Here is a 144179-nt window from a genome sequence, read left to right as displayed (position 1 = left end):
TCTGGTCACCTTGTTACAAAAAGGATATTGCTTCTCTAGAAAGAGTGCAAAGAAGAGCAACCAGAATTATCCCGGGTTTAAAAGGCATGTTGTATGCAGACAGGCTAAGAGAATTGAATCTATTCAGTCTTGAACAAAGAAGACTACGCAGTGATCTGATTCAAGCATTCAAAATTCTAAAAGGTATTGACAATGTCGACCCAGGGGACTTTTTCGACCTGAAAAAAGAAACAAGGACCAGGGGTCACAAATGGAGATTAGATAAAGGGGCATTCAGAACAGAAAATAGGAGGCACTTTTTTACACAGAGAATTGTGAGGGTCTGGAACCAACTCCTCAGTAATTTTGTTGAAGCTGACACCCTGGGATCCTTCAAGAAGCTGCTTGATGAGAGATTCTGGAATCAATAAGCTACTAACAACCAAACGAGCAAGATGGGCCAAATGGCCTCCTCTCGTTTGTAAACTTTCTTATGTTCATATGTTCTTAAGAGAGTGTCAGCCGGTTTCCCCTTGTCAAGAAGGAGGAACTAGAACGAGTAGAAAGGAAATATTTGGACCAAGCAACCGAAAAGGCACTGGTATGTGACAGCATTGATTAATAGTCATTTTATTTCAGATTACAGTTTTCGAAAAATGCAATTGAGATGCTGAAGTATCTGCCTTTATTGAATTATATCTTCATGTATGTAACAGGGGGAGACCTGGACTGGCCGTCTGACGTATGCACGATGCTGCAGGAAGAGGGTGGCAGTCCCATGGGATCTGCCTGCCAGTCATGGCAGTGACACAGAGAGGTGGGAGAGAGGGTGTGTGGGCTTTCCCCTTTCTGAGTGGCTGGGAGGCGGGTCTTGGGGGCATTGCTGGTCCTATAAATTAATACTTTGTTGTTTCCTCAGATCTGCCCCTTTAGACCTGAACAACAAGCTAGCGGTCACGCTGCTTGGCAAGACCGCGGACGGACAGGAGAAAACTTCCAAAAAGAAAAAGAATCTAAAGAAATAGAGAGAAAGTGGGGAATCCTTGGGCAGACCCTGATATTGTTTTTAAGTAAGCTGAGAAACAGTATAGTGTAGGACGGAGACCCGGGTCGCAAGGGTAGCGGCAACTGGGGAAAATCAGGCTGCCAAGTGCAGGACATTTATTTTGTAGTTCTGATTACTGTGTTTTATTTTCCCTTTTTGTTTTTGCCTTTTCGTTTTCATTATTTTTGAGCACCTGCGAGTGCACCTGAACTGTACTGAGTACCCTGACGTGGTATTCCCGTAGGCTCTGGATACCATAGTTGGTAGCCAGACCATGGACAACAGCGCCCTCTGCGGGTTAGAATAAATCAGTACAAATCATACGATTAAACAAAATAAAACTGAGCACCTGTGCGGTGTTTCGACTACACCTTCTGTCTCCTGTGTCAGTCAATACCCCCACCCTTCCACAATGTATTTAAAAGATTTGTACATTATTAAACAATATTATTGCTGTGCATTATGCTGCTTTCTATAATGTTTATTTATTTTTTTATACATTAATTAATATTGTGTTTTTAAAGGAGTAATTGCCCCCCCCCCCAAAAAAAAAAAATTATAAAGTTTTTTTTTTACTTTCAGATATAGTCTTTTCAAATGCAGAGATTTCTTGTTTGTAATTCATGTTTTAGAGTTAAATGTTTATTTTACTGTAATTACCCTGAAAATCGCTGTACAGTGCCTTGCATAAGTATTCACCCCCCTTGGACTTTTCCACATTTTGTAGTGTTACAACCTGGAATTAAAATGGATTTAATTAGGATTTTTTGTCACTGATCTACACAAAATAGTCCATAATGTCGAAGTGGGGAAAAAATCTACATATTTTTCAAAATTATTTACAAATAAAAAACTGAAAAGTCTTGATTGCATAAGTATTCACCCCCCTTTGCTGTGACACCCCTAAATAAACTCTGGTGCAACCAATTGCCTTCAGAAGTCACATAATTAGTTGAATGGAGTCCACCTGCGTGCAAGTGTCACATGATCTCAGATTTAATAAACCTGTTTCTGGAAGGCCCCAGAGTTTGTTAGAGAGCATATCTAAACAAACAGCATCATGAAGACCAAGGAGCTATCAAAACAAGTCTGGGATAAAGTTCTGGAGAAGCACCAATCAGGGTTGGGTTATAAAAAAATATCCCAAACCCCCGGAGCACCGTTAAATCCATTATTAAAAAATGGAAAGAATATGGCACAACCGCGACTCTGCCTAGAGAAGGCCGTCCACCAAAACTCAGTGACCAGGTAAGGAGGGCATTAGTCAGAGAAGCAACCAAGAGGCCAATGGTAACTCTGAAGAAGCTCGAGAGATCCACAGCTGAGATGGGAGAAACCGTCCATGGGACAACTATAACCCGGACGGCTCCCCAAAGCTGGGCTTTATGGAAGAGTGGCGAGAAGAAAGCCATTGCTGAAAAAAACCCATATCAAATCCCGTTTGGATTTTGCCAAAAGGCATGTGGGAGACACAGCAAACATGTGGAAAAAGGTTCTCTGGTCTGATGAGACCAAAATTGAACTTTTTGGCCTTAGCGCAAAAAGCTATGTGTAGCGCAAAGCCAACACTGCTCATTACTCTGAGAACACCATCTCCACTGTGAAGCATGGTGGTGGCAGCATCATGTTATGGGGATGCTTTTCATTGGCAGGGACTGGGAAACTGGTCAGGATTGAGAGCAAGATGGATGGAGCCAAATACAGGGATATTCTAGAGGAAAACCTGTTTCAGTCTGCAAGAGACCTGGGACTGGGGCGGAGGTTCACCTTCCAGCAGGACAATTGCTGCCAAAGGTGCTTCTACCAAGTATTGACTCAGGGGGGGCGAATACTTATGCAACCAACAAATGTCTTTTTTTTTTGTTTAATTAACTTTTGTGTCACAATAAAAAATATTTTGCACCTTCAAAGTGTTAAGTATGTTGTGTAAATCAAATGGTAAAAATCCCAATTAAATTCATTTTAATTCCAGGTTGTAACACTACAAAATGTGGCAAAGTCCAAGGGGGGTGAATACTTATGCAAGGCACTGTAAAACTCGCACCGGTGTATTAGTCACCACCCCCCCCCCCCCCCACCCCCCTTTTGAGACAATTTTAGAAAAACACCTAATTTGGTGTTTAAAATACTTATAAAAGATTTTCCCCTACATGCTTAACATCAATGAAAAATGTACCAGTCAAGTTTTGAAGTAACCAGATTTTGCAATGTTGTACTACATTATTAATTTACATTTATGTTTTTACAAATTTAGTTTTTCATGTAATTTAAAAGATTGTTGAAATGTTGCGACATACATGAATTTGCGTTAATTTACTCTTAATCTCTTTCCAGGTTACACATCTTATTAGTCTTGGTGGCACCACAGCTGATGAAATTGTGAAGTGCATGATGGGGCATATGCTGACCAACAATCTGGCCAGGGGCTACAATTGGCTGGGCGTGTTAACAAGACCCCATTTTCGGTCCTTGTGTGAACAGGATGGCTTTGCAGGGGTGACGTCAGACCAGAAACACAGATTCAATACAAGGACTGGCGGGGCAAAACTGAAGCGCAACCGCGCTTAGCTCGTTTATTAAATAACAATACAAACAAAAGATTTAAGCAAACACAAAACAAAAGGGCACGTTGGCCAAACAAACAGAACCAAACAAGTATCGTGCTGGTTTTCAGCCAGCACGTATAGCAATTGTTTACTTTAGTTTTTACCTCCTAACTCCTTACTCATTGTCCACTCTCGAACACTCTCCACCCTGAACAAAGACAGCTGCAGGCTTTTATATTCTGGCCGAGGGGTTAACTAGTTATTAATGATCTTATTACTCCTCGGCCACAGTCTGCACGAGTTTAGTAAGGATGCGTGACTGTCAGCTAGTTAAACAATCAGTAGCTGATCAGTCACGCATCCTCACAAGGTTTTGTGTTTTTGATTATAAAACAATAACAAATAATGGCGGCGGATTTCGTCAATAATAATACAAATAATAATAATACAGTGCATATATATATAGGGGCGGGACACTCGAGAGTATCAAAGATAATTGGTGCTGCTATCATTTTAAATGTTGTACATAAGCCAAATCCAATGAAATTAATACAAAATAAATTTGATGTAATTCAACAATCTTGTTAGCCATCCATAATAACATTTTAGGTGGCATTTATTGTCTTTTTAAAAGTCACAATAATGACGCTTGCATGTCCTCTATTCCTTAAATAGAAGTAAAAGAAAAATGTCAAAGTTTAAATTATTAGTGGGGCTTGCGAAGCAAGAGTCCCCACTTTAAATCTTCAACATACTTCTTCATCTTCTTCTTTGGCACGCTACTCCTCTTACACCGTTTAAGCTAGAAACGCCGTTCAAACTTTAAAATGTGTAGACCAAATAGTGTGCTTGTATACAACATTTTGATATCTTTTATACTTTTTAAACTATTAAGCTTTTTGTCCTTTTTTGGTCCATCTTCATTCACTTTAATGGGACTTTTTTCAACATTCTAAAGCTCCCCATTGTTTAAAAACTCCCAGACTTCCAAACATTCTATTTACTGTAAACTTTTGACACAAATCAGCTACTTTGACCACTTTCCACTTAAATCTGAAATCAAAACAGAAATAACTTTTACCAATCAAGAGGTACAGCTGTTTTAGTAACCTCATCAACTACATTTTCTCTAACTTTTCATAAACAACTGAAATTTTGACCACTTTCCCAACAAGCTAGACAAAAAGTTAGAGGGTATGACATCTTCCTCTACTTCTCTGCTATTCAAATATGAAATCAAAACAGGAATGGCGTCTACCAATCAAGAGGTACAGCTGTTTTAGTAACCACATCAACTTTTTTCAGTAGGCTACTTCCCACTGTTGAATTAACTGTCATAGAACTTTGAGAAATTTCAAATTATAGCACATTCTTAAGCATGAGGCAATTAGTAAACAATGTGACTTTTGACACAAATCAGCTACTTTGACCACTTTTCAAAGTATAACAAAAAGTAATCACATACACTTTGACTGTATGTAAATGCTTTGCTTTAAAAAATAAAACTTTTTAAACTTCTTCCACTACCACAAAAATACTTTTAAAGAGCTAAAGCAAGCCCCACAACTTTACTTGTAAAGTTACCATCTAGTTACATTTCTAATTTGTATTATAATTATTACTCTTATTGGGTTTCTAAAAGCTGCAGTCCAGTATTATTTGCTCACAGAGGCAGAGTCTGAGGCCAGGATGAGGAACTGGCTGAAATACAGTGGAGACAGGGATGGGGGGCGAATAAGGAGAGCAGAAAAGAAAAAGTATAAATATAGATATGCTTCCATTTTAATCATTAATACATTGTAATCTATACATGAAAAAGTGATACCTCTTTTTTATACCACACACTGTTCAAATAGTTAATTTTCTTAAATGCTCTTCATTGTAATTCTCTAGTAATTCAGATCATTTTAAAAGAGAGTGAAAGTCATACCAGGTATGGGCTGCAAATATAGTTCTATTTTTGTAAAGTTGATACGGTTCTGCAGCCTGAAGTGGGTGTGTATGTGTTGAAGTGTACATGTATATCCATTGCTACAGCAGCAGTGGACCATGATGACGGATGTCTCTTGTGTCATCTGGAAAGAGTTGCATGTTCTATGTCTTACCTGATGACAGCAGTCTGCGGTTGCTTGTGTTGTCTGGTTCCTTTGGCTGCTTGTGTCGGGGTTGGAATGGTGAGTTAGGGTTAAAATCCTAACGCCACACTTCCCTGCTTTTGTGGCGATGAGTTCAACCCTAACTGCTGCACTTTTTGCAATGATATATCACAGTTAAGGTTTGAACGAAAGTACTGTTAATGTTGATTTTACAACCAGCTCAAAAGGGGGGTAAAACCCCACCAATATGCATGAACATTTTTATGTATGTTTGGATTGGCAACAAACCCTGTGAATGGGGTAGCATTTGGTTGAATACTTTTTAAGATACAGAGTGGCGTTTTTCTTTCTTTTTTTTTTTTTTAGAAATGATTAAGACACTTTTTTATACACCTGTATCTCAAAACGTATATCAAATTAAGGAACCACGCTCATCTTACACATAGTCCCGGGGATGTAGATGTGCAACAGGGTATTAATATTTTTTGGGGGGTCCTAGTTTTACAGAAATTGAACCCCAAAGATAACGGTCTGATGTCACTGCAGCCTCAGGGGCAGGAATTAACATTTTCACATTTGATTTGGCTTCAATAAATCTGGCTTTTTTAAAATACACTATAAATGTCAACATTTTAGATATATTAATACATACCTTCATTAAGTCATTTCTTCGTCGGTGAGAAACAAGGTGTATTTTTCAAGTCCCTCAGGCAGCTCCACTTGTTTCCTGCAGTTGGCCATCTTTGTCCGCTCACTCTGATCACCGATACAATGCTCAGCAATGCTCTGAGTGGCTCGGTTACAGCGGAACTGAGCAAGCCGTTAAATCCATTCTTTTACTGAGCCGCTCTGAGCCGCTCAGTTACTTAACATGCCCAATTATTACTGCACGGTCATGTGGTCTTGTTCAGCCAATCACAGCACTTAATTTATCCAAGCCATTTTATAACAAGGGGCGCGTTAAGTAAGTGAGCCGCTCAGAGTGAGAACGCTCAGAAAACACACTGAGCAGATTTAAATGACAACGCCCTGCTCCACGAGAGCGCTGAACGACTTTTAAAAATGGCGAATAATAATTATTTGCTTGTTTGTGTTTCTTAGGTGATGGTAGATAAAATGGCCCAGTGTGAAGTTACTGTCCTCTGCTGTATCTCGCTGAGTTCGGCGCTCTGTTTGGACTGAACCTCATATCTGGCTGTGTTTAATACCGGCAATACCGACGTTAATAATGAGAATTATGAATAATATTAATACTACACGCCTAATAATAATACATTAATAACTATAAAACAGATCTGCAGAAAATGCAGTGACTTCTTTTGTCACGTGAAACAGTGCAGTTAATACAAGGAAACTGATGTTGCAGATTCCGGATACTGAAAATATTGTTTGGATGAATACTGCTGATAGCGTTTGGAGAAATATGACTTGTTTAACATTAGTTCCAGTAATACATGGAAGGTCCCTAATTAATTTTATAGCACTGCTGTATTCTGAGTGTATTGGTATTACTTAGAACACTGGTGAAATAATTAGCTCGACAGCAAACAGTGTGGGAATGCTTTTGCCTCTTCAGCGAGTTACAGGAAAATAATTACGAGGCAGAAGGTCGAGCAATTTATAAACTGTTACAGAAACCCGAGATGGAATTGTTTCCCGTAACTCACTGAAGAGTTACAGTGATGGTCTCGAGGAGTTGAATGGGTCAAAGTTCAAGTATATTTTCCTCTGGAGGAATTATCACTTTTTTTTTTTCAAATGGCTCAGGATGCAAATATAGCCTTCATCCATGTATTTTATATATATATATATATATATATATATATATATATATATATATATATATATATATATACACACACACACATACAGTCTATAATACATTTAATAAACATCCTTTATGGTTATTTAGTTAAACTTTTAATATTTTATCAACTAATTTTTGTTCTATTACTTTACCCACAGTTTTTTTTTCTACTCAATTTCAATTGCCTAATTGAGATGTTACCTCACCACTGCAACCCACTTACCAGTCAGGAGGACTGAAGATCAATGGGTGACCCTCACAAAGCCATTGCCTCTTTTTCTCCCATCAGACCTAAGCAAAGGATGTTGACAAGATACTAAAGCACCCTATAACTGAGATTTGAACCAACAAGCCACAGACTTCATGACTCACCCAAACATGTGCTTTTAACAGCTGGGGGCCTAAACCTTTAATTGGGATCTACTAACTTTGAAACAGATAAAACACTATTAAGCAAAGGTGCACTCTATCAAACACAGAGGTCACTAAGATAGCTGTCAGTGATCTCTTTTCAGGAAAGCCAAACTTGTGTACCGGATGTATTCATTCTTGTATATATTGTATGGCCTACAGCAGTCAGCCGAGTTAGTTAGCAATGAAAGAGGCTGAAGGAAAGACATACCTGACATTTGAATTGAATTTATTCCATATTTTCCTTTTTATCACGTTTGCCATCATTCTGGAAGTTTATGAGATCTGTTTCCCCAATACTAAAGACTTTTATCACTGAACTTTCAACTCTGTTGGCTCTGCATGCTTTGTGATCTAGTGATCACAGTGTCATATGAATTTTCAGGAATCAGTGACACATGGCAAAACAACATATGCTTGTACGTAAGACAAATATAAAAAATATTAATATTTGAGTGTTAAAACAACTGCAATTTAAGTTGAGAAGAGTAAAAAAATATTATATGGCCTTTAAACTAGCTGCCTATAATAAACGCATTTAAAAAAAAGAACACAAAAAACCAACACATATTGCTGCATGAAACAGCAGCATTTATGACAGACTATGCATAATAACACAGAATAACTCTACAATGTTAAATACATATTATTGACATGGCTGCTGCAAACTTACGGTCTCCTAAATACTGAAGGACTAGTATATTTCAGGGCACTTTTTAAATGCTTGATTAATGTTTTACCTTTCTCTTACCTTTATGGATGCAATCATTCTGAATGGGTTATGTTTCTTTTATTATCTAGCTTTATTAAGAGCATAAACCAGGCCATTTCTCAACACAATCAATCTGTTTTTGCCACAAGAGGGCAGTATCTTCATATAAACCAGAAACTAAGATTCAAAATTAGCTGCCTTTTCTTTTTCTTTGGGTAACTAGCAGGGAGATAACTGAAGTATAAGAATACACCATACATATTTTTATTTGATCTCTTTAGTTGCTTTATATTACAATCATAATAATAAAATGAAAAATTTCTTTATTTTATTAGTAAATACATAAATAAATACACACATACATTATAACAGGGCAGCAGTGTGGAGTAGTGGTTAGGGCTCTGGACTCTTGACCGGAGGGTTGTGGGTTCAATCCCCAGTGGAGGACACTGCTGTTGTACCCTTGAGCAAGGTACTTTACCTAAATTGCTCCAGTAAAAACCGAACTGTATAAATGGGTAATTGTATGTAAAAATAATGTGATATGTGAAATAATGTATAATGTGATATCTTGTAACAATTGTAAGTCGCCCTGGATAAGGGCGTCTGCTAAGAAATAAATAATAATAATAACTTATTAAAATAGAAATAAAATGCACTATACTGGCTTTGTGTTTTCAAAAATACAAACCCTGCCGATATGGTGTCCTTAACCTATGTACCCCCTGGAAGTCCCTCCAGGTGCAGCAAATTATGTTCCCAGAATAATGCTAAGAACAAAACCACTGGACTCAGTACACATTTATTTAACTCATAGTGTGCCATTAATATTGTCCCACCCCATAGTACCAGGCGATGTCCTAAGTGTAAAATTATTACTGCAAACTGGGATGGCAGAGTTGTGATATTTGTGACACTCACATTCTTGTCATGTTAGGGAGAGCACAGAATGGGCAAAAAGTTGGTCCAATCCGAGCTAAGCCTGGGTTCTATTGTAGGGCTTGTGCTGGCTGAGTGAGAGGCAGGATGAAAGAGAGATATCTGTGTGTGCAATAAAAGTGCAGTTTCCCAGCACTTACTTAAAATTGTCTTCAATGCGTCATAAGCCCAATATATACTGATGCACAATGAAAATGCAACAGTCTAAGTTTTACATCAATAGCTCATTAGGCACATACATAATGATATTTACATTTTAAATAGTGAGCAGATAGGTTTGTTGATTGTTTGAGCAGTATTGTTCCTTGGGATAACAAAACACTGAGCTCAAGTTATGTGATTTCATAAAAACGCCAGGTGCTCAGTGTTTGGTATCTGAGTTGAGTTAAAATTGCCAAAATTAGTTGATAAAGAATCTGTATAAATAGCCATTTGAAAAGAACATGATTTGAATTAATGCAAGAACAGCGAAAGATACAACCATGCCCTGCTTGAATAATGAAGATCGCCTGGTTGCTATCGGCATGATTGAAGGAGGTCTGTCTGTGAGAGAAGTTGCCCGGAGAATGAGACGTTCTGCTTCAACAATCAGCAGACTAGTCCAGAGAAACAAAGGAAACCGGCTCTGTGAGTGACAGGCCACATCCTAGAAGGCAGAGGGTCACCACACTGGCCCACCACATCGTAGTGAGTGTTATGCTGACTGTTGCATTGTTCAAGTCAACCGGTTGGGTGGTGGAAGTGTGATGATGTGGGGAGGAATCTCACTTCAAACACAAGAACACCTTTGTTGCAAATTGAGGGCAACCTTACTGCTCAGCGATACATTGATGAAGTCCTTGAGGCAACAGTTTTTCCGTTCCTGCAAGCCAATCCATAAGTGTCTATTTTCCAGCAGGACAATGCAAGACCACACAGTGCTAGGATTACAATTGCACAACTTCAAGAAAACAATGACGAGGTCTTGCCATGGCCAGCTTTTTCTTCTGACCTGAGTCCAATCGAACATCTGTCGGACCAAATCGCCAGTGCCATCCACAGGAGACAACTGCGACAGAAGCCAACCTTCGCCAGCTACACAGGAAGAGCGGCAGAACATCCCACAGCAGTCTATCCAGAGGCTGATCAGGTCTATGCGTCAACGCTGCCAGGATTGTGTTAATGCTCAGGGAGGTCATACCTGATACTAACTTTGTAAAGTTTTCATTTTGACATTGTGTCACATTTTATACTGAAATCATATCATGATTCTTTGATCTGTATTTTTGTTTGCATTTTCTGTGATTTTGTTTGATATCTATGTTTAAAATATTTGATTAAATCCATTAGAACTGAGTGTTGTGTTTCTTTTGTGCATCAATATATATTGTATATTAGAACTATTAACTCACTTTTCTGGACATTATGTTGTATGTTCTTGGGTATTATGTTGTATGTTCTTGGGCATTATGTTGTATGTTCTTGGGCATTATGTTGTATGTTCTTGGGCATTTATATTTAAACATATATTTAACTTTTCTTTTGCAAAATGGTAGACTATCCATAACTTCAAACACTCACAACTAGCAATGCATTGCTGAATTACTGAACATATTTAGATGTAGCACCTCTGTTATAAGAAAGCAAAATAGCTGAATATTATTGCAGTCTGACAGAATCTAAAGCATGCAAGGCAATATCAGAAGTCTGTGAAGGACATTACTCGACCCAATTTGAATAGCACCCTAAGGAGCGTTTTGATTAATAGTGAGTACATTCTAAGATTATATTCATCTGAAAAAACTGATTTTATCCCAAAGGCTATTTTAAATACTCTATTCTGCCCCCGTGTTTTCTTAGAATAAATGTGGAGCTTTGGAGGTTTAATGGCATTTCTTACTAATAGTTCCCCATTTGCTATAGGTTGAACTTGACTTATTTCAGAGTGTTAAGAGCAGACACTTATTCTGCTTTTTAACACATTTGTATTATGTTCCACTTTAAGTCCTGGGGTAGTTAGCCACACACACTGGTGTTAAATGCTGAGGTTACTCAGTGTAACTTTGCAGCATATACACTGCATTGTGGAATATATTCCATGGATCCTCTTCAGTCCTCAGAATGCTAAAGGCAGTTTATCTTCCTTTTTAGCACATCTGCCGGTGATGGAAGTCCTTCACTTCTGACAGCTTAAGTATTCTATCCCATTCGGTAATGGTTACATTTCGTACTTGAAAGGGAACATTCCTGAAATAGAAATGTAACCATTACCTGTCAAGGTCGCTGCGTTCACTCCAATGCAGCAGGCCTGAAGAGAAAATGGTGCTGAGCCTTATGCGTCATTCGTATTTATCACCTGGGTGTGGAGACGATGTCTGACACATACAGGGCTCTTAAAGAAGCAGCTTTGATATAAGTTCTCAGGTAATTCGGGCTATAAGAGATATATCCCATTCAGTAATGGTTACATTTCTATTTCAGGGAACCAGGGTTATGATAATAACCTAAAGTTTTCTATGTTTTCCTCGTTTCTGATACAGCATCACAAGTCTGAACAGGTTCAAAATCATTCCTTGTGTTTGGACTAATTGAAGATTCCTGAACAGCAGCTTTTGATTAATCAATTAACTATTATTGACAATCTAGTTTAAATAAAAATAAATAGAATTCAAGCAATGAACAAACAGACTTGAAATGAGTGTCATTCAATGCACCTGAATATTGTATTTGGTTGGCAGAGTAAGCTATTTCCATGTTTTTTGTTACATCCTTGGCTTACTTACCTTACATATTTGGGTGACACTCCAGATCCATTTATATAAAAAAAAAACCCCACACACTCACTTTCAATATATTGTTTAAAAATATATATTTTCAGGTTAACGTATATGCTAATATGCTTCATGTTTAAAATATAGGTTTATCGTAAGTATTGTAAATCTGTATATTTTAAATGTATGCGCCATATACACCAAATGGAAAAATTGAATTTAATAATATTGTATTGTACAAGCCCCCGATTTACACAGTGATGGTTGAGACCACATGTTTGCAGGTAAGAATACTTTAAACTTAATGTATAACAGCCCAAGTCACAACACTGGCTGACCACGCTAGAGCTGTTTGCAGCAATAACCCTAACTAAGGCCCTGTCCGCATTCGTGTTTCAAACGGTGTTAAGGGTTCAAAAAAGGTTTTAAAGTCCTTAACACTGTATGCATCAACATTAAACACAATTTGTTACAGTGCTCAAAAATATAATTTGAGACTTGGGGTATATTCAGTTTTAGCAAAATCTGGTTATTTAATCTGGTTTACCTGTAATATGGTTGTGAAGCGTGTTTGGTTGCAATATACTTTGAAATGCTTTGTTGATAGGATATCGTCCTCCACTATCCCACAATGCAGTATGTTTCAACAACAGGCTAAACTCACCCAGTTTCATCACTCCAATCTGGATGCTTTATGCCATTCCCTACAGTTCCCCAAAAGCATGCCTCAAGCCTGCCCTGGATGGACCCTAAAGTAGAACATATGTACTTTCACACATGTAATTTAAAAACAGATTGGTATTATACCTAATATACAATAAAATATCCATAGCTCTGCAGCTAACAAATCACACATTAAATGGCCAGTTGACCAATCAGATCCGGACTAGGATTCTGTTGCTGGCAGGTTAGAGGTCAGAGAAGGGTGGGTAAAACAGATATGGTAAAATAATTTTAGTGAAGTACTCAACGACTGTTTTTAACTAATTTGTTTTATTGTTCTCATGAAAGGGTGACAACATGGTGACTAGAGGCATCTCTAGGAAGGGTTTTTTGACCTAAGCCAAATTTAAACCCATGGTCTCTAGATGTTAACTGAACTCACTGTAAAACCAGCATTGTCCCTGTTAAAGTTATATTATAATTTGCACTACTGCATATATAGGTTAGAACAGGGGCAGATTAATGAATAATATTAATACTTTTAAAAAGCTGTAATTTACTTAATGTAAACATTTGGACCTTTGAGCAGTGCTGTATGTTTAGAATGCAACTCCCCTCCCGTTGAGGATTATACAATTTACTTTTGTTTTTAATCTAGGCAAATCACTTCCATGTTTTTGAATTAAGACCAAATTGTGCAATTTAAAAAATGCCTTACTGTAAAATTTGTGAGTAATTAATTTAGATCAAACTGTTTCTACTTTCTTGTAAAGCTAAAGGGTTTTGACAGTTGAGGCAGTAATATTTTTTTTTTTTTAATCGAGCCCGTCACATTTTCATTTACAGCCAAGAATTTGCATTCAGTAACATTCCTGTGCTTTGACTCTGTGATCGTCATTCATCTTTTCTGCAGTTAACCTGGATTTGTTTTGTAAATTGCTACTGCTTTTTATTCTCTTTTATTTGTCTGTGTTTATTATTTCCCTTTTCAATTTTTATTTTGCACCACGAGCACCCTCCTTAGCTCACTGTAGTATTATATAAAGGGACAGGACTTTATGTAAACAATACATGTCCTCTTAATAGGCATATCCTGAAGCATATTGTCAAATAAAAACACTACATTTCATCATCGCTGCAAGCCCAGAAAATATACAGAATTAAAGTTCTGTAGTGGGTTTACTCAAATCATTCCTACCAGAGACTAGACACACCACAGTATCTATGCCTCAGAGTGAAAAGATTTTAAAAGCCGAAGGTAGAGCCATAGACTATTAATTCATTTACAGTGTTAATTACTATTAATAAAAGGTTTCTGTCATTTTATAACAAACTTTCTTTTTAGTACTATTTAATTATGATTGCATGTTGGATGAATTACAGAGCTGCAACCCTGATTTATATACATTTACAAATACAGTCAGAGCAAAAGTCTTCTCAGTTTTTTTTTGTTTTGAAAGGCTGCATAATTTAGGCTGAATGTTTTCATCCAGTGTTTAACAATGTCGAGGTGTCACATGCATAATTGCCCCAGTCTGAGGATTGAAAGGGCCTCCTCTGCAGGATGTTTCTGTTTCCAGTTAGTGAAGATTTAGAACCATAGACATGTAAAAAATGTAATGTGGCAGGCATACAGACATTGTAGTAGACCTGGATAACCTTTGTTATATAGGTCTAGAAACCCTGTCATATCTAGTTTAGGTATGAAATATCTTATAAAAAACCAAAGGTCTATAATGTAATCAGGCTATAAGACATGACAGGGTGTGCATTGCTGTGAATAATTGTATTTTGTACATCATGAGGCACAAGGTGAAGCCTCAAGTTTTATACACCATGGTATAAAATGACTATTCTTTATCATTTTACCTTACCTTACAACTTTTGCAAATGCTTGCATGGTTATGATGTTACATCTCCCATTGAATTTTAATAGAAAAACAATCATTTTATATTACTTTGATTTTATAATACAAGTTGTTTTAATAAAACAAAGCACTGACTTCAGCTTTTCATGAGCTGCAATAAATGTACACAGTGGAATTTGTGAATTTGCTTTTAGATGTTTCACTGTTTTCTGCAAGTTTCAAAAATGGCATATTTGCAACATATTTAATCCAGCTTTGTGCAGCAATAAAGATGATATATGTTCACTTGTAGGCGAAACATTTGTAAGATAGGTAGCAATCATGCCTGACCGGAGATAACAGATGTCCTTTTCTTCAATCTGTCTTGTTGTATTCCTACTCCCAGCTGTCATAATGACTAATACAGGAGGTAGGACAGTAATATCGAATAACCTATTTCTCACACATGCCCAGAAATGGCAGATTTCCATGGAACTTTTATGTGTGATTATATTGTTGCTCCAGTTAGCTGCATTTGATGAAATATCATAGATAGGTATTGTAATTGCACTTTCATTAATACCTCACCCCCATTTACTTGTATTTTGCAGTAGATGCGATTCAGTACGGCTAATTTATTTAACAATACATTTAAGTTTCTGGTATTGTGGTCCACCAATTTCGATCTTTGTCCCAGGCTCCTTAATTAAATATGCTAGGTCACAGTGGTACCTCATCTCATCTCATCTCTGTCTCTTTTTGTTCTAGTCAGACCTTTAAAATCCACCTGCATAGCTTACACACACTTACTTCGGGTGATCAGATGGATAATTAGCCCAAAAAGGGATGAGAATTAGCCCAAAAAGGGATGGTTAATAGCTATATCTTAAAAAGTTGTAACAAAAAACAAGTCCTGGGAATTTACATCACATTAAAAAAGGCTTTTGGTTACAAAACAGTGTTCCATATTTGATGCAGCAGTGACAGACAATGCATCTGATGATGGATAAAATTATGATTATAGGGACAGGCCCAATTTATTATACCAAACAGGTAGAAATATAGAAGTCTGAACTCCAAAATAAATAACTTTTTCTTAACACTAGTGTTTTCTTTGATTTTTGCTGCATCAAATATGCCCTCAAAGATATTTGTGGAAAAAAAATATGAGCGCAAAAAGGAAAATACTCCATCTGATCCTCAGGGGAGACAATGGAAGAAATGCTTCAGCAACTGATATTACATCTGAAAGGGGGTACAATCAAAACACAGCTTACAGTCCAAGTCATGGTAAGGGGGCTCAGCAAGGCTACTTGGTTTGATACAATACAGTACTGCTCATCGGGGACATTCTCCTTTAGGGAAACCATCAAACCATGCATTCCTCTCTACTCTCTGTGGTGCTCTGTTCATTCTTTTCTTTTGATTCTTTTGATTTTAATCAAGTACAGCCTGCCTCCAGACAGGCAGCCAGCTTGTTTCAGACTTCAGAATTACATCTAGACTGTTAACGCCATGTGGGGCCTGAACCCTTGACCTTCCATTCCTAAGACACTTTTTGTAACCTCCAGGTTTGTGTCTTTTTTGAAGCCTCTTACTCAGAAGCTGTGCAATTTGTAATAGTTCACCCCTAGAGAGGAGTTTGTTAAGCTGAGAAGTAATGCTGAAATTTGACAAGTGTCAGGTTAGCCAGACTTTCCCTACCACTTGTGTTTGTGTGTAAAAGCTAAGAACACCCTGCACAGACAATATGTGTACAACACAGTTATAATCAGTTATTGTAACTGATGGCCATGTCAAGCGAGCCCCTCTACCCAAACTCTCACAAGAATACATAATGTGTGCTTTGTTTACTCATGGAATATGCAAAGTGTCAAAAAGTTAACTCCCCAACGGTGTATTAGGAAGTAGTATTGTGCACTCATGTTGTTGATATGAAGGGTTTAATTAACTAACTATTGAAAGCCATATTCCTTACTTTTGTATGCCAGCACCAGCCTTCTGACCAGTCACACCGCACATGCTCTTCAAGGTGCATGAAGGAAACCTCTTTAATATAATTTATTATTTTTATTCTTTGTGTCTGACCCACCAAACAACATTGAATTTACAGTGGATGTAACCACCCCCCCAGGAAAAACAAAACAAACATTAGAGAATCTTCTAAGTTAAATAGCGCTAACAAAACAATTCCAGTAAATCTTACCTATAATAAGTACTGCCATCATTTTGTAGGTTTCACATCTTCTAATCGGAAATGTAATGGTATTTTATTTCAATCTCTAAGTGAATAAAATGTATCGATCCCTCCTTGCAGAGCTGACATTACAACAGGTCGGTTATAGAAAAAAACAGCAATTGACTACTGCAACTCCCTCCTGGCTGGCCTCCCTGCGTCCGCCACCCGTCCGCTCCAGCTCATCCAGAACTCTGCTGCCCGCCTGGTGTTCTCTCTGCCTCGCTTCGCCCACGCTACTCCACTACTCCGCTCGCTCCACTGGCTCCCGATCACCGCTCGCATCCAGTTCAAGACTCTTGTACTAGCCTACAGATGCCTTGACCAGTCTGCACCCAGCTACCTCCAGACCCTCATCTCTCCCTACACCCCCACTCGACCTCTCCGCTCCGCCTGCACTAGAATACTAGCTCTACCACCGCTACGCTCCCCTGCCTCCAAAGCCCGCTCCTTCTCCACCCTTGCTCCGCAGTGGTGGAATGACCTTCCTACAGATGTCAGGACTGCCCAGTCCCTGACCACATTCCGGCGCCTCCTTCAGACTCACCTCTTCAAAGAGCACCTGTAGAACTCCTCTGTTTGTATCCTGGGACACTATCACCCTTCATGTAAATGTGCTTTATTTTGCTCTTATCAGCCCCTATTTTACTGCATTTAATCCTGTACTTCAGAATACTGTAATCTGCCAAGTTTTTAACCTGTAGTACTTTGTATTTAATCACATCCTGATGTAACTATCACTATTTAATCATATCCTGATGTAACTATCACTATTACCTGCTGTATTATTGAATTGTGGTTTGTCACTTGTACTTTACTTGAACAAAAGTTATTGTATTTCTTGCTCTTATTGTATTACTTGTATTGTAACGCTTGAAATGTTTTTGCTTACGATTGTAAGTCGCCCTGGATAAGGACGTCTGCTAAGAAATAAATAATAATAATAATAATTGGTACTGGGAAGACGAGTCAAAGCATCAAGACGTCTAAAAAAAAAATATTCTGAATTGTCTTTCTGTTTAAAAGAACACCCAGAAGTAAGTCACATATTTTAAAATGTCAGCTAAGTTCCTTCATGTTGGGAAGTGCAGCATTGAAAACAGTGCTAGCGTTCACCAATTTCAGTGCACATCATTCATATAGAAAATGTGAGATCTACAAAGGATATCAAGGTTTTACAGAAAACAATAACAGCGGCAAGTATACCTCAATAATAACAACTGAGGAACTAAATCGGAAAGAAAACAACATAACAACATCCTGTTGGGTTTATCAGTGGCTTCAATACCAAGCCCGCAGTCAGATATGAGGCACCCGAGACACAGGCCTCGGATAAAATCATACTAATAATTATTTATTTAGGCTCTTTTACACGTTGTTTAGTTGTTTTACCGCAAAATAAAATGCATTTCATCGCTTGTGTGCACATTCATTCCCATGTCCTGCTGATATCTAGCCACTGCTGTGCTCTTCAAAAGTGTTTACTGACATTGCAGACTACAGCGACACTGTACTCATACCACCAGCTAGTTAAACGTGTTTGAATGGCTTTGAAACAACCAAGGATTATTGACTTTTTTACAAGGTGAGGCAAAGCACTGTAATAATGTTGATTAAAGAAGTAGATATCAGTCTAATAATAAGGAATAATACATTCCGGTAGCCTGCAGTTTAGCGAACCCAGCTTATTATTATTCCAATGCTAAATCGCTAGTGGAAGTTGCTTGTAAACTGCAGTTTAGCGGACCCAGTTTATGCAAATTCTAACAATTCTAACAATAGTTTAATTGTGAACATTATTACGTCATTTTAGGTAGGGGTTTGGGGTAGGGTTGCCACCTGGCCCCATAATTCCAGAACACTGTGAGATGGAACAGGATTTTGAAGTTGCCTTTAAACTGAAGGAAATCAACACATGAATTGAGCGCTAAACCTTTGCTAAATTGATTCTGTTGATTATCTCGAGGCAGCATGACTATACAATAATAGCTTTTAACAAATGAAATAAATAAATAAGTACCATCATCAATATGTATTTATTTATTTTATTAATATTTTTAAATATATATATTTTAAAGTTTTTTTTATAGTTTCTAATAGTATATCGCCTTCTCAATCATTAATACTGACCAGCTGTTCACTATTCCTGACACCAGACAGTGAACACCTAATCAGTGTTATTATTTAAGTGGGAGAGTCAGTGTAAATTAGGGCTATACATTACTAATTAAGAGAACAGAAATAACAACTTTTAAATATTGATAACTGAAGTGTTTAGTGCTCAATTTGCGTGTTTATTTCTTTCAGTTTAAGGGCAACTTAAAAACCCTGTTCTGTCCCAAAATGTTCCAGAATTATGGGGCCCAGTGGCAACCCTAGTTTGGGGGCTTGCCCCCATAGACACTGTAACTTACTATACATGAGTGCCTCTGATTTTTCATGGCTGGCTACAGCCCTGGAATGCTTTATCTACAGTGATTGCGCAGATATAGTTTCTTCCCAAAACGATCAAATAAGTAGCCTTTATTTAAAAATAAATAAACAAATAAATACAGTATTGTGAGCTGTGTTAATGAAGTAGATTAACAAAGAAAAAGCATGCACTCCAAAATGCATAGGTACAAAATAAAATCAGTATGAGAAAAACATTATTCGCACACTTACAAAACGTTACCTATTTTGTTTGGGGTTAAATAAAAAATATTTGTGCTTCCTCCTTTGAATGAAATGTGTCCTTGGCAAAATCAGTTTTTCTCCTGCTTTGGCAAAGAAATTTCACACACAAGGCTCCTTTGCTGGATGCCATGTTTTAAAACAACTGCTGTGGATTATGGTAATACATGTCGCAAAGAATCCCACAGCATGCAGTTCATTTAACGTTAATAACTGTATTCAAACTGAGATGTTATTATATTATTATTATTATTATTTCGATGTTTCCAGTACTTTTTTTTTTTAATCATTACCCAAAAAATAACTGGGTACCCAGGTATTTTCCATGGCGGTTACCCGGTTCCAGATTTTCTACCCGTGCCGACGGGTATATATTAATAAATATATATATATATATATATATATATATATTAATAAACATGACTAACCACATTTAATATATCATTTTGAAAAAATGTTAGCCATATTTAAATTTGCAATAAAGATGACTGAGTGTATATCAATTTTTATCTTTTGGGAAACCAAACTCTAGGTGAGATTTTCAAGTGGTGAAAAAAAAGCAATACTGCTAGGCATTGAACTTACCGAAGCACAGCTTTTGGACATAGAAAAATAAAAGGATAAAAAAAAAAAATACACAGAAGTCCACTGCCTGGGCACCAGGCGTGGTATATATCATGGGAACCGCACGACCCGTCGTGGTTTATACCTTACTTATAAAATGGGTATTTTAAATACTCTATCCTAATTGGTCAAAACAGGTCACATGAGGGTGTTGATATTACAGCATATCACCATGGGTCGGCACTTTTTTTCAAAAACGGGCAAATCACTGGCAGATATCCATAAGCCACTAGAATTTAAAAACAAAAACAGCAGACATATTGGAATTTATCGCAATAAACACGACTGACGAGATTTATGTAAATGTTGAACTTTTGGGAAACCGAAGTGTACGTGAGATATTGAATGAATCTGAATTGGACACCAATGATTAATTAAAGTAGTGAAAAAAGCAAAAGTAAGTATTCAAAGAAATTAAAAACTCGCCATTCTGATCGCTCTGTACCTTCTCCTTGAACTACGGCGTTTCCCTATCCCATTTTTAAAATAAATAGTTTAAAAAATATCTCTTAAACGTTCAGCTTTTCACAAAAGACGTGGGTCCCTCTTAAAAGAGACTTTGGGGTTAAAAGATGTTTTGTTGCCGTTGCTCCTGCTGTCTGTTCTTCAGTCTGCCTGCCTGCTGCCACTGGACCCACCCCCTGCGCAGCTGTGTGATCTGATGCTGAACATTTATAAATTCATCTCGACAATTCCTGCCATACCTTTTAAATGTGTCCAGGTACGATGGTATCATGTCTTCTGCTGTGCCCTGCATTGTTTTAAATTGTTTCTTAACACTGGCCCAGTAGTTTCCATGTTGCCAAGCTGTAAATTGCAAAGTCAGTTTAAGTAACCGGGTATTCCATGCAAATAATGTCTTTCTCGCCACTGTGAATCTGGTATGGATGCCTCCTGTTACTACCCCAGATAACAAAGGATGATTAAAAAAAAAAACCTGATACAATTGTAGGTCTTGTGAGGAAGGGTCTGTGTGATTTAAAGTAAGACTCATTTGTGCTGTGCCATGATAAAAATGGACCATATCGCACCCGGGGCGTGTGGATATTAGAGTATATCCCATACCCTGTCGTGCCTTATTGCTTACATATTTAACCACATTGTACTGGCGAGAGCCTTGCACTGGCCCTGCTGAATTTGGTATTTATTATTATTATTATTATTATTATTATTATTATTATTATTATTATAAGACTGTTATGTCGTGAGAAATGTGGGCGAATAGGGTAGCCTGCTGTATAATTGTATATTTACTATCACTATTTAAAACTGTACTGTACTAAACATTTTGACTGGATCATGTTAATTTCATTAACCTAAAGTGTTTATATTTTAGCTCCTTTTGTAGACTACCACGAGGATGTAACTTGCTTTCCTGTAGAAAACGTGTATATATATTATATATGTATGTAACAGGTTTATAATAAATATATACAATCAACATTGTTTAGAAGATAATACAAGGATAGTACACAGCACTTTCTTATGCAATGTTTTGTGTGTGTGGTGTGTGTGTGTGTGTGTGTGTGTGTGTGTGTAATGCTATGTCTGTGTTTTTTTTCTTGCTTTTTTTTATTACATTTTATTAGTGGCCAAATAAGACAGGCTGCACTTGTGATGCTTCAACACAACCTAAAAACGATGACGCAGTCTCTCGTCCGGAGTGTTTCACGACAATAATAAGCCGTGGGGCAATCAAAGTTTCTGAGCCTTGTCATTGAATAAGGCTAGGGCAATAGGAACAAAATATGTGTATCCCTACATCCCAATTTTGATGAAAAAAACGTATAATAACTGTGATTATATTTATGGCTTCTGTGTTTTGGGTTTTATTAATTGTATTTTTCGGTGCTTATTTTTAGCTATTTTCGAATTTTATGTAAATAGTTTTTTTCGGGGCTTTCATTTTTGAGATACTGTATGAAATTAGTGTTTTCGGTTACTTTCCAAAATGCTTGAGCTTACAAATAAGGACCATTTGTCTTAAACCATTTTTGTATCAAATAAACTAAGAGGCCAGTGTATACTGGAGTCATTATAAGTTTTCTTTACCAGTCTGTTATGTTCTATATATGACATGTTGTATTTTAATGGAGATGTCACATCTCATCCTGGATCTTATGAAAGCTAGAAATTAAAGCCACTGTCACCAGGTCTGTATAACCACCTGAATTGTAATTTTGAGATTTTTCCAATTAAAATCCATGACAGCTGTAATTAAGGATGTCCACATTAATTTAAGACTATCAAGATGTCTTAACCTTTCAAGAACCATCACAATCTATTATTTTAAGAGGACATTGACAGAATTAGAAATACAAGCAGAGTATTTCAGGAAAGAAAACATATCTCAATTCTCTGCATATTCCAAGGAAAATATGTGGATAGAAATTTTTAACAGTTCTTCACAGAATCCTCTAGCTTTCTTTCCTCTTTATAATAAACTTTTACATGTAGAACCCAAGATCCATGACATCCCTTTTGTGTCAGAAATATTATTTATACAAAATGTATGTGTTTGGTAAAGAAATGAGAGTTTATTTATAGCTAATCTGTACAGCATGATTCAGCCTCCATCAGCTCAAAGATGGATGGGTAGACTGCCAAGAATAGTTTAATATTTGTAGGGTTTAGGGTTAGCTAAACATTTATCTTGTTCTTGTTTTAGCCAAACCAATATTGTTCTTTGTACTTTTTATGTGTTTTACTATGCACTCATGGTGGTGAAATATTGTAGAACTATTAGGTATGGGTTAACACAGACTTAACTTCAGTTGATCACTGCATATCTAGCACTGTCTGCAGAAAGTTCTGGAGCGATTGTGGATATGGCTGTAACTAGCATAACTAGCTTGTGTCCTCTGTGTTTTTTTTACATCATCAATGCTGATGCTCATGTAAAAATTCTGTTGAAGTACAAAAAACTCAATTTTCTCAATTTTTTTGCACTGTAACATAGATTTGGAGGTTGAATAGTAAATACCAAGCAATCATATAAATACTGGCAGCTATAGCTTGAAACCTAAGTTTGACCTCGGTAGGATGTCAGCTCTGGTTACGATGCTGATTGTGAACTGCATTATTTGGAAGACAGTGTTTATGCCAGAGGGGTTTGGTTTTGGTGCCAGCATGGTGAAGCATATCCTCCTATTGTGGAACCTCTAATTCAAAGACTAAAGACACTGTTAACATACTGTGTAAGAAAAAAGTGCAAGTCGCAGTGGGCACTGGAAATGTTTTGACTGTGTCTTAAAAGTCTGAGTGTTGTTTACAGATGACGTAGCAGCACTTATATGACCAAGAAGGGAGAACCACTGATTAGCTTAACAGCCTATTCAAACATAGAATGGATAATCTTTGTTACCTGTAGTTGGAGAGTAGGTGAACCATAGGTTAGGCATATAGTATCTGAAACAAAAAACAAATTGGAAATATGATAAAACGCCAAGTTATTAAAAGTGCCCAGCCATTTAAAGTAGAGATATCAAAAACACAAGCCAAGTTTCAAGAAACCATTGGGGCAAGCTTGGCCAGCACCAAGCAAATAGGCACAATTGTCAAAGCGGTGGGGGCCAAGGTTGCCCCAATTGTTTCTACTAACTTGGCTTGCGTTTTTCATGCGTTTGAGCCACATTTATTTACTTTATAATATATACTTATATTGAGGCAATGTATTGCCATTTGGATAGGATAAATGTAAATAGTAGCCTAGTCTGTTGAAAGAGTTAAGATGTGAATCTGTGTAGCGTAGCGGTTATGTAGTTGGAGTGAAAGTATGACTAGTTAGGGTTCAAATCCTGCCATATATACATCTGGTGCGGGGCTCTCTGATTCGGCGGGTGGTAGGAAGACAAATAGGAAAGAAAGAGCCGCTGAAGTTAAAGGCGTATCTCTCTGCCTGCGCTTTTGGTCTCTATTTTATCATGTATGTGTTTTTAAACTAGTATTTTAAAAGGCATTGGGGTTTTAGAGGAGTGTTGGAGACAGGCTGTGTTGGTTTTATTGCTGTTTTTTTGTGAGCTCCATCTCCGTGTAGGTATTGAGCCGCACTGCCCTTTAGTTTTAAATTGTAATTCTGTGTTTAGTTGTTGTTTTAATTAAAGGGCAGTGCAAATCGCTTGCCGTAACTGTGTATTCTAAATCTGCCCTGTTTGTTAAGTATAGTTTACCACCTGTATTTAATAAAACAATGTTTATTGCCTGACGTAGTGTTGTCTAGTTTATATTTTCCTTCTGGTATTCTGCCTGGCTGATCCCACCCTGATCAGAAAGAACGAATGCTCCCGGGTGCTACATATGTTCAGCAGCAATCTGCCACATAAATTAAAGTGATTTTTAAAAAAAAAAATATATAATAATTGATGCAGCATAATGGAATTGACATATCCAAATTCAATCAACAGTATACCACAAATACATACAACAGAAATGATCAACAATATATACGCATGTTAAGGTTATGTGTGCAAAAATATGTATGCTCAATTAAAGTGTCATTCATATCAACTACATTTTTTTCACATAAAAAAATGTGTCAGTTACACATAAATAAAATACATTGAATTTTTTTGCAATATAAACCGTGTGTGGGAATCGAACCCAAGACATGCTTCCAATGCAGCTTGCAATGCTTTCACACCTCAGTTTGTACTTCCATTTCACAACATTTGCAAGTGGTACAGCAGTACAGTTAGAGTTTTTAACAAGTAACGAGATGAACAAGATTTTGTAAATGATTATGTATTATCCCGATTGTATTGAAAGTTTTCATCTAATTTTGAAAACTATCATAATAAGCTTGATCTGTTCATTTAGTATATTGTTTAGGAAGTAGTACTCAGACCAAACCCCGACATATTTCTCAGTCAGCCTTGGTCTATCAAAACTGCAGATAATGTAATACAGTTTAACACAATTAAGCAAGTCGGTGATTCCCAGTCTTTACATAAAATATGCCTTTACCGTTAACAGAATGCATTATGCTACATTTATTATTTTACTGAACTAATATGAAATCACGGAAACATCACAATTTATAACATATTTAAAATCACAATCATTGCAAATAGCATCCATCTACCTGTAATTTTAGGCAACTTGAAAACTGAACAGAAATCGTTATGCACGTACCTTACATATTGTTCACGCTGTGCTCCTTTTTGCACAGCGTAGTCCTTTTAGTACAGGCTCCTTATCTTAACCGTTTAGCTGTCACTCGCTGAAGCTGATTTTACAGGAAATATACAGATTCTAGTTACTGACGCTTCGTAGAACACATTTACAAAGTTATATCTTATACCAAATATGTCATATACAGTGCCGTGAAAAAGTATTTGCCCCCTGTCTGATTTTCTGCATTTTTGCATATTTTTGACACTGAATGTTATCAGATCTTCAACCAAAACCTAATATTAGATAAAAGGGACCCTGAGTGAATAATTAACACACAAATTTGATACATATTTCATTTATTTATTAAAGAAAGTTATGCAACACCCAATGCCCCCGTGTGAAAAAGTAATCGCCCCCTTAGACTCAATAACTGGTTACAACTGGTTCCATGCAGAACAGCTTCAACTCAGTGACATTTGTGGGTTTTCGAGCATGAACTGCTCATTTTCAGGTCCTGCCACAACATCTCAATGGGGTTTAGGTCTGTACTTTGACTAGGCCATTCCAAAACTTTAAATTTCTTGTTCTTCAACCATTCTGATGTAGACTTGCTTGTGTGTTTCGGATCATTGTCTTGCTGCATGACCCAGCTGCGCTTCAGCTTCAGCTCACGGACGGATGGCCTGACATTCTCCTGTAGAATTCTTTGATACAGAACAGAATTCATGGTTCCTTCAATGATGGCAAGGCGTCCAGGTCCTGATGCAGCAAAGCATCCCCAAACCATGACACTACCACCACCATGCTTGACCGTTGGTATGAGGTTCTTACTGTGGAATGCAGTGTTTGGTTTTCGCCAGCCATAACGGGGCCCATGTCGGCCAAAAAGTTCCACTTTTGAATCTGTCCATAGAACATTGTTCCATAACTCTTGAGGATCATCCAGGTGCTTTTTGGCAAACTTGAGGCGAGCATTCATGTTCTTCTTAGTGAGCAATGGTTTCCGCCTTGCTACTCTGCCACAAATCCCATTTTTGCCCAGTGTCTTTCTGATGGTGGAGTCTGATGGTGACCTTAGCCGAGGCGAGAGAGGCCTGCAGATCCCTGGATGTTGTTCTAGGGTTCTTTGTGACTTCCTGGACGATTTTACGCCTTGCTCTTGGGGAGATTTTGGCAGGACGGCCACTCCTGGGAAGATTCACTACTGTCCCAAACTTCTCCATTTGGACAATATGGCTCTGACTGTGGTTCAGTGGAGCCCCAGAGCCTTAGAAATGGCTTTCCAGACTGATAGGCATCAACAACTTTTTTTCCAGAGGTCTTTAGGAATTTCTTTTGTTCGTGGCATGATGTGTCCCTAAAGTTAGTCATATTTATATTGGGCTTAAGTGTGCTCGCTCACCGGTGGTGCAAAGTAGGGGTCACAAATTCCAAGTACCTGGCACATCATAAATTATATCTTTCTAATTCCTGTGACTGAAGGTATAAGAAGAATACTCTGTGGTTGCAAAATGCAGACAGTTTGTAGCCTGCTGACCTCTCACTTGGATTGTTTACATCACGTGGTTATGTTCATTGTCTTCAGCATTATTGAAATGCTGGGGACAAAGTAGAATGTACAGATCAGTACTAAACAGTACATTTTTCTAAATAAGATAGTGGAAATCGTTTAAGCAACTAATATATGTCAAAAAAAATATTAAAGGAAAGCTGGTGTTTCTTATGCGTTTCACTTAAAAAAAAACGGACATCAGGGTGTCCGGGTTTGTTAATTCCTGCCACCTGGACAAAGATGCCAATTCCCGGACTGTCCAGTCAAACCCGGACAGATGGCAACCCTAACTCAGGGAGACGGTGTTGAATTCGCAAATGCTCTGTAACCCCCGTAAACAACGACACACATTCTCCCCATTCACTAACGACATGACCCTATTCTATCACTATTCAATAGAATATATGTTTATAATTTCTATATAACTAAATATTGATAGATTCAACAAATGAATATATTTCTGTTTTCTATAAATTATTAAAAATACATGTAGGTTTCTACTGAATTAATTTTTCATGCAGGATAGTAGTAATAGTAGTAAGGTGGTGAAAATAGGAAATAGATAATATATTGTATAGGGTTAAGAAGAGGGGGAAGTGGGGGTGGGTCAGTGGAGGCAAAAAAGGCAGAGGGCTAAGCCCCCAGCAGCAGGAGAATCATATTGTGGTATTCTGAGTGACAACATTTTTCATATCGTCTGAACATTTTACCCCAATTCGGCTGTTTTTCTCCACTAGCCAGCAGAGAAAAGAAAATAGCTTATTTTAATAAATGTAACTGTTATACACTGCCAGCGTATGTTTAAAAATTCACTGTATACAATATTTATATAGCATTTAGATTTCAAGACCACGTCACTTTAACAAATTTTGCATGAAACATTTTCTAAACAAAGTTGTTAAGGCAGGGGGAAGGGGGGTAACCATTTGCTAAGAAACAGAGTAATCTTACACATTCTGGAACTCATGTTAGCAAAAACAGGTATGTGTCAGAGCAGCCTACCTTTGTATGAAGGTGTTACAGTGCAGCCCAGAAGTAATGTTAGTTTTTCATTAATCTGCCATGCAAAAAAAGGAGCTTCATGCATTTCTTTCTTGATCTCTTCTAGCACAGTAAAGGACACATTATGTATGTTTTTGACATCCCAGTAAATATAGTTGCTTGTTCAAGTAACTAGTCATAATGAGCAATTATTTCTGGATGTTTCCTGTAGTTTCCCCAGAGTGAATCTGGTGTTTCATCATGACCATGGAATGCTAGTTCCTGCCAAGCTAGATATGCTGTGCCGTTTATAGCCCTGTGACAGGGAGCGTGAGGATCTGAGCTGCAAATCTCCCTCCCGACCCAAGAGGGCGCTAAGCAGAGGTACTTGCACGCCTGTTCAGAGACGGGCCGGCTTGGAGAGAGGGGCGGAAAAGGAAGTCGGCCATCTTGGTGCAGGGTGGAATGACCATATTAGGGGACAAGATTATTGTGATCAGCTGTGCTGGATTAGACAACTGGCAGGTGTGCTGAGTCGCGCTGATCATGGGGTGGAGTCTCCTAGTATATTAGGGCTGTCATTCTGTAAGTGTGGGGCCTTTGAGGTAATACTAAACCTGGGTTGCTGAGCTGTGTGTTTGTTTTGTTTGTTTGTTTGTGTTCTACATGTTTTTGATTTGTTTATCGTCAGGACCGGGCTCAGAGTAATCCCTGACACCAAGGAGCTGCCGCACTACTGCTAGCACTTTTCACCTTGGACATCACACGCCCCGCACAACTGAACTGGACACTTCAGCACCTGAGCACCTGCACTTTTCACCACCCCAAAAGTGCACCCAAAAAGCTGAGGGGACTTGCTCTATTGGGACTTATGATTTGTATTTTTGTTGCTTTGGACTGTGTTTCTCTTTTAATAAAGTTCACCCTCTACCACTGTGGTAGAGTTTTTGCACCTCTATAAGTGACTCTGTGACATCTGTTCCACATCCACACCCACTGCACCGTCACAAGCCCAATCCAGATTTTTAAAATCAATAAAGCTGGTCTGTGTGAGCAAACTACTGCAGTTACTGAAAAGTAAACAAGGCCAGCAAAAAAAAAAGGTTATTAGCTGCACCCCTGGTCAGCCAATCCATACTGAAATTGTCAGATGAAGATAAGTATCAAATCTTCAAACCTTTTAGTTTGCACAATAATGACAATCCATGAAGTGGATATCTGGGAAAATGTAAAACCTTAAATAGTATCCTCAGTATGGCCTACTGGCCTGGTGTTTGGAAAGGTGTGTGTGTATGTTCGCCAGTGTAAGATCTGTCAGGCCTATAAACCAGAAAATACACATCTTGCATGTAAACTTTAGTTTATTGACACTAGGGGCACTTCGGTAAAAAAAAACTCCACTACGACGGACAATGTTGTGGGTTAAAACAAAAACAGAAGGCAAACAATGACGTTAAAAAATATCAAAACAAAAATCAATACGCTCGTGCTCTTCTATTCCAAGCAAACCTGTGTGCTGCAGGACGCTAGGCACCATGGGAGAATTTGCATAATGCTCAGTACAGGCAAAAGAGGTCGCCCTACAGGTCGGGAAAGAAGTAGCTCTTTGGGGTGAGAGAAGTAGCTCGACTAACAGCCTTGCACCCCATATTCATATCCGTTAAAATTTTCAATTTTTGGTAGTAGTCTCCCAGATTTTATACAAAGTTTTTCTGTGTATTCTAGCATGGCAAACAGAGTCTTCATCAGCCATTCAACCTCAATTCTACCTTTAAAAATGCCTCCAAAAGACAAGCAGCAAAGGATAATAAGATGATAAAACAGCTGTGTTTAAATATATTGTGTGTTTTACATTTTTCCAACCATTATGATGGATTGTTTTTCTGGTCATTTTTTAAAATCTTCAGAAAACTGGATGTGAAACTGAATGATGCAATTTCCATTATTCAACACTTCACTCAGTACAGCAGTACTTCAGCAGGGGGCGGGAGGGTGTGAGTGGCTCCTCCAATTAAAACTTGTGCTCAGAACAAGCCTTCTGCCACTGATGATACTGTAGTTAAGAATGCCATCTCAGCAGCCAGAATTGCTGTTAATATAGGAATGTTTACTCTAGGTTTTAGGTTCAAATGCTATTTTTAGACAGAAATTTTATTTTATGTTGTTGAACATTATTATATTGTAATATATGTTTTCACTTTTAAAATTTGAGGAGCCACTGCCTCCAGTGCCTCCTCTAAAGAGCCTCTACTGGGGTGGGTGTAACAGTGGAGAAAAGGTTAAGCCACCTGCCATGAATCAAAGTGTGAGAGACCTTTGAATCCATATAGTCAGCATGCAAGAGGGATACCTCAGAAAGAGCCTTCTAAAAACCGCAGAAACAGGCAAACGTAAGCTCGTGTAGGGTTTTAAAAGCTTCATTTTGGCTTAGCAGGGGAAAAAGTCTTTGCTGAGGTAAGCTGAGGGATCTTTATCGAGACTGAGATGGTGTTGGATGACGCTTAAAAGGGAAGGATCTAAAAGCCATCTGGAGACATGGATATATGACCCAGTGTCTAAGTAATGGACTGCCGTGCGAACACTCCCTGCTGCCCTCCTAATGCCTTGTTAAGAAAGTGTTGATTCTATTTTGTGCTACTTTATTGCCACTAACGCAAAGCTATTATATTACAAAGGGCTCAGAAGAGGACAAACAACTGTAAAGCTGTGGAAGATCTCTTCAGGGACGCTTAATATCTTCAGGACAGCTTATAGTTGTCATGAGCGGTAATAATGACTGGTTCCTTTTATATCAGCAAAAAAAAAATATTGATTCTAGATTGGCATGAAATAGAATGGCTGTTTTTCAGATCAAATGACACCCTTTCATGTTTAATATTCTACTTCTTTCTATTCTTATAGGGGCAGTGCTTATGCCTTTGAGAAGAACATATTAACTCTTAACATGTCCCACTCCTTCTTATATTTTGAGGTGATGTGTGATAGTTCAGCAACAATCATCAGATAAGGCAATTACAGATTTAAATAGCATGATAGTTGGATGCACCTGAAGCAAATCAAAAGTTTAGGAGAGTGTGTTTTCTCCTCTTGTAGGAAATCGCACTCGATAAAAATCACTTTTAGTATTTCTCCCTAATTTACTGCATCCAAAGTTTCACAATTCCCTTACCACAAGCCCCATATGTTTTCAGTAATGTATCTGATACTTTATGGTAAACCAGACAATACACACAAGGTTATGAGTAGCCTATCTGTCGTGTTCAGTCCTAAATCAGCAGCTGTGTTTGTTTGTGTTCCACATGCAACATTTTATATTCCCTTATGTTCACATTTTACAACAGGAAGGATTGCGTTCAAACCTATTATTACTATTTTTTTTATTGAAAATATCTTGTCAACAAGAATTTGGCCCTGCTGTGCGGTATACCTGGTCAGTGGAGCCAGCAGACATTTATTTGGATAAGAAAAAGTACACTAGTAGCTGGAGTACTATATATGTGGTGTATTGGGAGATACTGGACAAATCTTCTGATGAAAATCGGGGGTGCATGCTGTTTTGAAGGCTACAATCTGAAAGTTTATTTTGAGTCATTTTAAAAGGACTTGTCACGACAAGTTATTCAAAACACTAGTAGTGCACAGTAATATATACACCTATAATCATAGGTGTCAGGTTATATGGGCCCGTGGAGCCCGTGCTTCACCAATATTCTGGAAAGCGCTCCCAGCACTACCAATGTTTGAGCTTATATATACTAATTGTATGTACCTTTTGATGTGAACAATATCTCTATACATGATTTGTTTTTAAAATCCCACCTCATAATGGTAGAATACACGAGAAACAGCATACCTCTTGAATAACATTTCACATAAGATTTGTTATTTCTCCTTCGTTCAAAGTGGAAGTCCTGAGCCCTAGTCATTCACACAAGCCTTTCATGTCTCACAGACCACCGGCTCTCGCACAAAGTGACGAAACCAGAAAGGGTCACATTGTGTCAGTGTCCACTTTCTTTTATTATTTACATATTCAATATTATCTGTGTATTTTATTTCTGTATTCAATATTATGTTTGTGTATTTTATTTTTGTAATCAATATTATGCTAGTGTGTAAGTCTGCCGACAAATACTACAAAAATCACTTGCGAACCACTATGTATGAGCCAAGATGACTGAACCACTTGGCAGTTATGTATATTTAAAATAACCTTACCGATGAAATAGACAAAATCTCTTGCAAACTGAACAGCGCAGAAATGTATTTCCTCTTTACTAAGTGGTAAGTCATCTATGCTGTGAAGTAAAAAAGGTATACAATGTATAAATATTTAACTATATTGTATAGATTATATAAACCAAATTTAACTGGGTTCTTTCTACAATATCGCTGATGAAAGGGAAAGTGTGAATAAACAGCTTGCAAGCTAGACTGTCTGTCTTGGGAAAATCTCCATTGTAAACAAAAGAACAACTTGTTCAAAAAGACCCCCAGTGATGTTTCATTATGATGTAATTTATGCATATTTTTGTTATTTATTGATTTTATTCTTATGTTTTATTTACGGTAATTGAGATTAATTACTGTGTACCTTATTATTGTAATTTAAGTTATTCTGTCTATGCTGCTACTTCAGAAATGACTCTGTCTGAGTTATTGTTTATACTCGGATCAAACTGTGAGTGACTTGAATCTGCCTGCTCTTTCAGATATTGAAGCTGGTTTAATTTAAGTGCACCATGTTTGTGTCTTCACAGCCAACGGCCACAGCAGCAACATGGAGAACATTCACAGTTTACCAGGAAACTGTTCGGGGGTCTCGCATAAAAGCTGTTTTTGTTTTAATATTCTAAATTGTATGAAAGTAAAATACAATTAAATCTAGTTTTTGTTATTATTATTAAATGTTAGTCTTATGGTATAAGTAGAATAAACCATGAATCCCCATTGAATACGGAAAATACACAAAAGAATCCAATAACCCACTCAAGGTTTGCTTTCGTGGGTTATGGATCCATCCACACTTTGTTGTATATTTTCCATTTATCCTCTATATATATATATATATATATATATATATATATATATATATATATATATATATATACCATTTTATAGTACAAACAATGTGTCATACTAGACAAGCAATATATACTGTAGACACAAAAATCGCATATTGAAGTCCACAGCAACGATAATTTTACATAAGGTAGGTGTGTTATCCAATAAAAATTAGGTTTACTGAAAATGTTCCATTTTGATGTTTAAAAGCAAGGCTTTTAAAGAGATTATTTTCAAATGTTTTTCCTAACTGGGGGCGTTAAGCCCCAAAGTATAGGGGAATCTGATCCCTGGGCACCACAAAAAATCTTACAAACCCGCAGCCTATGTCTATAATACAGTACCTTTTGTTTTTGCAAATCTTCTGAAACTGAGGGTTGTTGGTAGTGACAAGAACATACATTGAGCTAATTGTCCACTTTCTCTGTTTTGAATGAGGTAATTTCAGAGTTTCAGTTAACCAGAGACCGTTTCAAAAGCTTGTTGACTGGCAGAGATGGAAGCCTCAAGTCAGTTTGACTCTCAGCAAAACGTGGCAGCTAAAAAATTCTCGCTCTGAGTGGCTCACTTACTTAACGCGCCCATAGACAGCCCGCTTTTTTTGTAAACATAAACATTACGGTTGTAAGCATAAACATATGTCTATGGTTGTGAGCCGATAGGTCTCATCCGACATTAATAGGGACATTTAAAAAAAATGCTGCTTCAAATACAGCTGCAAGTGAAAAAGAAAGGTCACTGTGACAGGATGCGTTTTTTCCTAGTGGAAACACTGAATTTGTGACAAGGGATTAGAAGTGTTCACTTCTCACCAGCCTTTTATTTAACCCTGGCTACATGACACATTTTTTTTGCTGGTCTGTTTTAGAAAGTGACTGGTACTGGTGGTACGTGAACTGAGTTAGGAGAGGGATGATTGACAGTGACAAGGACCTGCCGCGATGGTTTGTCCTACAGAGAACAATACAGTGACACCTATCAATCAGAATGGACGACAACAGCCATGGGAGAAATAATTGGAGCGTCAATGAAGCCTAATGATGTGACAGAAAGCAACAGGAAGACACAGAAAGTCATAGGGTATCAGGATTCTGGGTTTTCTTGGTGTGTGACAAATTTGAGAAGGAGCAGGATGCTACAATCATAATGGGCTGTCACTTTTGTTCAATAATATCTGCTTTGCTTTCTATGTTGCCTCAAATTGACTTTTTGAGACCAAAGGGTCTATTTTAATGATGTAACAGTGGCAAACCTTAATACCACTGCCCTAAAATTAAAAAAAAAAAAAAATAAATAAAAAATAGCAAATTAGTGCAGATGTGCTCACAAATCCCTTTCTTTGGCTTCTTTCTTTCTGACAATTGTTTTTAGAAGCATATACAAATCTTACTTGACAGGCAATGAGGGCGATAAACCTATAAAACTCCTGGGCAAGTTCTCCTTGTTTTGAGGTGATTGCAGAGCTCTGGGGAGTAACTATCATGGTGTCTGCCAACTGTAACCAGTGCCATTGTCTTTGCCTTTCCCTTACCATGGTAAATTTGCATAGTAATTTTGCAGTTTTCCTATGGTTATACTATGCCATAGTTTACCATGGCTTGCCATGTTTTTAATAGGCTTTACAATACCTCTCATGCTTTACCGTGCTTACCTACTGTATGCCATACTATCACTTTGCGTTATTACACTCTGCTATGCTTTTACTATGGAAATCGTTTATAAGGTTCATAAGCACCAATTTCACAAACACAAACATTAAAATAATGTATATGGACAAGCCCTTTATACCTCTTGAATTTTCTCAACTCCTGTGAAAACTGCTACGACTACAAGAACGATACACACATCTTACTCACACATGCTGTGTAGATAGCTGCATATCCTTGCAAATTAAAATCACAGAAACCGACCTTAATACAGGTCTTGCTCTCCTCCGCTTCTTGTTGGAGTTGTTGCTTTTTTTCTATTCTGTCTATTTTCTCAATCTGTGTTGTAAAAACAGCAAACAATGTGCAAGATCAAACTGGTAGACAGCAGTAAGATATAAAGAGTAACCTTCCAGTAAGCCTTCCAGTACCAGCGTTGCTTCCTGCATATAAAAACGTAGATTAACAGATCATTATTCCAAGTGAGTCGCTTCTTAAAGAGGGTGATTGGGATAAGAGGAGTGTTTTGTTGTGTTCATATTTAAAGGGCTCAACTCTACAATACAGTATTAGTTGTTGCTCCTTTTCGTGATATTGTTTATTTGCCTGGAACTGTGGTCAAACTGACTAAAATGTAACAAGACTGGTGTTGGTCTGAAAGCGAATTTATCACAATCATATTTGCTACAAATTGATTTTCATATTCCTCCTGTTGCACCTTCACCCTACACGTTTAACAAACCCTTCGTACTTGGTTGTACTAAAATTAAAGTAGTGCTGTATAAACATAGCCTCATTAAGGAACCATCTGTATTGAGTTAAAGGGGTACTGGTGGTTTTTCTTCAATTGCTGCTTTACAGTGATGTATTGTGTCCCTGGTGTTTAGCTTGGAAGCTGAGTCGATACACAATAGGGATCGCTTGACAACTGATTCTGATTTATAATAGCATAACATTTTAAACAAGGACATAAAATTCATGGAGCAGGACTGGATTCTTTGGTACCGTCTCAGTCCCCCTAAACCTAACATATCAATTTACCTGTCAACTGCATTTTTGGAAGGTAAATCTATATAATAAATGCTTTGTTATAGCAAAGTGATCAATAAGGAATACAATATTATTGTTTCTTTATTTGCATTAGTGCTGTATCTGTAGGTTTTTACTGATTTATACCCAATTTTTAGTCTACTATTCAGTATTTTCACAGTACTGTTTTCCAGGAAATACACAATATTTTGATTAAAATGCTGTTTTATTTTGACTCCGACATTGTACTTAGCAGCCCTACAATGACCTATACAAGAGGTACGTTTAGACGTCAGAGGATCAAATAACGTTCAAACATTGCACGTGATTGGTTCTCTCTTGTTTCACAAACACATTATCACCTGATTCTGTTGGCCAATGGTCAATCAAAGTCCGATTATTGTGGCAACTGCTGGGCGTAGTAACTAGCTTGATCAGAAACTAAATTGAAATACATGAAAATATTATATTTTGAGTGGATGAGGAATGGGGAGAAAACATAAATCATTTTATTGTAAATAGTGCTGCATTGAGGTACATGCTCGAGCTGACAGAATAAAAGAACATACTGAAAGTATGCCACACATTAAACTAAAACAAAAAAGTGAACTGAGAGACGAGCTATTCATTTCTGCGGCTTTTACACATGCTTTAATAAAAGAGAGTGTAGAATGACTGTTAATGAGTTTGTCAGAGCGCTGTGCTTTGCAGGACAGCCATTGTTTATTGCAGAGGTATGTATCGGTGACTGTGCGACAGTACTGTCCATCACATCAGCTAAAACACTGCCTAACACTGACAATCTTACTATTTGACAGAAAATGATGATGCTTTAATTGATGAACTTATGGAACTCATTGATGGTAATGTCCAGTGTGATTTTTGATGTGTCTCCCGATGCCTTGGACCATCCAGTTCTGTCAATTTTCTTTTCTTTTTATGATTTGAAGGCAAATAAACCTGGCTTGTTCTGTGCTGATGTCATCTTCATACCTTCTGCAGATACTATTTCCGTCAGCACAGCGATTGCCCAAACATTGACAAAGTACCAGCTAACTTTGACTTGCACAGATTCTGCTTCATCATACTTGGCACAATTTGCCAGGGACATTAACTTAATCAGAAATGAGAACTGTTATGCATCATATTCCACGTGTAAAGTGTGTATACTGAGTATTTTATTTCCTGATTTTTACTGATGTTTCAATTAAAAATACATTTGATCCCTATTTTAATATTTGTAAAATAAACTCCTGGGAAAAATGTGTTAAGATAAAAACCCAGAATACATTTTACTCACATAGTGTCTAACCCAGAAGCAGTGTGTGATTTGATTAGCTCTGATTATCAAAGTTACCAGGGAAAATACCAGTAGCTGGTATTGTGGACCAAATTTATTCGTATTATTTTGGAAGGCACAGAAGTCACTTATAGATACAGGTTCTGGGATTTCCCTCATTTGTAAGCCGGTTTGACAATCAATACCGTCATTAAAAGCACAGCCTATACATAAATCTTTTGTTCCTGCCTCATCTATAACAGAGTATTTATTTGATACTTTGGCTCCCTCTAAGTGCAGATACACTTTGGAAATCAGATTTTACATTATGACTTTCAAGTGTTGCGCAGTGCCAACCACCCAGTTATCCTAGGCTGGGACTTTCTTTCACAGCATCACATGACTATGGACGTGTAACTTTCTACCAGGACACCATTCCACTTCTGGATTCACAGTGCATCCCCCCTTTTCAGTGCAACACCCTGGACAGGTTATTGTATCGAACTCATGGTATAGTAACGCGACCTTTAGTAGCAAGTGATTAAATGTGTTAATTAAATCAGACCGTTAATGCTTTGAAATTGAGTTGATCTGGTCGTTAATGAACGCATTTCTCGTTAAAAACCTGAATTGTTGCAGGTCACGTACATCACTTCTTGTCTCAACAACTAAATAATGGGAACTTGTTAATCAAAATGCATGTTAACGAGATCAAGAAAAATGAATGGAAGCATAATTCGCTGTTATGGAAACTACTAGCGTACAGGGAGACGACTCACACCTGCGAGCAGCAGCCAAATGGAAATAAAAAATAATGGGAATATCTACTGTGTGTATAATTTGTAAACTTAATTTAAAATTGTGCATTTTGTCATGCAGAACATACATTTATTTAGATAACGTCATGAAATGCAGATTTACGATTATCTGGCGTGTGGGTGAAAATTGGACGGCACAGATAAATAAATAAATCAAAATTAAACCCCACTAGTCATTTACCCTCTTTTGGGGGGATATTTTGCCACAGCTTACTATATACAACTCTTTTAATGTGCATTTTTGGTTAAAAAGAAAAAAAAATACTATAAGCCATCTATCTATATTGGTTGGAATTTATTTGACTTTTTTTGTGTTTGTAGTTTGTTAGTCATATTATGTATACCATGTATGTAACACTTCATTATATATATATATATATATATATATATATATATATATATATATATATATATATATATATATATATATATATATAAAACTTTTAAAATTACGATAGAACTCCCCAACTCAATACACAATTTGTTTATAATTAATTGTTTGGTGAATTCCTCTAATCATGCATTTTCTCTGGTACTCCTTGCTCGCCTCCAAGATTAAATAAACTCAACATGATTAGCCACCAAACACTTATACTATTATAAGAATATTGTATATCAATAAACGTGTGAAGGTGAAAGTGTACATTGTACATAAAGTGTGGGGGGAGTCTGACAACATACATTTATAAAAAATCCATGTCAATGATCTCGATCACACTCCTAGTGGATCTGTGTGTCCTATGCCTGTTCTTGGTTCTTGTGTGGATTAGACAAAGGTGTTAAAAGCCAAGGACGCATTGCAAATCCGCAATCACCTAAGGAAACTTTATTGTAATATCTAATATGCTGTTTTCTATACCAAGGTTTCAGTTGTATAGTTCAAATAAAATCTACAGTAGAGGTCTGCAGTCATGTAATGTATGAAGGCAGATTTCAAATAGGCTACAGTTGCATTGATAATTTCTTCATAGTAACATTACAACAATCAACATAATTTCGGAAATCACATTAGGACGATTAAAAATGCCAAAATCAAAATCACCGCTTGAAAATGCCAAAATCAATGCTACACACTGATTTCCTGATTAACACTGGAATTATCATTTGCGACCTTTTGAAAATCCTGCCCTTTCTCTCCTGTCACAGCACCATTAACAGAGATGATGTGGCAAAGTGGTTTGTAGTGCACAGGTGCAGTGGTGATGCGGTGCTCAGGAATGATAGACAAACCATGGGGTTCAGTCCCGAAACAATAATACACTAAACAAGACACACACAAACACAACACAGTCACAAGTCCAGAGTGAGTGCTCTTAGTGAAAGTGGTGATTTACAGGTTTATTCGTGTACAATGGTGAAGTGGAGTCCGGGTTTAATTGCTGGCGGTTTTGCTACAGCTCCCGGAGGTTAGCTTTCTATAATGACAAGCACAGACAGTTAGCAACAAACAAAACACTTAACACTCACAGTAATTTAATTACTTCAGTAACCATAAAGAAGAAACAGATTACATTGTCACATCCCTGTTATACCCTTAGTCACGCCCCCTGCGATAGCAAGTTCAATCACATCTCCTCCAATCCGTGACTGATACATTGCGTACCGCATTAGGGTGATGACTTCGGTCATTATGACTCCGCCCCCTTCCTGGATGGCTGGCTTCTGACTGACCCTGTAATGAACTGCCAGACCATCCAGTACGAGGCACTCTGTTCCTGTTATACAGCGCCCTCACAGGTCGGTCAGGAGATTGTTGACTAGGATACATTCGTTCTTTGTCATATATCCCACCGCTCAGAGTGGACCCCAAGGAACACTTGGCTAAATCTTCTTTCCCCATTTCACCCCCCTCTTGGGAAAAGTAATCCGCATTTTGATGATCTCTCCCTGCATGATGTGTCATAAAATACATGAAGGTTTGCAGCGCCAGATACCACCGAGTTATCCGGGCGTTGCTATCCTTCATCGTGCTTAACCATCTGAGTGGGGGCGTGGTCAGTGACGAGATTGAATGAATGTCCCAATAGGTAGTAGCATAAGGTCTGAACGACCCATTTAATGGCCAGACATTCCTTCTCTATGATGGAGTAGTTACGCTCCCGAGGGAGCATTCTTTTTACTTATGTAGAGGATGTGGTGTTCCAATCCGTCGACCTTCTGGGACAAGACTGCCCCCAGACTAACATCCGAAGCGTCGGTGGGAACGATGAATTCCTTATCAAAATCTGGTGTGATAAGGGTAGGGGCTTGGCAAATTTTTTGCTTAATGGTATCAAACATCCCGATATTCTCCTGTCCATTTAATTGAATTTGGTGCGCTCCTTTTAGTGAGGTTCACTAGAGGGTTGACCACTGTGGCATACTTGGGGATAAATCATCTGTAATAACATGCCAACCCCAAGAGAGACCTCACCTGGGACTTGGTTTTCTGGATTGCCGTGTCCATCAGAGCCTGGACTTCTGGAACTGAAATCATTGTGCAGAACAGCGTAAACCCCCCCCCCCCCCCCCCCCCCCGTCCCCCATTTTCTTTTTTCCGGCCATTGTCCAGGCTCACAATAAATCCCAAATATTGCGTTTCTACTCTGGTAAATGCACATTAACCTAAGATGGCTGTCAGCCAGGCTACCCTCAGAGACTGCAGGATGGCTGTGAGCCTATGCAACAGTCTATATTGATGATGTGGTTATCTATAGCTCCACCTGGCGAGAGCATTCCCAGTCATCCTTTTTGGCGACTATCACAATCGAACTGCACCACTTGCTCCTGGAAGGTTAAATCACCCTAAGTTCGAGCATCGCCCACACCTCTTTGCTAACGCCACTTCATCGACTTTCCAGGAACCGGTAGGGTCTCTCTCGAACCGTGGTACCTGGGGGAGCGATAATTTCATATTCAACAAGGTTAGTCCAACCGGGCAAGTCAGAAAAAACATCCTTGAACTCCTCAAGTAACTTACGGAGATCACTCTGCTGAACTGTTCCCTAATTGGAATGCTCTGTGTGCTAGGGGCTTCTATACAGGGTCCAAAAGCATCCTCTACATTGCCTGGGGCTATACATAAATAAGGTTTCCCTTGCCTGCCACGGATTCTGAAGTGGGAAGAAGCAGCAGTACCTTGTCTCCTGGTCGAATACGTTCATTGTTGTTGTAATGCTGCTGTTGCTGATGCTAAGCCGATTTTAGCTTGTCCTGGGCCAAACGACCGACCACATCCAGGCGATCACGGAGTAGTAGCACATGCTGCACTACATTTTTGGACAAGCCTTTGTGCTCTTCCCACCCCTGTCTCAACAGATCGAGGACGCCGCGAGGCTGTCGGCTGTACAAGAGCTTGAATAGGGAGAACCCTGTTGAACTCTGTGGCACCTCTCTCACTGCATAAAGGAGGTAGGGAAGGAGCGTTGCCCAATGTTTCTGCTCTTGGTTCACAAATCGTCTCAGCATCTGCTTCAATGTCTGATTAAAATGTTCCACCAAACCGTCCATCTGTGGATGATAAGCACATGTCCGGATGGGACGTATTTTTAATATTTTATTCACCTGCAGTAATGTTTGAGACAAAAAATCAGTTCCATGATCAGTCAGTATCTCTTTGACATAATCTGCACTGGTTCTTTGGCTGTTGCAGCTGCACTAGTGGACCTCAATGGAACCTCCGGGTATCATAATCTGCATAATCTGCCACTACTAATATATGCATATACCTGGAATCAGAAGGTAGCAAAGGGTCCACTATGTCCATTACAATGCGCTCAAAAGGAGTGGAAATTATTGTCAGTAAGACCAAAGGGGCAGGGTGCACTCGACTGGGCGCTACTCGCTGGCAGCCTGGGCATGTGGCTACATATTTCGACACTTCATTATGAAGCCTTACCCAATAAAATTGAGCCAATATTCGTTCCATTGTTTTATCAGCTCCGAGGTGCCCCGCAAAAAGGATATTATGCGCCAGCCTCATGAACTCGGGCCAACAAGACGGGGGAACCATCAATTGTGTCACAGGCTGTCCTGTGCCCGGAGCAGGGTTTACCCTATCCAGTAATTGCCCCTTGATAATGAAGTGTGGCTATACTAGTGCCCCAGTGCCTTCAACATCCTTACCTTCAATAAACCAGACCTATCCCCAAGCGTGCACCAGTGCGGGGTCGTTGCTCTGGCCCCACGCGTCATTCCCACATGTTCGGTATATGGAGAGGGGCCAGAGTAACATCTGCCCTGGATGGCCCAGTAACCTCGCCCTCTTGGTCACACTGTGTACGGATTCCCATTGAGTGGTGTTTGATACCATTGGAAGTCTCTCCCACCAAGCCCCAGCCTCGCCTCATTGATGCACCTTTCCATTTTTTGATCCGTCTCTCTTTCTTTGTTTTTCTAGGACGAAAAAGGAAGAAAACAAGTCAGCTTGTAAGGGAAAAATCTCACCAAGAACCAGAGATCCTGAATTTAAATAAAATACATGTTTATTATAACAGAAGTGCACATCTGAGACACACAGAATGAATGGAAGTGCACAACTGGAAGGGTTATTATGTTGTTATATTTCTTGGATACAATCAGTGCCCTGGGGTTTATTCCCAGGTGACCACAAGACCAAATGTTCAGATATTATTGCATAATAACATGGATTATTTATTTGAAGTAACAGCACTGGCTTTGAAATGTTTTACACAAAAAATACAAAAAAATGCAATTTTTTAATGTATTTTTATTGCCACTGTAGTTCATTTTTCAAGAATATATTTTTCATTAATTTTTTTCTGCTGCAGCTGACGAAGAAATAAAAACCTCATCCAATTTCTAAATGTCTTAAAAAATGTTTTTAAGTCATAATTGTTCTATGCATTAAAGAAAATCAATGCAATATGAAATGAGGCATGCAACATTCAGCACCTATCGATCTGTCTGTCTTCATGATACAGTGCTTTCACTGAAACACCACTTTGCTGCATCTGATCCTATTATGCTTACCTTAAATCCCCAAAAGAAACAACAACACTGGCTTATAGACAACTTCACATCAAGGGTTTTCTTCTAAATTGGTTTACCAGACAGTAACTTTATTATACACAAGAGTGTTGCAGGTTGGATCAAACTAAATTAAATAACTCAACGTATTAAGTAAAAGAACCCTGTGGTGTCAAGTAATATAACAGGTGTTCTTGACTATGACACAGTTAAAGTTGCAGTGTAATGTTATGCCTTTTAACTGAGAAACTCTTAAAGATGTGAGTTCCAGTGCACCACATTCACCTGCACGTCTATTTATCTTTAGGTTAGGTTACAATCTATATAGGCTGCATCGTCCTGCAAAACGTTTTGGATCACCTTAGCGTGGATGACACTGGAAAGCTGTAGTCTCTCTACAAAATTTGTGGAATACCTTGAGATGAATTTGTCTTAATTATTCAAAGAGCACCGGTTTGGTGTGACAATTCAGTTTAGTACACATCTCTCTCTGGTAGAAATTCTTAGGACGTCCTCTTCTGACAGCCAAAAAAAAAAATGGAACCACCAGCTGCAGCAGCAGCAGCCCCAGTGTATGTTTCCTTTGAATGTTAAAGTTTAATGGAGAAAAATCAGGGGTAAAATTGACAGAATGGATGTCTAATTTGAGTGCTATGTTTCGAGTTTATGCCCTGCCAGAAGCGCACCAAGTAGAGCTGGTTTTAAATAGTTTAGAGGGAGAAGCTAAAAGGGAGATTTTGATTTTGTCAGAAGAGGAGCGGAATACTAGTAGTAACATTTTCAAAAATTAAGTATATGAGTATATGAGTGCTTGCCTCGGTTATTCGCTCCCTGTACTTCAATTGAAGACAAGAAGCTGGTGAGTCTGTGAGCACCTTCGCCTTTGCGCCTACAGGAGCTTTTCTGGACTACAAAAGAGGGATCTCTTGGGAATAAACAAGAATAATTCTCCAGACGCTGGTATTCCTAGTTGCGAGGCCTGGAACCAAGCTGTGACCCTCTGTGAACGAGAAGCTTGTTTTGCTAATTCTGAAGGCCGTGTGGGGTATGTCCGTACCTCAAATAAATATTCTTTTAAAATACCAAGCAGAAGTGAGGTAGTAGTGTACGGCAGGGCTAGAACCGGTCTGAGTGGTCAGAATTATGACTGTATCATAGAGCCTCTCCAGGAACAAAAGACCGTTTGTGTAGCCCAAACTGTAGCCATTGTAAAACTCGGTAAAGTACCTGTGCGTATATGTAATCCTGGAAATCCGCCAGTATACCTGAGGAAATATCAAAAGCTGGGAGAAGTATTTGTTGTATAGCCTGGAAGTGTTTTTGCAGAGAATGAAGTGAGGGTGGTTTCTACTGGGGAGAGGGTGGTCAAAGTGTCTTTACAACAGGTCTCACTGGAATGCAATGAGGGCCCGGCCATGCCAGTGCAGGTGAAGCTGGTGGGAGTAGACCTGACATCTGACCAGCCTACCCAACAAGAAGAGCTGCTGGAACGCCATCAGGTAGTCTTCTCCAGATATGAGGGGGACTATGGGCGTACAGGAGCTGTCAGACACCAGATTGACACCAACAATGTGGCACCTGTTCAGGAGCGATACAGGCAAGTACCACCGAACATGTATTTAAAAGTACAAGCATTGTTACAGGGGATGTTGGACAATGGAGTCGTTCGAAAAAGTCATAGTCCATGGGCAGCACCTGTTGTCCTTGTTAGAAAAAAAAGATGGGTTGTTATGCTTTTGTGTCGATTACAGAAAACTCAATGCAATAACTTGTAAAGATCTGCTTCAGCCTATCCGCTTTCCAGAATAGAGGAGTTCTTAACCATTCTGAAGCAAGTCAGGTGGTTCTCTACTTTAGACCTTGCCAGTCGAGGTGGACCCTGAAGACTGGGAGAAAACGGCTTTTACTACACCGATGGGGCTATATAAATCTGATGCCATTCGGATTATGCAACGCCCCTGCAACATTTCAACGCCTAATGGAATGTTGTTTGGGTGATCGGCATACAGATTGCTTGTTAATTTATTTGGATGATGTCATTGTTTATTCAGCAGATTTCATAACACATTGTCCCGCCCCTATATATATGTGCACTGTTTTATTATTATTTGTATTATTGTTTGCGGCGTGGATAAAAGCTACCGCCATTATCTGTTATTGTTTTGTCTTTTTAAAACCTCGTGAGGAAGCGTGACTGATCAGCTATTGATTTTTTTTTTATATATAAATTTAGTCGTTGCCAATTATTTTTTTTATTATTTTCTCCCAATTTAGAATGGCCAATTATTTTTTAAGCTCAGCTCACCGCTACCACCCCTGCGCTGACTCGGGAGGGCGAAGACGAACACACAGTGTCCTCCGAAGCGTGTGCCGTCAGCTGACCGCTTTTTTTCACACTGCGGACTCACCATGCAGCCACCCAAGAGCTACAGCGTCGGAGGACAACGCAGCTCTCGGGCTGCTTATAGGCAAGCCCGCAGGCACCCGGCCAGACTACAGGGGTCGCTGGTGCGCGATGAGCCGAGGACACCCTGGTTGACCTAACCCTCCCTCCCCCCGGGCGACACTCGGCCAATTGTGCGCCGCCCCCTGGGAGCTCCCGTCCACGGTCGGCTGTGGAATAGCCTGGACTTGAACTCGCAACGTCCAGACTATAGAGCACATCCTGCACTCCACGTGGAGCGCCTTTATTGGATGCGCCGCTCGGGAGCCCCCAGCTACTGATTATTTAACTAGCTGACAGTCACGCATCCTTATTAAACTCGTGCAGACTATGGCCGAGGGGTAATAGGATAATTAATTAACAGCTAGTTAATCCCTTGGCCAGAATATAAAAACCTGCAGCTCTCTGCCCTCGAGTGTACAGAGGAGAGTACTGGAGAGCGAGCAAGGAGAGCGAAAGTAAAACATAAACAACTGCTAAGCGTGCTGGTTTTTACACCAGCACAATACTTATTTGTTTATTTCTGTTTGTTTGGCCAATGCGCCTTTTTGTTTAGTGTGTTTGTGTTTGTTTAAATCTTTTGTTTTGTTATAATTTAATAAAATAGCTGAGCGCCGTTGTGCTTCAGCTTTGCCCCGCTACTTCCTGAGTCTGTGTTTCTGTTCTTATGTCACCACTGCAAGTCACCTGATCACAGCTGGAAAAAGGCGCGTTGGCTAAACAAACAGAAATAAACAAATATATATAAGCAGTTGTTTATGTTTTACTTTCTCCGCCACCGGCCGGCTGAGAGTGAAGGAGTACTTTGGAGAGAGGTGAGGGAATCATGTGACCAAGAGGTGAGGAACCAATTGCATCCCGTCAAAAGGTTGTCTGGGAATGGTACCACAAGCGAGTGGGACATTTTGGTGTTGATAAAACGCTTTCATTGATCCGCAGCCATTTATATTGGGTTCGCCTGACAAGTAGGGGAGTACCACCCAGGCGATATAGGGAACAGATAGTAGGGGGGAAGGCCTTAGTTGGTAGCCAATGGGACCTGGCTAATTAAGCGGGGAAGAGATGTAGAACCCATTTCTATTAAATGCATACATAACAGCCTTAAGTGCCAATTGAGAACACAGGCTGTTTGTTAAGTGTTCTAATTGCTTTCCCTTTGTAGGTAAAAAGTATTTAAACTGAGTGAACCCCCATGCCAAGGAGAAGTTTTTGTGAACGGAGTGTGGAGGCAGTGGGAGACACAAGGACTATTAGTTTGTTCTATGGCGAGTGCTTGAAAACAGGCTTATGTTTAATTGCATCGAGACATTCTCTCTGCTTGTGCCAGTTGCGCTGTTTTGAAACCTCGGGGATCCATAGCTGAAGCATTCTGTATAGATAAGTACCAAATTCAAATTATTACTGAACAGCCTTACTGCTGTTCCACACTGCTGCCCTACTCCACACTGCTGCCCTCTTCTCCCTATTACCATCTATTACCATATTACCATAGCGTAGTGGCTACACCAAGTACATTTTCTAATTAATTAATAGCTGTTAAAATCTGTGTTTCACTAATTTATGGGGTATGCATTAACTACAACCTTACATTTAAACTGTAAATACTTCTCTTAGATGTAGAAGATGTTGCATACATTTTGCATTGCAGACAACGATGCCATCTAAGTATATTAAACAAATAGTCCAGTGTAGGCCCCAAAGCACTACGTTCAGCTGTTTGGAAACTTGGTAGTGCACTGCATATTCCCATTGGCATCATGTGGAATTGGACCAATCCAAATCCACTCAAGAAAGCAGTTCTCTCCTTATCCTTGAGGGGGATCTGCCAGTAACCTGACATAAGATCAATTGTGTGGAAAATGTGTGCTCCAGAGAGTGTATCAAGGTTGTTATTGACCAGTGGCAGAGGATGAGAATCCTCAGTAGTGACAGCATTCAGACTCCTGTAGCCCACACAGAAGTGGTATGTGCCTTGTTTCTTACACGCAAGGACTACAGGAGATGATCATGTTCTATGATTCCCTGTTCAAGTAGCTTGTCCACTTCTGTCTGAAGAAATGCTTTTTTGGCGGGCGAGGTGTGATATGTGCGCAGTTTAATGAGCAGAGAGAGCTTCTCCAGTTCTGATATTGTGTGTTGTAAGATTAGTCCATCCATAATCATGTGAGTGGGTACTGAATATGTCCGCATATTCTGAAAGAAGCTCTTCCAGTCGAGACCTGTCTGGTGGTGTCACTCATGAAACATCGAATTCTACTGATGGTGTAGGCTGAGAATTAGAAGGTATGGTTTTGTTTGTACTCGTGATTTCCTAGTCTTTATGTGGGCGACTTGTCATAGAATGTATTTGTCTCAACTGACTGCCTTTTGGTAGATGGAGATATTTCAGTAATGGATTAACTCGAACAGCTGCAATACTGGTACGTAGTTAGTTTTCTGGCTACTGCAAGACCAGAGATATCTCGCTGACATAGATGCAAACATACTGTCACTGTAGCGTGTTGCATGTGGAACTTCAATCCAAAGTAACTGCTATAGTCATCTGTGACAGAGAGCGAATGAATCTTAGTCAACAGTCTCCCTCCCAACCTGTGAGGGCAGGGTATAACTGTATAATAGTGTGCCTTGTACTGGATGGTTTGGCAGTTCATTCCAGGGTCAGTTGGAAGCCAGCCATCCAGGAAGGGGGCGGAGTCACAATGCCCAAAAAAAACGGAAGTAATTAATTACCGTGTGTGGAAGGGTGGTGGGCAATTCACTGACACAGAGGAGTGAGAACTTTATTTTTAACGCCGCTCAGGCGCACTTATTTATTTTTACCTGCAGAGGGCACTGTTGTGCGTGGCTTGAATACTGACAACAGTAAACAGGACCACAGGGTTACTAATACCGGTATACAGTCTAGTGCACATACAAGTGCTCAAAAATAATAATGAGAAAAAAAGGCGAAAGAAAAAGGGAAAATAAAACACAGTAATAAAACTACAAAATAAAAGTGCTGCACTCGGCAGCGTTACCTCGACCGTCGCTATCCGCACGGACTGGGTCTCCGTCCTATGCTCACCCGTTCCCTCAACCTGTGGATACTGTTTGGGGTTCTGCCACGTTTTTCCCCGCTACTAAAAATTCCTTTTCTTTTCTTTTTAATTAATTTATTGTTGTGCTTGTTCTTCTCCGGCCATGCTCGGTCCGGCAGCAGAGCTTCCACCAGCTGGCTCGTTTCATCTTAGAGAAGCAGGCTGAGGGAACAACAGAGCGTTATCTTATAGCGCCCCCCCCAATTACACTGTGAGTGTTAAGTGTTTTGTTTGTTGCGAACTGTCTGTGCTTGTCATTATTGAAGGCTTACCTCTGGGAGCTGTAGCAAAACTGCCAGCAATTAAACCCGGACTCCACTTCACCATTGTACACGAATAAACCTGTAAATCACCACTTTCACTAAGAGCACTCACTCTGGACTTGTGACCGTGTTGTGTTTGTGTGTGTCTTGTTTAGTGCATTATTATTTCAGGACTGAACCCCGTGGTTTGCCTGAGCGATACACATCGTTGTGTAGAGCCAGGTATTATTATTTGTCAACAAATAAAGAGCTGCTTTTTCACTGTGAACTGTCTTGTGTCTATCATTCCTGAGCACTGTATCACCACTGCACCTGTGCACTACAAACCACTTTGCCACACATGGTGTTAGAATGGGATTATGGATGTCACAGCACTATCCGTGCTGCTGGAAGCACTGGACCAGAGACAAGAGGAGGCAGAGAGCAAGAGAGAGGAGGGAATCAGCATCAGAAACACACCCCCACTACCGACAGGACACATGATGGCGCCCCCTAAAGCACGGGCACAGAACGATGACAACGAGGACGAACCGGAGGGATATCTGGTCGCCTTTGAACGGCTGGCTACTGCCGCGTCATGGCCTCAGGAATACTGGGCTAGCCAGCTGGGCTTCTGCTTAATTGGGGAAGCACAAGCAGCCTACCAGGCCACGACCAATGAAGAAGCCAGCCAGTACGACCTGGTCAAACAGGCCATCTTCCGGCGTCTTCACATCACAGGGGAAACGCATCGGGTCCGTTTCAGGGAGTACCTGCAGACACCAGAGACATGCCCCAGGGTGGTTGCCCAGCGGTTGTCTGACCACATGGTGCACTGGCTGTGCCCCTGCGAGAAAACAGGGGTACAAATGGGTGAAGCCATCGCATTGGAGCAGTTCTGCCATGTGGTCGGCGTCGAGACCCAAACCTGGATACGGCGCCACAATCTGGCCACCCAGGAAGCCGCCTGGCAGAGGATCTCCGATCAGCCTACTGACCCCTCCCTCACCACAGAGCAGAAAGGGACTGGCGCCACCTCCACCATCACCCTTCATCCCGCGGGAATCCAGACCACCCAAATCACCGACCCCAATGGGCAGCCCAACCTCTCTACCACGGAGGTGACGGCTGGCCCCCAGCTTGAGTAAATTCAATGCCCCTGACCTGCTGCCTTATCAGCAGCGGTACAGATATGTAACCCCAGTGCCTTTTGCCCCTCCTATCTATCCCAGGTGCTATCCCACAGGACATATCACCCGGCTGTGCTCCCCAGTCATAAAGTGCAATGTGGCAGCAGGTTATTTGGCACCGGAAACTGGTAACAGATGGGGAAATGGTCGGGAGGAGCCTTGTATTGTTGATGTGGTTGTCGCTAATGTGAGTACCCATGCATTAGTGAACTCAGGGTATGAGCATACCTTGATTCGAACAGCTCTCTTGGGTGGTGTGTCGTGGCAGCCACAAGGTCAGGAGGCAATCTCCTGTATCCATGGAGACATGGCAACATACCCCACACTAAAAGCATACCTATCGTTAGGACCGATGCAGCGTCACCTCATGGTGGGGAGGTGGAAAGGCCACCACATCCAGTAATTCTGGGCCGGGACTGGCCACAATATAAACAAGGAATTAAAAATACAGTCCCGACCGCACACGTAAACGTGGCAGCCAAACGAGGGGAAACAATTGGTGAGATTTTCCTCTTACAAGATGATGGTATCAAATGCCAATCAAAGGGAGTCAGTATGCAGTGTGACCGAGAGGGCGAGGTTACTGGGCCATCCAGGGCAGATTATGTCGAGAGTAGGGATCCCTGTACTGACTGATCATGGAATTAACTTCTTGTCTCAAATGTTACAGCACGTGTATAAAATATGAAAAATAGGTCCCATCCGGACATCTGTTTATCATCCACAGACGGACAGGTTTGGTGGAACGTATTAATCATACATAACAGCAGATGCTGAGACGGTTTGTGAACCAAGAGCAGAAACGTTGGGCAACGCTTCTTCCCTACCTCCTTTTCACAGTGAGAGAGGTGCCGCAGAGTTCGACAGGGTTTTCCCCCTTCGAGCTCTTGTACGGCCGACTGCCTCACGGCATCCTCGATCTGTTGAGAGAAGGGGGAGAAGGGCACAAAGGCTCATCCAAAAATGTACTGCAGCATACGCTCCTACTCCGTGATCGCCTGGATTTGGTTGGTCATTTGGCCCAGGACAAGCTAAAATCGACTCAGTACCGGCAACAGCAGCATTACAACAACAATGCACGTATTCTGACCTTTCGACCAGGAGACAAGGTAATGCTGCTTCTTCCCACTTCAGAATCCAAACTGTATTCTAAATGGCAGGGGCCATATGAGATGATTCGGGCTATAGGAAAAGTGAATTATGAAATTCGGCTGGCCGATCGCCGCAATGATCGGGAAATTTACCATGTCAATTTATTGAAGCCCTGGCAGGCAAGGGAGGCCTTATTTATAGCCCCAGGTGAGGCAGAGGGTGATTTTGGACCCTGTATAGAGGCCCTTGCATTCAGAGCATTCCGATGGGGGAACAGTTACTTCCAGATCAGCAGAGATCTGCGTAAGTTAATTGAGGAGGGCGCTGTATAACAGGAACAGTGTGCCCTGTACTGGATGGTTTGGCAGTTCATTCCAGGGTCAGTCGGAAGCCAGCCATCCAGGAAGGGGGCGGAGTCACAATGCCAGAAGTCATCGACCTAATACGCGATGTGTCTGTCATGGATTGGAGGATATGTGATTGAACTAGCTATCACAGGGGGCGAGACTAAGGCGATTTCAGGGGATGTGACGATGCAATCTGTTCTTTGGTTATGGTTACATTGCTGTGTAAAGCCAGTATTATTATTTAACGGTGCCAAACTGTGATAAGGAAAATTAAAGAACTGTTTGGATCGTGAACTCTATAGTCCATCGTTGTTTGGAGCACTGCATCACCTACACACCTGCGCACTACTAACCACTTTAGTTAACACATCACCTGTGTAAATAAACTTAAACAATACATTTTAAATCATAATTATACATTCACCAATGCTAAATAAACACAACACATTAAATTTATCCCTCTACTTATGTGTAGGGCTTTACTTCTGCCCTGCCACAATGATGTTCAACATAATTTTTTTGTAATGGCAATTACCAGTAAAATAGAGAATTTGTATTTATCCAGGTTAGGTATCTATAATCTTTGAAAGTACAAAAGCTTTAAGTAAAGAAAGAAAAATATTGACTATTGGAAACGGGCATGTTTAGCTAGTGGCTCATCTTCCAGTGCTAGACCGGTTTTGTTCTGTATTGAGCATGCTGTTAAAAAAAAAAATCAGAAATCAAAACAATAAGAGCAGTGAATCCAAAGAACACTGGGGTCTGGGTTGGTCAAATAACCCCCTCAGGCACTCTGAGAGTCAGTTTACAAATTCTAAAGTATTGAGGTCATGGTTAATGACTGATCAACACATAGCCAGATTAGCTGAGATGTTCCTTGATGTTTGCAATAACAAGACAGATTTCAGTCAGTACTCAATTCTAGCAGTCAGAAAATGTCACCCGTATAAAAAAAATATTGTTGTGGAAAAACACTGCAGTTTTCTGTAGTAGACTTCAAAACATATAGATGATGGTGGTGCAATAACACAATATGAGGCATGATCCTGTTTAAGGCTCCTAAGGTGCTTCATTAAGAGCTGCTCAAGACAACAAGGGAACACCCAGGACCAACTTAACACATGGCGATCTGGGGGCACCCCCATGCCCACAAATGGTACCGGTTACAGAACACAACAATAAGAAACCATTAACGGGATGCGCTGCCAACTTAACACATGGCGATCTGGGGGCACCCCCATGCCCACAAATGGTACCGGTTACAGAACACAACAATAAGAAACCATTAATGGGATGCGCTGCCAACTTAACACATGGCGATCTGGGGGCACCCCCATGCCCACAAATGGTACCGGTTACAGAACACAACAATAAGAAACCATTAATGGGATGCGCTGCCAACTTAACACATGGCGATCTGGACTGCACTGCCACATCATATTTTTGTCACAATAACACAGTGTGTTTTGTTTTTTATATATATATTGGCAGAACTATTTATGATAGCTACAGTAGTAACAATTTTGTAGATAAAGAATTTGTACATCCAGAAGGAAGAGCCCCAGAGCCACTGGGGTCCAGGGTGAATAAAACATGAGCAACTTTGGACCACAAGTACATGTAGTTGTGGTTTAGATTGGAGGGCTATTATAAGTGCTTTAATTCAAGTTTACTGCAGTGAATAATGAGCTGTTCTTTTTCTGTGGACCTCATTAAAAGCCTAATTTTCTTAACTGCATACAGTTGGACTGAGGACCTTCTTTCAATTAAATACCTGTTCTTACAGTGAAAAACTTTTTTTTTAGTAAGGTTTAACTTGAGGTTTCTTATTACCCTGTGGACTAAATTAAACTTTGAGGTCTTCATCAGAAGAATAATTCTGAAAAACTACTCCATAAGTGGTAGGACATTAACGTGGGTTGCTTGTTATAGTTAAGCCTTTTTATAGTATAGTAGAATAATCTTTTTTATTGATTTATACCTACTACTTTAACACTTTTCATTAATATATTATTTTCATTATACATTGGAACGACCAGATAACATTTTTAAATCACATTAAACTTATATGAAGCAAACATTAATTCAACACTTTCACATACATGGCCTTGTGGTATAAACTTTGGATCAACTTGTTTTCAACCATCTCATATTGTTTGATACTGTGTATACTTGTCTATGTTATATACTGCAGGTGTGCACAAATCCAGTCTTTTAAGTAATTTAAGGCTAATTTCAAAGGCTTTGATTACCACTAGTCTTGGACAACCACACTTAAAGTAACATTAGGTAGTCTAAGACTTGTGCTAATTGGGATCTGTGAAACCAGCCCATAAGATATTGGTGGAAAAAAGACCCTGAGGGCTCCATACCTCTAGGATGATAAATTGTGCACCCCTGATATGCAGTATGTAAGAGGTTTATAAAGGTCTCTCCAAAGATTTGTGAAAATGTCAATATTACAAAACTAGTTAAAGTGCTCAGTGTGCATATGTGGTTTGTTACTAGTTTTGTATCATTTTAATTTCCCTTTAGCAAAAAACATGATGGTTCCCAATAGGACGTCTACCTACAAATCTTGTCAGCTTCACAGCATGTAGCTGCACTCAGAATGTCAGTTGGAGTCTGGGGTTTAAAAGCAAAACAAAACTGCTTCTGGCTGGTTAAACTGAAATGCAGATGTAACCCTTGAGATGTAAAGCTGACAGGCCTGCTATTCTAGCTTTTCAGAACCAACCCGATGGCTTAATAATGGCAGAACGATGCCTTTAGACCAGTGGTACTCAGATCTCAGTGGTTCAGGAGCCATATTAGCGATCAGCATTTCTCAAAGAGCCACAGTATACACCCAGGTGAAGAATGGCAAACACACCGTAGTGTGAATTCATTATTTCATTTACTATACATTCATATTTACACAGTATGACAGGGGAAATATTTAGTTTTTTAAATATTTTTCTCACAGCAAAATGATTGACCAAGTAGTATTATTTTATCAACTACAATTGTAGCAACAAAAATCTTAAAACCATATTTATTCAGAATTATGTGTTACCAGAACTACTGTCAGTTAGATACATGATACAACGTGTGCTGGGAAGTTGGGATCTATACTGGAGACTGCAATTCGATGGCACTCTTTTGTGTGTTGGAGACTGAGTCGATTTCGCCTGTTACTTTCAATCCGTGAAAGTGTAGTGAAGGAAGCGTCACATATGTAGGTTGGCAGGGAAATGGAAATAAACCGTCTGGCTATTTCTGCGATTTGCAAAAGATGGCTCACTAATTTCCAAAAGTTAATTTAATAGTTTTTTCCAAAATTCTCTTGACAGTTTGTCAGAGCTCTTCAATCCTACAAACTCCTTAAGTAGTTCAGAGGAATCAGGCAGTCCCGAGCAAATTTCTTCCATTTCGTTCACCTCTGGGAGGAACGGATTATTCACAAGAACCAAAAGTTTGTCACACTTCTTAAATTCTTGGAAACTAGTGGCATAGTTGTCAGTCAGTTCTTTCAGCACCTCGCAGAACTCCTGTTCACTAGAAACTTTAGCACCAGGATTTTGATCTAGGACTCTTTGCACTTGGGGGAAAAAAAGCTGGTATTTCCCCTTACTGACACTGCTGTGCAGTAACTGCAGCTTGCAAGAAAATTGTGACGGCAGAGTGCAGTTCATACACTGTTTTGTTCTTGCCTTGCATCTTCGTATTTAACTCATTTAAGAACTGAGTAATATAGCACAGAAATACAACAAACAGCAGCCAGTTAGTATCAAGACCGGGAAATGTGCAGTTTCTCCACAATCAATAATGAAGAGCTTGAGTGGTTCAAATTCATTCAAAACATGGGCTAGCACGTGCCCCCAAGAAAGCCACCTTATTTCGGTGTGCAAAACTAAATTCCCCTACTGTTTATCAAACTCCTTGCAAAAAATTAAATGCTGGTGGTTCCTAGCCCTTACCCTGTCAATAACATCTTTCATTATGTCATTAAGAGAACTAAACTTTGCAAATAATGCTTGCTGGTGTACAATGCAATGGTAAGACAAAATGTCATGCTCTGCTTTACCAGACTTCAGCTCTTGTTTAAGCGAGAAACAGCACCGATTCTCTTACCTAGCATAGCAAGGACCCCGTCTGTTGTAATCGCTGTTATTTTTTTCTGGTGGTACATCAAACTTTTTCAAGACATCCATTACAGCAATTTATATTTCCTCTCCTGTTGTACCATTTGCAGTGGAACCATATGCAAAAGTTATTTTGTCACATCGAGTTCAGGAGTAGTAGCTCTGACAAATATCAGTAACTGCGGGATATCATTGATATCCAGGCTTTCGTCCACCGCAAGGCTAACAAACTCAGGGCCAGACAACCTTTCATCAGTATATTTTCAATGTTTTCAGAAATGTCCAAAGCCCTCCTTGACACAGTAGAATCTGAAAGTTGAAGTTTTATCGACTCTTTTTCTAGCGCCTTTTTGTCGGGGAACAGTGTTGAACGTGCAATTAAGATGCAGTCTTAAATCATCTCACCATGTACATAGGGTTTCATTCATTTTGTGTAATGTTGTAGGAAACCATTGTAACTTGCTGGTTTATGTTACAAGCCTTGCGAAACAGCATTGTTGAGTCACTCTTTGCTGCTTGAGTTTTTAAAGTTTCAGTTCACTGCCTGGTGGGAAATCGTTGTCAATCTTAGAGTGAGTAGTTTGTTAATGCCTCTCCAAATTCGATTTTTTGAATTGAGCAAGTGCAGTGTCGCATAATAAGCAAACGCATTTACCTCCATAACTCTGCACAAAGAAAGATTCCTTTTCCCATTCTTCACAGAAAGATCTGCATTCATCTTCATATTTTCGCTTTGTAACTGTTGCCATTGTGTTGCATTCCCTCACACTAAGTACAGCTCTATAACAGCTCTTCATGAGCAACGGAACACATGATCATAGTAAAAACATCCTGATTGGTTAATACTTTAGTACGCAAATTCCATTTGCATTGCTTACAGGGAAATGTAGTTTTATAACTCGTTTTACATTATTCCTGACAGAAGTACATATACACACAGAGTCCTCTGATATCATATGCTGCAGACAGCCGCAGGAGGCACGTTAAAGAGCCACTTGCAGCTCGCGAGCCTCAGTCGAGTATCACAGCTTTAGACTGAGGGTCAATTTGGTTGTTGATTCAGCCAAGGCATCAAAAGAAAATTAGTCCTCTCAAACAGGCTGACTATTTATCCATAGGGTATGTACATTGTACCAAAAAAAAAAAAATGGCTGCTGTAAACCTTTTTTTTGTAATGTGCGGATGCAACAAAGACTATTATTTCATTACTATTATTATTATTATTATTATTTGTATTATTTATTTCTTAGCAGACGCCCTTGTCCAGGGCGACTTACAGTCGTAAACAAAAATACATTTCAAGAATCATAGTACAAGTAATAATACAATTAAGAGCAAGATAAATACAATGACTTTGGTTCTAGCAAGTACAAGTATGACAAAATACGATTCAGTAATGGAGCAGATAAGTGTCAGTGATAGTTACATCAGGATATAATTATATACAAAATACTACAGATTAAATAACACTTGACAGATTACAGTACTCTAAAGTACAGGATTAAATGCAGTAAAATAGGGGGCAAATAAGAGCAAGTAAAGCGTATTTAAGGAAGAGTGTCCATAAGGACAAACAAGAGGAGTTCTACACGTGCTGCCTGAAGAGGTGAGTCTTGAGGAGGCGCCGGAAGGTGGTCAGGGACTGGGCAGTCCTGACATCTGTAGGAAGGTCATTCCACCACTGCGGGGCAAGGGTGGAGAAGGAGCGGGCTCTGGAGGCAGGGGAGTGTAGAGGAGGTAGAGCCAGTCTTCTAGTGCAGGAGGAGTGGAGAGGTCGAGTGGGGGTGTAGAGAGAGATGAGGGTCTGGAGGTAGCTGGGTGCAGTCTGGTCAAGGCATCTGTAGGCTAGTACAGGATTCTTGGACTGGATGCGAGCGGTGATCGGGAGCCAGTGGAGTGAGCGGAGCAGTGCAGTTGCGTGGGAGAAGCGAGGCAGAGAGAACACCAGGCGAGCAGCGGAGTTCTGGATGAGCTGGAGCGGACGGGTGGTGGACGCAGGGAGGCCAGCCAGGAGGGAGTTGCAGTAGTCTAGGCGGGAGAGTACCAGGGCCTGGACCAGGAGCTGGGTGGCGTAGTTGGTGACGAAGGGTCGGATTCTTCGTATGTTGCTCAGGAAGAATTGGCAAGTGCATGCCAGAGTGGAGATGTGCTGGGAATAAGAGAGGCAGGGGTCCAGGGTGACTCCAAGGTTCTTAGCTGAGGAGGAGGGAGAGAGTGTGGTAGATTCCAGAGGAACTGAGATAGAGAGATCAGAGGAGGGGGAGGAGGGAAAGAACAGGAGGTCAGATTTAGAGAAGTTGAGTTTGCGGTGATGCGAGTGCATCCAGGAGGAGATAGCAGACAGACAGGTAGAGATACGGGAGGGGATGGTGGAGTTAGAGGTGGGGAAGGAGAGGAATATCTGAGCATCATCAGCATAGAAATGGTATGAGAAACCATAGGATGCGATGAGGGGGCCCAGGGAGAGGGTGTAGAGAGAGAACAGGAGAGGACCCAAGACTGACCCAAGACTGAATGTTGAGAGAGGGCGAGGTGTGGAGGTTGCAGCAGAGAGGTCGAGGACAATTAGGACAGAGGAGAGAGAGGCAGCTCGGGCAGAGTTTAGTGAGTTGGTGACAGACAGGAGGACGGTTTCAGTGGAGTCAGCAGAGCGGAAACCAGATTGGAGAGGGTCGAGCAAAGAGTGGTTGGACAGGAAAGCAGAGAGCTGGCGGTGTACAGCCCGCTCGAGGGTTTTGAAGAGGAAGGGTAGGAGGGAGACAGGACGGTAGCTCTGGAGGGAGGTGGGGTTTTTTGAGGAAGGGAATGATAGAGGCTTGTTTGAAGGCAGAGGGAAAGAGACCAGAAAGGAGAGCGGTGTTGAGAAGGGAGGAGATGAAGGGAAGTAGAGCAGGAGCAGCAGCTTGAAAGAGGTGAGTGGGGAGGGGGTCCAGGGCACACGTGGTGGGTTTGTGACCCTGGAGGAGAGGTCAGAGTCTGAGAGTGGAGAGAAGGTGGAGAAGGAGGGTGAGTTAGTAGGGGATGCAGTGGGTGAAGGGGTTGGAGCAGGAGGGGGTGCGGGGGAGGGAGAGGTGTTAAAGAGTTTGCGGATATCTGAGATTTTAGAAGAGAAGAAAGAGGCAAAGTCATCAGAGGAGATAGAGGAGAGAGGAGGAGGGGGAGGGTTTAGGAGGGAGGAGAAGGTAGAGAATAGTTTACGTGGGTAGTTAGTGGAGGCTTGGATTACAGATTGGAAATAAGTACATTTAGCAGAGGAGAGCGTAGAGGAGAAGGAGGAGAGGAGAGTGCGGTAGAGGTCTAGGGCAGCAGGGAGTTTGGTTCTCTTCCATTTTTTTTCAGCAAATCGCAGTGTGATTCTTGCTGAGCGGAGCGCAGAGGAGAGCCAGGGTTGGGGAGGGGAGGGGCGAGCAGGTCGGGAGGTGAGGGGACAGAGGGAGTTGAGGGAGGAGGTGAGGGAGGAGAAGAGGGTGGAGGTAGCAGAGTCTACAGAGAGTTGTGAGAAGGAGTCGATAGGAGGGAGGTGAGAGAGAGCAGTGGAGGCAAAGACCTCCACTGTTCTAACCCATCACATCTGGCTTCCTCTTTGGAAATGGGTGTTAGATTAAGTGATAACTGCACACTGACCAGTCTCAGGAGACAGGGTTGGCATAAGATGAATCGCCTGTCATACCAGAAAGTCTTGTTAAATGACTTGTTTTCCATAACGTATGGTTGTTTTCAAATGTATTTTCTTTTATATTTAGTATTTCTAGCCAGTGTTCCCATACTTCATGGCATTAAAACCATGTCTGTATAGAATACCTACTTGCAGAAACAGCTGCTGCTATCAGAGCTGTACCGATCATTGATGGCGCCCTGTGCAAGATATAAATCCAGCGCCCCCCTGCTTTCCCCAGAACTTGCAGTCAGTGAATAAAAAAATAAATAATGGGTTCAAAATCTTTGTAAATGTCCAATGGAATGCACCAATAGAAACGAAACCTAGAGCCTACAAATGTACTTTTCTTGCCTTCAGTGATGCAAAGTCATTGATGACATGGTCATAGTTTAGAGAGTTTGCCAATGCAAATTCAATGGATATAATGGCTAGATTAGACAAACGTTCAATTTCAGCTTTCTGAAACTATGTTGAATTGTTAGTGAACTTGCAAATAAATTACCTACCTGCTTGAAAAATCATACTGTTAGTTGGATGGGAAAATGTTTATTTGCACGTAACGAATTATATTATGTGAAGATTGGAACTAAGTTTTAGGTTACCAATAATCAGTATAATAATTACAATTAATAGTAGAAGATGCTGAACTGGAAAATGCTGCTAATCTCTCTGTTGGGTAGATTTTCTCTAGAAGGTTCCCAGCCCAGAATAAAGAAAATGACTCTCACTCTCTAAACTAGGAGGGCTATCCTTGCTCGTTCTTGAGAAATATGACATGGCTTCAAGGCTATATTCAGTAAAATACTGGATTTTCAAAAATATTACCCACAACAATCTGACTATTCACTCCTAACTGGTTTAAAAATGTTTAGGATTAAACTGGAGGATATTCCACCCACAAAATTGAAAAAGCTTGGTATCAACCAGCAGGACATCTCTCAAAATGACACAGCACCAGTCACAATACAATATAGCAAAGGGAGTCTTTCAGTTCTTTCAAATAAGACAAGTCCTCAAAATGACCACAATTTAGCATACACACTAATAGCATACGTCCAATTGAATAAATATGATTGCTGCATCCTAAGATGTAAAAAAAGACCATGAAACTGCAAGGCGCAAATAAAAACGAAAGCATACATAACAATATTAATATGACAATATTAGCCTTACACGTGCCCTTTTTTACATAGAATATAGTATCCCAAAGCTCTTACAACAGAACATACAAAGACCATACAAACATCACAGATCACAGAAATAAAAAACAAGCAATTAAAAAAATAAAGAAAAAAAGACAAACTAGCAGGTCACAAATACAAAAATTAACACTACATAACATGCAATAAAACAAAGAACAGAAGGCTTTATATTATAGCCTAATAAAAACAGGTATGTTGTGTATTTGTAAACACTGATATGATATATATTTTTTTTATTTTCTTTTTATAAATTTAGTCGTTGCCAATTATTTTTTATTATTTTCTCCCAATTTGGAATGGCCAATTATTTCTTAAGCTCAAAAGAAGTGTAAAGTATTGCACACAGGCAATAAAAATGTGCATTATAAATATCATATGGGAGATACTGAAATTGAAGAAGGGAACTGTGAAAAAGACCTAGGAGTTTATTGACTCAGAAATGTCTTCATCTAGACAATGTGGGGAAGCTATAAAAAAGGCCAACAAGATGTTCAGATATATAGTGAAAAGTGTTGAATTGAAATCAAGGGAAGTAATGTTAAAACTTTACAATGCATTAGTAAGACCTCATCTAGAACACTATGTTCAGTTCTGGTCACCTTGCTACAAAAAGGATATTGCTGCTCTAGAAAGAGTGCAAAGAAGAGCAACCAGAATTATCCCAGGTTTAAAAGGCATGTCATATGCAGACAGGCTTAAAGAACTGAATCTATTCAGTGTTGAACAAAGAAGACTACGCAGCGATCTGATTCAAGCATTCAAAATTCTAAAAGGTATTGACAATGTCAACCCAAAGGACTTTTTCGACCTGAAAAAAGAAACAAGGAACAGGGGTCACAAATGGAGATTAGATAAAGGTGCATTCAGAACAGAAAATAGGAGGCACTATTACACAGAGAATTGTGAGGGTCTGGAACCAACTCCCCAGTAATGTTAATGAAGCTGACACCCTGGGATCCTTCAAGAAGCTGCTTGATGAGATTCTGGGATCAATAAGCTACTAACAACCAAACAAGCAAGACAGGCCGAATGGCCTCCTCTCGTTTGTAAACTTTCTTATGTTCAAATTCAGTTCCCGATGCCACTTGTCAATTTCAGTAGGCTACTGTTTAGCCAGAGCGCACACACAGACACAGTACAAGAAAAACATGCGTCGGGAACATTAAACATTAAAAGTATAATTATGGTGAGAAATAAAATAGGCTACTATCAAGATAAATAACAATGAAAATGGAGTGTTATAATTCTGGTATATTCAGTTTTCTGGTATGTGGTCGCATTTTTCAAACAATAGTGCAAAACAGCTACTTGGCGACATGCTGCAACCATACTGCTCAGACCCCAACATTTTATATGAAGTGAAGATCTTGTTTGCTACGCGGCTTGAGGAAAATTGTATGAGCAAAAACATGGCTGCGCACAGTGGTCAGTTTTTCAGATTGATAGCGAAAAGTGTAGCCCATTATCAGCAAAAAATATTTAGGGCTGGTCGGGTAACCCGAACCACACATATTTTTTTATTTGGCCTTATTATTTGTCAGCCAATCGACGCTCACCTCAGGTCGACTGCTGACTTCAGGGGGGCGCTGATTGGCTGATGAATAATAAAGCGCTTTCATTTCTTTCGTCATGTTATTTTTGTTTTGAATCGTTATTGCACAAATTTGTTTTACTTATTATTCGTCAGCCAAACGGTGCCCTCCTCATGTCAGCGCCCTGTGCGGCCGCACTGCTCGCACCCCCCATGGTACGGCCCTGGTTGCTATCCACAGACATTTTTGGTTCTTCATTATAAAGACATTTTCAAGTTCACGCTGGTTAGCTCATGTATGTATTGTCGTCAAGTGGTTATGCAGGGTGGACGAGACAATCAGAAGTTTTGAAATGCCAAAAAGTGTTTTTTATTAGAGGCCTCCAGTGGAATAACAAAATAACAAATCAAAACAGTAAAGAAAAATAAATCAACAACAACAAGAAAAAAAATATTCTCAATATTCAAAGCAAAAAAAAAAAAAAAAAACAAGAAAACTTTAACAAAAATACCAGGCTGTTTAACACTGATCTCCCAACATTTATCTACTCATCAAGTCCATATAGTCAGAGCACACCTCACTCTCCTTATTTCTCTCTATTTCTCCTCAAATATGAGTATTTATACCTGTTTTCATTAGCCCCTCCCCTGGAGGTCATTTAATTACATTTAAATATACATATGATAGCGAAAAGTGTAGCCCATTATCAGCAAAAAATATATTTCGGGTTGGTCGAGTAACCATATTTTTTGCTCAAATACATAAATTGGTTTTAACCCACATATAAGTACACAATACAAGTATAAATATTAACAATAACATCAAACAACAATAATACACCACAGTGAGAAAAGTAAGTTAAAATATTACAAGCATAATAATAGTATACAGTTTCAGAGCAGTTACTTTTTAACTTACACGGCAACAACGTCTTCATGCCGTTGTAAGGAATATGTGCACCTATTTCTTACGATACGCACAAACAGATACCTCGGCTCACAACTCGAACTAAACTTTCTTTCTTTACAGGCACACAGCAACGGCAGACCAGCGATCAGGCACCTCCCCCATCAGGTAAGATTAACATTTACTGCTTGTAAAATCCCTTGTTATTAGTAATCTAAAAGGTTTTATACTGCAACAGTGGCATTTCCCAAATGTATCAAACAATCTTCATTTAAGTGTCTTTAGTAACCAGGTAAGAATGTAATGTGATCAGTGATTGAGTGCGTTGTATAGCTGGAGTCACTCTATCACACTCATATTGCCCTTTTTTTCCCAATCCAATATTCAATTATTTAATTAATACTCCTGTGACTAAATATATTTAAAAGAAAAATCGGTGTCAGTTTGTAACAGTGACTCTACTCAGTGATACAGTCAGCACTCGGACATCCGTTACCCAGATACACATCAGTCGCGTTTTGCCGACCTTGTGTATATATATATATATATATATATATATATATATATATATATATATATATATATATATATATATATATATATATATGTAACAAAATAATACACTTACCCGTCACTCAGGATTTCTGACTCCATCACCAGTTTTGTGATACAAAGCCCATCTCTTCAATGTTACAATTTATTTGAATATCCATCACAGCCTGCGATTTTTTTCTCTGCCAAATCAGTCTGTTTTTATGGTGAAGTTACAAAGCACTTCCTCCAGTTTCACCTGACAAAAATGCAGCCAAAACAAAGTGAAGAGAAGCTATGGTAATGTAACAGTTAATCATTAAACAGTTTTAGATACTGTGATGCATTTTCTTTAAATCTGTGACCTTTAGTTGTTTTTGTGCATTTTCATTTGCATATGAACTGTGACATTAGGGCCTTATTGAGCACTATATTCTGCAATTTTCAATACTGACTTTGGGTACTGTTTTAATTCTGGAAACTGTGTTTTTGTTTTTTTTTAAAAATATTTTGCTAAATTGCATTACCTTTTTTATGCAGTTCTGTGCATGGGTAACATTTGATTTCATTTTGCTGTTGGGTCGTTAACGGGGAATATTACATAGGCCTACTGCTACAATACGTACCAGATTTAAAAGTTTGTACTGTATTAGTACAGTCCACATGTTGTCTCTTTTGGCCAGTGATATTTTCAGAATCATATCATTCTGAATTAAAATACTTCTGTTGAAAACATAGTCTGTACCAACAAAACCAATACAGTACATCTAAATGAAAGCCTACTTATTTTAAAACACAGTTCTTTCAGATAGGCCTATGTATTTTTCATATTGTATGTTTTTTTGTGTTCCCCTAAAAACAGACAAGCATTGGAACGGGCCAAAATGAAATAATTAGATATGCGTCACACGCGTTTAACCATCACTGAAGTCATCATTTTATAGGGTCGAATATGTGAGTGCTGATTGTAACCTCCTTAAGGAGCAATTACTGGCCCCAAAAAACAAAGATAAAAATGATTAATGTTAGTAGAATTGACCGACAGCAAAACAGATATAGAAAAGTATAAATATGAATAGAATGGGCTCTATTATTGATTTTTCTTTCGTATCTTGACTTTTCGTAGGTTTTTGTGACTTAGTATACCTACCTGCGATGTATTCAAGTAATTTTCACTCCGGTAACACTTTATATTAAGGTGCTGCTTGTTAATGTTTTATAAATATATAATAGATGCTTAATAACTATGTTATAGAGTGTTAATAAATCAGTATAGATGGTTTATAACCATTCAATAGCCATAGACGGAATTATGTTTAAACATCCCAAAGTACAATAGGTGGCTAAAAACTATCCCCTTTATAAAAATGTAATTATGTCTATGGCTATTGCATGGTTATAAACCATCTAAATGCTTTATTAACACTCTGCAATATAGTTATTAAGCATATTTTATATATTTATAAAACATTTATAAAACATTAATAAGCAGCACCTTAACCCTTTGTGGTCCATTTATTCAGCGCGTGTCAGGCGCGTCAGGTCCGATTTATTTTCACACGCGCAGTTTATTTTAGACGCGCTGTTTAAAAGTATTTTTTCACAGTAAAACAGGTTTAAAAGGCACTGCAAATCAACAGGACACTCAGTACTGCATCTCCAGCCCCGCCCCACCCCTTGTTCGGTATATTTTTTACATACCTCGTAATAGTAGTACATACCGATAAATCATCTCCTGATCACTCGTTTTATCACCAAACTCCTCAATAATGCGATCCAAGTCATTATTTTATTACTATAACATCTAAAAAAAGCTCTGCAAATGTCTGTGATGTTCTTTGAGCGCTGGATATGGAAGCAGCTATCTTGTTTGTTTATGTCCGTGTTATCTATGCAGTGTTGGGTCTATCAGTATTCATGAGATACGCCCCTTTTTGTCGGCTTCTCTCGGCTCCTATCGGTCTCACTCGGCCATTGAATGGTTTTCTCGGCTTTTTCCGGAGAAAAAACAACTAGAGACCTGTTTTTTGCATCTTTTTGATGATGTCGGAAGGGTCCGACATTGGACTGGAAAAGGTTAATATAAAGTGTTACCTTCACTCCTGTAACTTAGTTTCATCCCTGCTGCGGTAGTTTAGTTACGACTGTTCGTTTCGAAATACTTTTGTATGCAAATGTACGAATCTCATTATAATATTGAAGTTTTGCACTTACCCTTGAAGTATTATCATTTTTTCCTGATTTATGACTTCGGTTTGTGCCTGTTATTTTACGCATGCCTCTCACTGGTGTAGATTCAATGTGAAACATCCTGTTTAAACGTTTACGGGCTTTTTGTTACTTTTAAGTAAAGCACCTTAAAATATAAAATAAACCAAAAAAAAAATATTTATTAATAGTCTAGGCCTATATTTTGTTTTGGTTTCTTTTATATTTTAAGGCACTTTATTTTAAAATTCACATTAATAATCGAAGGGAAACACAGAACCAAATCATTGCAGAGTTCTTTAATTAAACACAAACCGAAATACTTTCTTCTCAGTAATTTTCTTCTTAAGCAATTAACAACCAGTGTTTTCTACTTTTTGTTCTGGTGAAGTACCAGTACAATTATTAAACAAAAAGTATCCTAATCCTCCTAAGGTCATGCATTTTTTTTAATGTCAAGTGTCTGTTACTTACAGTGTCCCAGTGAATTTATTTTGTTACTTATTTCTTTCCATGTTTATTTACTTAATGTTCTTTCGCCCTGCACTAATTAAAAGGTCAATTTCATCTTTGTGAAAATTTGTTTTCCTTTTCTTTGTTTTCCTTTTGGCCGACACAACTAAAACATGATCTGTTAACTACTGTATGTTGTTGTCTGCATTGTGCAATATAAAGCAGTCTGTTAACACGACATGATTGATGTGTGTGTGTGTGTGTATATATATATATATATATATATATATATATATATATATATACACACACACACATTGAGTATGTGATTGAGTTCAGTTTTTATAAACATTTAAATGGTTCAATATGGTTAATTGTCGTATTATCTACTGTACAAATAGATATTAGATTGTGACTGCCCCAGCTGCATTTGATAAGGTAAAGTGTAAGCAGGGTCTTCTGCTCTATACACTTTTTGAGTTCTCAATAAAGGTGATATCAAATTTAAGCAGACAAACATTTTTGACAAATTGTCTTTGCCAATGTCTCCATTGACAAATACATTTTTTGCCACCTCCCTATCTTTATCACTTTTAGTCCAGAATAACAGCCAGCTATTACATGTATTAACCCTGGCAATACATATGATATGATATCGCACTTCACAGTTTTGCATACTGTAGAAGCTTTCTAAAGATCTCATTTAACAACAATATTATTTTCTCAAGATATATCAAGGCTGTCTGTTTATGTATTTTTTAGAGTTCTGTATATAGCTATAGTTTTACATTTGTAAAATTGTCATAATCTGGGCGTATATGAAGACTGTCTGCTGTCTAATTTCCTGTATGTATGTCAAACTCACATTTTTTCACGTGCATACAGTGGATATGTCATGGTTTTCATGTTACTGATGACTCATTTTGTACTTATAGCTGTGGTGGGGGATGAATGCCACTGACATGATTTTAAAATAAGATACAGGCTTTTAAAATGACATAATGAAGGTTAACTCCATGTCTCATCTCAACCAAATTCATTTGATCTTGTTTAGGTTTATGTATAATGTAATTAGACATGCAATGTGCAACGTATGCATCTTATCATACGTTGCATCTTATTCAATCTCAAAATATGCAACTCATTTAAAATTAGAAATGGTGCGTAAAGCATATTTTAAGGGAGTGCTGGGTATTTTAACCAACTGGTGGTTGTTTAAAGGTCATAAGAATTAAAGGAATGTCATCCCGTGGATGCAAGCCATTGTGGAAACAAATGGTGGTCTGATGAGTACATATAGACATACTATAACAGCACACCCAATGATGCAAGGATAATTATGCAATTTTCATCCAAATGGTCTTCTGTTACTCGCTGCTAAAAATATGTTTCCTGGAGTATCAGTGAACTGGCCAACCAGCCTGTATATAAGTCTGTATTAGTAAAACTCAAAGAAAAAAATGTAGGAGGCTGTGTGGTCCAGTGGTTAAAGAAAAGGGCTTGTAACTAGGAGGTCTCCGGTTCAAATCCCACCTCAGCTACTGACTCATTGTGTGACCCTGAGCAATTCACTTAACCTGCTTGTGCTCCGTCTTTCGGGTGAGACATAATTGTAAGTGACTGTGCAGCTGATGCATAATTCACACACCCTAGTCTCTGTAAGTTGCCTTGGATAAAGGCGTCTGCTAAATAAACAAATAATAATAGCATCGATATGGAAGGCAATATAATGATAGTGCAGTGCTGTACAGAGGAGAAATAACAGAGAAACTAATTCTGCAATATATTTTATTGTCAACATTTTAATTTATTTAAACACTCTGTTTAGGGTCCTCATTCGAAACATGGAGACCCTTAAGTGCTTATTGTGTAACTCTGTCTGTCTGTCTGTCTATCTGTCACACTCTGCATGGTGAACATGAAAACTGCCTTGATTTTTGTCTTCATCTTATCATACACTCCTAGCCTCTTGTAGACGTTTCAGATAAACTCACGATTTTTATTTTTTATTTACTGTGCGATTCTTACACGATGCTGAGCACGCTCTGTTTGTACCTGCACTGTTCAAACTACTATAGCAGCTCCTCAACTCCAATGGAACTCCATGAACAACATTTACTGATAAATTACATATTAGAAAAATGAAGCTGTTATAAACATAAAAAAAAGTTTGGGAATGAGAAAAGGCCATTCAGCCCATCAAGGCTTGTTCCTTGTTAGCACACCATTATCCCTTACTAGGGGGAACTAATTTAAAAGCACAGAATCTAGCATTTTTTTTAATGTGCCCGGTGTTTTAGATCCTACTACTTCACCTGGTATGCTATTCAATGCAATTCAATTTGTTAAAAAGTGCTTCCTACCATCTGTTCTAAACTTACCTTTACTCAGCTTCCATTTATGCTCCCTTGCTCTTCTCTGTGCTAAATTTGAAGTAGTGTCTTGGGTTAGGGTTAAAGACTTCAATCAAGTCCCCTCGTTCCCTTCTTTTTTCTAGTCTGAAGAAATGTAATTATTTCATAGCTCATGTCATTAAAGAGTAAGTAGCGGGGTTCCGAAAAATATAGCGTTACGCGGCCCCCATGTGTTGCTGTAACTGTTTAACTGTTTTCTTTTCATTGTTAACATCCTGACAACTTTTTACACGTATAACTTTAAAGTCTGTTCAAAGCTCTTTTCAAAATGACCACCCTAGTGCACTGATATTGTAAGGATTATTGCCCACATTGTCACATGATGTGGTACGGAACAGAAAAGCCAGAGCGCTTGTTGTTATGTTTTTGTTTTTTTTATTGCTTTTCCTCTAATGATTTCGAGGACAGATCTAAAACCCAGTGCATCCATTTTGAAAAGAGCTTTGAAACATACTTAAAAGTTATAAGTGTAAAAAGTTTTCAGGATGTTAACAATTAACAGAAAGATTACAGGTACATTATTTAAATAGTTGTAGCAACATGGGGATGTATAATGCTACATTTTTCAGAACCCCGCTACTTACTCTTTAAGTCCTGGGGTCAGCCTAGTTGCCCTTCTCTGTACCTCCTCGAGTGCAATTATGTCTTTTTTGTAGGTGACCAAAATTGCACACAGCATTCTAGTTGGGGTCTAACTAGGGCATTGTATAATCTTAGCATAACCTCTCTAGACTTGTAATCCATAGCCTAACATTATATTTGTAATATAGCCTAACATTATATTTGCCTTTTTAATTGCCTCACCACATTGGTGAGATTCATATAATGATGACTTCAGTATAACCCAGTCCCAGTCAAAGTCCTTGTACTCAATTTCCATCCTGTTCATTTTACTTATAACCTGGATTATTATTGCCAATATGCAATACTGCACATTTCTTAACATTAAAATTCATTTGCCACAAGTTTGCCTAGTTACAGAGAAGGAACAAATCCCTTTGAATTAGCTGGGCTAGTTATAATGTATCATTATGAGGACCCTTAATGTACTTGCACTGATTTTAAGAATAAAATTGAGCTTGATATTCATAACATTCCTGATTGTTTTATGAAAAAAAGTGCCACAACCTCAAACTAAGCAAATAATCTGGATTCAAATTGCAAAGGTTAAAGATGATTTCATGAAATGCATTACCACCATGTTTACCACAGTGTTATGAAATGCCATCCTGTTGTATAACTTATTTTCTGTTTTGTAAAGTTGGCTGACAAAGCTTTTATAAATAACTAGTGTTTGTCTCACCATCCTGGATGCTGAACTGCGTGGAGGTGAAGCGTTACAGATTACAGTGGGGTGTGAGTCACATTGACCACATGGGACTCAAATAAAGATAGAATTGGCACATTTGTGAAGGGACAAGAGCCATCTTGACATCAGTCAAAGGAATTATTGGAAATGTTCAGGAAAGCATTAAAAGCAGAGCAGTGTTACCAGCTAGGTATAGGACAGCAACGTGTCACAACAAGGTTTGTTGACATAAACACTAACAAATGGATTGTACTGCCCATTGTCTCCTAATTTAACCATGTAATTACAAACTTTAAGTTGAATTATCATTGTAAGTACCATTTTTTAGTAATTCTTTTTTAAATGGTTTAGTTTCCACTGCTAAAAATATATACAATCAAATAGTAGTGTCTGTGAGTGCAAACTCCATTGATTTTGACATCTAGGACAGCAAACACTGGAGCAAGCGGTGTAGTGCAGCAGATGTTTCTGCTTGCTGCTGCAGTTGATGTCATGCAGACTGCAGCCGAAGGCAGCCTTCACAGCTAGCTCGGGGAAACTTGAACGCCACCATGGTCTCTCTCATGTGAAAATAAATAGGTTATCCACAGAATCCGTTAGGTGCACCTTACTGTTACCTGACTGGAACAAACAATGATGCTAACTCCAGGACTGTGTCCAAAATATAAACATAGCCCCCATGCAAAGACCAACTGTTACACAAAGCTATTTATGATTCCAAAAAAGTACTGAAAGCAATTTTAGGTCAAACAGGAGAACAACAGCCATGTTTAATGCAGGAATTGTTTTAACTTGCACTGATCCAATACTGTCTATTTAATGTACTGTACATACTGGTAACAAAATAATTTCAGTAAAGTAAATAAACAGCAAGACCACTGAAACGTATCTCTGTGGTTTATCTGGTGCTCTGAACAATGTCATGTGATTTCCACTTTGATCTACGTGATTATCAGCCACTCTGAGGTGCTCACTTGATTTAAATCCCTGCATGTACCTACAATTAGCGTAATCTGTGCTGTGTAATTGACTCATGGACGATTATGCACAACTGATTTTTAAAAATGCTATTTTTTCTACTTGCTTGTTTTGTATTTAACAGCAGAATTTAGTAGTTTTTTATGATGGACCAAATCTGTCAATGTTTTACGGATTGTTTTAAAATATTGTTTTAAGTATATATTATAGGAGGCTGTGTGGTCCAGTGGTTAAAGAAAAGGGCTTATAACCAGGAGGTCCCCGGTTCAAATCCCACCTCAACCACTGACTCATTGTGTGACCCTGAGCAAGTCACTTAACCTCCTTGTGCTCCGTCTTTCGGGTGAGACGTAATTGTAAGTGACTCACACACCCTAGTCTCTGTAAGTCGCCTTGGATAAAGGCGTCTGCTAAATAAACAAATAATAATAATAATAATAATAATAATAATAATAATAATAATAATAATAATAATAATAATAATATATGGTGCATTGTTGTGGGGCTTCTTCAACTGTATTCAAGTAGTATTTTGGGCATGAAATATTGTCAAATAAGTGGTCCACAAGAATTTAAACATGCTGACTTAATAAAACAGTGTGATTGCAAATTTGGGTGTTTTGTTTTAAAAATGAACAATCCTCATTGCAAAATAGAACATTTAATTTGAAGTATTCTTTGTTGGTGATTTTCTTTACTGCGGTTTCCTAGAACTTTTGTACAAACAGTTGTACAAACAGTTTATATAGTTGTACAAACACATTCAACTTGGTGAAGTTTACTGGAAGTAAACATTGTGTTAATTGGTGTTATTGACTACTGGTTATAGCATTGCAATAGTACAGCGAAAGTAACTGAAATAAAGTGGATACAAAGTGGTTTGACCTAAAATCTATGGCGGCAAAACATTATACATTTCCCAAGATTAAAAAAAAACAAAAACAACTTTTGCTCTAAAAGTTGAAATGATTACTTTCCTTTTATATTCACAATAGATAAAACATGGATACTGTAACACATCTCCTCTAATTATTTAATAATACTGACTTCAGCATAAGACATGTACTTACCTCTTGATTACAACACTTGCTCTTCAGTTGAATGGTAAGATGTTTGCGTTTAAACTGTATGGTTTGTGGTTCGCTTCAATTGGCTGAGCTGCATTCTTCATTATAATACCAAAATGGGTACATTCACTGCCCTTTCCAGAGCTTCACCAGGCTTGTGTTAAAATCCAGCTTAAGTCACAAGTGCAATTTTTGTTTGGTGATCTCAAATCAGTGAGGTACAGCTATCATGTATCCAGTCAGCCAATTTAACAATTCATTAAACAGTAACAAAGAAACAGAAGTAAACATTACTCTTAACTAACAATCAAACATCATTTCTAATTTAAAAGTGAATGGAAATTAAATTGAAGGTGACGTTTCGGCTAGTGCCTCAATCAGTGTCATAACTACAAAGCAGAGGTTTAGTAAACCCTCCTGATTTCCGGCATGCTTCACATCACTCGATGTGCAAAACATTGCACATTCTGCTGGGCCAAACAAAATGCCAGGTCTTCCACATGTTGAGACTTCAAAGGCCCCCTCAGGACCCCTGCCGTGACACAGATCTTCAGGGTACCTGAAAAGATGTGCCACTATTGATGGCAAGAGAATCAGGATGCAGACAGGGTTGGACTCAAGCTGTGTTGTCTGGAGAAGCCATATGTACCCAATGTACCCAGTAAAGTAGTTACTTTCTAATGGTAAATAGCCATAAGAGAATTGTCTAAGGCAGGGGTATTCAATTACATTTACCGGAGGGCCAGATAAGGCAAGGTCCAAATCTTGAGGGGCCACAGGGTGCTCATGATGTGCATATCGTACTTTGTACTTTGTTATTTTGTAACAATTGTAAGTCGCCCTAGATAAGGACGTCTGCTAAGAAAGAAATAATAATAATAATAATAATAATAATAATAATAATAATAATAATAATAATAATAATAATAATAACTGTAATGCTATTTAAACAGCATGATATTTATCATAATTTTATTAAAACTATTACATTAAAATGGACATTTAATTTCCTTTCTTTTTGTCTAAAATTTTGACAAACGTCTTTGTTTTCGCAAAACTTACTGCGCAACAAGCATGCAAGTTAGAAACGGATATGAGTATGGAGAGTACTTCACAAAAGACTAGTTCAAGATCTGCAGTTAACAAAGACATGGAACTCCAGGTTTGTGTCTGCGGCTGGAGCAAGGCGACAACGGTCAGGGGTTTGAAGATTCATCAAGGGAGAATGAAATGCTTGAGGGAGAAGGGACAAGGGCCTCGCATTGATCAGTACTTCTTACGAAGTCAGTCAAGTCAGTCGAATGAAATCCAGCGACAGGAAGCAAACCACAGTTCGCAGGATATCAGCACCCCTGTCATAGATGTGAGGAGGACTTGCATGGACACAGTTAGTGATGAACCTAATGATCCTTGTGAACCCGGTCAGACAAACCAGCATAAGAGAGAAAACAACCTCAACGGGCACAAGCCTGGAGTTAAATGGCCAAGAGCTTGTGAGAAAACTGCATGGGACACAGTAAACACAGATCTCTGCGTTGCATTGGAAAGATTAAGTGGAACAGTTGAAAAGAAGCTGGATAAATTTGGGGACATCATCTAGGCATATGGAAGTGAGAGGTTTGGAGTTGAAAAAAGGAAGGAAAAAGTACAAACTATTCCTGGAAAGTCTAGACGGCAGCAGGAGATTGAACGCTTAGTTAGAGAAAGGAGACAGCTGAGGAACCAATGGAGAAGAGCAGAACAAAGTCAGAAGGAGGGACTCAATCTCTTACAAAGGGTCATAAAAGATAAGCTTGCAACATTGCGCAGAGCTGAGCGCCTACGGAAATGCTACAAAAAGAAGGAGCGTGCGAGAGCTAACTTTTATAAAGACCCATTCAAATTTGTAAAGAAGTTATTCACCAGTGAGAAGAATGGCACACTAAAAGCATCTAAGGTTGAGCTGGAGAGATATTTGGGGGAAACACATACAGATTCAAAAAGGCAGGAGCCTATGTCAGTTCCGTCAGACATCCCACCTATCAATCCACCAGAACACCAAATGGAGGACTGTGCACCTAAGTGGAAAGAAATAGAGCAAGCTGTGAAAAAAGCAAGGGCTTCATCATCTCCAGGGCCTAATGGAGTTCCGTACAGAGTGTTCAAGAGTGCTTCAGGAGTTCTACGAATTCTGTGGAAATTGATGAAAGTGGCATGGGAAAAACAGGTTGTACCAAGAGCATGGCGCCGAGCAGGTACAAGCATCAGTCAGTTTCGTCCCATTTCCCTATTAAACGTAGAAGGCAAGATTTTCTTCAGCATTATTGCTCAGAGATTGTCAGCTTACCTATTAAAGAACTGCTTCATTGACACTTCAATACAAAAAGCGGGCATTCCAGGTTTCCCAGGTTGCTTAGAACACATCAATGTGATCTGGCAACAAATTCAATCAGCTAAAAAGGAGAGGAAGGAGCTCCATGTGACATTCCTGGATTTGGCTAATGCATATGGTTCAGTGCCACATGAACTACTTTGGGCAGCATTTGATTTTTTCAGTGTACCGATGACAATAACAAATTTAGTGAAAGCCTATTTTGGAGATTTGCAATTCAGTTTTTCAACTTCAGAATTCAGCACTACATGGCAATGCCTAGAGGTTGGAATAATGGCAGGATGCACCATTTCTCCACTGGCTTTTACCATGGCAATGGAAGTAATCATTAGGGCATCAAAATGGGTAGTAGGAGGAGAGCGCTTGGCTTCTGGAATGTGACTACCACCAATTCGAGCATACATGGATGACATGACAACCATGACTACAACAGTAGCCTGCACTAATCGATTATTGGGCAAATTAACCAATAACATTGAATGGGCACGAATGCAATTCAAGCCCACTAAATCAAGGAGCATCTCTATAATTAAAGGCAAAGTAGTAGATAAAACATTCTTCATTAATGGTGAGGCAATACCAACAGTGTCTGAGAAGCCAGTGAAGAGTCTTGGGAGATGGTACGACGGGGATCTAAAGGACACAGTTTGTGTGGGAGAAGTTAGACAACAAGCAGTGGAAGGGTTGAAGAGCATAGACAGCTGCGCTCTACCAGGTAAACTAAAACTCTGGTGCTTTCAGTTTGGTCTACTGCCGAGGTTGCTGTGGCCACTGACTGTGTACGAGGTTTCTTTGACAACAGTAGAGAAGCTGGAAGCTTTAATCAGTTCATACATCAGGAAATGGTTGGGAGTTCCACGCTGCCTCATCAGAGTGGGACTTTATGGTAAAGGAATACTGCAGCTACCAGTCTCTGCTCTAACCGAGGAGTTTAAGTGCGCCAACGTCAGACTGGAAATGACATTAGTAGAGTCACGCGATAAATGCGTAAGGGAGGCAGCACCTGTGTTGAAAACTGGAAGAAAGTGGGCGGCAAAGAAAGCTGTGGAAGATGCAAAGGCTGCCCTTCGAATTGGTGATATCATGGGGCAAGTTCAGCATGGAAGAGGGGGTCTTGGTTTCAGTTCAACTCCTCCTACATGGCACAAGGCGGCCCCAGCTCAATGGAGGAAGATGGTAGTCAACGAGGTGCAAAAGCAGGAGGAGAGGATGAGGTGTATAAAGGCCATTTCCCAGGCCAAACAGGGAGAATGGATGAGATGGGAGAGTGTGGAACAACGCAAGATTGGCTGGCAAGACCTATGGTCAATGGAACAGAGCAGGATCAGTTTCCTCATCAGGTCAACATATGATGTTCTCCCATCACCACAGAACCTAAACCTCTGGGTAGGAGAGGATCCCTCATGTCCTTTGTGTTCATCACCTGCAACATTAAGGCACATTTTGACAGGATGTAAGGTGGCTCTTAGCCAAGGTCGGTTTACTTGGCGCCATGACCAGGTGCTGCGATGTTTGGCCTTAGCATTGGAAGACAAGCGTAACATGACCAATAAGTTGCCACCTGTTCCATCAAAACATTACACACAAAAGACAACATTCCTCCGCCCAGGAGAGCAACCACCAAGAAAAGGTGTTAAAACCAATCCTCGCCCAGGACAACTGGAAGCTGCTAGAGACTGGAATATGCTGGCAGATGTTGGTCAACGGCTTATTTTTCCACCTGAGATTGCCACCACTAACCTTCGACCAGATATTGTCTTGTGGTCTGGATCAGCACGCCTTGTTCACCTGGTAGAGTTAACAGTGCCATGGGAGGATGCTGTAGATGAGGCGTATGAGAGGAAGAAACTGCGGTATGCTCAACTAGCCACTGAAGCGGAACAGCGAGGATGGAGAGTTCGGGTTTACCCAGTGGAAGTTGGTTGTCGAGGATTTGTGGCACACTCTACAACCCGGTTTCTCAGAGACGTCGGATTCAGTGGCCAAGAGTTGCGTCGCACAGTGAAGAACTTATCTGAAGCAGCAGAGAGGAGCAGCAACTGGCTGTGGTTGAGACGGAAAGATTCTGGCTGGGGACAGGTAAGTAAGCTGAGCTGAGTTGAGTGGGGGACGGAGGGGGGTGATGCTGGGACGCCAGAATCACCGTCGAGCCCTCTTGAGGTGTCGTGGGCTAGTCGACGAAACACTGAGGATGGAAGGTGCCCACTTGAAAACCCCAGAGATGTACCCTACTTAGCTCAATCCAGACGGTTGTCATGCTGATGCGCTGGGGAGACCGCACTTTGGTTGATCCCCGGAGCCAGCATCGCAGCCGTTGTGTGTGCTGATGCGCCAGGGAGGCAAAATAAGCTGATCCCTGGAGCCAGCATTACACTTCAGCCATTAACACCAGACAGAAGGATATCTACATCATCATATGGAAGGAAACGTAAATGGAGGGAGACACATATGGATCACATTAGTTTACTGTAAAGCTACGTCTTAGTTGGTGCTTATCTTGGCGAGAGCCGAGTTCAAATCAGCATGAAGTTTTAACATCTACTCTCGTGTAATGGAAATCATGAAAGCACGTCAATCATTGGCGGAGGAATGGCAAATTTGCCATGACAGCGGTGGGTGATGAGGTGGGTGGGTGGGTGGGGGGGCAGAACAAAAAATTGAGGGAGCTACACCCCACTTTGTGTGGGGCATGCATAAATACATTTGAATAATTTTCTGTGTCAGAAGTGGACCAGGGTGAACAGCAAGCATTTAAACAAAAGCCTTAAGGAAATATAGAAGTTACAGGAAAGGAGTCATTATCTGAAGAAGTTAAATAATAATAGTAAACTGTAAAAAAATATTCACTGTTAGGTTTTGGAGTGTACTGACGCAAATGGGAATGCATGTGCATACCGAGTGTGTGACTAAACTAACGTTTATTGATTGAGGGTAGCTTACATACAGAGTGAGTTGTAAACAAGGAAGGAGAAGGGTTATTACCAGATAAAGTGCAGTGAACATTTGTCCCTGTATTATGGCATGTTGCCAATAAATATTGCTTGTTAGGGGACACAAATGCCCTGTAGATAGTGCCGACCTTTCAAACGTGCGTATCTGCAACTAGCATTTGTAATGAAGGGCAGTTGACCAGGGCTGCCAACTACTTTTACAAAAACCTGCCTACTTCTTCCTGAAAAAACCTTAATAAAAATATTACAAAATTAAAAAGTGTGGCCCCAGGACTGAATTTATCACTGCTGAGCACTACGTTTTGTTTTCAAATCGGAAAACTTTCATAGCCCATTTAGTCTGGCGCTTGGTGTTTTCCTCTGTTGTATTCATTTCTAGGTTGTCTAAATCTGTTTCATTTACCTCATTATGGATGTTGACATTTTCTTTTATTTTACAATGTTTTCTGCTGCAGAACTTTTGTAGTTAATCTCAGGGATTGCTGTCATATTGACTGTCTTGAGTGGTTTTATTTACCCAGCCATACAGTTACAGTTGGCGTATTGGTTTTGTTTACTGTGATGAGGCTGCTTTGGAGAAAGAAGTTCCGCACTGTTGTGTTATCACTAGATATCTAATGGCTAGGGAGAAGGTCTCAGCCAATCAGAATCTATTCTTTTCGCCAATTGTTTCTACCCATTTAATAATCTTAATTATAAAACGGATTGTTAGAATGCTGCATGCTGATTGGTCCATCAGGGTTCCAACCGTTACAATATCCAGCACAATGTCACGATTAGCAACTACTTAGGAACAATGGCAAATCACTGCACCTGTGCTAACCATTTATCATTGCACCACCAAAATCAAAGAGCACACCTGTCAAAATACCTGCGGTCATGGAAGATACTGAGACATCAAGGTGTCTTGTCACATGTTCCAGTTTATATTCATTTGCACTACAAACCAGTTTGCTATTTTAAACAAGTATTTGGTATTTTATTTGTAGTACATACCAATCATTTTCTGTAACTTTGGTCAGATCCAGTTGTCAGATATTCAGTTTTATTTTCCTCCTTTTAGTTGGTATCAGTCGTCGTTTTGTGAAACTGACTCTTCATTAATTTTTAACTATGATATTTTTAAATTTTTCGATAGTATTTATATTACGACACGCGTCTTAACCACCCGACTCTCGCCTTTCTTCACTCTCTCTTCTCCTTTACTATCGTGCAATCACTCTCCTTACATGTACAAAAATGTAACATTGACGTGCTAGAAAAAAACTTGAAATGAAATTAATACCACAAAACAAACACATTGGGCTGTTAAATGCTTAAATGACTGGCTTTCTAAAAAAAAAAAAAAAAACAATTTGACTTTAAATTAATGACTTAATAATTAATAATCTTCATTCCAGCAAAGCACCTTAAACTCTTGTGCTGTTTGGTATACACTAGAGCCAATGGGAGTGAATTAGCTAGCAACAATGTTACCTAGAATATGTAGGAAGGGCTCACAGATACACAACTAAGCAAGGCTTTATTGATAGTTATTTAAAGTCAGAAAAATGAACTGAAACACATCTAAGCCAGGTTTTTATAGTTATTTAAAGTCTTGCTTTTACTAAAACAAACAAAAAAAATTTAAATGTTTTACTTGAATATTATTTTTAGTTCATAGGGACTAGTTTCTGTTGTGGAAGGTTATACAAAAATGCTAATACATCTTTAGAAACTATATAGATTTCTACTTTCTTTTTATAAAGCATTTATAAATCTAAAACTTTCTTTTTATAAAGTGTTTTATAAAAGCAATAAGGCACGTGAGGGCATGGTTTATGCTTGATATTGTCACTTCTTGGTTGGTTGTAACAGCACACCAAGGAGTGATAATATCCAGCACAGCCCATGCCCTCTCGTGCCTTATTGCTTAATCATGTTACATCTTAAGGGGTCATTTTTTATTAACTGTTAAAAAAGTAGCTTTCTAATATCTTAAATATTTCCATTTAAGGGTTAGTTAATATAACTTGAATATTATTATTATATTTAGGATTGCTGTTTTTCTGTGTTTTCCCCCCAACATTTCCTTCCCCTTTTAGAATTTCGAGTGAACCCTGCTAGCCATTTAGTAGTAAAATTGGGTTAATGTACATGTTTTTGTGCATGCAGAATGAAGAAACTACATGCAAATGAGGGTGCAATATTTTAATAAGCGATTGATCTATACTTTAAATATAATTTGACATATATTTTAAAATGGGAACATATGCTTCTATATACTTTGAAATAGGTTGGGAATATATGTCAAAAATATATTTAAATATATAACATGTCCATAAGGAACATATTTCACAGCATGCCAATATATTTCTTACAACATTTTGATTTATATTTTCAAACGTATCACAACATTACTGCTACACATCCATTCTACCCAAAATTGATGACAGATTGAACAGTTAAGTCAACCAAGTTTTATTTACCCAACCCATACAGCTGCGGAACACAGATCAGGGAATTCAACACACAGTGCAGAAGAGACAGGGGGACACACCAAACAACTCACACACACTATACGGTAACACATCACACTTACGCCAGACAGGACAGGATGATGGTACACACAAGGGAAACAATAACACAAGGGTTAATGTCCGAAAAGGGGAACACAACAGTCCATCTGTCCTTCAGAGCCGATAGAAAGTCGAATCGCTCGGTCCCAGCATGTCCCGTTCTGGCCATATGCTAATTAGGTCCCTGGTTCCTTGTACTGTGAGGTAATGTCATTTATAAAGTTGTTTTGTGTGAAGACAATCTGAAACAAAAACACATTGCAAATGTGAAAAAAACTGTAAAACTGTAAAATCGGTGCCAAGGTTGCCCCAATTGTTTCTTCTAACTTAGCTTGTTTTTTATACAAGTTAGAAGAAACAATTGGGGCAACTTTGGCCCCTTTGGTTTTACAGTTGTGCCTATTTGCTTTGTGCTGGGCAAGGTTGCCCCAATGGTTTCTTGAAACTTGGCTTGTGTTTTTGATATCTCCACTTTAAATGGCTGGGCACTTTTGATAACTTGGCATTTTTTCACATTTCCAATGTGTTTTTGTTTCAGATATCACTTATTTTTTCACTTATAACACACATTACAGAAACAGCAAAATTGTTCAACTTATATTGAGGCAATGTATTGCCGTTTGGATAGGGTAAATGTAAATAGTAGTCTAGTCTTTTGAAAGAGTTAAGATGTGAATCTGTATAGCATAGCGGTTATGTAGTTGGAGTCCTGCCTTTTATATATATATATGTGCTTTATCGCGCTGCTGCCAGCGACACCATCCTCTATGAGATCCACCTGTCATAGCCTCAGGCCTTGTGTAAATCTAAAAGCAAAATGTTATAGGTCAAATCCAAAATTTGAGCATGTCTGGTATAAAAAAGCCTGTAAAATGACTTCTCAAAGCTGATTATAGGAAAGTGAGTTGGAAAAGCTGTGCATTGAAGCCCATAAATGAAGCATTGGCACAAGGCTGACGTTTGCAACCAAAACGGATAGCTATTTAACATCTACCTGTGCATAAATTTTAGCCATGAGAGAAGTGTTGCATGAGATTTGCCAAAGATGGAACCATCTCATAATGATCTGGAAATGCTCCTTTCCTTATGATTTGTACTGCTGCACATCCTAAAACCAAAGTTACCGTTCATTATTATTACATTCATAAAAGCATCTATTTACATGTTGTGTAAAAGACTTATTTGTTCAAGCTAAATGACAGCAAATGCTAAACAAGTCAAAGTTTTAAAATGTCTGTATTACCTTGCCTGTATTACCTGTATACTCTCAAAAACAGGTCAGATCCAGTTGTCAGATACTTAGTTTTATTTTCCTCCTTTTAGTTGGTATCAGTTGTCGTTTTGTGAAACTGACTCTTCATTAGATGTTATAAAAACAAACTTCAGTCTATGTTTATGTGGCAAAGTGTTTGCTGATTATGTACAGGTGCAGAGGTGGTGCAGTGCAGGAATAAACAGACAGAGATTTGTAATCCGGTATGGAAAAATATACGTTTTATTTTCGTTATAATCCAGGTCCGGTGACCAAATAAACAACTCCGGTTATCCACAGCGATGTGTAAAACACGGAGAACAGTAACAGCGATTGCAGCCCTAAACAATAAACACAGTATCTCTCCCACAATTTACAACCACGGTCACCAGTCCTGGGTGCGTGCTGTAGTGCTCGTGGTGGGAGATACAGTTTAAAGAGTGACAAATAGTGCAGTGCTGTTCCGGGTTCAGTGCTGGCTCTTAGCGACAGCTCCGGAACGTGTTAGCCGTCTATAAACACACAAGTAACAATTATAGACAAGACAAACAAAACAAACACTTACGATACTTTTAATACACAGTGCACGGGTCCTTCCGGGTCTATTTAGAAACCAAAAGCGAAGGAAAAGATTTACAATTCTCCGGCCCCTTTTATGCGATTATGCATGACCCCTTGGTAAACGATTACAGCTGACTTTATTGCCTGCAGCTGCTACCTCGTTTACCTTCCAGGTCAATACATTCCCGCACCAGAGTCTCGTCTTTTTCCAGGCTGGCTGACTGACTTCCTGACCCAGGGAATGAACTGTCAGGACAACCTGTCCAAAGCCTTTCCCTTTCGCTACTTAGTACCCTCACAGGTCGAGAGAGAGATTTACAACCAGAACTCAATATATTTCCACCACAGTTTATCATTAAGCAATTACACAAATGCATTTAAAAATTAGTATTTGCACAGCTATAATTATTTTATTAATAAACAGATGTCACAATCTATAGGACTCAAGAAATTCTCGCACCATCTATATCCATCTTTGGTAGTGTTCTGTTTTATCAACTTCATTTTGCTTCCCAGTACTTAAACTCTGTTTTCTGGAAGTCCAGAAATTAAAATTTTGCTCTGTCTAGATCTGTTTTCCAAGTAGTTACTTTTCTGTTTACAGTATCTTTGAATTCTCTTTCTTTCATATGGAGTGTGCCCTGTAACTTACTTATTCTCTGTTCTTTTTCCAGAAGTCTTTCTCAGTGTGTTTTGCCAATACCTTCTGAGAGTCATTTGTAGACTTTACTGTTTCCTTAATTTCTCTCAGTTCATTCAAGATGCAGTCAAATTTCATAGTTTGCTGTGACAGTAGCGTCTTCACAAAGTGAACACCCCCCTGAGAAATGGAAATGTCAATTTTCTCTTGAATGTGATCTGAGTACTGAGCAGGATGCTTATCTTCGAAGGGTAGTTGTACCTACCATTTTGTCAGTTGAAAGGAAGGTAAGAAGAGATTATTGCAACGAGAGCTATAATTGTATGTATGGTACAACTGTATTTTGTTTTACTATATTTTTGTAAATAAGTTAAGACTGTTTTTATTTTCTGCATTGTTTTTCTTTATATTAATATAATAAAGGTCCAGGATGAGAAATTTGGTAGAATTTTGTGTTTTTGAGTGTGTGAGTTACGTGTACCATACCCGCGGATTATGCCCATTTGCTTCAAATCGTCAGAAATTTGGGCATAAACGTTCTAATTTCTGATGCACGGCTCCAGATCTTTCTAAAAACTTCTATCTGCCCACAGAGAAACTAGAGCCTTCACTTCCTCATCGTCCCAAGACTGTACTTTTCTCTCATCACATTCGCTGCCCGCCATGTTTGCTGTTTGCCTTTCTAGAGTGTACTAACTGATGCAACATAATGCCGAAAATCCTTAACCTCGCCCCTGGCTTGGCTTGGCTCCAAGCCAGATTCAGATGCCTTGTGAGGCCAGAGTTTCACGGTTTGGTTCTCACTCGGCTTGACAAAAAACCAGTGGAGAACCACCTGTACCCGTACTGTACCGATCCCTCACGGGTCGGATGTGCCAGTGGAGAAGGGTTATTATTTAGATGTGGAGAGTGTTGCTGAAAGTCTTCATCTAGTGAGCAAGTTACAGTTGGATATGGATACATTGTATGATGAGTCCCCCCCTCCACGGGTGTCCTGCTGAACAGTTTCCAAATGTTGGCAACTATGTATATGTTCTTCAAAAGTCTACTGCAGAATCTGTTTTATTTCTGTTTAAGTTAGTTGCTGTTACTTTTAGGGCCAGACTGTTTTTTCTATTAATTGCTAATGCTTGTTCTCTGAGAATCAAACAATATAGGGAGACATTTCCACAATATCCCCATGACAGATCAAAGGAGTTGTGTGCAATGACTGACAGTTTCTACTGCAAGTCTCCAGACATTTGAAGTCTGCACAGCTTTTGAAAACCTTCCAGGAAAAAAAAAAACAGTCAAATAAATCAATCCTGAGACACTGCAGATATGAAGTTTCCCATCCCTGCCTTTCGTATCAAAATATTATCAGGACAGTTTAACATAGTTTTCAAAAACAAATGTTTATTTTTTTATTTTAAAGGTTTTGTTTATGTTTTGGGTTTTAAAAAAGACTATAGTTAAACTAATTAAATGTGTTCCTTTTATATTTGACTATAAATGCAAACTAAATTGCATGCAGACTGAGGCTGACATTTTCATTATGATAATTCAGTTTTCTCTGACTTTATTCGATGAAATGAGAAATAAGTTACTGGGTTTGATTGCTTCTCTTTAGATACACGAATGTTCTGGTAGGCACAGAAACACAGTTTGAAGAAAAATGGTGTTAAAATACATTTTAATGCAAAGGTGTTTTAATGATATAAAGTATGTTGGTAGAATTAAAGAACTTTATATTCTTTGAATTCTTTATATTCCTTCAAATATTCTTTGAAGGCTGTTCATGGTACACGACAGAATTTGCGGGGGTGGATCTTCAGAACCTGACAGCAAAGATTACAGAGATGATCTGGCCTTCCATTAGTCAAAACTGGGCCACATTTCATTGGCCTTCTGCATTAACAGAAAAGATAAAGCAAAAGCTAATTCTGCACTGAAGGTAGACTTTTTTGGTGTGTGCACTTTCTCGCCATGTTGACCACAACGACTTTTGTTATGCAATACAAAGGATTTGGGTGGTCTCAGCCTTGCTGCTGGGTTTATAGTCTGCATCACAAAACTACAACAAGTTCCTGCTTGAGGGAGGTCCAGGCTTGGAATAAATGAGGTGCACTCACAAAGTTATGAGGGGATACATAAAATACATTGTGATATATAGGTTTGCCATCCCACAATACTACATTAAAACAATATGCCATCAGTGCCATGGATATCATTATTATTACCTTATTAAATTACCTATTGATATTGTGTGTGTCCTCTACTGCAGGAAATACTTGATCTTAGTCTATCTAATCAGAGGGAGACTGTAAAATTGTGTTCAAACTACAACCGACCTCTGACCAGTAAACCAGAGAATGGTTCTGGCAATTCCTGTCTCAGATCTATTCTGTTCAAACACTTTTTATTTAATCAATCTAAGGCTGGGACCAAATCAAAACTTTGACAACCCGCTAATCGCACTTAACAAAACTGTATTTAATAGCGCATTCTTTTTATGAATAGAAGAAATAAGATACACTATTAAATACAGTTTTGTATTAGCGGGTTGTCAAAGTTTTGATTTGGTCCCAGCCTAAGTGGGGCAGTTTCTTGTTATTTACATGACATCAAAAAAGATTAGACACTGTGTTACGGTGACACTTTTCAGGTGTTTTGAAGATCTTTTCCGACAGAAAATAAAGTCAGAAAAATCAAACGATAAAATAACTGAAAACAAATAAACGGTTATGTTGAGGCAGACCATAATGCTGGGAATTGGTTCTTTGACTGAACCTTTGTCTCAATTTGTAGACTATTTTATAAAACCTTTGGTACAAAAGCTGCCCTCTTATATTAGAGATACATCAGATTTTATAACAAGGGCCAAGCGTTAGATGATTTGAATCCTACAGATATTCTAGTAACTATGGATGTATCGAGTTTATACACGAACATCCCACACAGTGATGGCCTGGCAGCCATAGAACACTTTTTAAATTTGGAAAATTATCCTCCAATATCTTATCTACAGGAATTGGCTTCTTTAGTGCTTCATAGGAATTATTTTAGATTTGAAAACAGTTTTTATTTACAAATATATGGGACTGTGATGGGTACAATTATGGCTCCCAACTATGCCAATTTATTTATTGGCAAATTTGAGATGGATTATATTTATAGTAATAATCCTTATTTACAAATTATTAAATCATGGGTCCGATATATAGATGATGTATTTTTCATCTGGATGGGCAAAATTGATGAATTGAAGGAGTTTGAAACATTTGTAAACAGCAGATCAAATTTGAGATGTCATTTGACTGTAATTCCACTGCCTTTTGGATGTCCAGCTGTTAAAAGTTGGAAATTCTTTTTCTACTTCAGTTTATAGGAAAAGTACAGACAGGAATCATTTTCTCAATGCTACCAGTTTTCATACATTGTCTCTGAAACAGAGTTTACCTTACAGTCAGTTACTGAGAGTGAGATGTATTTGTAATACTGAGCAGGACTTTGATTAACATGCGGAAATTGTGGGTAAAGATTTAAGGCAAAAGGTTATAAACCCCATTGGATTAGCCGGGCATACAAAAAGGCAAAGGATACAGACAGGGAGATGCTATTGTAGCCCCGTGCCTATAAATCAAAATCAGATGCCCTGGTTTTTGTCTCCACATACTCACCTATATCTGAACAGGTTAAAGAGGTTGTTAAAACACATTGGCATATATTGTCGAGTGATTCTAAATTAAAAACTGAGTTTAAAAATGTTCCTCTTTTTGCATATAAATGATCTAAGAACTTAAAGGACCATTTAACTATATATATATATATATATATATATATATATATATATATATATATATATACATGCCTCCTGTAGGTCATTTTTTAAAAACTGCCAAATCTGGCAATTATCCTTGTCAGAATTGTTCAAATTGTAATGCCATGATTAAAAGGGGAATACTTTACACATCCACACACGGGAAAATGAATTTTTGTTGTGTATTTGTTGAAATGTCCATGTGGTTTGTGTTATGTAGGGAAAACAATAAGAGAAATGAGATTGAGAATACATGAACATAAAAGCACTATGCGCAACAAAGATATAAAATCGTTTTTTGGGCATAGAAATTGTACATACCTCTAGGAAAGGAGGGGATAGAAAGAGAGCCTTCGTGGATCCATCGGTTGCGTACTGAAGTCCCTGGGCGATTGAATGAGGAATTATCCTTTGCCCCTTTCCTTTAATTGGCTCAATTAACTTTTTCTGAATTGTAACTTTTACTGAATTGTAACTTTTTCTGAATTGATACTTTTTTGAACTGATACTATTTGTTTTTAATTGTTTAATTATTTCTTGTTTTTGTATCCTGTTTTAGTATTGAGTGTTTTGCAAATGTATGTACACCATGTGTTTTAAATTAATGGATGCAGGTGAACTGATCTGTCAGCTGTTAATTGTTAATTAAGTGGAAACCATATATGTGATGCTGTGTTCTGAGATTCCTTATACTGAGGAAGATAGTTTGCCGAAACGCGTCTGTAGCTCCGTTCCGAATCGGGGTGGATATAAAAGATTTTTTTAATCAAAAATGAAATAATAAGGAATATTAAATGTACTTTTAAGTGCTTTGGATTTTTTTTTTTAGTGGACAGTGCAGGTCGTTCTTTATCAATTAATTGTTTTTTTGTCCCTGCACCTCCACGTGAAACAAAATAGCTATCTGGATGTAGCGGTCCCTTTCTCTTTGAACGAGATTACAGCATAGCCATATCAAAATTGCTAATAATTTATAAAGGTAATGTATGTAAATTATAAACTTGATAACCTCTTTTTCCCTGTCCTTAATGAGCCACCATAAAAATGTGTATTGACTCCACAAACTCCACTACCTTTGTTCAACACAGATATTCCATTAAAGTGTGATATTTATTTAGTCCCATACTCCTTTGTAAAATAGTAATATGCAGAAATGACTAAACTCTATTTGTATGTAAATTAGAGGCTTTGTACAGGACATTAAAGGTCTAATCCATAATAAAAAAGGCCAAAAAGGTAGACAATTTCACCTGTTTGTACACCTGTTTATGGAAAGGCAAACCCTTATAGAACCGATTCGTCAGTTCAGTCTTTTGAAAACTATTCTAAAATGTGCCAGCCTACTCCCCAGCAGGTCACAATTCCTGATGAGATTATGATTGCTCCCAAGAGATATGGCCAGCATGTTTGTTTTGAAGAGCATATTTGTGCCATGAGAAACAACATCATTTTAGAGACTCTGTTGAGGGTAAAAATGTTGTCATCCCCCAACATTTCCATAACCCAGTGCCATTTGTACCATAAATTATCTTTTGGCTCTTTTGGGATTATATGCTTTGGCACTCATCAGAGTAACATCTGTCCTAAAGTGGTATGCAAAAAATAACATCTGCATTGGGAGTAACTGTGCTCACTTGGGATGCCAATATATACACTCTAGGGTAGGGTTTGTATGGGAAAAAAGGCTCACTTTTTTATGCTACATTAGTCATACCTTTCAGGTAATTAGGGTTTCCATGTAGATTTATTTTAGGGAGAGAAATGCAAATGACCTCATTAATATTAAAATACCGGTGGGTATATTTAAATGTTCCTGATAGAGTTCCAATTTGGCCTTGCACGACGACTGATATCCTGCAGCTTTCTTAAACCGAGTTTCCACAAAGGTTTCAGGTTGTGTTGAAGAAGCGCAAGTGCAACCTGCCTCATTTGGCCACCAAAACATATATAATAAAAAAGCAAAGGAAACAAAACAAAAACCCAGTCATAGCGTTACACACAAAAAATTAAAAAAATAATAAATAAATAAATAAATACATACATAAATGTGTACTATCCTTGTATTATTTGCGAAACATTTTTAATGTATATATTTATTATAAACCTATTATATACGTACATACATAATATATACAAGTTTTCCTACAGCACCGTAGCTTCAAAATTCTGATCATTATCGTCTACAAACAGAGCTAAAATCCAGCACTTTAGGTTAATGATATAAAAATGATCCAGTCAAAATGTCTAGTACAGTACATTTTCAAAATACTGCTAGCAAATCTACAATAAGTTACACTACTCACCCACATTTCCCATTACATGATATTATTATAATACTACGACTATGACTACTAATAATAAATACCAGAATCCAATTAAGCAGGGAGGGGGCAAAGCTCTCGTCTGTAGAATGTTGTTATTTTATTTATTTATTTTTATTTTTGTTATGGGATCCAGTATACTAGTAATCCATACGAGCATGGTCGGACTTACCTCTTTGTGGGCCCCCCTTTCAGCCATGGTATGAATAGCTAAACATGGTCTTAAAGGGGGTGGTAGCCTGACAGTCTTGCAGTGTTTATTATAGTATTTTTTGGTTAGTAATCAGTAGCAAAGCAGTCTAAAATGTCATTGCATAAACTATATACAAAAAAGAACCTTTTGTCACACCTAAAATTCAGTAACTCTCATCTTCAGAAATGAACTTTTCTTGCTTTTTGTTCTGCAAAATTATTATGTTTTCTTGGCTTTTGAGCATTTCCTTAACTTCTGCTCTCCTTTTTCTCTTTTGAAATCCAGAGAGGTATTTATGCCCCTTTGTCCCTCTCTCTGCCACTGCCTGAACTCATAATTATTGTACAGTATTTTTTTGTTATTAAGATAGCACATTCTTGCTGATATTTTGCACCAATATCCGTTTTATTTTATTTTATTTTATTTTTATGTATCTTCATTTGCTCTTGAAATTAATGAGCTATTCACTGTTTGTCTTGACTACAGACTTGTTTCTCTGTCTTCCTCAATCAGTATGATTTTTGGAGGGTTTAATACAAAAGTGTTTGATGTAAGCATGCTTGCTCACTAAAAATGTAAATTGCGAAAAAAAAACTTATTGAAACCAACCAGTACAAGCAAAAATCTAATTGTGCTGATCACAGTTGCTGTTCATAACTCTGCTCTGAACAAATTCCCTGCGCTGGCTCAAATAACCAAGAAAACAAAACCGAAACTTTAATATCAATTATAAAGAAATAATGTACATGTTATGACTTACAAATCGAAGATAACATAATCTGTAATTAAATTATAACTTGCTGAAATGGAAACAATAAACAACATTCATCTTGTATTACTGTATTTACAATCTATACATATATATATATATATATATATATATATATATATATATATATATAAAATAATATATGAGCTGCTGTACATTATGAGAAAATATTTCATCAAGGGTTTCTGTGACATCATAAACCGCAGGTTCATAGGCTATTCACTGCCGTCTTTTCGTAATAAATAAACACAATAACAAATGTTGAATTCAGAATAGTATTGCTGTAATCTTAAAAAAATTGCCACCTTCCAGATCTATAAAGAAAAGCCAAGGAAATGTAGCTCTTTATTAGGCATCAATCCCGATCCCCAGGGGTCGGTTGTACAAAAGGGATCCGATCCTGGATCTGGGCTCCGATCCTGCTCCTGTGATGTATTGGGTTGTATTAAACAGTAATAATATGCATTTGAGGAGATTTTTGGAATGGGGTCTGAACCTGGTATCTGTCATTGGAACCGGGTATTTTGAGTTCGATTCCGGTTCCCAAACTATTTAGGAAAACATGCCTGTATGCCGTGTGTGAGCAGAAAGGCGGCAGGGGGGGGAATCAGTCAGTAGTCCAAAACAAGGACAACAAAACACAGATATAAAGTCTAGTTAAGTGTGTGTCTTTTTTTTTTTCTTCCTAAATGTCAACATGTCAGTTATAGTTGGGGGCCAATGTATTTTTGACAGCACTTAAAAGTATTTGATCATTTTAATGGTTTTATGTTTTTTTTTAGTAATCAGTTTTATTAAAAACATACTCATTGGAACCGGATCCTTGATATTTGTATCCAGTTCATCGGTTCCAAAGCAGGAACCGGTTCACCCATCTCCGGTAAACAGAGCTGATCCTGAGCTCAATTTCAGCTCAAAATGTGATCCTATTTCAATCTTGCTTCAGAGCAGGATCAGAGTCGGATCAGAGCTTGATCTAAGGTTTTAAAACGGAGGAATTATTTGTAGACTAAGATGAAAGCATGTGTTTCATGAGTGCCAAATCAGGTTTACTGCTGTATGTTTGCATCACATCCTGTTGCAGATTAGGCCTATTGTAATATTAATTTTCATAAAAAAAGAAAAAAAAAACACCTGTTTGGTACAATTTAAACATATTGTGACGCACTGGGTTAATTGATATAATGGCTCTTTTAGCAGAGTAAATGGAAGTTCTTTTTAATAGTGGTTGTAGGTGACAATCCGCAGAACCAAGCAGGGCGCTCCTCCAAAATGCCTCCTAAGACCACCCCCCTGCCTGGAACTGCAGGGCCGGTCTCCTGCAGCAGCTCATCAGACCGAAAGTATCCTTGCAGGGCAGTGTACAATTTTCTCTGCTACATTGCCCCCTATTTAGTTTCTTTTTGCCCTTGAAAAGATAAGCTCCTCCTTTTACGCAGTCGTGATAGCGAGTGGCAGATGATAGCGCTGGTGCCTAGTACTGGGCCCGGCAGGTTCTGGCTGGGCAGAACAGTTGTATTGCAAAAATGTGGCATTCTCAGCTCAGGTGAGGTCGTGGTTTACCCGGTAGGGATCAAGGTGCTCGCGGTGCAGTACCACCTTTCGCCCAGGTGGCGTCAGCTGGATCTGGTAGACCACCACCCCAATCTTCTCTAGGATCCGACAAGGTCCTACCCAGGTGCTGTCGAGTTCAGGGGAATGGCTTTTCTTCCGTAAGTGTGTCTCAGTAACTTCAAGTCATACAAAGAGCATTTCAAGTGGTTTGAACTTGCAACATGATGTTCTTGAAGAGCACACAACCTTAGCTCGCTGCGCCACTGAGCATTTCAAGTGGAGCGATAAAGTGGAGCAAAGCGATCAAAAAAAGGCGCCAAGTTAGAAGCAAGAATTGTGTGAATCTTGGGCCCCAGCACCTTTCCAATTGTGCCTATTTGCTTGATGCTTGACAAAATTGGCCTAATTGCTTCTCCTAACTTGTGCTTTTGTGTTTGATATCACCTCTTTATACAGCTGTTGCATTTTTCTAACTTGTTTTTTTTACATTGACAATTTTTGTTATAGATATCACTTTTTTACTTGATCAAATAATGAATAAAGCGAGGGAAAGATATTCGAGAATGTGTATTACAAGAGAGTAATAAGTACAGTAATATAAGAGAAATGAGAAATGATTTGAAAGTAAGTGGCAGAAGGGACTTTTGGACAGTATTGAAAGTGTAAACATGGTATTCTTATAGTTGCATGAGTGGCGAAAACAATATGTCTATTTTGGTAGGTATTGATATATTGATATTTACGTAGGTACAAAACTACAATGTTATAAATGGTTCAAAAGGTACATATGCATGTCCGTGCTAAAGGGTAGTGTGACAGGGTAGCGTCGTGGGCCCAGATGGTATTTGGCAGGCAAAGAGACTCAGAGACAAGGAACTGCAGTTAACGCGCTTCTGCGCAGTTTAATAAACAAAAGTAAATCAAAAAGTTGAACAAAAAACACTGCTCACCGAGCAAAAATAAAAGGTCAAACAAAAACAAATCTCGCACACAATAAACCAATTACAAAATAACTGGCGCAAGGGCCAAAACAAAAAGGTTTAAACAAAATACAAAAATGTAGGCTGGGCATTAGCCTTCACTACCCCTTTTTCTTTTTCAAAAATATACAGAGAGCACAAACAAACACTCACCCAACACCGCTACCAAACAAAGGAATTTCCCCTTTTTTTATATCATGTGGCTGGAGCCTAATTATCAATTATTTAATTAGCTCCAGCCACATTCTCACATGTATTTTGGCAGGGATAGGAAATTAACCCCATCCCTGCCAGCCACCACCAAATCACCACATAACAATATTATTTACAGGCAGGGCCCTGCCCTGCTACATTTCCCCCCCCTTGTGCGCAGCACACATGGCCCCACGGCCACCTCCCCCCCCCCCCCCCCCCCCCTTTGAAAGCCATCCACCCTCCCTCAAGTCCCCTATTGTCCTTCCTCTCCCATCCTTGAGGGAGGGTTAGTCCATAGTCCGGCGCCTTCCTGGCGGGACCGAGACCCGGCGACAGGGGACCCAGGCGTAGTGGATGGGGCGTCAGGAGCGCAGGCAGACGAGCAGTCGGCTGCAGCCCCAGGCAGAGGTGCGAGCCCAGGCGACTGTGGAGCGACGTCTGGGCAACCAGGGGGAGCGGAGCAGGAGACCAGGCGACCTCCTGTGCCTGGTGGTGCTGCGACCTGGGAGTCAGGCCCAGCGACCAGAGGTCCAGACATGCAGCCTGGGTGTCTGGGAGCCCAGGTTGAGGGAACCAACCCCCAGGCGCCGGGCTATGGCACAGGGGTGGTGGTCGGGGCTGTGGTGGAGGTGGTCTCCTCACCTCCCCCCCCTTCTTCGTAGCCGGTAGCTCCCCTTTGTGCGGCTCCGGCCACAGTATTCGCTGCTGCCATGAAAGGCTGGCAGGGGCTCCTCCCCTTCTGGCTGCGAAGGCGGCAGGGGCTCCTCCCCTTCTGGCTGCGAAGGCGGCAGGGGCTCCTCCCCTTCTGGCTGCAAAGGCGGCAGGGGCTCCTCCCCTTCTGGCTGCAGCAATGGGACCAGCAGGCATCCTCCCTCTGCTGGCGGAGGCGGGGCCAGCAGGCTCTCTCCCTCTGCTGGTGGCAGTGGTGGATGCAAAGGCAGCAGGCATTCTTCTGGTGGGAGGGGTCAGTTGAGTAGGGAATGCCCCCGCTCTCCGCAGATGGGGCACCAGCAGGACGCCTCTACAGTGCGGAGGATGGCCTCCCAGCTGATCTCCTCTGGTGATGGTGGTGGGATCAGCAGGCACTCTTCCTTTGCTGGTGCAGGCTTGAGCGGTGGGCATTCGGGCTCCTCACTCCTGGGCATTGAGGACACCTGGGTATGGTCGACTGCCCAGAACCATTCGGCGGCGTCCCCAACCAGGCCCTGGTTCCAGGCCTCCTCGTACTGGCGATCACCGTAGGGGCAGTCCTCCCGGTCATGCCCAAACTCGCCACAGGCCTCGCACATGGGGGCCCCTTCAGCCCTCCATTGTTCCTGCTCAGCTGCCCAGTTTGGGGGTCCAAACTGAGTGGGCGCCCGGGACCACCATCTTTTTCTCTGCTGCGGTTGCTGCCGCTTCTGCTGTTTTTTGCAGCTTTTCCTTCCCATTTTTTTTTTTTTTTTTTTTACTACAGTCCCGCTCCGAGTCTCTAGGGGGCGCAATCCCACTTCTGACACCATATGTGACAGGGTAGCGTCGTGGGCCCAGATGGTATTCGGCAGGCAGAGAGACTCAGAGACAAGGAACTGCAGTTAACGCGCTTCTGCGCAGTTTAATAAACAAAAGTAAATCAAAAAGTTGAACAAAAAACACTGCTCACCGAGCAAAAATAAAAGGTCAAACAAAAACAAATCTCGCACACAATAAACCAATTACAAAATAACTGGCGCAAGGGCCAAAACAAAAAGGTTTAAACAAAATACAAAAATGTAGGCTGGGCATTAGCCTTCACTACCCCTTTTTCTTTTTCTTTTTCAAAAATATAGAGAGCACAAACAAACACTCACCCAACACCTCTACCAAACAAAGGCATTTCCCCCTTTTTTTATACCATGTGGCTGGAGCCTGATTATCAATTATTCAATTAACTCCAGCCACATTCTCACATGTATTTTGGCAGGGATAGGAAATTAACCCCATCCCTGCCAGCCACCACCAAATCACCACATAACAATATTATTTACAGGCAGGGCCCTGCCGGGCTACAGTAGTATACTAACACATTTTAATGCTGGAAAAACACATTATTCTCCTTGATATAGTGGTGTTATGAACTTAGGCTAAGGCATTTGTAAAGCATTAGATCTCTTCATAAAAGGCCATATACATTTCGTTTGCATTTCTTGACCATGGTTTGACTTCAATAAGTGCATCATTTGCATGCACCCATTTTCCAGTAGCACCCACAGCAAGAACAGACACATAGTGTCCTGAAGTAACATCCTGTCCTTGGTGTATGATAATGGAATCTAATTGGTAATTCCTGTTGTCCACAGTAATTGTGCTCTTCTGCACAGCAGTAAACTTAGCATTGTGTCACTTTGTAACGGTCCCGTCTGGTTTGGTTTCCCAAAGCATAAGTTGGACTGCAATCAGTCTCCCTGCTCATTGAATAAGTCCACGTTTCATGATTGGAGAAGTTTTGCATTGCCTACATATGCTACCAGGAATCATTGCCCATTTGTCATTTCTATAAATGAGTTCTTCCAAACACATGGAATCTGTACCAGCAGGTACATGTAGAGGATAAATATGCAACACCTCTCGGTTTGATGAGCAGTAGTTACATGTAGTACATAGAATGCCATGACTTATTGTGACTGAAACCATGCGAGATACTTCAGGACAAATTTCAGACAATTTGGTGAGAAACTCTGCAACATGTTGCTGCTCACCTCTATTGAAAGGTTCTCCTAAGAAGTGACAAATATCCACAGTAGTTAGAGACACAGTGGATGACAAGTGATCCTATTTGTGAACAAAGCTCCTGATAGCCTCTTGTTGACTGTGTTTTAATAAATCCTTCAGAGGCTGCAACGTGAAGAAGGCACTGCAATGTTGCATTTGCATAGCATGAGGTGAAATTGGCCTGACATGATTTAACCCATTAAATGAAAGGCTACTTATTCAGCATAGATACATAAAGCGAATAAGCAGCTGAGCGATTGGCATATGTGGCATATTTACCCGCTGTTCTTCCCCAGTAAACCATGTTAGGCAGGGCTAAATACAGGTGTAGCTTGCAGAGGGGGTGCCCCTCGCTGGGTACCTGCAGAGAAATCAGCAATGTTAATAATACAAGTTGTTGTTTATTTTAGTACAACAGCAGTGTCCCCCACTTGGGATTGAACCCACAACCCTCCGGTCAAGAGTCCAGAGCCCTAACCACCACTCCACACTGCTGCCCATGCTGGCCTTCAACAAATAACTACTTTTCTGCTCATGGGCCAGATAATTTGTGTGCGTGTGTGTGCACGTGTGTGTGTTTCTGTGTGTGTGTGTGTGTGTGAGCGTGTGTGTGAGCGTGTGTGTGAGTGTGTGTGTGCGTGTGAGTGTGTGCATGTGTGTTTGTGTGCTCGCGTGTGTGTGTTTGAGAGAGCATGCTTGCGTGCGCGTCATATATAATTTAGAGTGTGTAAAGAAAAACGGTTTTGTCACTTGCACTAAACCCTGTTTTCAACATTTTGTTTTTCAAAGTCAGCATAACGCTATACAACACAGTCCGTTTAATTACTGTATGAACATAGCATACAAGTTTTAAATGTTTAGAAAACTCGACAATGTTGCCGAATTTGTCATTCAAACTTGTTTTGTTTTAATCACTTTTGTCTGCTTGTTACATTTAAATGACCCTTGTTTGTTACATTTTAAAAGATTGATTTAAACGTTACAATGTAAATGTTGACTCAGTAGCTACCATTAAATGTTTCAACCTCGGTGACTTTCTTTGATGCACTATTAATTTTAGGCAACTTGCAATATATATATTTTTTTTTTTTACATGAAACTTGTACTTTTTATATAGGTATATAAATGTCCATTGCTGTGGATAAATGCATCAGACAAATCAATTAATATGACATAGTTTTCTAGCTTGCTATTTATTAATTTATTTATACATTTATAATATAAACATGTATTCATTTCTACATGTATTTATTTAAAAATATTTATTTCTAAATGTATTTATTCCTCTATTCATTTGTTTAAATCATTTATTTATTTCTACCAAATAAATGATTCCTTTATTTATTTTTAATTAAACGAGGAACTACAATTTATCAGAGCTCAGAGATTTAGACAAGGAAGCTACATGCCACTTGTGTGCAATTTCATTCTATGGTATCTACCAAACAAACAGGAAACTAGAAATTTTCAAACAGGAAATCGAAAATTTCTACTCGAGCAGCACCTTCAGGTTTTCAGCGAAAGCTGGTCAGCTTGGATGTAAGCTTAAAAAATGAACACATTTCAACAACTGCGCAGCTGGCTAAGGTTGTGTGCTCTTCAAGAACATCATATTTCATGTTCAAACCACAGTAGTTGTGTTTGTTTTTTCCCTCTCCTGCGATATGTGCTGTTTTAAAACATAAATAATTTGTTTAATATCCATGGTGTGGATATCAAACTGCTTGCACACCCTGGTATGTTTTGACGTTGACCAACATGTGGAATCAGTTGCTTAGCTTTTCTGTTTGAATAGTCGCTACACACCCTTAAAAAGTCAAAGGAAGAGGAAGAGGAAGAAGAAGAAGAACAACAACATCAATTTTACCTTAGTTTGACGACTTATATCTCATTGTGTATAAGAGGTATGTACGTTTTTTTTTTCACATTTGAGGTAAGAAAGTTTCAGACTTTTGATACTGGTACAGATGGTAATTCTAAGTGATTTAGTTTTGCCGCTGCAACATGGTAAAAACAGCTAAACTCTTTGAGCTGTATAGAGACTCTCGGTAGTTTCAAACAAGTTTTTCTAACTTGTACGAGGAACTACTGTTCCTCTCAATACACTTGTTTGTTTATTAGACGGCTAACATGTACCGGGAGCTGTCGTTTAAGGCCAGCACCAACCCGGACAACACTTGACAACTGTACACAAATTAGCACTTGCACATTAGCACTCACTCTGGACTTGTGATCGTGTGTGTGTGTCTTTGTGTATGTTATACTGTGTTTGTTATTTCGGGACTGTAACCCATTGTTTGAAACAGTGCAATACACATTGCTGTGTATTACCTGGGATTATTCTTTGCGGTCGCCAGACCGGGATTACAAAAATAAACCATGGTTAGGATTGTGAACTTTGTTGTCTGTCTTCTGTTTCGTAATCACATCACCTCTACACCTGAGCACTGCAAGCCACTTTGCCTCAGCCCTGCAGTGTATTACGATTATAAAATTGTAAGGATGAAATGCCCCAGGCCAGATATCATTCTTAAGTTTTATTGTGAACATCTTGGAGAGCCTGTAAAAGACGTCTCATCACTAGAAGTGTACCATAAACAACAGTAATTCTGATTGTGTAAAAGTAATTTTGCAATATTTAATTTTATTGCATTATCCATGACTCAATCACTTTAACCTTAAATGAATGATCAATGGCACCATTGATAAATGCTTGGTTAAACTATTTATTTTATTATTATTTTATTTATTATAATTTTTTAATTCTAGCCGCACAATTCTATAATCGTCTGTCGGTTTTGATCATATTTAATCATAATAATCATTCTTATCATGGGTCTGCTAAACCTTTTGAGAATGAAAGATGAAACCCATATTTACAGGAGTAGGTATGTGTAATTCTCTTGTTCCTGTTATACTTGCAGGCAGCAGTAAGGTGTCAAGCTACAGTATTTAAAATATAGCTCTGCATTTCTTTGTCTTCAAGAATGTGTCTGATTCTAAATTTGTACCAACAGATTCATATATTTTGTTCCGACTACAGTATTATTTTTATTCAAAAGAATATTGAGAGAAATGTTAGTTATCAGCGAAGCGCGAGAACTGTCAGACTCTCTATACCGCAAGGATAGTTTACATGTTTTCAGGGTATTGGCGCAGCAAAAGTAAATCAGCCAAAAGCACCATTTCACTTTTAATTTGTAATTCCCAACGCTCTTAGGTGAAATGTAGAAAAAAAAGTCAATACCTGTGTGGCAAAGTGGTTCATAGTGCACAGGTAAAGTGCTGATCCGGTTGCTCAGGAATGATAGACACAAGACAGTTCATGGTGAAAAAGCAGCTCTTTATTTGCAGACAAATAATAATACTTGGCTGTACACAATGATGTGTATCGCTCAGGCAAACCACGGGGTCCAGTCCTGAAATAATAATACACTAAACAAGACACACACAAACACAACACGGTCACAAGTCCAGAGTGAGTGCTTTTAGTGAAAGTGGTGATTTACAGGTTTATTTGTGTACAATGGTGAAGTGGAGTCCGGGTTTAATTGCTGGCGGTTTAGATACAGCTCCCGGAGGTTAGCCTTCTATAATGACAAGCACAGACAGTTTAGCAACAAACAAAACACTTAACACTCACGGTAATTAATTACTTCCGTTTCCCAAACGGTTCCTTTCAGTAACCACTTCAAAAGGAACAGATTACATCGTCACACCCTCTTTTCTACCCCTAGTCATGCCCCCTGCAATAGCTAGTTCAATCACTTCTCCTCCAATCCATGACTGACACATCATGTACCCCATTGGGGCATTGTGACTCCGTCCCCTTCTTGGATGGCTGGCTTCCGACTGACCCTGGAATGAACTGCCAGACCATCCAGTAAGAGGCACACTGTTCCTGTTATACAGCGCTCTCAAAGGTCAGGAGGGAGATTGTTGACTAGGATTCATTCGCTCTCTGTCACATAACCCACCGCTCAGTATGGAGCTGAAGGAACACTCAGCTGAATCTACTTTCCCCATTACACCCCTCTCCCGGGAAAAGTAATCCGCATTTTGATGATCTTTCCCTGCACGGTGTGTCATAAAATACATGAAGGGTTGCAGCGCCAGAGTTATCCAGGCGTTGCTATCCTTCATCGTGCTTAACCATCTGAGTGGGATGTGGTCAGTGAAGAGATTGAATGAATGTCCCAATAGGTAGTAGCGTAAGGTCTGAGTGGCCCATTTAACACCCTTGTGTTAAATGTGTTTTGTCAAAGTCTGCCAGAATGGCCTGTGCAGAGATTTCAGTTTGTGATAACGCAAAGGAATTTTTACGACTTCAAAGCTGTATCCAAATCTCCCTTTGGCCAAGAGAAAGGGGGAAGAGAAAAAACATTAACTTGCAACTGTCAAAAACAAGTTTAAACTGTGCATATTACTATCCAGCAAATAACCTGATTTGACTTTCTCGTATGCTACAAGTTGCTGGCTGAGTAGCCAAGCTGCAGGCCGAGCAGAGGCAGTCATGGGGGATGAGCAGAGCCCGTGGCCGAATAGCTGGAGAAAAGCTTGGTGTGCAAGCTGCAGATGTGCTTTACCTAGCATGGAAGACCTACCTGCTATACCCCCCCGCCGTTCACAGCAACCTTGCAAAGGCAGCCCCCATCTCCCTGGAGCAGGGCCATGCCGGCTGTGCTGGTGCAGAAAAAGTACGGTAGCCTTAGGTTCTGCGTGGACTACATGGTTTTGTCAAAGACTTTGCCCACATTGCTAGGCCACTGCATTGCCTCACAGAGCAGGGTGGTACCCCTTTTAAGTTGTACAGTGTTTTGGCCGTGCACTTACTATAGTGTGAGGAATGTGTATGGTACGTGCTGCTACATCACATTCCCACAACAATGGAGAGAGGATTTGGAGTTTCTAAACTGCATGGAAACCCAGCTTATAAGGTTCTCTGCTTCAGAGGTATAGCCACTGATCTAAGTAACAGAGGTTGTTGAAAACCTTTCCTATTGAGGGTATTTATTCTGTGTTTAACAACTATCACAATGACTAACCTACAGTAACAATATTGAGGATCACCAAACATTACCTAAATCCTAACTACAGCCACTTCATCCCTGGAGGTCTAATCTATGTTGGAATAAGGCGTCTGCTAATAAATAAATAATAATAATAATAATAATATGTTGCAGAAGAGACTGAGGTCCAAATTTATAACGGGCAAAAACCGACTACAAAAAGCCACGTAATGTGCGTGTTCAGTACGGCCGCACTCATCGTCAAAATAACAACGTATTTTAGAAGACTAATTAGGTAAAGCAGGCGACTCCGCAATCAACCAATTTAAATATCCCTCACTGCAATTAGCGATAGAGAATTACACACCTCTCACAATAAATAGCAGGTTTGGTTCAACCCTGCGTGTGTAGGCTTTTTAGAGACCTTTTTAGGTGCTTCTAAGAACCGTTTTTACATGGATTCTATTTTCTTTATTTGCAGACTTTCTGTTTTGTCATGTAAGCTATGAAACATGTATTGAAAATTGGAGTTTGCAAAACAATAGGGTACCGGTATTATAAACCGTAATTTAAAAACTGACCTGATCAGAAGGGTTAAAAAATGAGCTCTTTGCAAAATGTTATTAAATGTTTCTTTGTCCTAGAAAACAATGTCTCCTTCTTGCTGCAGACAAGTATTCCACATCACCTTCCCTTTTATATAGCCTACTGTCTGACTGCGGCAAATTAACGCCTGCTTTTCAGAGTTCTTAAAATAATCACGCAGATATGTGGCCCGCAATTACTGGCAGCTTTAATAAATTAGACGGAATATTTAATAGACCTCATTTGCAAAATCCCTTCCCAATTTTAGCGGTTTCGTTCAGAAACGCCCCAGAATTACATATGCATCAAGGGCTATGTTTATTCAACCATAGATTATAAGAACTGTTTTGACAAACTGATCCCTTTAGGCCTTCTGAGAGTTGCTGGGGACTTTTACACAATCTGAGGGCAGCAGTGTGGAGTAGTGGTTAGGGCTCTGGACTCTTGACCGGAGGGTCGTGGGTTCAATCCCAGGAGGGGGACACTACTGCTGTACCCTTGAGCAAGGTGCTTTACCTAGATTGCTCCAATAAAAAAATAAAAAAACTGTATAAATGGGTAATTGTATGTAAAAATAATGTGTAAAAAAAAATAATGTAATTGTATGTAAAAATAATGTGTAAAAAAAAATAATGTAATTGTATGTAATAATAATGTGATATCTTGTAACAATTGTAAGTCGCCCTGGATAAGGGCGTCTGCTAAGAAATAAATGATAGTAATACAGATGCATAAGCCATTACTGTGCCTAATGACAGGAAGTGTGTTATTCACCTGCCCTGAAATGCAGGAATGTAGTGCACACTTTCAAAAGCTTTTTGATGGAGAATCTTAGTACATGCATGTGGAAACAGGCACGGGGACAACGCAATATTTCAGTTCCAAACGGTGTAACTTACTTTACTTTCTTTCTTTATAATAAAAGAGGAAGCAACTGTACAAGTTTTCAGTGTTGTAGCCAGGATCGTGTTTTTTCGGGGGGTTGAAAATGATCACAAAACAGATCTAAAGGGACCTATTTAACACAATAACAATGTGGTTCACACACACTTTTATGAATATTGTTCAGACTGCAGTTATCAAACATACACATTATAAACCTTTAATTAAACAGAAAGATCAGCAGATATGATTGAGGTCAATTTAGTTTCAACTAAATAGCTCTGAAGTTGAAGCTACACCACGCATGTTTGAGTGGCAACTTTGTTATTGAAGATGTCATTAATAAACAATTGATATGGGAACATCTATTACAACTATAAGCTCTTTCCTGATTTGTGGAGCATGCAGAGGGGTTCAGCCAATGTCTGCTCGGGTCCTGAAGTAGGAAGGATCTATGAAGTCAGTTTTCAAGGTTCATATGCCAGATGTTGACAATGCATCATTTAGGAGAATTACTTATACTACTTATACAATTGAATTGTATTTTGCAATTTGAGCAGTACAAAACACACATTTCAATGTCATATACCATTATAAATACAAAACAAAAGTTGTTTTTTTGATCAAAGACAATGTCTAATACTTCTATTGCCCATATGGATAGTAAATATATGGATTTATATATGGTGCATGTCAGACCTGAGACTAATATATTTATATTTGATATTTACTTTATAAATATTAAATATTTTAAATATTTCAAATATTTAAATATGCTGTCTCCAAACAAATAAATATTATTTAAATATTGGGCAAACTTTTCAAATAATTTTGAAATCTTGTACAAATAGCACTTTCAAAGTTATATAAATCTCCTTGGAACCCTATAATCAAACAAGTAATGTATCTTTGATCAATAAGTTGGTTTAACAAAGTAATTATCAAACAGTAACAGAACGGTTTACCTCTTCACTTTATAGCTCTTGTCTTTACCTGGGTAACTGGTTTACTTTGAAGTTGTTGTATAAACTAATAGTCTCTTCATTTTAAAACTTTTTTTCAAATTTCTCAATCATGAGTCAATCAAGGGGTGGCCATTTTGCCACTAGCTTTCAATACCTGGTGGCCAAGTTAACTTTTATGGTGGCCAACATTTTCAAATGGGGACAATATGAGGAGACATGTATATTATGCACACACATTGCTTATAACTTTAAAGTCTGTTTCAAAGCTCTTTTCAAAATGGCTGCTGGTCTTTCATGGCAGATGAGAGCCTACCTAGGCACCACAGGGCATTTCCTGGTTGATTAACAACTCTACTCAGTTCTACTTGCTTGCAAAAGTACACAATATTGATTTGATTATGCATGTAGTGTTGATGTTAATGTGTTAAATTGGTAGAATTTAGAATGTATTAATTGTGGCGAACATCAGTGCATTTGAAGAAACACACATCCAGCGTCATATCTCTGCCAAAGTGAGCAGATAGCAGACATCGCTAGCAGCATGAAGAAAGCATTTGCCCTTGCAGGATTTAGGACCTGCAACGTGTCCATGAAACAGACAGCGACAGTGATGACAAAGAGACCATTGTGGAAAGTGTTGGCATTGATGATTCTCTAGATGTATTTCACCAAAGAGAAAGCTGCTTTGCCCATAGTTTACAGCTTGTCATCAAAGATGCCCAAGCCAAGTGCCTCCAGGCAATGAAATCTCTCCCCAAGGCAGGTTGTGTGGTGTCCTATGCCCACACATCTAGTATTGCCACTGACATCTTAGATGGGTAGAAAAGACTTCAAGCAAGAACTGTCATCCATTGGAACAGGTAAGCATGGTACATCCTTGAGGACAGATCAGGACAAGATCAAGCAGATAAATGCCCCGACATCAACATACTCCAAGAGATGGTAAATATTATTGAACCATTTGAAGAAGCCACAACTCATCAAGGGCTTCAACATTTTATCCATCAGCTATGTCGTACTATGTATCATTGGACTTCATGCCTTCTTAAAAAGTTATGTTTCCAAGTACAACACATGGTTGGTTACTGGCCTCAAAGCGTCACTGGTGGAACGCCTGGCCTCATATGAGAAAACATTTTACAAGCTAGCTGACCTCCTGAATCCCCAATTCAAGGCTGCTTGGTGTTCCCCAGTCGAGCTTCAGTCAGTCGTAGCTTTTCTCCAGCAGGAGTATGGCCAGTTTGAGCCTCAGTCGTTGCAGCCTGAGCCAGCCCAGGAACCACCTGCCAAGAGGAGCAAGCAGTTTGCATTCGGGTCCTTCTCCACCTTCTCAACCTACTTCCACCGAGGTGGCTGACTACTTGGCTTCCCCCTGCCTTCCGGAGGACTCTAACCCCCTTGCATTTTGGAAAATCCATACCTCCGCATCTGTCGAAAGGGTATTCAGCAATGCCGGCAGGACATTCCGACCAGACAGGTGGTCTCTCAGTGACAACAGATTTGAAATCTTGATGTTGATAAAATGCAATAGCAATGTGAAATAAACATCATTGAAGAGCTGACTTGATTTGCTTATTGTGCTGATGTTAATGTGTTAAATCAGTAGAATTTAGAATGTATTAATTGCATTTGTGTATTTGTATCATATTTAGTGTAAATAATAATGTAATAATACTAAAAAAATGCTCATATAAAACTTGATATGTGTTATGTTTCATGTTATTGTAAAATTTAAAAATACATAATGTATAAAAAAATAAAACATGTAAGTGTTGGTGGGGGTCTTAGAATAATGAATCACTGTCATTGTTATTGCTATATTTGCATTTACTTTTTAAGACAAAATTCTTGAATATATAGCAACTAATAAGAACTAGTATATAGAGAGACAGAATACTGTTTCACGTATATAGATACAGATTCATGTTCCATTTTGATTCTGGGGGTGTACAACAATATGCAACCAGCATTGTTTTAAAGAATGGTAAATGACGACCTTCACATCTGTGGAGCTTCCCTTCAACACAAACTGCTTCCTTTCGAGGAAGCCCAGATGTCTTTCTTAGTCAGCTAGTTTTATTGTTTTTTTCCCATTATTTTACAAGCAGTCTGCTGACCTTGGCAGGCACTTGCTAGTGTCCCCCTCCTTATCTCATGTCAATATTAGACAGCAAAACAACTTTCTGAGGGAAAAATGATGCACATATTCCATTTATTCAGGCCAGCTTTTAGTCGGTTGACTCTCATATGTTAGTGTTCCATTAAACAAGATGTTTTTTTTTTCTTCATTGGTGAAAATGAAGTCTTCTTTTAGTTTAGTGTCTGGTAAGGTACACTGACAATGGCTATGATTAGGGGTAGTGTCAATATCAATACGAATTACTCTCAAGCTAAGGGTTTGATCCTAGTAGCCACGACTGGGTTTTCTAAATCTGACAAATGATCCATTTGTCCATTATATGTTCATACATTAGTACCATTAAAACAATGGCTGTTTTGCACAAACTAACCTTACACTGGTGACGTCACTTGACCAATCACAGCGCTAGCTCAAAGAACATGTGTTCCATGGTCTGGCAAACAAACAAAGAAGTGCCAAAGAAATACACTGAGACGCCAGTCACACTTTTATTATTTTTATTATTTATTTCTTCGCAGACGCCCTTATCCAGGGCAACTTACAATTGTTACAAGATATCACATTATTTTTTACATTCAATTACCCATTTACAGTTGGGTTTTTACTGGAGCAATCTAGGTAAAGTACCTTGCTCATGGGTAAAGCAGCAGTGTCCCCCACCTGAGATTGAACCCACAACCCTCCGGTCAAGAGTCCAGAGCCCTAACCACTACTCCACACTGTTGCCCATGAGGCTGTGTGGTCCAGTGGTTAAAGAAACAAGTTTGTAACTAAGAGGTCCCCGGTTCAACCACTGACTCATTGTGTGACCCTGAGCAAGTCACTTAACCTCCTTGTGCTCCGTCTTTCGGGTGAGACATTGTTGTAAGTGACTCTGCAACTTATGCATAGTTCACACACCCTAGTCTTGTATCTTGTAAAGTGCTTTGTGATGGTGGTCCACTATGAAAGGCACTATATAAAAATAACAATTAAATTGTTGTTCGTATCTATAAAATGATAAAAAGATGGGCTTGGGGTACCTGCATCTCAGACACAAGGTATCCCGAGAGGATTCAAGGGGTGAAGTTCATCCCTTTTCTGAAACCAAGGTCGCAAAAAGAAAAATGCCAGCTTTGGATTAAGCTATGCAGCCAAGCTCATGACCAGCTGAACGTAAATAAAGTTCATGGGAACAAACAAGCATTTATTTGTCTGCACTAAGGTAAGAATATACAGTATATATTTATTAGACATCCAAAAAATATTAAATAATTTATTTTAAAGTCTATAACTTTACAGAAATGTAAATTACTACACGAGTCTATAACTTTACAGAAATGTAAATTACTACACGAGTCCCAAAGTTTTTATGGGGTGAAAAAAAAACGATTGTTCTTAAAAAAAATTAAAACAAAGGAAAATATTCCTGGTGTCCCTTCTTTCATTTAGGTAAATATGTTAAAATAATTTATTGAAAATATAATCTCTTAATATAACAAACTATCACAATATGATAAGAACAAACTTAAAAAGTTATATAGGGATGTGGAAGTGTGGTGGGCAATTCACTGACACACATGGGAGACAGAAGTTTTATTTGGAAACACCGCACTGGTGCCCAGTTTTATTATTTTGCTATTTTGTCTTTTAGCCCGCAGAGGGCGCTGTTGTCCGTGGCCTGGGTACCGACAACGGTACACAGGACCACAGGAATACCAATACTGGTAAACAGTAGACACACTCGCGTACTCACAGGTGCTCAAAATAATAATGAAAACAAAAGGCGAAATCAAAAGGGAAAATAAAACACAAGGGTCAGTCTTGGGTCCTCTCCTGTTCTCTCTCTACACCCGCTCCCTGGGCCCCCTCATCGCATCCTATGGTTTCTCATACCATTTCTATGCTGATGATGCTCAGATTTTCCTCTCCTTCCCCACCTCTGACTCCACCATCTCCTCCCGTATCTCTACCTGTCTGTCTGCTATTTCCTCCTGGATGCACTCGCATCACCTCAAACTCAACCTCTCTAAATCTGACCTCCTTTTCTTTCCCTCCTCCTCCCCCTCCTCTGATCTCTCCATCTCTGTTCCTCTGGAATCTACCACACTCTCTCCCTCTTCCTCCGCTAAGAACCTTGGAGTCACCCTGGACCCCTGCCTCTCTTATTCCCAGCACATCTCCACTCTGGCACGCACTTGCAGATTCTTCCTGAGCAACATCCGAAGAATCCGACCCTTCCTCACCAACTATGCTACCCAGCTCCTGGTCCAGGCCCTGGTACTCTCCCGCCTAGACTACTGCAACTCCCTCCTGGCTGGCCTCCCTGCGTCCGCCACCCGTCCGCTCCAGCTCATCCAGAACTCTGCTGCCCGCCTAGTGTTCTCTCTGCCTCGCTTCGCCCACGCTACTCCACTACTCCGCTCGCTCCACTGGCTCCCGATCACCGCTCGCATCCAGTTCAAGACTCTTGTACTAGCCTACAGATGCCTTGACCAGTCTGCACCCAGCTACCTCCAGACCCTCATCTCTCCCTACACCCCCACTCGACCTCTCCGCTCCGCCTGCACTAGAAGACTAGCTCTACCACCGCTACGCTCCCCTGCCTCCAAAGCCCGCTCCTTCTCCACCCTTGCTCCGCAGTGGTGGAATGACCTTCCTACAGATGTCAGGACTGCCCAGTCCCTGACCACATTCCGGCGCCTCCTTAAGACTCACCTCTTCAAACAGCACCTGTAGAACTCCTCTGTTTGTATCCTGGGACACTATCAACCTTCATGTAAATGTGCTTTATTTTGCTCTTATCAGCCCCTATTTTACTGCATTTAATCCTGTACTTCAGAATACTGTAATCTGCCTAGTTTTTAACCTGTAGCACTTTGTATTTAATCACATCCTGATGTAACTATCACTATTTAATCATATCCTGATGTAACTATCACTATTACCTGCTGTATTATTGAATTGTGGTTTGTCAAACTTGTACTTTACTTGAACAAAAGTTATTGTATTTCTTGCTCTTATTGTATTACTTGTATTGTAACGCTTGAAATGTTTTTGCTTACGATTGTAAGTCGCCCTGGATAAGGGCGTCTGCTAAGAAATAAATAATAATAATAATAATAATAAAACTACAAAATAAAAGGTTCTGCTTACGCAGTGCCCCCACTGCCACTAAGCTGGTCAGCCAGATAGTCAGTCCAGATCTCCCCTGTTACAAGGGATTACACAGTAATACATGTGAAAGCGCTGGAAGGACTAGAAGTTTACAAACTAAATATTAATAAGATTATATTATTCATAGTTTTGCTCAACAATATGATTTATTATTATGACAGTAATGATTTAAATTACACTTTTTAAATCTAGTAAGATATTTATTTTATTATACTTACTGATTTTCCACACTGACTGGAATCCATAGCAGACCATGCATACATTTTTTAACTTTTTGACCACAGTAAATTACAGTATGTTAGGCGAGATAACGTAACATGTGTTTTGGTATTTACTCATTAACATGTGTTGCAAGGTTTTGAAGTACGAAATGAGTAAAGCTTGAATCGGGGACATGTAATTAACATATTAAAATGATTACAACACGACGGGAATTAATTCAAATGTTATTCACTTATCACTCTATAAAACTCAGTTCGATTTCTTAACCGACTTTACAACTGCATTGCGCATTTTTAATCGAACTCTCTACACACACAATTATTTTGCGTGGAGTCTCATTTTTCCGCTGTGAGTGGTAAACTGCTGCTTCAATTCTAATTTCTTGTTTACTGTCACAAAAATTGGTATTAAGCTTCACGCTTTTAATGTATCTAGATGACACATACTGCCAGTGGCGACGCGTAGGGAAGGCACGCCTGGTCACGTGCCCCCCCAGATTTCTGCCAGGGAGTGGCTTAGCCACTGCGTTACAGGAAAAAAAAAAGTGCTGAAATGATTTTTTTTGGTGGCCTCAATAAGCTTCAGTCAGTACCGTTTTCAATTAGTATACACATGAACCGCCACTCAACTGACCAATGACATGCTTGCTGTCTGCCAAAGCGAGTGTTTCAAATTTCAGTTTTTGATTTGGCTATTTACTGTCATTCATGAGAGGTTCAACCTTGAACTCTTCTGATTGGACAATGCACACAGCTTTTACACTGTACAGTCCAAACAGACACGCAACGTGACGTAACACTGAGTGAGAGACGTGAAGTATGGCCTGACAGCGGTAGGGGAAAGGAAAAAATAATTTAAAAATTAGCTAATTGTTTTGGTTGCTCTAATTTGTCTAAACGGCAGAAAACTGTTTATGAACCATCTGAAGGCAACAAGATAGCAGCTACCACCAGAGTCCTGCGCTAATCAAAGGGTAATTAAATGAGTCATGATTTGTGAGATTAAATAAAATGGTTTGCTTTGCTTTGAACACAAAATATTAGTTAACAAAAATCAACAACCGTAAGTACGAATGAAATTATATATAGTTATTTTTATTTAGTATCATAATGTGAAATTGAAATTTGATGCGCATGTTAAAAGTTCAAGTCCTTTGCTTTGTAGTTCCTGAATCTTTTTTTAACTATTTTGCACAACAGTGTATTTGGTTATTGGATCTAATGTTAAAAAAAAAAAGATTCTTTATTTTTCGAAAATAAAACATCAATGCACGAATAAGAAATCAGGTTGCCAATTGCACCACTGTGATTACTCACCTTAAAAAAGTTACCATTTCCAACCCCTCCCATGAAAAAATCCTGGCTACGCCACTGCTGCCAGGGTTTATTATTTAAAAATAAAAATGTATATTTTTATGTTTTTTGTAAGTGGGTAGAGAATATGTAAGTGCACAGTTTATTTCAAACTTTCAAACCTTAATAACATAACCAAATAGTGTCTGAGACCCTTCACTGTTATATTTGTTCTTGTGTGAGGCTTTCACTTTTTCAGTCAGCGAAAATATGTGCTAAAAACTGAGTGAATTTGATGTAGCCCTGTTAAAATGGCAAAAAGACAGCTACGTTTGGAGTTTTTCTACAACAAAAAAGCTAAACGACCAATGCCAGAGACATCAACAGAAACCGAACCTGACTCTTCTGTAGTTCAGAATGTTATTAACAGTACGATAATGTGACGATACTTCCATTTAAAACGCTCAGGTTAGTGCAGGTGCAGCTGTCGATAAGAGACCCTTGCCTGTAAAGTGTTTGCAGCTCTCTTGATTGTGACAATCTGGCGTAGAACTGTTTATGATGAAAGATCTGGTTAGAAAGCTAGCTTAATGTTTACATAAAAATGGTTAAAATCGGGCATCGGGTTTGAGCGCGGTTTCGCTTCGTTATTTTTTTTTGTCTCAAATTCGGACAATAAGGCAGAAAACTGTAACTAGGGTGGGCGGAGCCCCAGCGTAAGGTCAACTGTACAACACCCTGACACCGGTCTCGCATTACTTTTACACACCAGTCGTTTCCAAGGTGACAAAGGAACTTAATGGGAAGAGGAAATAAAGTAAAGTGAATGGCCCTTAAACATATGGGACAATTTACTGTCAACTTGTCAAAACAGTGAATTAACCATATAAGGTGGCAAGATAAATGGCTTCACCTGATTCAAAGCCAAAATAAAGTCTTTAAAACAGAAATATGAACAGGAAAACAATAATCAATGTTGTTATGCTAATGAGAAGTCTTTCCTTGTTTAAGAACAAAGGACACGCTACTACCAAAAAAGTTACATCACTCTTGTCTTAAAAATATTTTCTTACCATCAGCACTAGCAATATCGGCTCTTTTGTTCTGTTGAAAATGTTTTTGTTCTTTGTTTTTCATATTATAATTTGGGATATGCAGATATTTGAATTACAACGTTATAGATAAAAAGCAGCTGCTTCCAGGTACCTAATAACATGTACTGTAGTTTAAATTTACTCCAGTGGTCTAGCTGCAGTTTCACCATGCTACAGCGCAGGTTTCAGGATGCAGCAGTTTATCTAGTATTGCATTTAAATCACACTAACAAGGAGACCTGTGATTATGTTACTGAAGTTAATAAAGTCTGTCATGCTTATATAAAAGTGCATTTACTGTAGTTTGCCATGTTTGTTTTTTTTGTCCCCCCACCATTATGAAGTATAGTCATTTTTAGATCAATTCAACAAGACACTCGGAAGTTGTAAGCTTCACAATCATTTATAGAAACAAACATCCAAACAAGAAAACAGTAATTGCACTGCAACTCAGACACATAACGAATGAGACATTTGTAGCAGGTACTGCACAGGTGTGTAGCAGTGTATAACAGTGCATAATTATGTTATAGTTGCAAGCTGGTACATTTTACAGTACATACAAAGTTTCAATCATGTGCCGTAGTAATTGGTAATGTTGACCACTATGGTGATTTCCATGTGATTGATGACAGTTTGTAAGAAGCTGTTATTCCTGTGAAAAATGAGTTGTCCAGGCTATTGATCTTTGGTGTTGTGCCTGAATTAATCACTACTGTGACCCCCATTAACAGACAGGCAGGTTAGACCACAGTCAAACATGCAGCGAGTGGCAGGTTGTTTGAAATGCTACTGAAAGCAACCAGCTGTTAAGAATGACTGCTCACTGCGACATCCTGTAAAACAAATAGACGTTTAGCTTTCTTTGAACGTTTACAAACCTTTAAATATCAATTAAACATCAGTTGAAGTGCTATTGCTTTTAGCATACAAGAATGGGGAAAGGACAGTCAATGATGCATAAAACACAATTCTGTTTTAAAATATTCTCTATACTTTATATCTGAAATAATTTGTTTAAAAGACCACAAACGTCCCTAATTATGTGATAATTAGGATGGCTTGAGCGGTGACATCAGACCCGGAAGAAACACACAGTACTGTGAGGTGAAATGGTGAATGAGCTTGCTTGCGCCGGTTTATTGTAAATAAAAAGGTTTAAACAGAAAACAAAACACTGAATAAAACAAACGGCGTGGTGGCCAAAACAAATACAGACAAACAAACGATGGACAAACAAGTATCGTGCTGGCCCTCCAGCACAACAGCACTTGTTATTGTTATTTTTCTTACTCTTATTTTAATTTCCTCTCCTCACCAGTTCTCCACTCACGAACACACAACCTAGAGTGAGCGAATTGTGCAACTATTTATACAGCTGTGCTGGGATTCAGTTACCAATTAATTATTCACTTGAATCCCAGCCCGTGAACTAATTAATTATTCACTTGAATCCCAGCACGTGAACTAATTTGTGCACTCCCCGTGCTCACATATTAATACACATTTTATGTGCACGTGAAGTGATTGTGCAATTCCCGTGCCTAAATACAACTATATATTTTAAATCACTTGTGCCACACAGACCCATTTATATGCCGTGCACCACTATACCCACATATAACTGACAACATAAAACACAAAATACACACAGGGGCAGGGCACACTGCCATATAGCCTAAATGAAAAAGATTCAGTAAAACTGAAGAACTATGACCTAATTAAAAAAAAAGTTGCTCACAGCTGAGTTTCTTATCAGCAAAAAGCAACTACAGCCAGAAGCAGGGCCACCATTAGTTTACTTTTTATCTGTAACTGTGCTGGGATTCCTGAAAAATATAAACATGATTTAACTTAGACAGATTGGCTGTTTATTATTATCTAGGAGAAGTGATAGAACTCCATTAGCACTCGAGAAATATTTGAGCAAGCAAGGCTACATTTACTGACAGAAATTGTACTTTAAATCAGGGGCACCTCGTCTTTATCTTAACAAAGTGATAGAACTCCATGGTACCAAAGAAATATATTATTATGACCTCATATATTCTGGGTTTAGACACATAAGGAAAAATCCTGGTACGGCATATTATTAATTTTAGACAAACGTTTAAAAAAAACCCCCAAAAAACCATATGTTTTAGGTTTAATTAAGCCTTCTGACGCACAAAGCAGATAAAACGTCTTATAAATATCAGGGCTAAACTGCAGTTTATTTGGTAACACACTTAGCTGGCCATCTGCCTGGAGATCTTCCTGTAAAGTTGACTGCTGGTGATGAATTCAGAGCCTTTAGTTTGGTAAGCATAATTTTGTATTTTTTATCTGTATTGAAGCATACGTCTATAAGGATAGGATTATTATATTTAGCTTAAGAGAGGCTGTTATATTGTATGCTTTAGGATATACTTTAGGAGATACTTTTAGACTGAACTGAAAGTATGTGTTGTTACCACATTGCAGATACGGTTTGAATGTACCTGAAGTTTATAGATAAGTTTTAAGTTCAAGTTTGTGGACGTTGTTTTTCAGTTTGATGGAAGCCGTGATCTGGACTATAGAGCCGGTGTAGTGTTAGAAAGTGGTACATCGTCAGAATGTGGTGTGCGTACCACAACTTGACTCATGTAATGGCAGAAAGTGGTACGATGTCAGACTGCAAGTTGTGCGCTGTCATATTTTGGTACATGTGCAATCAATTACAATCTGATGGGCGTTTTCCTATTGTCTAAGTAGGTACATTTAATTATAAATTATTTTTTTGCAAACTTAAACTGGCAACAGACAATTAATTTCTCCAAAAAAAACAATTCACGATAAGTCCACCGCAAAGTTGTACAAGTAAAAAAAAAAATATACAAGACCAAATGTATATGAAAAATACTTGTATGCTATTTTATTAAATGGTGGAAACATATGATAAATTACAGCAAGGTATTACTGAGCTTAAGTTAAAGCACTGTGAAGGGCAGCAGCCTCGGGAGAAAAAGGGACAGACGGCACAAAATAAAAGCAGATCAAAACTGAAAAGAATGAAGTTGAACAAATAAGACAAATAACATTAATTTAAAGTTAGACAAAGATAATTACACTTGTGAATTTTATTTTAATATTACTACTTAAACATTTTTCTGCAAAGTAACACACTATGTAAGACTGAGAAGAGCCGAAGTCGTGCTGTTCATATTTACAGCCTTTGTTGTCTTGGCACATGTGCGCTGATCGCCTGATCACCGTGTTCGCTAACCTGCTGCGTTGCATCCAGACATTTTTAAGCCAATCATAGCCAGTCCTGGCTGACGGCTGGCTGCTACTGCGATGTGCATGGCGGATTTGGGTGCACAGCCTGGCTTCAGCCCATTAAACAGATGGGATGAACGGCATTGTTGATGTGTGTGCCAGTGTCACGTGAGTGAGGGAAATGAAACGCACATCACCCAGCAGATGGGAGACAGAGGAGAGAAAGAGGGAGGAGCGCTACACTGCGCTCACTGAACGGGTAGGGCTGGCGTTTTCCACAGAGGCGTACCTGGTCGCGTCTGAGCAGATGGCCACCACCGCGTCATGGTCGCGGGAGTTCTGGGCTATCCAGCTGGGACCCTGCCTGATCGGGGAGGCTCAGGCAGCCTACCAGGCTATGAGCGACCTCAACGCCGCCAGTTACGACCTGGTCAAGCTGGCCATCCTCCATCGCCTTAACATCACGGCATAATAATAATAAAAATAATATACAAGTCAATAAACATTACCATACAAACTGTCAGTTCAGGTACAGTACAGTAATCATTGCCTGTATGCTATTTTAAGATGTCTTTTAGGCCCTGGCCACATTAGCGTTTTAGAACAGAGTTAATGGTTCAAACGCTGTTTTGCTTAAATCGATTTGCATCCACACTAAACACAGTTCATAACTGAGTTCAACAACCGAGTTTGAAACCTACTCAGGTTGTCTCGAACTCGGTTGTCAGCATAACTGGGTTAGATAAACTGGTTTAACTGTAATCTGGACGTGAACCGTGTTCGAGTCTGGTTACACATTATCTTTCGATATCCCCTAGTGCTTTGCGGTAGTACATTGCCATAATCCCCCTGGTTACATGAGACGAGAATAAAGAAAAGACAAGCCTGAATTAAAATACAGGAGGATTTACTCTTGTCATATTCCATTGGTCAGATATGCTACTATACTGTAGTACACAAAACTTAAAATGTGTCCAAAACACTTTTTAAATTATCTTAGATCACATCACATAGCAAGTTAAAAGGTCATTATTTCAACTTTTAATTAAATTAAAGAACGTCTTATCCGCCCCAGATTTCCCCTTTGTGCAATGCCCATCTAATTTATTTACTGAGGCATGGGCATTTCTCCCCCTATACGAATTATTCCCCTTTTGATTACTTAGGCACTTTCTCGTAGTTCCCCCGTTCTGCTCCCGTGTTCAATGAAAATAAACAACAACATTTACGGGGGTTGAAAAGAAAGAAAAACGTGTATACATTACAGTGGTTTCTGGGATACAGTCATCCAGTGAAGTGTTTTTTCAACAACAGCTGGGTTAAACTAACCCGGTTTCATTACGACAATCTGGATGCTCTAACACTGTTGGGCTAGGGTTCAGGTAAATCGGTTTTGAACTCGGTTGTCAATTTTTTTGCTCTAATGTGGACAAGGCCTTAGACGACTGCCTCAGCGACTGCTGCTTTTTAAACTTGAGCTATTTGACAACAACTTCTGACTGCTTTCGTCCCTTTAAGATTTCTCCAATAATGTACAGTTTGTCCTTAAGTGAAATTGATGATCGTTTAGCGCTGGCCATGATAATGCTGCAAAAATTACAGTAATAGAGAGCAAGGTCAAGTTCAAACAGCAAGAAGTAGGCCTACGAGTATGCAATATGCGCAGCACAGACCATTGCGTGCCATTGCAGTGCGTGCGTAATAACAAGAAGTATGCACCATCAGAGTACGTACTAAAAGGAGAATTTAAACAGGATTTAATACGATTTTATTCGATTCCATGATACTGGTTCTTTATATCAGTGTGTACGTTATATCCCAGGTATGTTGTAAATGGGTTTGACTGTATATATGTATATAAACCTAAGACGGCAGATCTTAGTAGCCCAAACATTTGACATATTAACGAAACAATAGCTTGTGAATTCAGCTACTCTGCATTGTATTAATGAATTAGATTTACATTAGCTGCAACAACTGATTTGGTTAACATAAATCTGTGATTATATGCATAACCAAAACATCAGCATTTTTTAATCAACAAAATGTGTTTATAAACTAGCAAAGCTTAACTTTTGCGGTAAATGAAGAGGCTTCCAAACACGAAACATTATTTTGCAATGTATTGTCACCTGTTAAGTCTACTATTGCCCACATTACTTTTAGACTTGCTGAACAGATATTTAATTGATAACTGTGTAAAAGTGCGCTGCAACATTTTTGCTACCACTTTCCCACACGACACAAACTTTCTCTCCTGTGTATGTGCATGAGTGCGGGTGGGTCATGTGAGTAGTCCAGACCCAATGAGAAACTATCATCAACTATGGTTGCTAAGGAATAAAAAATTTATTTAATTAATTTATTTCTTAGCAGACGCTGTTATCCAGGGCGACTTACAATTGTTACAAGATATCACATTATTTTCTTACACGTTATTTTTTACATACAATGACCCATTTATACAGTTGGGTTTTTACTGGAGCAATCTAGGTAAAGTACCTTGCTCAAGGGTACAGCAGCTTTGTCCCCCACCTGGGATTGAACCCACGACCCTACGGTCAAGAGTCCAGAGCCCTAACCACTACTCCACACTGCTGCCCCTCCTATATTTTTATATTGATTAGGTCATTTGAATTTTGAAGGACAATTTCTCTCCCTAAAAGAAAACTCCATGTAAACCCGAATTGCCCAAAAGGTACTACCAAAATATTGTGACAAAAAGATGAGACTTATTTCAATTTTTGCGTGTAAACCAATTACCATTGCGGGAACCCATTTTGGCAGGTAAAACAATAAACAAATGTTTCACCTCCAGTCACCTGGCATTCACAATATATTTTTAGATTAATATTATTTTTCTCTTTACTGCTTATTTTTTTTACATTTTTTGTGGAAGCATGGGGGTATTCACCGACATGGGAGACAGAAGATGGTACTTGAAAACACCGCACAGGTGCCCAGTTTTATTTATTTTCTTTTTTACTTAGCCCGCAGAGGGTGCTGTTGTCTGTGGCCTGGATACCGGCGATGGTAATCAGGATCACAGGGTTACCAACACAGGTATATGCAGGTTCGTGCAGGCGCACTCACAGGTGCTCAAAAATAATAATGAAAACCAAAGGCGAAATGAAAAGGGAAAATAAAACACAGTTATAAAACTACAAAACAAAAGTGCTGCTTACGCAGTGTCCCCACTGCCGCTATGTCGGTCAGCTCAGGTCTCCGTCCTACACTTCGCTGTGCACTATACATTGGGGTGGCCAAGGTTCCCCTATCACTACACACGTTCCCTAGTGTACGTAACCATATATTTTAATAATTGGTTTATTTAAGGCTGGCTGCCTTCCTCAGCCGTGCTTGCCTGATTTCTCCAAAAATGTACAGTTTGTCCTTAAGTGAAATTGACTATCGTTTAGCGCTGGCCATGATAATACTGCAAAAATTACAGTAATTACAGTCTTCCTCAGCCGTGCTTGTCTGATTTTATTCTCTCACTCCTACCACTGGCGTTCCTGCCTGTGTTTGTTTATGCTCACCTCCTCAGCTAGCGTAATTAGGTTTCTCCGGTCATGGCCACCAGAATGCACAACGAAGCCCAGTTCTTATAGGCCGAGCAACCCGCCAAGGCCCGCCTTTCAACCACTCAGACAGAGGGAAAGCCAGCACACCTTCCTCCCAACCTTTCCGTGTCATTGCCATGATTGACACTCAGATCTTACGAGGCTGCTGCCCCCTTCCTGCAGAACCACGCATGCACCAGACAGTCAGCACAGATCTCCCCTGTTACAATTTGTTACTTTTGTTTTTTTTTATTAGTTTGTAACTTGATTAGTAGTTGCGTGTGCACTTACAGTGCCTTGCATAAGTATTCACCCCCCTTGGACTTTTCCACATTTTGTAGTGTTACAACCTGGAATTAAAATGGATTTAATTAGGATTTTTTGTCACTGATCTACATAAAATAGTCCATAATGTCAAAGTGGGGAAAACAATCTACATATTTTTCAAAATTATTTACAAATAAAAAACTGAAAAGTCTTGATTGCATAAGTATTCACCCCCTTTGCTGTGACACCCCTAAATAAGCTCTGGTGCAACCAATTGCCTTCAGAAGTCACATAATTAGTTGAATGGAGTCCACCTGTGTGCAATTAAAGTGTCACATGATCTCAGATTAAATACACCTGTTTCTGGAAGGCCCCAGAGTTTGTTAGAGAGCACATCTAAACAAACAGCATCATGAAGACCAAGAAGCTATCAAAACAAGTCCGGGATAAAGTTCTGGAGAAGCACCAATCAGGGTTGGGTTATAAAAGAATATCCCAAACTTTGATCATCCCCCGGAGCACCGTTAAATCCATTATTAAAAAATTGAAAGAATATGGCACAACCGCGACTCTGCCTAGAGAAGGCCGTCCTCCAAAACTCAGTGACCAGGTAAGGAGGGCATTAGTCAGAGAAGCAACCAAGAGGCCAATGGTAACTGAAGAAGCTGGAGAGATCCACAGCTGAGATGGGAGAAACCGTCCATGGGACAACTATAACCCGGACGCTCCACAAAGCTGGGCTTTATGGAAGAGTGGCGAGAAGAAAGCCATTGCTGAAAAAAACCCATATCAAATCCCATTTGGATTTTGCCAAAAGGCATGTGGGAGACACAGCAAACATGTGGAAAAAGGTTCTCTGGTCTGATGAGACCAAAACTGAACTTTTTGGCCTTAGCGCAAAACGCTATGTGTGGCGCAAAGCCAACACTGCTCATCACCCTGAGAACACCATCTCCACGGTGAAGCATGGTGGTGGCAGCATCATGTTATGGGGATGCTTTTCATCGGCAGGGACTGGGAAACTGGTCAGGATTGAGAGCAAGATGGATGGAGCCAAATACAGGGAAATTCTAGAGGAAAACCTGTTTCAGTCTGCAAGAGACCTGGGACTGGGGCGGAGGTTCACCTTCCAGCAGGACAATGACCCTAAACACACAGCCAAAGCTACACTGGAGTGGTTTAAAAACAAGAACCTGAATGTCTTAGTATGGCCCAGTCAAAGCCCAGACCTCAATCCGATTGAGAATGTGTGCAAGACTTGAAAATTGCTGTTCACCAACGGTCCCCATCCAACTTGACAGAGTTTGAGCAATTTTGCCAAGAAGAATGGGCAAAAATTGCAGGATCCAGATGTGCAAAGCTGGTAGAGACTTACCCAAAAAGACTCACAGCTGTAATTGCTGCCAAAGGTGCTTCTACCAAGTATTGACTCAGGGGGGTGAATACTTATGCAACCAACAAATGTCTTTTTTTTTGTTTGATTAACTTTTGTGTCACAATAAAAAATGCACCTTCAAAGTGTTAAGTATGTTGTGTAAGTCAAATGTTAAAAATCCCAATTAAATCCATTTTAATTCCAGGTTGTAACACTACAAAATGTGGAAAAGTCCAAGGGGGGTGAATACTTATGCAAGGCACTGTAGAATAGCATTACAAATAAATAGTGTTTCGTATAGAAATTATTGAAAGCCTGGAAGACTGGCAAGACAGAGCATGGCCCATTTTTTTGGTTCTTTGCATTACATTACATGCTGTACTCTAGGACTGAATCCACTTTTTTATAGGGCTGCAATGAAGGGTACACTTTGACCTTTCTAAGGTTCGGAACACATTACCGAAGGAAGGTTCGAACCTTTGATGGTACTCATTTGCATAATTCATTGGCGATGTCACCATAGCTACTTGTTTATATTTGATTGAAAATCCTATTATTTTACAGGTAATCCATATAAATGGAATAAAACATTCACATGTAGTTTAAAAATATGTTATATAGAACAGTAATCATGTTTTTATAATTTAAATAAAAATGAACGTTGTTTATTTACACATAATTGATGCTGCTTGTGATATATACAGTAAGCTTGCATTGCACTAGCACCAACTGCAGCAGACAAAGCTTTATTTAACAGTCACCATTCCAAGCAGCTTATCAGTCACATTTTACTACTACTGGAAATATTGATAATAATATGAACTTACGCTTGTCAAGTGACCCCAGAGATTGGTTATGCCTCCATGATACGAGTCGCTTGCACAGTTTGCATTCAACAAAAAAATCCCAAACAGCAAGGGGATTCGAGACATTTCTTTCAATACAGCTTACACTATACAGTGCCTTGTTGTTGAATGAAGAAATTTGCTTCTGGTTAACATGAGCTGGAGGGGCTTTGCGAAATTAAAATTATTAGTGTTAGTGTATATTTTGTACTTTTGTTTACGTAATATGCGTTATACAAATCAAAAGATCGAATTTTGCATGTGAGTGACATTTAATGTGTGATTTATAGTATTCACACATTGTCAAACAGTTTCTGTTAACAGGAAGAAGAAAAAAAAAACATACAGTGCGTGAACTCGTCTGAAGAACCTTCGAAGGTTTAAAACAATCTTTGAATACCTGGCTAGCGAACGAACCTTCAAACATTCAGACACAGACCTACTTATTTATGTATTTATTTTTCTACCTTGCCTTTTCTAAGGCTTTCTTTGACTATTTAAAACATAAATTACGTAAAGAAATAAATTTAAAAAATAGGTCAGTTGTTTAGTTTTGTGAGGTAGAATATATTAATCTCACTTTACTGATGGTTTGCACTGCATTTTGCCCAGTGGAACGATTCCTCCAGAATCGCACATAGAATTAAAAAAACATGATTTACAGATGCATTAGATTTATGCAAGAGTGGCTATACATATGACTCAAGACTGAGTCTGCTTACTCCAGCAACTTCTGAGACCAAGTACAATAATACACATTAACAAAAAAAATAGTAGGATATAGTTTTTACAAATTGTGCATCATCAGTGGCTTTACGATCCGTCAGTGTGAAGAACAATTTGAGACTTTAATAAAAAAGCAATAGCATTGATCTCTAGCAAGCCCTGCTTGACTGCCCTGGCGGGTGGATTATTATAACTTGAAATTTAGCAATGTCATTTCTGATCTTTGTCAGAAAGCAGCCAGCACAGGCCTGACAGGCTGAATGTATACCAGGAGTATTACAACCAAATCAATATGTATTAATTACTGTAGCAATGAATGTGGCAAAAAATGTTGTTTTCCAGTATAACAATTTCCTGTTAAGTGCAGTATTTCTTTTACCATTTCAGATAAAAAAAATAAAATTTTAAAAAAAAAACTTTACCTTACTGTGACAGAGAAATAATTAATCTTGGTTATAAATCTCCCTCCCGACCTGTGAGGTTGCTGTGTAAAGGGAACAGAGTGCCCTGGACTGGATGGTCAGACAATTCATTCCAAGGGTTAGGTGGAAGTAAGCCATCTAGAAAGGGGGCGGAGCTAAGGTACACCAAGTCATTGCTCCAGAAGGAAAGCGATGTGGCAACCGCGGATTGGAGGAGAAACGGTTGCACTCACTAACCAAGGGGGCGTGACTGACGGTACAAAAGGTGATGTGGCTAGGTGATCTGTTCCTTTGTAATGGTTAAGAGAGAACCGCTGAAGGACGAGTGTAAAATAACCGTGAGTGTTTTGTTTGTTTGTGTCTTCTAATTGTTATTTATTAGGCGGCTAACACGATCCGGAGCTGTCGCAACAGGCCAGCACAAAACCAGACATCACTTCACCACTGTGCACAAGTAAATTGTATTTCACCACGAGCACTACAGCAATCACTCTGGATTTGTGACCGTGTCTGTGTTTTGTGTGTTTAATACACTTTTGTGTGTTTATTATTTTGGGACTGAAGATAAAAGGGGCCGGTTCACAACAAAATGGTGATAGAGGAGAAGGAGAAAAAGGTTGGTGTTGTGTAGTTGTGTTGTGGGAAATTGCAAGAGAAAAAGGTGATATTGCTTTGTGTATGACTTCAGACCGCTTTCACTACCCTGCCGGCTGTAAAACCCTGTTTGTGTATGAGAACCTGATTTGTGGACCAAGAACTGTATTCTGTTTATCTGATGCTGCTCACTGGAAACAGTGCCAAAATAAACAAACAGGTACTGCCCTGTTTGAAAAGTTACTGTGTGTGACCCTTGTGTTGTCTCCCGTATTGATTTTATCACAATATATACATGCAATAAGCATCGGCTGGGCGTCCATATACATATGCCTCAAGGTTTTGTGAACCACTGAGAAGTCGGAATATTCAACGTATACAGATGCCGTAAAGCATAAATCATGTTTAAGGCAAACAATTATTAGTGTTTTTTATTAACCCTTTGTGGTCCGACATTGCAATTTTCCCTTTCCGGTCCAATGTCGGACCATGTCCGACATCATCAAAAAGACGTAAAAAACAGGTCTCTAGTCGTTTTTTCTCCGGAAAAAGCCGAGAAAACCATTCAATGGCCGAGGGAGACTGACAGGAGCAGAGAGAAGCCGAAAAAAAAAATTAAAAAATTAAAAAATGGACGTATCTCATGAATACAGATAGCCCCGGCATCACATAGATAACACAGACATAAACAAACAAGATAGCTGCTTCTGCATCCAGCTCTCAAAGAATATCACAGACATTTGCAGAGCTTTTTTTAGATGTTATAGTAATAAAATCATGACTTGGATCGCATTATTGAGGAGTTTGGTGATAAAAAGAGTGATCAGGAGATGATTTATCGGTATGTACTATTATTAAGACGTATGTGAAAAATATATAATTGTATCATTCAAAGTGCTGGAATACAGAGCCAAAACAACAAAAAATGTATCACTGTCCAAATACTTTTGGAGTTCACTATATACATACATATAGATTTTAGTTGCATGTTTCAAAAGGCACTTCGTAATTTAATAAGAAATGTAATATAATACATAAGTCAAGCAACTGAATATAACAAAAACATTGTGGACTTACTTGACTGATGAATCCTGAGTGATGTCACTTGTAAAATAAATATTTGGAAGATGAAGAGCCGGTTTGAAAACCCAAACTGCAAATACTCAACAATGTAACAAACCCATCTTAATCGGTGCAAGTGCCACTTTGGGGTCAGAGTAGCGTTACCGCTGCCACCACCTTTGTTACCCGGAAAGAATTAAGTGTGCTTGTGTAATTACTAAAAATAGAGGTAGATTGTTCTGAGCCCAAAAACAGCAGTCTGGGAGCAGATGTAATAATCAAGCCTTTATTAAGTTACAATAAATAACTAAAACCCAATAAATAACCAGAATACCACAGGCTAAATTCCATTAAGAAATACTATCATAGATACTGTCTGTAGGGGGCTGTAGCAGGGCGGTAGAAAGCCCTGCTGTTTAAATGTTTTTTTTTTTTAATTTGTTTGTTTAGAATGGGGTTTCTCCCTCCGCCCCTGTGTTATTTTGTATTTGTATATTAAGATTTATTTATTTATTTATTTAATATGTATTTATTTAAAAATGTATTTACGGCGTAGCCGTGTGTTTTGCTTTAAAATACCTCGTGGGAATGCGTGACTGTCAGCTGGTGATTATTGAATTAGCTGGCAGTCACGCATAATAATGCTACCTGTGCAGACTATGGCCAAGGGGTAATGAGAGAATTAATAGCCAGTTAACCCCTCGGCCAGGATATAAAAGACCTGCTGTTTTAGCTGCAGGTGTGGGTGTTAGGAGAGAGAAACAAAACTTAAAAAATAGTAATACAGGAACAGTGACAGCAATTGCCCAGCCTGACCTGTGTTGTTTTGTTTTGTGTTTTGAGACTTGTTTGAACTTTTATTTTGCTCTGTGAGCACTGTGTTTAAACCTTTTTATTTATTTTTGTATTATTTGAATAAACGGCGCGCGCAGCGTCTTTTTGAATCTGCAGTACTGGTGTCAGTTTTTTTGGTTCCTGCTTCTGGCCTGACGTCACCACTCGTCCACCCTGTCACAGGGGCAATAAAGCACAACTAGGTTGCCCCAAACTGGGTGTTTCTATGGGATCATTAACTAAAGTGACTAGTGTATACAATAAGGTTAGTGACAACAATAAAACTTAAAGAAAAAATCAACTGAATAATAAAATGAAAACCTATTCAATTAATAAAGGCAAAATCTAGGGTTCCTGAGTGGCGCACCCAGTAAAGGCACTCCACGTGGAGTGCATGATGTGCCCTATAGCCTGGAGATTGCGGGTTCGAATCCAGGCTATGTTATTGTCGACCGTGACCGGGAGTTCCCAGGGGGCAGCACACAATTGGCCGATCACATCGGCAGGGCAATCCACAGTTCACTGCGCACCAGCGACTCCTGTGGCTGATAGGGCGCCTGCGGGTCTCCTGTGGAGCCATCCAGAGTCCTCCAGCACTATAGGTCTGGTGGCTTCACTGTGGATCTGCAGTGCGAAAAAAGACGGGGACAAGTGTGTCAGCCGCTATTCCCAGAGTTGCCAGGGGGTTGCAGCGGTGAACAGGGATTAATAAAAAATACAATTGGCGATTCCAAATTGGGGAGAAAACTGGGGTAAAATCATTGACGATAACTAAATAAAAAAATAAAAAAATAAATAAAAGACAAAATCAAATCTGGCAAACACAATCAGACAAATACAAATTAAAAACCCTGCCACTGAAACACGTAACAGAGGATTACACACAGGTTACTCCTCCCTCCAAAACACAGACAATCAGCCCGCAGTATAAAATATAAGATAAACCGCCCAATTAAAACAAACAGCAATATCAAACAGAATACAGGGTCGTGACAGGGTGCTTGTGTCACATGTGTGGGTAACCGCTGCTTAGGCAATACAGAGAGACATTGGCGGTGGAGTTGAAATGACAGCACAGGCGCGCAGGATTTATTAATACAAAACAAAGTAAATAAACAAAGGGGTCATGTGACGTTACCAGCGATGGTAACGCACACAGCAGGCTGTACAAAAGGCAAAATAAAACACAGTACAAAAACTACAAATAAAAGGTGCCACACAGGGCGAGCGCTAGCCTTATAAACGAGGCGTACCTCTCCAGGAACCGGCTACACTACGTAACCCTTGCTATACATCACATGGGATCACTATCCCCTAAACTAACCTACTGATGAGCCGGTATTCATACAACGACTCCTGCTGCTTCATACGGCCTCGGCTGAGCATGATGCGGCAAGAACGATGCGGCAAGCTTTCCAGCTTAGTAGTAAAGTTCAGATCACTGAGTCCGCATTCCACGGTTTCAACTCAAACAGAGATTGCATTCATTGATTTCCGTGCCCTCCAATCACACAACATCACAGTCCATCTCAAAAGCAATGTATCTCGTGGCTCAGTAAAGTTCCAATCAATATCAGTTTCTTTGCCCCACGCACGGCCAAATATACAGTTCCTGTAGTCTCCCATTTCCAGCCATTGTGCGCCCTTCTTATCTACCCCCCCCCCCCCCCCAGGCTAATCAAGATAAACGAGCAGTTAATAAAGTCCACAAACAGAGTAATTATAACCATTTCATATTTCATTTTTTTTTACCATGAGCAATTAAAAAGGTAATTTTGTTTTGGTCCTCCCTGTTGAAGAAGATCCAATTTAGGCTTTGGATGACCTTTATTGTTATTTCTTATTCTATTTTTTTTCCTCAATTTAAAGTGAGGAAAATGGCGTATGAATTAAACAAATCTACAACATACTGTATGGAAATCGAAACTTAAGGGAGTAGCCAACGTGACCCAAAACCTGCCTGTCAACAGACACGTCAAGATGAAGTCTAATTATATGTGGTAGAGGCTAGCCGCAAGCTTGGATCGTGTAGCCAATATAAATACAGTAAAACTTGACAGACAGAGGGTGATTGCATGTGACACACTGCTTTTGATAAAGCAGGGTTGACCTGGGTGACAGACGCAAGTAAACAATATGCGTATCAATGCCCCGGAAGCAGCTTGTTACAGACGCTTCCATCCAAGCTTCTCTGGATTGAACCTTCAGCCCAAGTGTTGATTAGAGCAAACATTTCTTCATCCCTGCTGCAATCTGGCTCATTGTGTGTCTCAAACAACAAAAATATGGCTAAACAGAATAAACAAAAATATTCCTTGTGGAAGTGAAACCTTCACGCAGGAGTGGCTGTTTGTTATTTCGTCCGCTGTCATGCATTTTGTCTCGCTCAACCCAGGTCAAAGCATGTTGACCCACATCCTGAGGTGGGTCACTGGGACCCGGGTTAACCCGGGTACAACCCAGGTACGTGGTTTCACACTATGTGGGATTGTGACCCAGGTAGCCAGAACCTGGGTCTGGACCTGGGTAGGAGTGTCAGTGTGAAAGGGGTTGTAGAATACAGCAAAGTCTGGAGCAGTTACGTGCAAAGTACAAGGTAATGCAAGTACTGATATAATTGGGTGCCATATAGTCCAGTATAGTTAAGGGTTGTGAGGTTTATAATATAAGACCTATTTTTTTTTAATTAATTATAAAAAAACTTTGAATTACACTTGAATGATCAGACACAGGCATTTTGAATTTACAGTGGTGAAAAAATGATCTTCCTCCCACTCACTGTGACAGTGATACATTTTTGGTTTCTTGCAGCTTGGTCCAGCACTCGTATTAAGACCTTCTCCGCAACTTTATAAAAAAAAACCAAAAAAAAACCAAAAAAAAACCCACTGTAAACGTAGTAAAAAATCGCAACTCGCATGTATCATATCAATCAGTAAGCAAAGAGTTTGTGAAATCCTAGCGATGGGGCAATGGTGAGAGAAAGATATTATAACGATGGGTTGGTCAAATTGTATGTAAGTCAAGCTGTTTGTATCTTATGGCTGTGCAGTAGTGGTGCAAGAAGCGGAAGGGGGCGTGTGGCAAAGTGCCCCCCCCGTGTATGTTATATGTTACGTGTTGTGTGTAAATGTTGGTGTATAGGCATTGGTACACGGGATATAAGCGGTCTGTGTTTCACGTGTGTGTAAATTGTATATTTGTATTTAGGCACGGGGATGGCACATCACATCACGTGCAAGTAAAAAGTAATATGTGAGCACGGGGAATTGCACTTTAATTAATTCATGTGCAGTTGTACCGAGATTCCAATTGAATGATTGACTAGCAATCGAATCTCGGTACAACTGCATAAAAGCTGCATGTTTTCACTCACTGGGGGTTGGTGTTCGGTGAGTGGAGAACGGGTCAGGAGACGGAGGGTATTGTAAAAGTAAAATAAGTAGTGAAATCTGCTCACCGTGTTTGCTTGTCTGTGTAGTCCGTTTTGTTTGTCTGTTTATTTTGGCTCAAGTGCCGTGTCCTGTGTTTTGTTGCAAACCTTTTTATTTTCTGTATTAAATGCTGAGCGCAATCACGCGCTCAGCTTAACCAAACTCCACATCTCTCTGTCGTTTGTGTTCCTGTTTCTGGTCTGACGCCACCCACTCTGGCCGTCTTTGTGACAGGGCGGTGCGTGTGGACCTGAGTGTGTGAAGACAAATTCTAACTGAGCTACAAAGTGACTACAAATTGGAATAAACAGTAAATATGCGAAACATAGAACCGGGAGTATTAGCAAAGTATACAGTGCTTCAGGACTGTGTTATTGCCGGGTAGCCTTCTTCAAATAACTTCCACACGAGGTCGGCAGCAGCGCTTCCTGATTAGGCTGACGTCGCACTGCACAGCCAGATTACTGTAATTGTGTATGTATGGTTTAAAAGTGAAACTGAGAGAAAATAACAGCAGTAACTGCTGGCATTAGCTACTATACATACAACACCAGCTAATAAAGTTAAGAGTTAAGAAGCGCCACCTTGTGTGATTATTGAGAGACCAGAATCCCGGGAAGGGGTTATAATAAATCCCTGCTGTGAATTGGCAAAATAAGTTTTTACATTTCCTGCGGTCTAGTAGAAACGAGTTTGGGTCCACTTTCGACGTCATGGGCACTGGTCTGACTCTAGTGGGTCTTATGTCAGAACACATACCACAGTCCACAAAAACAAAAACAATACTCAGACATAAGTATTGAGTGCCAGTATTGTAGTTGAGGACAGATTTTGCTCTCCAGAATTGAATAAAACACTAAGGGTTTCCTAATGAAACCCAAATAAAATATCTAACCAAAATCTGTTGCAGCAGACTGAAGTTTTATGCCCACCAATCCTAACAGTAGTAACTGTAAAAACATTTTTTATTTGTTCCATCTCTACAAAAAAGATGAGTCTGTGAAAACTGATATGCCCTGTGAGTCTATCGATTTGCTATGTGTTCCCTTGTTGGTTGCTGTGTTGTTCACATAAACTTATGTTTCTGCACTTTACCAAAACAAGCCTGGCTGTATTGTGTTTTTTTTTGTTTGTTTTTTGTTTAGATTATATCTTTATTTTAATTAATTTTGGAATCTATATGAAGGAATTACACATGGGATGCACAATCTTTTTCCAGTTAGAACTCAAAAGTGGTCCAGTAAGAAGGGCTATTATATTCCAGTGAGTACTTTTTTACTGTCCTAAGATTAATTTTTTTTAAAATACCTAAACAAAACAGGGCAGGACTGAGTGCATTAATTAGCCATAGAGGTTCAAGGTACTTAAACACTTAACCCGGTGAGAGTCATTGACAGATTTGCTGTATTAACACAATGACAAGTTGGTATTTGGCTGCAAAATAAATGACACAAGGAATACTGTTCCATCCCCAAATTCACTTGTGGATACACATATTATAAATCATCACTATTAAGCATGGTGCAGTAAAACAATGTGATATTTATATATTTCTTCATTTTTAAAATAATGTTTACACATGGGAGCCTGTTATTTATGAGTTTTTTTTTTTTTTATGTGTTACTATATTTACTATGATTTCCTAACTCTATAAATATAATTAGAAAATGATCAGAGATTTCCTTTAACCTGATTGGTCAATACGAGGGCTTTAATCTCTGGTAAAGGGCCTTGAATGTTATCTTTTAAACTATGTTTAACCACTGTTCAAAATCAATCTGCCCAAAAATATGTAATCACGGTATTATTGTATTTTACCTTTTTTCTGCTTGATGCAAGACAATCTCCGTTCTTGTACGTGTCCTCTGAATGTTGTCTGTAAATGTAGGCTAATTCTGCTTCCTCGCTGTCCTATTTAGCTAATTAAATTTAGTACAGCAAATAAAGTAAAAAATAAAAAAAATTGAATCGAGAATAGCGTTTGCTGCCAGTGGCAATACTAGAGCACAATCTTCGGTTTGAATGACGAGCTGAAGAAACCAAACAACGGGATGCAGTGAGATTACTTTCAGCAACTTCAGCATATCACAGTAACTACACAGGCATGTTGCTCTCCTCTCTAAAGCACCTTTCACAATCCCATGTAGTGTGAAACCACATACCTGTGACAAAGTGGTTCATAGTGCACAGGTGCAGTGGTGATGTGGTGCTCAGGAATGATAGACACAAGACAGTTCACAGTGAAAAAGCAGCTCTTTATTTGTTGACAAATAATAATACCTGGCTCTACACAACGATGTGTATCGCTCAGGCAAACCACGGGGTTCAGTCCTGAAATAATAATACACTAAACAAGACACACACAAACACAACACAGTCACAAGTCCAGAGTGAGTGCTCTTAGTGAAAGTGGTGATTTATAGGTTTATGTGTGTACAATGGTGAAGTGTAGTCTGGGTTTAATTGCTGGTTGTTTAGCTACAGCTCCCAGAGGTTAGCCTTCTACAATGACAAGCAAAGTCAGTTTAGCAACAAACAAAACACTTAACACTCACGGTAATTAATTACTTCCGTTTCACAAATGGTTCCTTTCAGTAACCACTTCAAAAGGAACAGATTACATTGTCACACTCCCTATTATACCCTTAGTCACACCCCCTGCGATAGCTAGTTCAATCACGTCTCCTTCAATCCATGACTGACACATTGCGTACTGCATTAGGACGATGACTTCTGGCATTGTGACTCCGCCCCCTTTCATGGATGGCTGGCTTCCGACTGACCCTGGAATGAACTGCCAGACCATCCAGTAAGAGGCACACTGTTCCTGTTATACAGCGCCCTCACAGGTTGGGAGGGAGATTGTTGACTAGGATTCATTCGCTCTCTGTCACATGGTCGTTCATAAGCTGACCAAATAATAAAGCTTAAATCTGTGAAAAAGTACAAAATTTAAGCTAAAACTGGGGAAAAAAGACGTGTTAAAATGTTAATGCTTTTTTTATATTTGGCGCCGCATAGTGGAAGGCTCTTTTTTAATGTCTACCCCATTACTATTGAAGACTCTACAATATTTAATGACTTGACTTACTCCCTGAAAATACATTTTACTCTCTCAGTGTTACTCCCAGACCCAAAACCTTATATGGAATGCTGCCTTCAGTAATACTGTACCACGATTCAACAAGCAAGGCCTTTTTGGTGTAATCTTGGGGACTGTAGCTTTGTTTTGGATCATTCATTTTTTGATATCGCTTCTAACAAGATGTAGTTTTCCAAAAAAAAGCTTTTCCAGTGGGAATATTTCCTACTTACCCTTCAAAATAGGATGTGGATTTTGTACTGTTATTTATGCATTTGTCATCTTTTATGACAGTTGCTGAAAAATAGCTGGAATCTCTGTGGGCATTTTGTGAGAATGTGTGACTGAGGTTACTATAGCAATGAAATGCCCCCTGCTTAGATCAAGTACAGAAACAGCTACTATAGTTTTGTAACACAGCATGGGATATTTGGCTTCTAGATAACATGGAAGATAACTCTTTAATATGCTTGTTTTGGCTACCAGCGTAAACCCATTTTTTAAATTCTGCAGGATATTAACAAAAAGTGAATTATTTATTTGACGTTGATAAATGGGAAAATACCGCAAGATTAATTTAATAAAATATACACTATTTTTTCTCTTCAAGTGAATGACATCATATGAAATCAATGGTAAAGTTCTTAATTTGAGTAGTAAATATGTCTACATCCCTGATTAAAGTCAAACATTTCTTAGTGTATTTTATAATTAAAAATGTAAGAATGGAACAATACAGAACTACAGTATTTGAGCATATATTTCCAGGGATAAAAATCAGCATTAGTCTTTTGATAAATGTAGTATGTAGTCCAACAGAATCGATTTATTAAATTAACCCATTACTGCATGACTTTTTAATTACCTTTTGGTTGGTTTGAGTTATATAGCAAAAACTTTCCGTTTCAATTTTGAAACGCTATGCACCACAGGGTACACGTTTTTTTGTGTCTAGTTATGAATGTTCTTACGTTATAGTTTATATTTTAAGTTATTACTTATTGACTTATTGTCAATAAAAAGGTAATTTAATGTAATACATGGTTTATTTTGGTCAAAGATCAAAATGCTAAGATTCCTGTAGATTGTAGTGAATATGCATTAATTTTCTTATCACTTACAGTATAGATTTAATTTACAGCAGCAAAAACTTAAATATAAAAATGTATAAACCTTTTATGGATTGTTTACTTTACAAAACAGCAAAAACTTTGTAAAACTGCAAAACAGAAACTAAATAAAATATATACATTAATACAATAAATAAAACACACACATAGGTAAACACTATACATTACAAAAATTCTAAAAACAACACTTATTTTCCCATTGTTATCTTTGACGTCCAATAGCTGGTCGAGAGGCATAGGACAAAATGTAGGTTTTCACTACCTCCCGTCAAAAATCCAAAAGTGACGGTGTTTTGGTCTTGTGAGCAGATGAACGGCGATAAAGCAGCCAAGCATTCTGCATGGCAACATCAGGCAAAAATGCAAAAAAGGGCCAGCACCACTTCTTACTTCTGAAGCCAATTCGATAGCTGCCAATATTTGGATCCATGCAATCAGTTCCTCCCATGTACGTGTTGTAGTAGGACACCAATTGCGGCTGAACAATTTCAATGTGCTGTTTTTGTGACCGTGACCATCTTCTGGCTGTCTGTAATGTGTTCACTCCAAAGGCTGTACTGGCAATTGTTACAACGCTGTTGTCATTCCATCTACAGATAACAAGATCAGAATCAGACTTTTCCCTCCTGAAGTCAAAGCTTCCTCTTTCTTCTTTTTTCATAGCATCAACAGCCTTCAGTGGACAATGTTCAATCCCGTTGGCTCTGATTGTACCTGTAGCAAGAATATGTTGACTGTACAGCACATCAAAAAGATAGAGTGAGGAAAAAAAGTTGCCGAAATATAACCGATAATAATTTAGGTCCTTTGGCATAGATTTAATCAATGACATCACCACTGATCCCCCAAGGCCAAGCTCAGGATGGTATTTTGGTGATGCTCCACAGTAAGGATCAAACTGCAGCAAATAGCCGAGATGCGTGTTTAGGCACCAGATCTTGTATCCCCAGCGGATTGGTTTCCCTCTGAGAAACTGCTTGGCAGAATGTCTGCCATAGTAAGGTAGCATGATTTCATCGATATCTAAGTTCTGCTCAACTGGCCAGAATTTGAGAAAACGTTTGTTTAACAGGTCGAATCCCAACTTGTCACCTTGAGGCAGGTTGGTGTTGTCAGCTCAGTGAATGTTAGACATGATTTCTTCGAATCGATTGATGGACAGCCCTTGGGTAACAGCTTGATTTATCACATCGTTTTCATTTTCCCAGAACATCCTTCGCCTTGGCAGTGGGACATAACCAGAAATGAACAGTATGGCAAGAAAAACCTGCATCTCTGGTTTTGTGACACTGAAGCTGGCTTTTCCTTTTTGCCATGGATAAAGGTTTGACATCTCCACAATCATCTCAATGACTTCATCGTCAAAGAAAAGTTCAAACAGTTCCACTGGGGAGAGATCTTCAGACAAATGTTTGGGTGTCTCTCCATTCCATTCAGGAGCTGGTTTAGATTTTGGTCTATCCCTTTTCACCCAAGCACCTTCTTTTGAGACAGGTTGTCATTTTGTAACCTGATGCAATCCGTGTTGCTTGTGTCATTACAAATAGCGTCAGATCCACTTGTACTAGTGCCTTCAATTCCACCTATGGCAACTATCTCCCCTCCATGATGTGTAACAGTAGCAACTGCTGTGGCAAGAAGCTGATTGCGACTTAAGTTATTAATGGAACCTCCACCATCCTCCTCACCACTGTCTTCATCTGAGCGTTTGTGATTTTCAGGAGGTGTAATAAAGACATCAGCGTGATTTAAAAAAAAAAAAAACATCATCTTTCAAAATATTCAATACTTCATGAGCAGTGTAATTTCTATGAAAAAATACAAAGATTAGTATACAACACGTGCAATGCACAATATATCCACCATGCTGGCTTACTCAAATTTACCAAAATTCATCTCTATGGTAGGGGTGGGACGAGGAGCAGAGTTAAAAGTACAGATCCCTGCCATAATAAAATAAGCAGCCTTGACATAGAGCTAACATTATTATTATTATTATTTATTTCTTAGCAGACGCCCTTATCCAGGGCGACTTACAATCGTAAGCATGTATTGTACCAAACTGCAACACAACAACCAAGCACAAAACAGAGCAGACACAACACATCAGTATCTGATAGCTTAGCCTTGTGCAATGGGAGGGTTCTGTATAATTAACTTTGACTTCCAAGAGAAAGGCCAGTAGATAAAAATGACAATATCATAAGTTACTTGTTTTTTTTACGAGAAAATAAACATAAATAAAGTAGTGCACCTCATACAGTTTCAGAAAACCTGTACCCTGTGGCGCATAGCGTTTCAAAATTGAAACACATAAACTAAGTTTTCTAACTTTAACAGTTATTATGATAAATATTAAAAATGTACTATTTTGAGTTCTAGAGAGAAGTAAAACTAAAATTCTACATCAAATAAAAATGTTTTTTTTTTTTTAATTTATGGAAAAAAAAATCTTACCTTTTTGTGGAATTCCGATTGAGGCAGCAACTGTATACTGTACACTGCATTGATTGCTTCTTGCATCATGCCTGGGTTTTAACCCTGTGAGAAGTAACAGTGCCGGAGAATCTCAGGTCAGCGAGGGAGGACAGGGGAATAGAGTGGTTGACTGTGTCAAAGACAGCAGAGAGGTCGAGGAGAATTAGGACAGAGGAGAGGGAGACAGCACGGGCAGAGAGTAGAAACTTAGTGACAGAGAGAAAAGCAGTTTCAGTGGTGTGCCGGGCAAAAACCAGATTGGAGGGGGTCAAGCAGAGAATGTTTTGATAGGAAAGCAGAGAGCTGATGATGTACTGCTCGCTCAAGGCTTTTAGAGAGGAAAAGGAGACGGGAGACAGGATGGTAGTTCTGGAGGGGTGAGAATTTAAGGGAGGTTTTTTTAAGATGGAGTGATGCAGGCCTGTTTGAAAACAGAAGGGAAAGAGCTAGAGTAGAGAAGTGTTTAGAAGAGAGGAAATGAAAGGGAGTAGAGCAGGGGCAGCTGTCTGGAAAAGGTGAGAGGGGCGAAAGCCTGCTTAATTTTTACATAGGCCAGGACAAAGGTTACACTTTGTAGAAATCTTGCCTTTTTGCCGAAGACGTACTCGGCATTCCATGTCAACCAGTCTGTGGAATCTTTCCATCCACCACCTTTCCAGTCTGACAGAGCAACAGCTCCATACACTCTGCCCAGTTTGTCCCCTGGCATACTACATTGACAGGACTAAAAGATGGAAGCAGTCCGAACAATTTTTTGTCTGCTATGGGCCGAAGTCCCATGGTCAAGTCCTGTCTAAGCAGCGACTGTCCAAGTGGATAACGATAGGTTGCGGATGCAACCCCGGTTCCCTCAAAAAGAAAATAACCATCAAGGTATGGGATATTGCCGTCAGGCAGTAGGGATTGGCTGAGCTTTATAGCAAAGCTGCCGTGTAAGCCCGCCCCCCTGGGAGCCCACTACACGCAGCGCGCAGAGACTCTCTTCCTCTTTTGCTCTTCAGGCCGTGAAGGCTTCCGGAGCGACCTCGCGGCTTGATGGTTATTTTCTCTTTCAGGGAACCGGGGTTGCATCCGCAACCTATCGTTCCCTTTCAAGTCGAAAATAACCATCAAAGTATGGGAACAGTGTACCCAAGCCGTCGCGAGGGAGGAGTCTCGGCAGTAGGACAGGCTTACGTCATAACGCAACTGCGTAGGCAATACATCTACGCATATGCGGAGCTGCGCCTCAGCGCCTATGCTCGCAATGACACCTGTCCTAAGGTGGAATAGTCAACACCATCTTATCAACCACTCTATATGTCCGCATCCTGAGGTGTCATAGAGTGTAGCACAGATGCTTCAAATAGTGGAGCAGAGGAATCCAGTACGTTCAACCGGTAAAACCTCATGAAAGTATGCGGTGTAGCCCAACTGGCTGCCGCGCAAATATCAGACACCGGCACCCCTCTAAAGAGGGCCCAGGATGTTGCCATACCCCTAGTGGAATGTGCCTTTAACTGCCCTGGTGGCGGAAGGGCCATAGAATCATATGCTAACTTAATAGAAGCCACTATCCAATGGGAAAGGTGTTGCTTAGACAACAGCTGACCCAAAGTCTTAGAACCATGGCATATGAACAGCTGTTCTGTTTGCCTCACAGTCCTTGTGTGGTTAATATAACACCTCAATGCCTGCACAGGGCAGAGCATGTGTAACCGCTCTTCCTCTGGGGAAGAAAAAGGAGGAGGATGGAACGCCATCAACTCGGCTGGTTGGTTCATATGAAACGGGGATATGACCTTGGGTAAAAAGGCCGGATTTGGACGCATAGAGACCTTAGAGCCGTCTCCTGCGAAACGAGTACATGATGAATGCACCGAAAGTGCATGTAACTCGCCCACGCGTTTTGCTGATACCACTGATAGCAAAAACGCAGTCTTCATAGACATGAGCTTCATATCCACACTGTGGAGAGGCTCGAACGGTGCCTTGGTAAGGGCTTCTAAAACCACATCAAGGCTCCATGACGGTAAACTGGTCGTCCTTGGAGGCCGCAAGCGTCTTGCACCTTTCAGGAACTGAGATGCCAGAAAATGGCAACCTGGTGATAACCCGTCAATGCGTACATGGCAAGCCGATATGGCGGCTAAATACACTTTAAGTGTAGAGGGAGATTTCCCCTCATCTAGCAGCTTCTGCAGAAACTGTAATATCACTGCCATAGGGCAGGAGACCGGGTCATGGCCCTCAGCCAGACACCAACTCTGAAACAATTGCCACTTATACGCATACTGCGACCGAGTAGAGGGCGCTCTCGCACTCTGAATGGTTGATATAACCGCCGTCGAAAGCCCTAAGGCTGACAGGCGCTCCCGTTCAGGGGCCAAGCCCATAACTGCATGAATTTGGGGTTTGGGTGCCATAGCCCTCCTTGGGCTTGGGACAACAGGTCCGCTCACAGAGGGAGCTCCCTCGGGTGACCGTGCAACAACTGCACTAGACTCGGGAACCATATTCTCCGAGGCCACGAGGAGCGATCAGAATCACTGTTGCTTGCTCTACCCTGACCTTCTCCAAGAAGGCGGGGAGCATCGGAATCGGTGGAAATGCATACAGGAGCCCTGGCGGCCATTCGTGAGCCAGTGCATCGACTCCTAGGGGGCTGTCGAGGTCCTTCACCGAGAACCATAGGGGACAGTGCGTGGTCTCTCGCGAAGCGAAGAGATCGACTTGCGCTGTGCCGAACCATTCCCAAATGCGCTCTACCACCCGAGGGTGAAGACGCCATTCGCCTGCAAGAGGACCTCCTCTGGACAGGAGATCCGCTGCGTAATTGACTCTGCCCGGTAGGTGAACCGCACGCAGAGAGGCGAAACGCGGTTGTGCCCAAAGCAACAGCCGTGTTACCATCCGGTGAAGACCGGGGGACCGCAAGCCGCCCTGGCGGTTGATGTACGCCAATACCGTGGTGTTGTCTGACCGCACTAACATGTGCTTGCCTAGAAGCACTGGCAAGAAGTGCCGAAGGGCGAGGTCCACCGCTCTGAGTTCCAGAGCATTGGGCTGACCTCCAGGGTCCTGACCACACTCTACGTGTCCCTGTCCCGTTCCAGACTGCTCCCCAACCCTGGTTGGAAGCGTCGGTTGTGATGACTTCCCTTCGGAAGATGGGACCCAAGCGTACGCCCTGGCGGATGTTCGAAGGAACTTTCCACCAGCGTAGCGCTTCCCAGCAGGTTCGGGATACCCTCAACCTGCGGCGCTTGTCTCTCCGCGGATGCAACGCAAAGGCATTGAACCAGGCCTGTAGTGGTCTCTGGTGTAGTAAGCCCAAGGGAAGGGCTTGTGAGGCGGCAGCCATCAACCCCAGCATGCGCTGACACAGCTCCATGCTGACTGTTTCTCTCAACCTGAATAGGGAGAGACATCGTTCCAACGAGGCAACTCTTTGTGTTGACAGGGTCGCTTCCATAGACACTGAGTCTAGATGCAGACCCAAGAATTCGCGGTCTGTTGGCTCGGCATGAGGCGGCTCTTCTCTGAATTCACCTTCAGACCTAGCCGCTGGAGATGGTCTGTAACCATCACTGTGTGCTGTGCCAACTGCTCCTTTGACTGCGCGCAGACGAGCCAGTCGTCCAGATAGTTCAGCAGTCGGACGCTAAAATGGCATCCATACACTTCGAAAAGGTTCGAGGAGCTAGAGACAGGCCGAATGGCAGGACACAAAACTCGTAGACCCTGCTCTGAAATGCGAACCGCAGATACTTCCTGTGACCTGGACAATGGGAACGTGAAAGTACGCATCTGTCAAGTCCATGGTGGTGAACCAGTTGCCGTGTGGGATTGACTGGATGATGTGCCTGTGCGTTAGCATCTTGAACGATAACACCTGCAGGTATTTGTTCAGTCCACTCAGATCTAAAATAGGACGGAGCCCGTCGTCACCAGGAAGTACCAGGAGTAGAATCCCTGGTCGATCAGAGCAGGGTCTACTTGTTGAATAGCACGCTTCCTGAGCAATGCCTGTATTTCCACATTCAGAGCAGACGACTGAACCGAGTCCTTCACTGCAGTTACCACCACACCCCGAAAGGGGGGTGGTTTTAACCGGAATTGAAGGGTGTACCCGGTGAATATAGTTTTGTGCACCCAGATGTCGTCAGTGCAATGTTGCCAGAACTGGAGCTGTGGGACAGAGTAAGGGTGGGTCAACAGCTGCCTGGGTTCCTCAGGGCTGCTTTGGCTGTGCTCGTCCGCAAGGGGCCTGGCCAGAGCCATGAGGATGCTGTCTGCCACCTCCTCTAGGGCACCACCCTGTGCGCTGCGGTCTCCCAATTGGGAATTGGCCGCGCGCTACTGTACTCGCCGGGGAGGTCTTAGCTGGTGCTGCGGTGGTGTCCTACGCCACTGATGCTCTTGTGGGCGCTTGGGCTGGAAAGGCCTATGCGGCCACATCTTAACCAACTGCTGCGATGCTTCTCGAGCCTTAGCCGAGCGTTGCAGCATCTCCTCCACCGCTGGGCCAAACGTGTGCCCCGGTGTAATAGGAGCATCTAACAAGGGAACTTTGTCGGGCTCCTGGACTCTCGCCTGCGAGAGCCAGAGCTGTCGCCTGGCCACTACCAGGGATGCAATACTCCTGCCCTGAGCCCGTGCGTTGAGCTGGGCTAACTTAACCAAGAGCTGAGCAATTAGCCCCAACTCTGTTCGCAGAGACACCAAAGGGTACTCCGGGAGGTCTTTCACCAGCGCAGCTTGATAAACGGAGAGGAGGCTGGCCACATTGGACAGCCTAACCGCCTCTGTAGGAGCCGAATAGCCCTTCCTGAGGTGCACCTCAGTGATCCTGCACTGCTTGTTAGGGCACACAGGATCCCTTGTCAGTCCGGAGAGCGTTGATGTCTTCACCAAGGCTGCGAACGCAGCGCCAACTGGTGGAAAAGACGCCAAATCCACCTCGCTCGCTCCCTGCATAGTAAAGGCAGAAGCCTTAAGCGAAGTTGCCGGGGCGGATGCCGGAGTCCCCCAAGTGGACTGCACCTCCTTAATAAAATCGGGGAAGGCCGGGAGCACCCTGGACTGCTGGGAGTGCACCGAAGGCGACTCGAAGAGAGACCGCCGAGGTTGGTCTACGGCAGGCCATTCGATCCCCAGATGGCGAGTTGCCCGCTCCACCAGTGACCATAAGAAGTCATCAACGTCCAGCACCTCCATCTCAGACTCTGAGTGGTGGGACGCCAACTCTGCCTCCACACTGTCCTCTCCAGGGAGAGGTTCCCCTTCTGATGCATCCCGAGAGATAGCATCCACGTCCCATGCGTCTTGTTGCGCAACTGGAACGACAGGAGTTGTGGTAGGACCATCGGCTGGTTGGTAACCGGCCCGACCGGTTCATCCGCGGCCCGAGCTGTAGTGAGGGACATGAGCAGCGATTGCTGCCCCATCATCATGTCCATAAACTGGGACATCTTGGACGTGAGCTCTGTGACGCTCGACCTGTCACTGCCTCTCCTGTCCCGACAAGGAGAACGGGAACGTCCTCTCCGTCGAGGTGACCCAGAACGGGACTTTGAAGTCCGGCGGGAGCGTTCCTTGCGAGGGGAGGGACCTCGCGCTATAGGTGGACTGCGGGAGCATTCCCTCGTGCGCCTAGTGTCCGGAGATCTTTGGCCAGCGGTGAGCTGGGAAGACAGACTCCTGGACAACTGCAGCTTCACTGGCGGGGACGCCAAGGAAGACGGCAGGGCGGATAGGGTGTGTGAAGACCCTGGCGAAGGGGAATGATCCCCAACTGCTTTCCTCGCCCTGCGACTCAGAGTACGCGTTTGAAAACTCGCGCACAACAGGCAGAACATTCTGTCTGCTAAGGCCGATGCCGCATGCTCCGGCCCCAGGCAGGCCACGCAGTCCTCATGCGGGTCGTTCGCCGGCAATTTTGTCCCACAGGTGACACAGCGGTGAAACCCAGACATAGTACGGCACGTTGGTTGCCGAAGCGTACCGTGCCGATAAAGCGTTTGCCGGCGAGCGTCATAAGGAGAACGTCGAGGTGCGTGCACCAAATGCCGAGCGTCGAAGCGCTGAGCACCAAGCATCAAAGCGTCGAGGCATGTGCACCGTGACCACGAAGAAACGCAATGCCGAAGCAAAGCGAGAAGGAAATATATAATGTTAACAATATATAATCCTAAAACAATAATAATAATAATAATAAATAATAATTACTCCGAAGAGTATAACTGAAATAAACTCGGAGAAGGGGATAAACCAGCTTCTCAAGCCTAGGCTTATTGAGTACAATCAGTTAACAGCTCTAAGTCCTACCGCTACTGAGCCTGAAGGCAAAAGAGGGTATATATATATATATATATATATATATATATATATATATATATATATATATATATATATATATATAATTTATTTCTTAGCAGACACCCTTATCCAGGGCAACTTACAATTGTTTCAAGTTATCACATTATTTTTACATACAATTACCCATTTATACAGTTGGGTTTTTACTGGAGCAATCTAGGTAAAGTACCTTGCTCAAGGGTACAGCAGCAATGTCCCCCACCTGGGATTGAACCCACGGTCAAGGGTCCAGAGCCCTAACCACTACTCCACACACACATACACACACACACATATATATATATATATATATATATATATATATATATATATATATATATATATATATATATATATATATGAAATTCATGAAATACCCATGAAATTCCCGCCTGGTTATCCCTTGAAAGATGCATGTAGTGATTGTGGTTTTATATCCCAAGGTGTGGATCCCAGTTTGGTTTGAGTGCAGTCACTCTTCACAGTTTGGGGAATGGGAATTAACATGTTGTGGCACTGTGGCATGCCATCTGTAAATCCATCAGATGGTGCTTCGCCTCACAGCAAGGGTCCAATGTGTATATGTCCTTCAGTAGAGTGTATAAAAGTCAGTGCATTAGCATACCCTCTATGTAAATAAGGGGCAAATAAAACTGAGCGGGGTATTCTAATAGCTGCTGGTAGGAACAGTCAAAGCAGTGTGGACACAGTGAAACATTAATGGTATGGAATTAGGTGTTACACAAGAGGATTGAAGCCCATATACAAAATCTATTAATCTATTTATTTACCTGCATCTGTTCAGCAATCTATATATTGTTTTCTTTCGCTGTCTCTAATAACCAGATTAAAAAAAAGATGAAGATTAAAAAAAAAAAAGTTAAAAGTAAATTGCTTCCATAGACACGCTGCAGGGAACTTTAACATCCCTGCTTTTAAAAACAAAGCACATGTGATGGATTATAGTTCCAAATAAGCTTAGTAGAGGGGGATTTAGCACATGAAAAACACTGCAGATATTTCAAAAAAGAATACAATATCTGTAAACTACCTCCCATCAGAAAATCAAAACAACACGCGCAGCAGTTCTGCCTGAACAATACCTTATAACAAACAAATGACAGCCTCTACAAAATTCAGTTTGAATGTGAATGCACCTATAATATTAAAAGAAAAAGGAAACAAATGCTTGAAGTAATTTGAAAAGGAATACTGGCAGGGATTCCAGGCTGTTTAGAATATCCAAATTCTCTCTCCATTGTTGTGAGAATGTGACGTAGCACACACACACACATTCCTCACGCTATAGGAAGTGTGGGACCAAACCATGGTATGGCTTAAAAAGGTGGGTAAATCGCCTTCTCACACTAAAAAGCCACACAAATTGACCAAAAAGTATATATATATATATATATATATATATATATATATATATATATATATATATATATATATATATTGTAACACAGCAGGGAGGGGGTTAATATCCTCCCTGCATAAAACATGTGCGTATGCACATTTTGTTTAACTGATTTATTGTTTTGTTAATAGTATATTGTTTGATTATCACCCGCACCTGGTAACTATTGTAAATTAATGCCAGGTGTAGGGTATTTAAGACGTGCAGCCTGTCTGTACGCGGCTGCTGAGTAGAAGGAAGCAGAAGAGAGGTGCTCTGCTTCCGAGCAGTCAGAAAAGAAGTACGTGCTGTGTTAAACCTGTGTGGTTTTTGGTTTATGTTCCGTGGTGCCAGGTAAACGGCTTAGTCGTCCTGCAAGTCAGTCAGGGGAATAACCTGTTTAGTAAGTACTCCAAAACGGAGTTAGGTTTTGTTTTGTGTTTGTGTTTATTTTTGTGTTTATTAAAAATAGCACAACTGTAACGGTGCTACATAATCCCCCCCCCCCCCCCCCACACCGGAGGTGCAAGGGATGAACGCCGTAATAGCGTTTAAGATTCACTACATTCATGGTGTCCTTTTTTATATTATCGGACTCTCCCCTTTGTATACGATAATTGTTAGGGCCTAACTTCTTGGTTATAAGCGCGGGCCCTACCCACTTAGGTGCAAGCTTAGCGGAAAACTTACCAGAGGCATCAGATATGGGATGTGATCTGATCCAGACCAGCTCACCTTCTGCATACTGACAGGGTACTCTCCGAGCATTGTAATTCCGAGCTTGATGCTGTTGGGCTTTAGACACATGATTCCTTACTTCTCTCGCCATTTCCTGTTGGCGATCCAGGAGTTGGTAGGGATCCGTGGAAGGGGCAGGAGAAACCGCAATGAGACGGTCCAAGGGGCCTTTGAGGTTCCGCCCCAGAGCTAATTTGGCTGGTGTGAACCCTGTGGTATCATGTTTGGCCGTATTGATTGCAAACCGGAAGTCGGGTAGCCATTGATCCCACAGCTGATGGTTGTTTCCGACAAAAGAAGCAATCATAGTTTTAAGAGTGCGGTTGACTCGTTCTGTTAGATTGGTTTGTGGGTGGTAACTGGTGGTAAGTTTCTGTATCACCCCCCAGGTTTTGCAAACCTCAGAGAGTAGCTGACTGGTAAATTGAGGACCACGGTCTGACAAAAGATGTTGCGGCGTTCCCCATCTTGTAAAAATGTCCTGAATTAAGATACTCACAATTTTGGGAGTTTTACTATCCTTTAAGGAGAATAGTTCAACCCATTTGGAGTAATAGTCGACAATGACAAGGAGGTAAGAGTTACCTTTTTTACTCCTTGGGAAAGGACCCATTAAATCCAGACCTAGCATCTCTCCAGGCTCCTTCACAGTCGTGGATTGAAGGAAACCGGCTGGCTTTTTGTTCGAAGGTTTGTAGGTCTGGCAGATTTGACACTCTCTCACATGGCTCCATGTGTCCTTTCGTACAGTAGGCCACCAGGCAACCTCCAGGATGCGCCGTAAGGTCTTCATTCTACCAAGGTGCCATCCAAGGGGGTTGTCATGGTAATACTGACGGAAGGAAGTAGTTAGCTTTTCAGGTATAATCAACTGAAATCTATACCCCTCATTAGCAATCGGCACCCGACGATACAGTAGTCCTTGCTGTAATACAAAGGAAATACGATCATCATTGGCAGTGGTGTTATCAAGATCTTTAATGATTTTGGCGATAGCAGGGTCTTTGGACTGTGCGGCCGCAATCTGGTCCAAGGTGGTCGGAAGGTCCCCACTACTCGCAAAGGCTTTGCTTACACAGATTGCAGTAGATGAGGTTAAAGCTGTTATTACAGGAGCCCTGGAGAGTGCATCCGGCACGATGTTCAAACTACCTTTCCTGTAGAGAACATTAAACGTAAACTGCTGCAGACGGAGAGTCCAACGGGTCAGTCGGGAGGAAATCTTGGGATTCTTGAAAGCCCAGGACAGTGCCGTGTGATCAGTGACCACCTCAAACTCTACTCCCCCCAAATAATGCCGCCATTTCTCCACTGACCATACAACAGCGAGACACTCCTTTTCAGAGGTGGAGTAGTTTCTGTGACTTATTTAGTTTTAATTATTTTGCCAGTAGTATCCCCGTATGGGCCACCAATCTGTAACGGTCACCCTACACAGTTGATAGGCAACTGTACTGTCCTCCCTTAGGAGATACTACTGGCCAAATAATTAAAACTAAATAAGTCAGTAAGGGTGACTGACAGTAAAACAGGGTCGTCACAATGCGTCAATTTAACTACACAACACTGGTTTATTCCAAGGAACACAAAGCTTGACAAAAAGAATAAGACTAAACAATTACAGAAGAAAACAACTCAATTAGGGACAGAGTGACAAGGAAGAGAATAAAGTGCAAACAAACCCAGGAAAACAGATTATAAATGAAGATACACAGCAGAGCTTAAGAATATAACCACAACAATTTAAAAATTACTGACACGGAGGATGATTAATATACAAAATGAATAAACAATGCAACACAAAATATAAATCAACAAAATAGTAATGAAGTCCCAAAAAGTAACAAAAGAAAAAAAACAACAATGATGACACAGTCAACGGAAAGAGCTCACCAAACCGGTATGGAAGTCCAGTTAATTACTTGGGAGGAATGTGAACGATGATGTAGAGGTCTTCAGGAGATGAAAAACATTGAGAGCGATGAAATGGATGTTTGAGGAAAACTGAGGTTGCAAACAGTCCAGAACAGATGCACAAAAACATACAACCACACACTCCAGCAAAAACCACAAAAGAAACTACCCCACCTAATTAAGCAAAAAACAGTAACTAGACAATAAACTAAAGCAGCAGACAAAAAGAAAAACAAAGGCTAAAGAATAATATCTAGCTAACAGTATAAAGATTAGGTTTCTCAAAAGGTAGACAGACTCACTCACCAAGGTGCTAGCTACTGGAAAAAAAAAACACACTCCCAACCCCCCACAATCAGAGAAATAAGAGACAGGTGAAGATTGACTGTGTGAGAGGATTGGTGGATGAAATTTTGAATGGACCAATGGGGTGAAAGAAAGAAATAAATGGATACTGGGAAATGTAGTTTTTATAGGTTGGCCTGGCCAGGCTACTGCCTTTACTTAAAGAGACAGGTGAGTGAAAATTACACCCACATATGTAGCAACAGTGCTACACAACAGCGCTTAAAACTCCATTTCCTGTGTCCTGGGTCTGCTTTTAAAGGGGCAAACGAACGACCGTGAGTGCCGGCCGGGTTACATATGGTGGCAGCAAGTGTGGGCGCCCCTACGACCCAGAGAAAAATGGAAAGCATTGACGAGTTGATCGCAAGGATCAACCGGAACACCGCTGCTCAGTTAGAGCAGACTGAGAGATGGGAGAGAGAGCTGGGGTTGGCTCTGTTGGAAGCAAGGGAGCGGGAGCCAACAGAGCTGGAGCTGCTGCTCCAAAAATGGGAGCAGGCAAGGGAGGCACCACTGTCTGCAGTCCCGGCGAGAGAAGCCCCGCGGTCTCCTGCACCAGAGGACGTGGTGCTGTGTCCTGAGCGGGAGGAGTCCATCCCGGAGCCAGAGGAAGGACAGCC

This window comes from Acipenser ruthenus, chromosome 1 (genome assembly GCF_902713425.1).
Source record: "Acipenser ruthenus chromosome 1, fAciRut3.2 maternal haplotype, whole genome shotgun sequence".
NCBI classification, from domain to species: domain Eukaryota; kingdom Metazoa; phylum Chordata; class Actinopteri; order Acipenseriformes; family Acipenseridae; genus Acipenser; species Acipenser ruthenus.
This window is presented reverse-complemented; position numbering follows the sequence as displayed.